The following is a 144,179-nucleotide window of genomic DNA, read 5'->3' as shown; positions in this document are numbered from 1 at the left end:
TCACTTGGAGAAAAAAAATCTCCACGTTTATTTCCTGTATTAGCATTTTTACTACTTGTTTCAAATATTAGAAGACACAGAAGGAATCATAACCAAGAACAACACTGATAAAAAAAAAAAAGATAATGACTGAGGTGCCACACAATTAGTTAACAAATGCTCCGGGCCACTTAATGAGTCAAAGGGATACGGCCTCATGAAGAAACAATCAAATGATATCTGCATCCCCTTTCCTTTTTCTTAATAAAAAGAAATTTAAAAAAAAAAATCCCATTTGTGAGGCACTCCCAAACTCATGTTTTTTCCTTTTTGTCTGCTGCCCTTACTCAGAGTGCCTGCCAATTAATATTTACCAAATGTCTCTCCCTTCTTTGTTTAAATCAGTTCAAAAACTGCACCTGTTTCACAAGACCTCTGTGTGCTTCTGACAGCTGGTATTTGAGAAAAAACAAGTCAAAGTACTTAAAAATCCTAACTAACCGCGTTAAACTGGAATCAAGAAAGACAGTACTAAGATTAGCTCCGCTAGCACAAGACACCAGCAAAGCACACGGGGTACCCCAGGGACACAGGAGATAGCTGTGTGGTGCACAGCCTGGGAAGGATACCACGCGCCCGACCGGAGCACAGAGGTGCGGCGGATCAACGAGAAGCTTCCCGACCCCGTGTGGCCCTAAGGCCAAGCCCGTGCACACCCCGGAGCGGCCAGAGCCGTCGCCCCCCACTGCGTTTGGGAAGGATGCACAGGGTGGGTGCTAACCGCTGCCCGAGACACCGGGCCAAGGTCACTGCGGCGGGGCGGAGGTAGGCGAGGGGCACCGGCCTGACCTGCAGCCCAGCCAGGGGCGAGCACCAGCAGCACGGAGGCAGCCGCCGGCTCCACAGCAGCACCACTAACAGCTGGGTTGCCTGCGGCTTCATGTCTCCTCTTTGAGTTTTCCTGGTTTCTTAACAAAGATTTCCCCATTGGGCATGTGTAACATCTCTCTACGTTCAGTTAAAGGTGAGCAGTTATGCAGTATTTATGTAGCTGTACTCCAAGAAACTTAGTGTCTTTGAAGCTCTGTCCCACATCATCAAATGTGGTTGAAATGCAGCAAGGCATTCAACAGATGGTGAGAGTGCCCTGGAGACACCTGCTCTGGGCAAAGAAGGTGGACTTACCTGCCTCATCCCCTAGAAAACCAGGCAAATTAAAAAACCTGCAAGAGCACCACGAAAGATCAAGCTTCGGAAAGCTACAGTATTCAAAGCCAGGGTTCGGTTTAAACAGCAAAACTTACCAGGCCAGTTGAGAAAAGAGCTTCAAAACCCACAACAGCCACCGTGGACAACAGCCAGAGGATGCAGCCAAAGCCAAGGCACAGACAGCTAGAGCCACTTGCCAAAGTGCAGATTCACTCCAAACTTCACTTAAAATAAAGTTATTAGTGCTTCTATACAGTACAGGGAAGGAACCAGCTGTGCCCAGAAAGGCTGGACCCGTTTTTAATTCATGTTTAAATACACAACTTAAAATATTTTATACATCACTCTTGTTTCATTTTATATAGCAGTTCTTCCGAATTATCTAGATAAGAGACAATCGCACAAGGACAGGTAAGTCTTGTTAGAAAGCATCCCAAATAAGGGGGAAGATAGCATCCAGCTTGTCTCTAAAATACACAGAAAACATCGCAAGTCTGTGCTGTGCACACTGATGTCCTCTGCTTTGGATTCTTTAAATAGAACTTGGGGAGGAGGGCGAAGCTTTTCCAGTTGTTTGGAGTAGGTTCCTTCAATACCGCCATTCCCGTATTCCCAATTATTTTTGTTTTTCCCTGGCCTCACATGGTCTGCAGAACCAGAAGGAGGGATCCTGCACTCTGCAGGCATTAAGAAACTGGCGTAACTGGAGCAGATTAACAGCCATAGGGCTGCCCTCTACAGCAGTCAGCAGAGCCCCAAGCCCACAGGTGCGTGGTGGATGCGGCCAGCTGCTGGCCCCAACCCCGGGACTGTGACGTGACCCGGAGCATCAGAGGTTCGTGCTCATTTACGCATTACTTCAAAGATCCCTCCCTCCATGCCAGAGCACCCTGTGGCGTTAAGAGTAGGAGTCTGAGGAGTGGCTGGGGGGAGACCCTGCCGTTGAGTCACGAGGTTCAGACAGGACCCCCTTGCTTTCTAAACTCCTTCTCCAAGAGGAGTCTAGGTGCGGCTAAGTCCAGTCTTAGTCTCAGACTTGGTCAACGGTTTATTTTTTAAGGATTGGAGATGTAACCACCCATCAGAGTATTTGTTATCAGTAACTAATTTGGCAGCTGCCCAGGCCAGTCACATTCAATGAGAATGATCACAGCTAGATTAAAGTACAGTACGATTTCCTACAGCAACAGATACACAGGTTCTTGGGATTACCGGTGATAGAATTGCTGGTTAAATAGGGTGCGGGTCAATTCCATACTATAGCTCATACAAACTAACTTCTAACACACTGCTATCAAGCTATGGACACAATTCAAAGAATTTATAACATTAAAGACATTTTAATGTGTTATTTTCAAGTGCCCTATTTAAATTGTAGCATTTCTCTAAAGCAGTACCTCCTACCCTTGAGTCATATTTGTTAATTCTGCAGTAGAACACACCCCTTTCTCAATGATACAGTGTTTTAATAGTTATGCCCACACATGTTTAAATCCCTATTCAGTAGTAATCAAAAACCTAATTTCATCATAATCTGAAGTGGGGGGTAATCGCAGATGCAGACAGTTGATGTATTCTATAGGCTTTACCTATAAGTTTAAACAATGTTTAATCAGCCTACGTTTAAAATTTTCACTGACCTAAATTACTTTTGAATGTGAAAGCCAAGTCAGCCAAACAGAGAAACAAGAGCAACCACCTACCACGGGCAACAGCATCCAACTACACCTAATAACTGTCAAAAGCCTACAGCATTTCGTCATCCACCACTCATGACAAGGAGTCACTTTGGGTGAAGAACATCCCTCTTTCTGCTTGTATCGCATACGCTCTCTTTTTCCTGCTTTCCCTTCACTCTTTCAATCTGCCCATCTTTCTCACCCTTCACATTCCCTCTGATCTCCGCTTCTCTTCCCTCTGTCCAAACCCTGCAGCGCGGGTGCACGCAGGGCGGCTCAGCCCTTGCACCAGCCGCTCACCCAGGCACCTGCCTGTTCACCCCTGCCACACCAGGGTAAGCCCAGACCGCTCGTGTCACCACCGACAAGACCCATTCTCGCCCTACATTTGAAGTATGCACAAATACTTTTCAGCTCAAAACTCAGCCTTTCTTTCCACCCTCAGAAATTCACTCTTTCTAAGCTTTTAAATGAGTTTCTCAAATGAATTAGTCAGCTGAGAGTGATTTTTTTTTTTCTGCTTTGTTTTTCAGTATATGGATTTTTGGAGAGAGAATTACCTTCAAATACCTGCAGTTTTTAGTCCCCAGCAATTAGCTCAGTGGTGACTAGTTCAGTCATTTTGCAGTCTCTTCTCTGATTATATAAAGCACAGGCAGATACGCTACTGACACCCACATGCACAAATGTAAAGGAATGCCAGCAATTTGAAATGAAATCAGTTTTCTTTTTTACTAGTTAGATGTTATTACCAATGTTAATGCAGCTCCTAAGTGCCTGCTCCCCATTTTTAAAATCTTACAGGCTCTCCTTTTTATTTTCAAAATGCTTCTTATTCCCCTGTTGCTGTGAAAACCTGACTGTATATATAAACTCTCTTATTAAATGCTTTAAAAGCTAAACAAGGTAGCAAAAAAGAAAGTATTTCCTCCCACCTTCCATCTCTACTTGTCTTTGAAATTATGTGAATATATTGGGGTGTACATTTGGATATTTTCAGGAAAGAATATTTAGACAGCAGTACGACTTGAATTTTTTTGTAACCTTTGAAACTCTCATAAATACCTGTAAACACAGCCCCACCTGAGTCCTGAAAACACGCTTCTGTAGAACCTGCCTGAATAGCACCTTCGGGAAAGTACAGATGAAGTTCTGGATTTCCAGCTGCAGCAGGGCAAAAGACCTTGTAATCATAACCCAAAGAATCCTTACTAGGATTTTTTTCTTTTAATACTTCTTTAAGAGGTTGACACAGTAGTAGTTATATCCATAAATAAGATATTTTTATTACAATCTAACAAAATCAAGACTGTAGCAGTGATTAATTTTTTTTAATAACCTCAGTGCTTCAAGACTTCCGATCCTAATGGGGCAATCATGCATCACTGTTGTGTTCCAACAGAACTATTAGTCTCTGGGCTGTGTTAGTGTAATTGCAGTCTAATGGTTTACACTATCATAATAGCACTAAATATTTTACTAAACGGAGTACAGTATCTAAAAAGCTATTTAAATTGTTCCAGGCTTTAAGATCGTACATTCAAAGATGAAAAAATCTGTTCCTTTTTCTCTGAATTGAGAGCAACAAAGCTGTCAAAATTAGTTTCTTGTTTGTCGTCCTAATAAATCAGGTAGAATGTAATATTAGAAGCGGAGATTAAAAATTACAGCATAAAAGGACCTAGTAAAATATGAAAAACATTTTGTGATGTTTTGATGCTCCAGTTTAGCAGGCTGGCATGAATCAAACTGTCAGATTATCAAAGGATATAAAATTACTCTAATCAGAATCTAATTTATTTTTTTAATAATTTCAGAATTTCTGATTATTTACTTTAATAAAATTTTAAATCAGAAAACCCCACACCATGCAAATGCAGCATATCCTAAATATTATCTAAGCAGCGCTACATTTACGATAAACATCATCAGCGAAGCTGCCGAGATACCAGCAAGCCACAGCAGAGCATCCTTCCCAGGAAGGCGCTGCCCAGCTCCGCCACCCAGCGCGATGACCGTGAATATTGGGGTTATGTGCCAGTAACCCGGTGAGGACCGAAGTGCGCAGGCCCTTTACATGCTCAGAACGTTCTTACTCACAAAAATAACTCTATGAACTAAGTCAGGCGACTTCCATAAAGAAGGGCTATTATTCCAAATAAGGGTTTGCTAAATCTTGCCGTTAACATAGAAGAGAAGCCCTAACAGCACCCCGTAACGCGTGCTGCCTTGCTCCCTCGCACAAAGGCAAAACCTCCTGTCACTCCAGAAGGGGCCCTGAAGTTAACACTAGAGGTGCAACAAAGCTCCGAGGTCTGTCTGCAGAAGTCCCAAAATTCATTTTAAAAAAATCCACTAAGTCTAAAGACAATTTATACTTCATTCTCTTCACTATTTCAGTACAACGATCCTATTTTTCTAATTTCTGGCTGAAGCATTAAGTTACAGTTCTTTTCAAACACAATATTATTGTAAAATAAACCTTTTTTTTTCTTTTCCCTAAAACTCAGCACATCTTGTTCAGTCTTTTGAATTTGGACTAGAACACCTTTCTATTTTTCCCCAAAAATTTTCTTTACTACTAGTATTATCTACAACATTGAACTGCTTAAAAAAGTTAAGAATACAGGGGGAAAAATTATGTTTGTACCACCCAGAGAGCATTTTTGCATAGCTCGTAACTCCTTAATTTAGGGACCATCAAGATCTAGGGTCACTTCTTACCTGAAGAATAAATTTATTCTTTTAAAACAGAATAAAACAAAGTTTCTCTTTTAACTCTCACAAGAACAATTTAAAAATTCAAATGTAAAATACATAAAATAATGCATTAACCAATTTGGTACTAAATAATCTTTGAGCATGCACAAGGGTGCCAATAACAAGAACTGTTTATTGCTCACGCAGCAAGTAAAGGTGGCACTTTCTGGTTCGAACACTGATGAGGTCCAGAGCCAAGCCCGGCTCAGGCACACAAGCATCTTTCCATCAGCAAACACTCCCACAGCGTTCAGTAGCTCTATTACTTTTAAAAAACAAAAAGGGGGAAAAAAAAAAAAAGGAAAAAAAAAAGGAAGAATAGTTTGCTAAAGGAAAATGTTTCTTAAACCAAACTTCTCCCATAAAATATCAATTTTGCCGAAGAACATTGAAAATGTACTTTGGAATTTTGTTCTCATTTGGATTAGGAAATATTTTTAAAAAAAAAAAACACAGACGCAAAACAACAGGGTAGAAAATCTGTTTTCTAGAGATCTCTGAAAGAACTTATTGATGCAGTATACAGACCTAAGCTATTACTCTTAGATAATTACCTTACATAATATTCTAATTTCATGGAGAAGTTTAATTTTAATTTACAGTTTAATTGTCCTACTTAAGGTAAGCCTGTCACCTGTGTCACTTTGTGGCTCATAACTGTAATCCTCATTTAATTATTTACTGCAAGGGAGCATTTTAATTATGGATATTACTATGCGTCTAAAGTCACTTATACTTGAGGGTAGTGAAAAATTTATACAGTAGGGTGCTCGCCTAAATTTCCACTAGCCGAAACTCTCTGTCCGTGTGTCTCGGCTGCAGAGGTTACTTTTAAGACTGCAGAGCAATGTTAATTTACCCCGGCTGGAGGGGGACCGCCTCCGGGGCACCTGAAAATGAGCAGGACCTGGCTTGGATTAACATTAGCAATAACTGCAAGGCTCCCAGCTGAAATATAAACGAGAAGATAATAACTTCTCACCTCTACTTTTGACCCTGCAAATAGTCTTTGGACACAGGAGCAGCCATACAACATTGGCTGCGGGGCGAGGCCGACACCGTGCCCCGTCTCTGTGGTAGTCCGTAGCGGAGGTCCAGGCGCCAGGAGAGAAGCACGGAGCACGAGCCTTCCTCTGGTTTATTTCTCCAAATTCGAGTGGCCAGTGATTTATGGCTTTCCCGAGATGAGGGCTGCATGTCAACTGTCATTTTTAATAGCCATCAGTCGACCAATCTTCCATGAATTCATCTAATATCTTTGCAATCTGTTTATATTTTTAGCTTCCCGAGTATCATAAGGCAGTGAGCTCCACCATTTAATCTCTTGCATAAAAGACCCCATAAAAATATATTGCTTTGTGTTTGCTTTAAATCTGCCAAATTTGTGGGTTTGTCTGCTACCACTAGGTCATCTTTCCAGTAATTTTAACTTCCAAAGCAGACATTTCATCATCACACGAGCGGCACTACGCAACTTTCCTGCACCACACCAAGCCGTACTTTTTCATTGCCTGGAGTCCTGATCATCAACTTTAAAAAATAGCTGAAAATATTCTAATTTTTAACGTTCTGGGCACAATAGGAACCATTTCTATGCATCCCCAGCCAGACGGGAGGGTAAGGGATGCCCTGTGCCCAGGCTAGCTCACGAGCAAGTAGGGCCCAGGGCAGATGTGGCCAAGGCACTGCCTGGCCTCTTGTTCAAAATACAGAAAAATATGTACTAGAAAGAGTGAAAAGCAGGAGCCCAGGTCCTGCAGAAATCTTTTTTTCACCATTAAAACACTTCCAGTATGTGCTATCCCTGAGTTACTATTCGCTACTCCTGACTCACAGTCCTTGCTTAATGCCCAGAGAGCTGAGCAGCCCCGTGGGCAGCGGGGGCGTGTTCAAATTGGGATTCTTCCCCAAGCCCTCTCGGAGAAGCTGCTTCTGCGAAGTCCCTCTGCCACAGGAGGAGACACCTGAGCGCTGCCTCCACCACACAAGATGAGTGCTGGTGGGATTTCTGAGGGACACAGCTCTCCAGCACGTTCGGCAGCATGGGAAGGGGGACATCGGGAACACAGGAACCACAGGCCACCAGCTTCTGAGGTAAGCGCCTCTCACGCTCGTCACTTCGTTACTAATGACTTCCAGATCTTCATAAGATGCTTATCTTTTTTAATAAACAGAAACAGTTACTGAAATGGTTTTTGGCTTTTTTTCTTTTTAATATTGGGATAAAATCCAAAGAGCTGCAGACTTATTCTTTAGTACCTATCTTTCTGTGGTGATGGATGTTTATTTCAGGAGCTGTGTCATCACACCCAGTTTTTATCATCTAGATTGTTCTATTTTATTAAACAACCTAGCAAAATCTTCCTTCTTCTCTCGCCACTTCTTAGAGAAGTGGCCATGGTAGCCTTCAACCTACGGTTTCTCTGCTGCCTCTCAGAGCATCCTGAGCAGAGCCATGGCCCCTAACAACCGAGGGCGATTAGTACTTTCCAGCACTGAGGATATCATGTTTTCCGTCTGAAATTGCTTACCTCATCAGTCACTAAGGGCCCGGTTTGGAAGTCATTAAAAGTAATGAGATCACTGGCACCTCTCCCAGCAATAGTGGCATTGGATTCTGTGTTACTCTTCTACTTTAAGACATTTGTATATAGCCACAAATCATTTAACTTTTATCTTTGTACTAGCTTTAATGAAAGTAATGGCTGCTGAAACTGGGGGCTTTTTATTCTAGTTTTTGTTTAAATAAGCTTCTGCCTACTCCATCATAAAACGACACAAACACTTACACAGCATATTGCATCACAAAGGCCCCAAAGTGTTTACCAGGATCACCATATCCATCACTAACATGAAAGCACTTCTCAGTCAATAAACACTTGAGCTGACAATAAATTCACAAGAGAGTTTTCAGAAGGAAAAACTGAAGAGCAACAAATCTAATTTGTCCAAAACAAATTTAGAACCAGTATGGTGGGTAGAGCCTCACAGGGTACTGCATTTTCATCTCCATCTGTATCTACTTGATTTCCTCCTTGCACCATGCAAAAAGACTAACTCCATATTAACTCACTGAGTAACAACATTGCTCTTGCAGGGTCCGTATTTTACGAGCTTTGACAGGATAATGAGCCCTTAGTAATATGCTGCAGGCCATCACAAAATGCAGCTTTAAGGAGTTTCATTAATCCCCTCAAAAGAGAAAACGCTGATTGTTAGGAAATGTATATTAAACCTTTAAAACCCTCACCCTTAATTTTCAAGGTCTAGCTTAGGACTAATGCGAGATTTCTCACTGCTATACTTTTCCTAATAAGAACACTTACATGCTTTGAAATAAGTAACAGTAATATAGATCTGGGGGAAAAACCCGTCTTTAGATATGTGTGTTCAATTACTCCCAGCATACATTTGAACTGTACATTAAAAACATTGAGTCTGTTTACGGGGAGTCTCAAAAGTCATAGATCCAGCACTTCTGCACAGCACGAGTGATATTTCGGGCTCCCAGAAATTAATCACAGTATATAATGTGACACAAATTTTGACATCATCGGCTCACAGATGAGATGTCTCTAAGATGCAAAGGACTTGCGCTCCAGGAACCCCGGAAGCCCATCCACACTGTGAAAAGTCCAGAAACCCTGGACTACTACTGAAAGCTGTATCCTCTTGTCAAAATCAGTAGGGCTTAGTATTGCTAAACTGACCGATATCCCTAGGTGAGAGCATCACACTAAAAGGCAGATACAACTCAAATAGTAAATAAATAATAACTACATAATAAAACTACAAATACCAGACTTAATAAAAAAGTTCCCTAAATGCTTTGTAAGGTGAATTTTAAAGGTGTTTTGACATTACTATCAGCATACGTGAAAATCTGAAGCAGAATATTACCATTGCATCAAAATCAACATCTTCTGAAAATTAATCCAAAAGCCTATTTAGTTAGGGGAATGAGCCATTCAGTTATTAAAAATATATTTTTAAGGCTGTTAAATGTTTAATACCTTTACAAAGTATTTTCTTTGCATTTCTCTTTAAGTGGTGGATAAGGTCTGCTTTAGGAACATATTGCTTAATGTTCCCATTAGCTGGTGTAGCACCTTTTATCTCAAAATATTTTCAGTCACATTACAAGTGATTTACAAAGCCACAAAAAAGAAATCACCCAGCCATCCCTAGCAGTAAACAGCATAACGTGGATTTGAGTTCCGTCATCTATTAGATCAAGGAATAAAGTGACAGCAAACTAGCTTCATGATTAACGTTTAAAATATCTACCAAATAAACACCCACAGAACTACAGGTGCAAGCTACACAACTGAAGTAATAGGTGCAAATATTCAGACCTCATGAGCAGTCTCACCATTTTAGGACGTGAGAATGTCCTCACATGGTTTAAATAGGACGTAAAAAACAACGTAAAAATTTATTTGAGAGTAATATAGAACAGCAAGGACAAATAAAGTTGTGGCAATTTCAGTTTATTAAACTAGACATATGTTTTCAGAATATTTGGGGAAATTTTATATTCTAGTTTCTCTTGCAGTAAATGATGAAATGAGGATAATAGTTGTGAGATACCTAAAGCCTGCGTGTGACTCATTATCCAATTAATTGATATGAGTAAATTGGCTAAATCAAGCTAAATGACAGCTAGTTGCTCTACAGAAGGCAGAAGTATATCAGAGTCAGAGGTTTTCAGATAATTAAATCAGTACAGAGGTCTTTCCTTTTGAACCTTAGAAACACATTAAAAGACATTTATATTTGCACTTCAGAAAAAAAAGATCACAAAAAAAATGACAAGTAATTCATATTCAGAAACTCGTTGAGATTACAGGTGTTGCAGCAGCAGTGGAGAGTTTCATTGCAAAAGCAAGCCAGTACTTTTTCATACAGACCCTTTTCCACGAAGGGGATGAAGTAAGATCTCTCATACCTATTATCTCACATGTCCCTCTCCTACCATCCCCAAGGAAAGAGAAGACGGCTCAGTGTCCCTCTTCTCCCATCCTCTCTTACCACCGCACCTGCTGCTCCAATTTGAAGGCACCCTGCCCTCCAAGGTGCTTCTTTTTACTCCGAGACAGGAACGGCACGCAGGAGAGCTCAAGAAAGCTTGTTAGTCTCCTACGAAATTGCATGGGATAACTACTTTTAAGGTGTTGTAAGAATCCTGCCCTGGCTTTGTGGAAATGTAGGATAGCACAGGGGATGGCACAGGACTGTTAAAATTAACAGTTAGACAAGCCAGGGAGAACTGAATCCAGGTTCATTACGCTGGGTTTGGGGTGAGAAATTTAGTGCCAGGTAATGCAGGAAAAAAATATAAGCAAACTCTTTTCTGTTGAGGTAAAAGCATCAATGCTGACTTCACTGCATGATTAAAATCTGCTCTTAGGAACAATAATCACATAAAAAGCTCTAACAACACACCTAAACCTGAGCCCTGCTGCAATGGGGAAAACAATCTCAGGCTGCACAGAAGCTTCCAATACACAGGGGAAAAAAAGCACAGCTTTTCTTACTGTTTACATACTTCTCACCTTTTTTTCTTTTTAGTGATGGTTTGTTTTCCATCCTTCTCCTTTCTGCCACCTCAGACAGCGGCAGCCCAGGTGGACAATAAAAACAGATGGGACATTGCTATTCATCTCGCTCTTCTCTCTTTTCTTCTTGTTTGTTTGGGTTTTTTTTGTTTATTTATTATTATTTTTTGTTGTTGTTGTTTTACAGGCTTTCATCAAGCTGATCCTGAACTGTGGCAGCCAAGAAGGTACTGCTAATACTCAACGTTGCCACAAGGGCAAGGTGCACAGAGAAGGCCCATGTGTTCCCAGAATGCATGGATGCAAAGGCTATCCTGGGAACAGAGAAAAAGAAAATGGCCTCAAAAATATATGAGGTATAATTATGACCAAATTAATATTCAGGCCTACACTAACAAAAAGGCAAAAATTAGTATTTGAACTCAAAACAGTTCCTTCCTCTCTCCTGTCAAATTGTTCCAAACACTTCATGTATATAAATTAAATTTCTAACGGCCAAACACCTCTAAAATACAGATACTCCAGCACAGCAAAGATGATGTTATTCCTGCCATCTCCCAAAGCCACCCATTCACCCAGGTCAAGCTACCTTCCCAAAATATTGCACACCAGTGGAAAAGGCAAGCCTCTGATTTTCACATCCAAATGTTAGCTAAGAAAGTGCTCAACCCTGAAGACATTTTCAGACAATTAGTTCAGAGGCTTTGCACAATTTAATCAGAAGAAGTTTTAAACTCTGATGGTGCAATTAAACACAGTATACTCTTGCAGTTGCAATTTATCAGACTGCTACCGTGTCAAGTAATCTGGCCGACAGAACTGTCTGGTACCTAGGAGTGGAGAAATGAGAAGGATAATGTTCTGTAGGAAAGCAGGTCTATCTAACATTTTACAATGCTAAAAATACCCCTGGGACTTGTTCTGATATCTTGTAATTATGCACACATATCCTGATTTATGGTGCATGTCTCCCAGCTCAAAGAAGTATGCACTCTGCTTCATATCTTGCCCTATTTATGTGTAAAATACTTGAGTCCGTAATGTCATAAAAGAGAGGACAGGCTCATTGCACATGTTACTATCGATTTCATATGAGCATGGGGCATAATCTAATGATCCTTTTCAGCTAAGGATAAATATGCACAATTTAGCCTTAAACAGAGTCAGTGTCAGATCATTTCAACTGCTACCTTTGAGAAATGGGTCTGTGGCGCTAAAGATCTCTGCTGTCCGGCTTCCTTCTTAAGGCTGCGGACAGCATGGCAGAGGAAGCAAAGACAAGCAAGCTGGAAAAGGGACAAGAAATATTAGCACCTGTGTATCAAGAAACATAACTTCTTCAGGCCAAACCTGCAAATTCACGTCCCGCTCCCCCCCACCACCATCTACACACTACCCTGCTCTCGCTGGGCAGCTACAGTAAGTAAAGAAAAGAGAATCCACCTTGTCCAAGTGAGCACTAGCAAAAGGCGAGGTGGTTGTTAGCAAAATAGGTATGTATTTTAATCCTGAAGATTACTGAAAACATCTTAACTAATAGGTGTATACGGCTGCTTTTCAGTGATACACCATTTCAAAAGAAGAAAGGATGACCTGGCTTAGACCAAGACCCCTCCATTCCCCAAATCCGCTCTGCAACCCTCACACAACTGCGGGCATGTGCCTGAAATCCTCCCTTGGTCTGGGGATGGAAAGCAAGTGTGACAAAACAGCCATCTGTCTGTGGGTTGTTTGGGGTTTGGGTTTTATTTTAATTTTCCACTGGTTTCCGAATAAAACAACACGCGTCGATTTAACGTTGTAAGGTGTATTTCTCCACCTCTTGCACGCTAACCGTTAAGAGGCAATGTGGTACGTGCAACTGGGCAGCATTAGCTGCTGCCTGTACAGAGAAGAGCTGGAATTTTCATGTGCTAACACGGGGTGCAAAGACTATACTGGGGAGAGGGGTCTTCAAATAATTTCAGCTGCCAAATACTGGAGTCATTAAGCATTTGATTACTTTTTTAACATACATCTGCAGTTTGTGTCACAGTTGTATACATATTTACTCACACACTTAGTCGGAAAGAAGAAGTTATCTCAGTGTTTTTAAAACACTTTTGAACGGGAACCTGTCAAGGTACGGTCCCCTAAGGTTTATCCATGAAATAAGTCCATGTTTTGACTGGCTACCACACTACTCTTTCAAAAGCAGTTTAGCTTGTAAGCTGAACCCAAGCCTTATTTCATTCTGCAATACAGCTTCAAGTTTCCGTTCTCCAGCTCTAACATCTCCGTACTCGTTTCCTTATTATTCAGATACAATTAAAACTGTACTAATAGAAAACTCGCAATATTGCCAATCACTGCAACATAATTGCCGATTCACAGAAAGGCCACAAAAAACTAAAACCTGAAAGGTACGTGATAACATTATTTCCATTTACTTATTTTCATATTTACCTGGAGCCATTACGCATCATTTATGCATGTCTTTGCTCCTTCTAGTCATGTTTCCACTGCATTTCCCTGCATTATGATAGAGCTATTTTTTTCTATTCAGACACAAGGAAGTTTTTCTTCTTCATCTGGAATTGGTATATGACGTTAGATGTGGCTTAAACCAATACTTTCCCCCACATACACAGAGGCCACAAAATTTCTAGAAAAGCAGCAACTCAGGGAAGAATTTACAGAGTTCTCACGCTTTTTCAGCACAGTTCACATAGATGGATATGCAGCCAGTATTATGAATAACCTAACCAAATTAAAACAAGTGACACTTGTATCTAATAAACTCTTTTGGGAACAACCTAATTTGCATACTTCTCACTTTTCATATTTTAAACATTTTTGAGGAAATCAGATTGTAGGTTTGCTTGTCGTGATCTCTTTTTATGAATAATCCCAGCATCCACGTTTGTTAGATCTTTTGTTTGTTTGTTTTTAAGGGTACCTGCATTCCTGCCAAAGTAAGTTCTTTTTTCTTGGCACCCCACTAACATTTTTAATGTTCCCGATTTGAGGGGGCTTATCCATTTAAGCAGGTAAGGGCTCTGTTACACCATCATGCACCAGCTGTAGCCTAGAAATAATTTTATTCACCCAAAGTCCGTTAGGTGCTGGGACAGCGAGGAGCAGAACCTAGACTTCTTAAGACACAATCCAACATTTTAATGACAGTCAATACTTTCCTCCCTCTGTAAGTGAGCTCTTTACTATTAATCTTGATGAATGGGAAGCTGAACACTGGACAGGGTGAAGGACTAGAATGAGCCTCTGCTGCCAGCGTGATGTCAAACTGAATGCAAAGAAGCAGGAGTGGACATTTTTTGTTTTAATTATCTCAGTATGACTAGGCCACGGAAATAAAGTTCTCATCAACACACTGTTGATATGAATTTATAAGCCAGGCACAGAATAAATTAAAAAAATAAATTAATTTGCAGAAGACGGAAAGAGAGAGGACGTTCATAAAAGCAGAGAAGAGGGTTTGATTCTTTCATTTTGGTGCAATTGTCCTACAAGGTTCTCATCAGAGGAGGAGAAATGAACAACAAAACCACCTTCAGCTACGTGCTTACATGGGAGCAAGGAGATATCACAGAAATGATTGTTCATGTAGATGATTTAGGAACTGCCCTTTGTGCATTTGAAAACCTACCAACAGAAAAAGAAAGGTAAAAGTAATCTTAAGCAACCTGAGGTTATAGCACACATATTAACAACTTAAGAATAAGCGACGAAAGATTCTACAGCAAATCAAAGGCACAAAATAAGCTATCGACATGTTAAGAAATACTATCTCTACAGTGATATTTTATAGGCAAAGTCAAAATAACAAGAGCCCTGATTCAGAAAATAGAGAATATAATGGCATTACTGTTTTCTAGCCATCTGGATCCACGGGGATATTACAACACAAAGAAATAGGGCCTAACACAGAAACCGTATGGACAAAAGAGAGAAGGATGGACATAAGAGAGTCATTTAGCCTCAACAGCCCAAAACTGTCAGGAGTCTACCGGTTTTAGCTTGCAAGATATAGCACGTATTTAGCATCTGAAAAGTCTGGATTTTGTAATAAGCACCAGACTCAAACTTAATGTGCAGAGGATATAGTCTCTTTGTAACACATTCAATAACATGGTACTTAATCGAATAAGAAGAGCCATTTAGGCTTCACATATTGAGCAATGGCTCATCTACAAAATGTCAGCGTATAGAAAAAGCAAAAGAACACGTTACAAAAGGATAGCCAGTCCTTCAGATAAGACTTAAAAGCAATATATAATATATCCCGGATTAATAACATGTTAATAGCAGTGGCAAACTCATACCATTCCCATTTCAATAGCCTGAGCCAAATAGGGAATGCATCTGACTTCATCTTTTCAGTAATTCTACTTTTTAACAGTTACACTGAGTCAGGTCAAGCAGAACCCAAGATACTTTATTTCAAGCCTATTTCAATGGTTAGAGCAGCAATTTGAATAGAGCGCGAGAGTGGTACTATTCTGTGTATTTTAAACTATTTTAATAGTTTAAATAAATGAAAGTTATTGAAACTGGTTTCCAGAAACGAACTTGAATCATGCACAAATGTGCTGTTTCAATAAAGAATAAGATCAGCAGCGTGGAAATGAATTACATTCAAAAGCAAAAATATGCCAAATCAGACAAAGATTTAAAACTCCAATACAACACGGGTGATTCTCCAGTAGCATGTGTTTCCACTCAGAGTACACCTATTGCACACAGAAAGTAGGAAATGAAAAGAAATGCTAATCCATGCAACAATGCAGCTTCACGGAAGCAGTGAAGTGCCACAAGGGCTTCAGTCAGGTCCCTAAAAGCAGGCATTGGGCCAAAACAAGATATAGCAGGACACAAAAGGACTAGGTGAGCGACTCGGGCAGCGAAGGGCTCCCACCTCCCTCTCCACCCTGCTGTCGGTGCTCCATGAAGCAGCTGCCTGCAGCACCATTGGAGCACGAGGGAAAAATATCTTTGAGAGATTCAGGCACTAGAGGTTACATGGTGGTACTTCAAAGCATGATGTTTCTAAGATCGTTCTCTCATTATGTTTCTTTTTATAGACACAGACCTGTGAAGGAAAGACCTTGCTGACTGCAGCAGTTTCTCTGCTGAGATATGCTATTGCCATAGAGCTGGCCAAATCATACTATATTAAAAAAGAAAGCTTAGCAGTTATCTTCACTTAAATACAAAAGCATACACATACTCTGCTCTCAGTGAAAGAGCAAATAAACAGAAAATAAAACTGTACATAACAGCAACTTTTTTAGCTGCAACACCAGGAACGTTCACGCAGTTATTGTCTAGTGCTCCCAGGCCAACGTACTAGTTCATCATTACACAGGAGTAAAGGAAAGAGCTGAGTAAAGCAAGTACCCTTCGGCCATGCTCACACAACGCTTGCTCAGAGACGGCCTGGGGACCGGCAGCACCCCTGGGCAGTGCCCCCTGCCCAGCACCACACAGCAGGGCCACGCTGGCAGGAGCCTGCTTCAGAAATCACTGCAGAGCACATGCGCGTAGTAAACCCCGTTGTGGATCTGTGGCCCGATTTAGGTATTGGGTACCCTTATTTTATATTCAGGCCAGAACTATAGTCCTCAAAACCCACATCAGCTAACCCTGGAGATGCTAAGATTTTCATGACGAAAGCTAGGTAGATCCCAAAATTTCCACATCCAGCAGGCATGCCCAGAAACACCTCCACCCCAGCAGGTCTGAAACACTCACATCTTTGAGGCCTGAGCTTCATCAGGAACTGCAAAGGGTTTCTCCCCCCAACATCTTGCCTGAGGAGGTCAGTCCCACAGGCAGGCAGTATTTTTTTACCTAGACAAGTTCCACACAAAAACGCAGCAGTAAAGGTTTTCCTCAAACTCAGTTGTTATCACCACCGCGACAGAGGTCGTGTGTCTTGCACTGTTCCAAACAACTCTCCTCAGCCACGATGTACAGAAATCTGTTGCCTATTTCAGGAAAGTGGAGTAAACCTACAAGGTGGGGCGTGAACCCAACGACCAGACGTTGCAATTTTTTGCTCACATTCTGGCTGTAAAGTCCCCTTACCAACCTACGCCTAACTTGACTGGCAGCTCGTTCTGTGTCTGGAGTGAAGGAAAGGGGAACAATTATACTATCTCAAATCATCATTATTGTTTCAACGATTGCATTAGCATTCTCCAAGCATAAACGGTCCACAAAACATTCGAGGCAGACATCTAATGATGGATTTTCCCAACAGAGAAAGCAATTCCTCTAAGCAATAAAACAGTCTGTGAGAAATCCTGCAGTCATAAATCTAGTATTTCTCATTACAAAATTTACATCAGCCACGAAGTGATTACTTCTAAAATTACAAACCCTTGTGGGCAGCAATATTAGTGGGTTACCAACTGCCATTCCTATGAGTCATGAGAAAAGCAGTCCAAGTCATAATAGTCTTGTAAAAAACAAAATATCAAAAGAATTAATTGCCTTATTATAGACAGAAAGTTTAGGGCATCCACATAACAGGAACCAAGGCATCAAAGTACAAAGACCAGCAGCAAGTCCCCATGGAAACACTTAAAGGTTACACAGGGAAGTCCAAACAACACAGCTTTATCACAACTTTTCAACACTTCCTCCACAAAAACAGTGCCCAGACCCCTCAGGCCCCGCTCAGTGTTACCCACGTGGAGGGAAGGAGCATGCAGGAAGGAAAGAGAGAGGAGAGAGGGAAGAGAGGACGCATCCACAGCCTCCCACTCCTGCAGAGAGTGGGCAGTAACTTCAGTCCCCAAAGGCAGCAGCTAACCCGCTTGCCCCCACCCTGCGCCAGGTGCTGGGGGGTGCAGGATGTCTGGTACCTGGGGAGGAAGGTCCCATCCTGAGGCAGTGAAGAGGGGTGAGGGGGTACTTGGGACCATGCACACATGAGTGTTGCCCAGCTGGGTTGATGCTGGAACAGGCTTACCCCCGGGCTTGTCAGGGAGCAGGCATACCCCAGTTTGAGGATCACTATCCCACAAAGCCAGTTTGGCTCACCTGTTTCTTCTCTTCCCCAGACACCACAACCTAGCAGCAACCTGACACATGAGGATTGGGGAGCTCTAAGGACCACTAGGATTAAACCAAACACATTTTAGTAGGAAAAGCATGTCCTCCAACACCTTGCTCAGGGAGAAATGAGTGTTACCGATTCCTTCGGGAAAGTTAAAAAATTGCAACGAGCACCTTAAACACAGGATAGATCACACAGTTAATATAATCAGAAATAAAATAAAATCTGTTTAATTCATCTGGATTCACCTTTCACATATATTAAGAAACTTTTCTGGTTTAACTGCAGAGAAAGCAGAGGAGAGGAACCCTTTGCAAGCGGATATACTCAACTGTAAAATTCATTTCTGCATGACTAATTAAACTTACTATGTTATCCTGGTTTTGGCTGCTCATGGAAATGGAGGTCCACTCGAGGGGAAAAACCAAACTGGAGGCAAAGAAAGAAGTTGTAAGGCTTTTTTTATGATCACAAGGAATATTCTTCATGCATACATTGACCTCACTGTGGCTTGCTCCTTCCAACCTGTGCTCTCATCCATCCTCTTAAGTGCAGCCTGCAGATCCCACAGCTGAACCGTGAGTCAGATCTGTTTATCTTACAGAACGTGTACCTAAGCTCTCATCAGCCTTCCATCAGACCAATGTGCTAATTCAACTTGCCCTGAAGCTGCTCGGTTGCAAGATCACAGTCAGTACTGGTAGGAATCGGCAACAGGAGACCTAGGAAACGGGGCTGCCCCACTCACCTGCAACCCACAGGGAGGCTGAATTCAGGGCAATGCGTGTGCATATTCACGTGCTGCACGTAGCTGCTCCGCATACACAGAAGGCAGGACCCTGCATCTTCTGACACTGTCTCTGCTTCCTAACAGGAAAATGATCCACCAAACCCATGAACACACCACCACCAGTACGGGTAACAGTTCAACACTAGCTCTGCCTCCTTGACTAACTTAAAATTGAAGTAATATAGAAGGCATCTCCCAAAAGGATGATGACTGCTCTAAGGGCTTTAATAGGAAGGAAAAAAAAAAAGTGGTTTCATTTTTTCTGCAGCAAACAGATGGGAATATTCATGCAGAAAGAAACAGGAACCAACTGAATCTGGGCACTTCATTAGACAGAGACACTGTGACAGCATTTTCCCTGCCCTCACCAAGGCAACTGCTCTGGGGACAGGCACAGAGGCAGAAAACCAACCTTGACTAAGTACCACGACAGATGACACTTTGCTGTGGAGCACCAGCACCACACATTGCTGTTAAGCTCGGCAAGAGGCAACCCAGGAAGGAGCAAAGAAGCCATGTCGCTTTCTAAGCCGCAGCAGCAGAGTGGTGACACTGATTCATGGGCACAGAGGAGAGGAGAGGAGAGGCAAGGCAGAATGCTTTATTGAAGGCAAGTCAGGTCCCAGACACAGCACAAGCCACTTTCAACCAAGCTGAGTTATTAGGAAGTTGCTCCTCAGCATCCTGAATAACCAGGTTTTCGAGCTGGCTGCTGTGCCTGGAACTTCTTGGAGCTTGATTGAAACCAGCCTGAGCACAGACAGGGTTAGCGCCGGCTCACTGCAGTCGTATAAGAAATTATTTGTATTTCATTTTTACTGCAAATTTGATCATTGGCTGTTGTATCACTTGCTTTGCACAGCATGGCGCAAAATTTATTACAAGCAAGGTAACAATAGCAAAAAACCTGTAAACACATACTTGCAAAAGAAATTAAGTTTTATCACATACAAAAACATACTAAAAGAATATATTCCCACAATGTATTACCTCATCTTCACCATACCCTGTGTGCTTCATTTTAGCTATTCAGGGAGTAGCCTGGTCACATACTCCGCGGTTATGAGAAAACTATTTCTCAACTATTTCTATCCCTTAGCACTGAATGAAAAAAATATTCACCATGTTCATGCTTTCTGCTTGTCATGGTTCAACCCAGCGGGCAGCCAAACGCTGCACAGCCATTCACTCCCTCCCCCACAGTGGTGGGATGGGGGAAAGAATCAGAGAAAAGGTAAAACTCACAGGTTGAGATAAAGACAACTTAATAGGGCAGAAAAGGAAGGGAAAATAATAGTAATTAAAAAAAAATATACAAAACCCGTGATGCACAATGCAATTGCTCACTACCCGCTGACCAATGCCCAGCCAGTTCCTGAGTAGCGGCCACACCCCTTAGGCCAACTCCCCCCAGTTTTTTGTTCAGCATGACACCATATGGTGTGGAATATCCCTTGGCTCAGCTGGGGTCAGCTGTCCCGGCTGTGTTCCCTCACAGCTTCTTGTGCACCCCCAGCTACTCACTGGCTGGGCAGTATAAGCAGCTAAAAACTCCTTTTCCTGGCTTAATGTAAGCACTGCTCAGCAACAGCTAAAACATCAGCGTGGTACCAGCGTTATGGTCATCCTATATCCAAAACACAGCATCATACCAGCTACTAAGAAGAAAATTAACTCTATCCCAGCTGAAAGCACAACATTGACCTAATAATATATTTGAAATTTATAGGGTTGTAAAATGATATCCCAGCATGGCATTAGCTCTTTCGATCTTTAATCTACTGGTTCCATTTAAGTAGATGGTAATCGTTTACCAGCTCAAAATACTGGCCTGGTAAAAAAACACTTCACTGCCCCCATAATACGCCTTAGAGCTAGATGGTAAATATTTCTTTCTAGCTGGTAAATTTTCTATTTTAATAGACGTTCACACTTTGTATTGCTCTTCTGTTTCTGGCTGTACATTCACCACACCCATGGTCTCACTTGTTCACAATTTATTGCAAAAAAAGCATTTTGAGAAAGCTCAGAATGCCTTTACTTAGAAATGGATAAAAATTAATACACATATTATGCATAAGTCAGCTTCAGGTCTCATGTTTGAAAACCATCAGCAGGTAGATTTGCTCTAATCTGAGGCTGACTGAGATCTGCTGATGAGCACAGAGTGAGGAGCAGGTCCTCCCATCCCTCCTGCTGGTAGGGACGCTCCGCTCCTCCTGTGGCCAGCAACTTGCAGGACAGTTAATCTGGATACTGTTGAACTCTGTATAAAGTTTTTCCTGTCATCTCCTTACTACTATTAGGTGATTATGAAAAATATTTCATTACAACCCAAAACCAGAAGTTTTCTACTTTTGTATAGAACAAATGTATCTTTGGCAGTAGCCAAGCTACTTTCCCCACATTCATAATCCAACAGGACATGACTCAGGATCAAGACCAGTCATCTCCACAAGAGATTGCGTTTTGCCTCTTTTAAAAAACTGGTTCAAGTTGAAAAATTAGATGCGATATGAAAGTTAAAACATTTCATCTTGAAACTGTCAAAATGAAAACTTTCAATTTCCTGGATTGCGTATTGAAATCTCAAAATAATTTCAATATTTTTCAAAGCCCACCTTAGCAGGAAAAGATCAGAGGAGAAGCAAAACTGTTTGCTACAGACCACAGTTCTTGTACATTCCCACTCCCATTAAAAAAAGACATTTCTTTTTTTTCCCCGTGATATGTACTATTTAGCAAAGAACACCTTCTCCCTTTATTGGGAACGTACTTATAAACATGTAGCCAAAATATCACTCTTCACTCTAAATCTTTCAAATTCCTTTTGAAATATTTTCACTACAGTTTCTAATAAAGAATAGGCATTGATACTAAACTATTAAAATTAATTAGGGTGATTAATTAGGGATAGGGAAATTCAAATGAACATATTTTTCCGGAGAACAAAGATCTAGTTTCACACAATGAATTCTTAAAATAATAGAGGCTGAACTCATGCCAACAGCATCTGGCCCAGTGCACGACTACATCTTCAGATTGTAGTCATGAGATCAAGTTGTGAAATTAATCTCTTATACCTGATTAAACCGTGTCCTTCAGCTGAGACACACCTTGCCATATTGCCAGAGCACGAATCCTGTACCTACAGTGCCTTTCAGTGTGGAAAGTTACCTTCCAACTGTCTTCCTGCAGGGTCCTGTCCTCATGCTGCAGGGCATAGTTCACACCTGACACCCCAGTGCACTTTAAACACGTTTTCCCCAAACAGCTTGATTTATAAGCCAGCTTTTTAGGAGGCACATGGCAGAGGTGACTAAACAGATGCTGCTGCTTTTGTTTCAGGGATGAAGCACAATAACTACCAGGTTGGTCTCCAGTGGGGTTATACAGGGATGCGTGCTCAAGCTTGAGAAACACAAAGTTTTCATAAACAGTCTGGAAAGAGAGTGAATAAGGATGCGAATGTGTTTGCTGGAAACGCTTCTCTCCTTACAACCCCAAATAACTTAAACAATGAAACACTGCAAAAGAAACTTACGATACAAAGTGACTGGGTGCTAGATCCAAAACCAGATTAAAGTCAAAATATGAAAAATGTGAAGTGGTACTCTTGGGGCAGGAGGGGGGAAAGAACTTTCCATATATAATGATGGGGTCTGAGCAGACCATCACCCGTCAGGATAGAGACTTAGGGGTTATACTGAATCACACTCAAAATTTCAGGACTCTTGCCAAATTAGTCGAAAAGCGATGTTAGAAATTGTTAGGAAAGGACCTGAGAACAGAAAAGAGAATACCATAGTGCATCTGTATAAAACTATAATATTGATGTTACTGCAATACTTTTGTGCAGTTCCAGGTTGCTGTGGACTTCGGCTAGAAGGGCTAAGAGGAAAGGCAAACATATGAAGCAAATTCTGACTGCACGATAGATCACGATGCCTCTGCCTGGGCAAAGACAGAGGTTGTGACAGATGCGTATGCAGTGACAGAGACAGCGAGTGGGAAATCACTTCTCCCCGGCTCTTCCAACACAGGAACCCAGATCAAAAAGTGAAACTGGAAATATCAAGAGAGATGTCACTTCATTCATTGAATAATTAAACTGAAGGAACCAAGTGCTACAGTAATTAGGTGATAAAGCTGTGCGTAGGCTGGGAAGTGTCTGGAGAAAATTGATCAAAAGGTGTTACATGTAACGATGTCCTTCTGGATGAGGAAGTCCTGAGCTACAAATCTTTGAGGAGGGTCTTGTAAAGTGTGCCAGGGAAGTACTGCTATACTCTTCAACCATCCTCTGCTGTTTATTAGGTATCATCCATTCCCAGGCAGAGAGCTGATACAAGGCCAGATAGACTTTTTTTGATTATGACAGTATTTGGGGCTTTTTGATACATACACTTTTATACCATTAGATAAACAGGTTTCAAAAACATTCAGTCTACATCACTTTTCCTCTGCACACAAGAATAAAAACAAGCTTTCATTAGAAAACCCACTGCTGCCAGGCTAATGCTATGATGTTGGCAAGTTCAAGCTACTTTGGAAAGGGAAGGCAAAAGACATCAGCAAACAGAAAAGACTGCGAGTCGGGAATGGTGCTGGTGGAGTCCTGATATTGCTCAGCATTCAGAAGCTGCAGATAAGGAAGCCTCGGATCATCACAGCACGGTGCTTCACCGCAGCTGTTGGGGTGGCTGCACAGAAGTAGGTTGGTTGGAAGTTGTTCTTCACAGGCGCCTTTTGAGCAAAGTTTTGCAGGGCTAATTTTGATAGTAACATCCACCAGCAGAAAGCTAGAAGTCGTCTTCTGATGGGAAGAGATGGCATATGAAAAGGGCTGTTTGAGAACTGACTGTGTACGAAAGATGTGTGGCACCATTTGAAAGGGGTTTGTTTTTACATCAGATATTTTTCCTCATCCTTGAGTGGCTTGCACACTAAAACCGAGTTAAAAATGTAATCCGACAATGAAAGCTTGAAATGTAACTTCCTATTTTGGATCATGAGGGTATTTATATCCACTTCAATTTCTTTAAAGAATTTTAGACAATATTGGCTAGAGAGGGTGACAAAATAGATACATTAGTTGAAAACGATTTTTATTCTTCCCAGATAAGACTACTTTTACAAAATTGTCCCAGTAAGAAATTTCAAAAACTGACATGAAGTTGTTGGTTGGATTTCAATGCTAGTGAAATATATGTTGTTGTGTCATGTCATAAACAGAGAACTGAAGCATCCTTTTTAAATTCTCAGCACTGCTGACACTTCCAACAAGTACTTCGGTATTGGTTTTGGTCTTATCTGTTTCTAACAGACAGCCTCGTGCCTTGGAAATCTGACCTGAAAGAAGAATTCAGCCCCAAGTATTCGCTGTCAATTGTGCAGAAAATAGGAGATGACAGCAAAGTCACTTCTGCATGCCGAATTAGATCTCTTTCCGACATCTTCTAATGTCATTATTAGCACTCAAATACACTGTGTCAAAATGTGTCTGTATAGGGAGATGGACCAGGCAACATCAAATTTATCTCTTCGTCAATATGACGAGCTGGTTTGGATTCAGACTTTTGAATGCGGAGAGGCTTTTAAGAAAAAGTATCTGCTTCATCCTGAAGGTATTTTATTAATTTGGAGATTATAATGGGTGGAATTGGGAAAAAAACATATCATGCAGTTTTGTTGAATTGCTGGAATCAATAGTGCAATAGGAGTTGCTAAAATCATCAGTATGAGCCTTAGTGCCTGTAGTCCAAATAGTCAATGGTGCAGTGTGGAGAGTTTCAACAAGAACATCACCAGCAGGAAGACTACTCTGCTTCAGAGCTAGCCTTAACAGCAAACACACAGTTGTTTTAGAATTAGTAAGTGTGGATTTAAGTGTATTGGGTGGTTTTAGAACAAAATTCCAAAAATGGCAGAAGGGAATTGCATCTGCAAAGATTAAATTCAGGTGATCTGTCCAACAGCTTGCTTTCCTTCTGACAAAATGTATCCAAATAAAAGTGAACAACCAGACACAAAAGACACTTAACTACTGACAGAGAGCAACTCCTGGAAAGTCAGCAAAGTCTATCCCTGTAGCGCTGAGAACAAAAAGAGTGTATCGTCTAAATACAGTGTCAGTACCTAATAAATAGCAAAAAACAGTAGTCATTTCAGCTCTACACCTTGCATCAGTAGGTCAAAGTTCAGAAGGTTAATAGAAGAAATGAAATAAACTAATGAAAAAGGTTTGGATTCTCATACACATGGGACTATTAACTAACCTAAAAAGAAAAGGCTACTTAATTCCATTAATAAATGGATATCAATAAACTTCTCCTATCCTAAGTAGCAATATCCTTCCTGTTATTTCATCTTTTTATGGCCTCTCTATATCCATTTCATTCAGCTAACAGCCAGGCAATTATTATTTGGTAGTGACAATAGAGTTTTGTCCTATCTTATTAAAACTGGATGACTACCAAAAAAAACATCTATGAATGTTTAAATATTTTGGGTTTAGTTCTTCCTGAGCGTGTGAAGTGGCTATAAGCCATTTACACTCATCATCCACAATGGAGGTGGTTGTGGGTGTTCCGGGCTCACTAGCACTTGCCATGTCCTGAAAACGCTTAGAAGAAACAAGGCAGTAATAATAAGTGTAGTACAAACCCTCCCTCTCGTTAATATGATTTAATCCTGTGCAACAACAGCAAGTTTGCAAAAAATCTTAACATTCTAATGTCTTAATTTCTAATAGCACAGGAAGTTACCCATGATCAATGCATATTTTAATGCAAAAACTAGGTATCTCACTGTCTTACCAAAAGGGAATTTCACTTTTTCCTCTGTTCATCACAAGTGTTTTTAAAGTGGACTCCAGTATACAACTTGAACACAGATTTTAATAAGCTTATTAGCATAAAACATATAGAGAGTTTCTAGTACCATATAATTGGTCAATAATCAGACCACATAATTAAACTTAACAGAGAAGCATGCCATCCTTTCAGTTGCATATAGACACAGTATATATAAGGCACACCAACTTTTGCCAGCTCCAGCTGAGTGAACTTTTATCTCCTCGGCTCATTGCCAATTCAAGACCGACCAAAAGACTAAAGGGCCAACAAGAAAGAGACCAGCAGGAGAAAGACGTACACAGATGTCAGCTCATAACCTTCCCCCCTTTCTGTTCCTTTTCTCAATGGCCTGCATATAAACAACAGTGGGCTTGAATGTTGCTTCCAATGTTCAAAGTTTTGTCTATTCATCTGTTTCTATGAAAAAAGCAAAAAAAACCACCCTGTTGGTTTACAGGAAGGTACAGGGAGAGAGGAGCACAGTCCCTCTCCCCAGCCTCCCCTCTAACGTTGGGCTGGGAAAGTTGGTGTTACTTTTAATCTCATCACAGAAGAACAAATCCAACCAAGGCTACCTGAATCCCAGCTGCCTAGAAAAGGTAAGTCTTAATCTCAAGCATAATCTGCGGGAGGTAGCAGGGGCAGAAGGCTTAAGGACAAACACCGGCTACTACTACTGCCACTCAGCTCAGCCTTTCCAGGCGGTAGACTCTTCAGGATAATCAGTTAACCCTGAATTAAAAGAACAAGCTAGACTCGTCTTGCTCCATATCTTCATCTGTCAGTTGACCCATCTTACATGATGCAAGTCTGACATGCCTCCAAATGCATCAAACAAGATCCAAGATTTTGAAAATAAACTATAAGAAGATGGGGGTATAAGGAAGGTCACTGCTGTAGTGAAAGATGAACGCAGCAAACAGGTCTAGTTTTTAAAGCAGCTCCTTTCAAAAACTAAGCAGGGGCCAGGCACACTATTCACAACTACAATGGCATGGGAGCGTTGTTCAAAAGGAAGCAATAAATGTGTTCTTGAAGGGCAGCCTCACATTTGGGAAGAAGAAATGGCAGAAATTACTGAGCAGATGTGTAAGTCAATGTTTCTTGTAACCTCTTGCTCCCCTCTCCTGGTAGGGAAAACTCCAGCACCCTCTTGCCTAGATCAGCAGCCACCTCCCTGCAACCACAGCAGGGCAGAGCTGGCATTTGGATTGCTTTACCGTGGTCTCCTGTCAGTGGGTGGAAGAGATTTTTATACCAGATGGGCAAGTACAGGGAAATTGTTGGTGGGGAAATACCTGGGAATTCAGTTCTAACGGGGATGGAGTAACAGAAGCACGTGTCCAGGGTAAGTCATAATTTGGTAGAGCCCCTACCCCAAAGAACTCGATCTGCAAATAAATACAGGAGAAAGCTTTTTCAAGTACTTCTCAAATGCACTAATAAAGAGGCAGCCAAATTAATCTATATTCCTAACTTTTTTCATATATATTCCCCAAAGACAGACAGGAATTAGAAAAACCTAAAAGCCTAACCACATGATTTTAAGCGTATTATTCATTTCCTGAAAGGAACATATAGTTGTCAGAGCCATACAGTTAACCCAAGAAATCAACTGCATATGTTTTTTGTTTCTCAGAATGATTTTAAGTGATAAATTAGATTAAACAGTCACCTTCCTCCATCCCTGCCAAGTAAATAGCAATAACAGTAGGAACCAGGGAAAAATTGTGAAAGCAAAGAATCCGGTAACTAAAATTGATTAAAGGATTTATTAATTCAGATTAACAGAGGGTTATGTGAGAAATCTCAACCAATGGTAACAGTGTTCAGAAAAAAAAAAAAGTAGTGTTTAACATCAGAACACAACCTCCAGCATCCTCCTGCACAGGAAGGAACCAACAGCTCAAGACGGTGACATGGCATAAAGTAAGGTGAGAAAAAGTCACATGATGAATCACTAAAGCTTCCACAGATGATGTAACAGATCCACCATTTACCAAACATGTCTTCACACAAACATCTTGACATTTAGGTCTTGCCTACAAATACCTCCTTCAGCTTTAGGCACAATTATCCTACAAGCAACTTTACTATCCTGTGCACAAGACAAACAAACAACCTTGGCGGTGGCCTGTGGACCAAAAGTCATGAAATTGATCAATTTCAGTCACTAAGGTTGGTGCTTTTGCCTGTGATGTAGCTAACCAAGCATGAGAAGCAGCCACCCCACACCCTCCCCTTATCTCTGCCCAAATCCACTTTGTGATTGAATCACCTTTAAAAAAAGGGGGAAAAAAAAGAAAGAAAAGTACGGGAAAGGGATGAGAGAAGTGTGGAAAAGGATGGAAATTACCCAATATCTAAAAGAAAGACAACGTGTGGCAAGTAAATAATGAAGTCAAAATAACCCATATGGGTACTAAGTACATATAACACAGTACTTCATCTTCAGCTCACACAGATCTCTAATTTAATAAACTCAGCAATTAAAACCCAATTGTAATGGTACACAAGATGAGTGCATGCTTCCCTCAGCTGAGCAGGATCAGAAAGTTTCTAGCTCAAGGAATAATTAAATTTCCCTAAAATGATCTCATAAAACTTTCCTGCACAGAGGAACCAGGCCCACTCCTGCTATACTATGTGAGGAAACAAGTTTGTGGAGAAACAGAGACCGATAAAATTTTCTTTTAGCATTCTTGACTCTTTAAGAGGGGCATGAAAATAGTCACCAAATTTAATTAGACAAACCAGTTTTTTCTTTCCTTTTTTGTGTGTTTAGATAAACATCAAAACAATCAAAAACACTTCTCAGATGAAAAAGTTTAAGACAACCATGAGCACAGAGTAATTTCTGAACCTGTAGATATTCAGTATTTTCTTTCAGAGCCTCTTATTTGGATGACTGTAAAGCTATTGGAAACCCAGGAAAATGGCCATACTAACCCTCAATACTTTCTATTTAGTCTTTTTTACAAAGTGTCTTGCACACTCAGCCTCAGAGGTACCAGACAGGTCTAATGGCAATGCAACCACCCCTACGCATCAGCCCAGCACTGCCTGCCCTCAGCTGTCCTTGATTACACATGCTTTTGGCCTCTTAGCAACCACAGTCAAAGCACAATTTTAGTTAAGTTTCATATAAGTTACCTGGAATGCCAGAGATAATATAAAGGTTTTAGAAGCATTCAGAATCTATCTAGCATAATTTTCCTCATCTCGGGCCTTTTTACACAAACTCTTAGGAGAAAGACAGTTAACATACTTTTAAGGAAAGTTAACTTCATTTGAAGTTTGGGGTTGTTGATTGGGGGGCAGCTGGGGGGGTGTTGTGTTTGTTGTTTGGGGTGGGTTGGTTTTTTTTTTTACTCAAACTTGAATTTCACTTTAGTAGAGCCAATATTTTGACTCGTACCTCATGGTAGGAAAACATCATGCAAGACAAAAAGAGTTGTGCAGACACAGTCAAAAGAAACCAGGTCCATGGGTATCCTCACATTTCAAAATCAGGTGAATCAGCCAGACCCAGGCCCTGAAAAAAAATAATCTACTTGTATTTATTTTGCCAGAGAAAAAGCCTATTCTAATAGCCAGGGAAGATTATAGACTTACTAGTGGTGATTTAGCTAGAAGCTTTACAGATACTCACATTAATAAAAGAAACAGCATTCTCTGTATTGAACTTATAACTAGTAAGTGTAAATCTTGCTTTAACTATTTGCTCAATCATATGGTGGTGGGACCCACATATAACATTATAAACAAACCACATCACTGCCTAAGGGAGAATAGGGCAGAAAATTACTTCAACAAAAGAAGTGAATAAAAAGCACTCTTTCTAGCTGGAAACTTATATATTTGTGGTCAATATTTAATGGTATTTGTGTAGCAATATTTCTGCAATTAAGTTTATGCACCCTGTGCACTGTAGTCCCAATGAAACAACACAAATAGCTACTTTCATTTGCAACTGTTTGATTTCTGAAAAGAACATAAAATTAACTACAATAAAGTTTGTTGGTTTGTTGTGTTTTTTTTAAGACACCCTGGTGCTTGAGAAATCATTCTAGGAGGAAACCAGCAGGAAGTGTACTTCTCTCTTAAGTCTGCAGGTACAGTAGTACAAATTAGTATTTTGTTTCTCCATTTCTAAGTTGATTAACACAGGCACAGAGGATGAAAAGACAAACTAGAGACCTACTCTGATATTCCCATTCCCACTTTATGTTTCAACAGACACGATCCCTTCAATTGAGGGACCAGATACTCTGTCCCCATCCTGAACTTCAAAAGCATCGAAAAGAAATGGTGATAACGGCATTGTGGTGTTTGCAATTAAAATACTCTGTGGACCTCGTCAGTACAGACAGGTTCTGCAGCAACATCCAGAGAGCACTTCAGAGGAAAGGAAATTCAGAGAAGAAACTTACGTTCCTGCAAGAGAGCAAGTTAACAGGAAATGGAGGAATTTGAGCAAAAGAATAGTCCTCAACTGGGCTGAGTGAAAGCAAACTGAATGAAGTTAGCCAAGGCTTGAGTAGCTGTGTGAAGGAACTGTACTTCACATAAAGGTCACAAAGGACAGATATTTGCAAGTCATAAGACCAATTCTGTTCTGGATTCAGGTGATGCTCAGAAGGCAGCAAAGTCCAAGTAAGAGGAAGCTATGACAAATCTCTTCCTTGCATAAAGATTTCAATAGCATTGTGTTTAAGAAACAAACCTCTGGGTAATATTGCTACCAACACTAGGAAATAGCTATTCCTTACTTCCCTTTCAGCACCACTGACAACCAGTCAAACAGATCAGCAAGCATGAAAACATGCTACACTGCAACAGAAAGACCTTCCCCAGCAACAGTTCTGACAAAAAGCTGAGATTCAAACATATGATCAAAGTTACCAAGTGACCGTGCATCCGCTGAGCTCTGGTGACTGAGAGCGCATTCTCAGCCTGCAGCAAAAGCTGGATAATTCGGTTTTACTCACCCTGCAGCCTGAGCAGGCTAACTTACTCTGCAGAAGGCTCAAGTTACCCTGAATTCTGCACCTCGCACAGCGTTGGAACATACACTCAGCTCAGCTGACATCTTAGTTTGATAACCAATGGGGTAGCTTGATAAATACACATCTAAAACCCTCTAATGGCTCAGAGCAGAGGTGCAGCTAGCCCCACACTCAGTTTCTGAGTGAAGGTGTTAGTCGGGGGGAGCACAGGAGCCCCAAGTGCTGCCCCAGCAGCCACAATTGCCGGATTAGTGATGGCAGCAGACACATTCCTGCCTTGTTCTTTAGTATCTATTTATGGACACGTCGACCAAGAATCTACAAACTCTCTTCAGAACTGCCTGCCTCCATAACCTTCTGCAACAGCAAGTTCCAGAATGTCACTGCTTTACAAAGCAATACTTACTTTCTTCTGCTTTTAAGAGTTACTGTTGCCTACTTGCATCAAGACCTCTCTCGTTTCAGTACTGCAGGATTTGGTGTAAACAGTTCTACATTCAGCTTTTCTACTGCCCACTTATCCCGTGCTAACGTAATTTTTTTAATGACTTTTAAAGTGGGAGCCTCTCACTGGCTTTTTGACAACGCAGTAAGCTATCCACACATCCACAATACCCTCACAGCAGGGCTCTGTCATTTGATTTCTCTTCTCTGCAGTGGCACTGGCTTTTCTGTAACAGATCATAGAATGGGTTGGGTTGGAAGGGGCCTCTAAAGGTCACCTAGCCCAACCGCCCTGCAGTGAGCAGGGACATCTTCAACCAGATCAGGTTGCTCAGAGCCCCGTCCAACCTGACCTTGAATGTGTCCAGGGATGGGGCATCGACCACCTCTCTGGGCAACCTGGGCCGGGGTTTCATCACCCTCATCATAAAAAAATATTCTTCTTCATACCTAGTCTGAACTCACCCTCTTAGTTTAAAACCATTACCCCTTTCCCTATTGCTACAGGCCCTACTAAAAAATCTGTTGCCATCACCTCCCTCACCCTGCTGGCCATGCTTCTTTTGATGCAGCCCAGGATACAGCTGGTCTTCTGGGCTGCAAGTACACATGGCCAGTTCACATCCAGCTTTTCATCCACTAATGCCCCCAAGCCCTCCTCCACAGGGCTGCTCTCAATCCCTTCATCCCCCAACCCCTATTGATACTGGGGGTTGTCCCAACCCAGGTGCAGGACCTTGCAATTATGTTTAGCCATGCATTGAGTAGTGTTATTCTTTAAAAGGGATGTTACCATCTCACCAAAGATGGAGGTCAGACACTGGTATGTAGCTCCCAGGGTCCCCTCCAGAGCCTCCTTTATGGCCAAGACTCGCACTGACTACCCACCAGTTCCCCGACTTAGAGCCCCTGGCAATGCACCGGTGGGGCAGCAGCAGCACAGCTCCCAGATAGTCACTTCAAACTGATTTAGCTCCTCTGACCTACCTGTTACAAAAAAAAAAAAAGCCCAAACAAACAAAACCCACCCAAACCAACAAAAAACACAACACCATGTGAAAGATCTCCCCAGCATCTTAAGCAGTAAGGGCCAACACAAAGAATTCACTGAGCATCTCTGCCCCAGACTTTTCTGTGTGTCCCCAATAACACAACTGTTGTCAAGTGGTCCCACTGACTTCCTGGGCTTGATATACTTAGAGGCTTCTTACCAACAGCTTGGGATCCTTTGTAAGGTACTTTCCTAATTCTTTATGATTTTTAATTTCCTGTTTGTGTTTGACCTGACATGTTTTAAGGACTTTCCTATTCTCTTTCGAGCAGCCTTTCCCTTTCCCAGCAGCTAGCCATTTTGCTACAGTACCCTCCCCTGGTGTTCCTATCACATGGGGTAGACTCCTAGAGGTTATTTTGTTTTCTCTTTTCATTGTGGGACATATTTGGGGGCTTCTAATAACTTTATTAGAATAACTGTATTTTTTTAATAACATGCAGGCTGCTTATGGGCTTTTTAGACTAATTCTTTAAGGGTTTGTTGCCCAATTGCTTCATTGTTCTGCAGACTTATACTTGAAATCAAATGACTGCATGCATTTATTCTGCTCTCTTCAGCTACGGAGTTCAACCTAATCTTACGATGGACACTAATTATCAAGCAGCTCCAGACCACCACTCCAGATGACATCCAGAATAGCACCTGGAAGCACCAGGCCTCCTGGGAAGCAGCTACTTTGCATGCCTGGACACATCCTCTCTGTCTCCCATCCTGATAAGGCACTAATCCAGCCTCTATGGGGCCCCATTTGAAACCTTCCACTGCTGCCTGTCCTGAATTTGCAGCTCCTCTACTCTCATTTCACATTTCCTGAGCACTCATACAGGTCTGAGCAGGGGGCTGGTAACACAATCTTAGCACTACATTTTTATTAGAGCACAGGATTTCTGCCCACAGGGGTTCCACAGGCCTGCTCTTCTCCCATAATACTTTTATGCTATTGCACTTTAGAAAAGGCTTCATGTACAGTGCCACTCCCCTGACTGTATGTCCCTCTCATCTTTCCTATAAAGCTGATGGAGCCTGGCAGCATTGATTACCCTCCTTCTACCAGGCCTGTTTTTTCAAGGTTATCATTTCACACCAAAGAGTCCAATTCCCTCACCTTATATTTTAGGCGTTAAAGCCAGTGGGGCTGCACTCATAAGTTTTTCCTGTCCTCTACCTCTTCATACTGCTCGTTAACTGGCATTGCCTATGTTCTGAGAGCACTCCCTTTCTTCTTTCACTGTGTTCTTCTTTGCCCCCTTACAGCCTTGTTCGGCGTACCTCTGAAAATCAGCCATGGTCCTGCCACAGCCCCTGGTTTTCCTACCCCTGAAGATGCCCCTGCTACAGGAGCATCTCACTGCAAGAAGACACTGTGGCGTCAGTCACATCTGAGACATCAGGTCACTCTTTTCTAACAGCTGTTTCCTTCTCCAAAACTTGCATCCTCCTCAGCAGCGCGGGGGCTGCTGCCACAGTGGAGGTGGGACTCCTTTACCACATCTGTGGAGGCTTCATCTGCAGCCTTGCTAGAGTCACACTGCCTTGTTCACAGATAATTGGAAGACACACACCCAGAGCAGCTCTATGGGGCTACATTCACTTACTGGTGAAAACGGGATTGAAGTGAAGCAGCCCAGAAGAACAAAGAAAAAACACTGAATGGGCAGGATCAGACTACATGAAACCAGTCCTGATCACCCTATTTCAATTTAACTAATATTCATCACCTCATCAGCCTGCCTGCATTCTGTACTACTTCTGCAGCAACATCCATCTGTCAAATTATGCACTCCTTGCTGAGACCAGAATATTATGGCTGCAAGAAAGCTTTCAGCCCATCATGGTTGCTACTGCAAACTAATAAATAATACTTAGGCAAAAAAAAAAAGTGGGGAATTTTTTTTCTTAATTGCATTTGACTGGGTTGATGGCCTTCACCTCTTAGTGCTATGTTGTTATTGCTACAGTAGGAAGACATTTACCTTCTAATTGTGTTTGAGACATCTGTGAACGACTCATTATCACTTTCTCTTCTTAGAAAAGATTGGCTTCTGGCTCAACTCAAGAACCAAAACCTACCTATACACCTGGGCACCAGAACCATGCTGTTCTGACTTCTGATCCATCTGCAGAACAAGCTAGCTACCTGCTTGATCCTGGATAGCTCAACAGGGAGAAACTCTTCGTGCTTCTCTATAGCCACGCATACCTCACCCAGAGACAGGGGGTAATTTTTTTGTTAGCTGCTCACTAGGTCCGTTTGTTTCTATCAAAGCGCTTTGGAAAGCAAGTAACTCACGAGAGCTGTCACGGGTGCGAGCCAGGTGTTGCAATGTATCAGAAGAAAAACTAGAAACAGAGATTTTAGCAAATGAACAGGTACTTTGACAGTAGCAATTTTGTTTCAGTGGGAGAGATTTACTTATCAGTTTGGTTTATCAGTTCATTTCACTACTTATTGAACTTGGATTGCAAGAAAGGCACCTGAACAACTTTAAAATATTTTTTTAAATTGTTTTGTATGACATAATTGATAACCATCATTTTTCTAGAAAGACAAATTGCCTTTTGATTGGCTGTCTGCAACAATAATTACAACCTGAATAATCAAATCCTTTCAAAATAGCTTTCTCTTGTCAAAAAATTAAAATATAGAATGAAAACAGACATTATGTGCAGCTTGTAATGTTTTTCTCTTTCCCCCATATAATTAAAGGGCTCCCTTTTAACAGGGATCGCTGTTTTGCTATCACTGTTACTAAAACGATCTGGAATTATTTTAAAGCCTCTCTCCATATGTATGCAAGTATTTCCACACTATACCTCTACCATTTTCTAGAAGTATTACTCTTGCTATGGTCAGCAATTAATTTTTTCTTCTCACAATGGAACAAAAAATATTTCACACTGGCATTATCTCCCCCCCCCCCCCCCCCCAACTGAGAGCAACTAATGCCACAAATATTTTTCCATAAAAAGAAGAATTTATAGGAAACATTTCCTTTGGATTGAGAAGTAGTCTCCTGCTCTGCTTGCACTAATAGTCTTAAGTTAAACATTTTAAACAACTTCTTTATTTCTAGCTTCTAAAGCAAAATAGGTCACGACATGAGAACCTCCTCTCTGCAGTACTAGGCTCGAGGATAGACTCGAAAGTTCAGCTTACTGAGTTAATAGGGAAATCCCAATTCTCAGTCTTGCTGCCATCAGAAATATGGAAAAAAATTAAGTGAGAATAAAAATACCATTAATTGTCCATACCCATAACTATTAGATGATCAGTACAAGCCAACAGTACACCTGACTCAAGTTAAATTCTGCACCTTGCAATGATGTGTTTGAAGTGATAATGGGAAGAGGGAAAAGATTATTATTATGAGCGCAAAGTGCTAATCTGCTGTCTAGGTCTTACTGAACCTCTCCCCTAACATTTAACCTAAAATGCTTTCAGCTCTTAAATTCACCTTCCAAAACCAGCAGGAGGTTAAAACAGGACCCAATGGGAGGTTACATTTATTTAATATTCAGTCCTTTCTCAGATGAAATATTGCAGTTTATCCTCAAAGGTATTTGTCAAACTATTAGAGTAATGGTTTATAGCTATTACGTGAAATTGTAGTTCTATTTGTAACTACCATTGACAAAGGATAAGCAAAGTGCATTCATTTTCTTTGAAAAATACCCAAATCCTTTGCCGTAAAGCACTGAGGGAACGTGCGCCGTTAACTAGTTCAGAGCTGCAAGCCAAGGCAATGCTAGTAAATATTGTTGAGCGAACAGGAACTTGCACCTGTAATATCTGCTCCGGCACTATCATTTGTACCTTCCAGCTCCGTAGTTCATTTCAGGTGCATCCTAAGAGCCCTCTGGCACAGCTCCAGTTCCTGTACCTTCACATATTAACAGCACCTGTAAAGTGATATTCATAACTAGATCTAGAAATCGGTTATTTTTATAACAGCCAGTACATTTAGCACTTATTATTGTACTTACATTTTTTCTAGTATCCATTAGAAAAAATAAACTCATCAGAAAGCAGCAGTAATAACATAATGAAATACACAAAACAACCAAAGTGAATCTGTCACAGAAATCTCTTATGTGCAATTTACTTGAAGTGCAATGTGCACAGCTTCCTTTGACCCTGTGGATCTCAATTTCAAATTTGCTCTTATGCACTGAGATTTATTTCTAGGAGTTAGTTTTTACTTTTCTTCTCTCTGTATTTTGCTAAAAGCCTATGAAGGATTTTGAGAAGGAAATATAAAACAATATTATTTCTCTGAGAAAAGACCAAAATCAAATTAAACACTACTTGCAGAGACAAAACTCCAACTCCACAGCCCAGAATAAGATAAACTTGAGTTAAGACTACTATGTAAAGCAGCTGTACAAGTATGTGTGATTTCCATACTTGGCAGCTCTAGCTGAACACTGATCATTACTACAGAAATAAAAATACTTTTTCAAACTTTATCTTCAAACAGGAATCTGAAGTGTGATTGAGGCAACTGCTCTCAAGAGATTAATACCTTAGTGTGCTTGGGCAGTTCTGACTTGCACTAAAAATTTTTCATTTACACATCATTCTTACTCATAGTAGACAAAAGGGCAATGAGTAGTAGCTGTTGCTACCACTTTGAAAGCTCTCCTTAATTAAAGGAGAATCTGATGTGAAATGCTGACTTTTACTGAGAACACCCAGTTCATGAGAACTATTTTTTTTTATCCTGTTAAAAAAAGTCCACAAATCTAGTATCATACTACTTCTTAGAAAAAGTTTCATTTCTTGCTTTGCTTTCAATTTTTGTAATTTTGCAGTCAAGAAGTAACTACTTACAAGAATAACATAGGCTTCAAGAAGCACTGTTGCAGAATCAAAATAAAGTGACAAAGCAAGCATGTTTACTCTAACTCTGGCTTTTGTTTAGAAAGGGAAGAAAAAAAAAAAGATTTAAAACTTGAAGCCAGCAGCACCCCTTCACTGTCACAAAGAACAGAACCAGGGCACAGTTTTGGCCCCTGCCAGCTGCCAGGCTTCTGCCACCCTTCTAGGACAGTGCCTTCAAAACACCCACAGCTACAGTCCACATGCAAAGGACAGATGGAAAATTCTCAGGTTCCTGAGCGTAACATACCTTCCTTTCACAGACTCACAGAAGGTGGGGGTTGGCAGGGCCCTCTGGAGCTCACCCTGTCCCACCCCTGCTGGAGCAGGCACCCCCAGAGCAGGGGCACAGGGCCGCGTCCAGGCGGGGGGTGAATGTCTCCAGGGAAGGGACCCCACAGCCTCTCTGGGCAGCCTGTGCCCCTGCTCTGGCACCCGCACAGGGAAGGGGTTTGTCCTCATGTTCAGGTGGAACTTCCTGTGTTCCAGCTTGTGCCCGTGGCCCCTTGGCCTGGCGTTGGGCACCGCTGGAAAGAGCCCGGCCCCGTCCTCCTGACACCCGCCCTTCAGATATTTATAAGCATTGATGAGATCCCCCCCTCAGCCTTCTCTTCTCCAGGCTGAACAAACCCAGGTCTCTCAGCCTTTCCTCACAAGGGAGATGCTCCAGCCCCTGACCACCTTCGTAGCTCTCCGCTGGACTCTCTCCAGCAGTTCCTTGTCAGTCTGGAACTGGGGGGCCCAGACCTGGCCGCAGCACCCCAGATGTGGCCTCAGTGGGGCAGAGCAGAGGGGGAGGAGAGCCTCCCTCGCCCTGCAGGCCACGCTCCTTTCCATGCACCCCAGGACACGGTTGGCCTTCTTGGCCCCAAGGGCACGGTGCTGGCTCAGGGTCACCTCGCTGCCCCCAGGCCGGTCACCCCCAGCCTGTGCTGGTGCATGTGGTTGTTCCTCCCCAGGGGCAGGATGTCACACTTGCTTTTGTTGAATTCCATGAGGTTCCCCTGGGCCCAGCTCTCCAGCCTGTGCAGGTCTCACTGGATGGCAGCACAGCCTTCTGGTGTATCAGCCACTCCCAGTTTTGTATCATCAGCAAACTTGCTGAGGGTACGCTTTGCTCCCGGCCACTGCCGGGTGCAACTATACTGCTGACAATTATGTTGTTTTCTTTCTCAGATTAGTCCCTCTTAAAAAGCCTTTTCTGTTATTGCAGCCTGTTTTATATTCACTATGAACATCTGCATGTCCAGCTGCTACTTCCATTATTTCCTCAGTTCCAGGAATCTTAACGCCAAGTTTTTTTCTTTTTTAATAAAACGCTATGCTTAAGGTATGAAACACCTATAATTACATTTTATGGATAGTCAGTTAATAACAACAGTTAATCACACCCTTCTCAGAAGGAAGATACTATCGAAGACCATGGCTGAGTTACAGAATGCAGACACACACAGCCAGGCAGATAAACTCTCAACCACTGCTTCCCACGTAACCTTTTAACTATTCCCCCCCACCATCTCCCAAAACTATGAAGTCAACAGCACTAAAATGCTACAGGCATAAATACAGCATTTGTGCCAAACCCAGACGCGTTCATTTTTACTAGCTACTTTCCACACAGGTTTATGATGCTATATAAATAACAGCAATAACCAATGACTCACATCCGCTCCTGTCCTAGCACCGGGCAGCTGGAGGAGCTGCCAGCAGAGGAGAGCCACCACAGGAAAGCCTGAGAGACCTCAAAACAAGGACATCATTGCTGGGTGCCTGGCACTAGCCTGAACCATGCTGCTCTCCCTCCAGAAGCACGTCAGGTCCTAGGTGCCCCCTCTGTTGCTCTGCACGACTTTTTTCAGCAAAAATCAGTTGGGAAACACTAATATTTAAGAACACATCCTGAAACATTTCCAAGTATGCCAAGAGCCATCCTGACGACATGGCAGCTTGCTCATCAGGGGAATGGCTGCCCAGTTGGGTACAGGGCCCTGGAACCATGGCCAAAACCAGAGCTCCTCGGAGGCGCAGGATGCACTGGCAACATAAGGGTTATAAATATTGAGCATTCAATTGCAAGTTTGCTTCTTGCCCTTTGATAATCAGAAACCAAATTGCTTTTCTGTTGCATAAAGTATCTTTCAAATTCAATTGCTTATCTCCTCATTCATTCAAGAAACAGACCTCAGATTTACAGGAATGAGAACCCACAATACAAATATACTATATTAAACATACAAGAGTCATCTGAAAAATAACCAAAACACAGTCCATTGATTTTAACCTTCAATATCAAGGTATCCTCCAGCGGTCTCAACTAGATCCCAGGCTAGAAGAATTTCCAATTATTTGAATTCCTATATATGGGATAAGCATTTAGTTATCAACACCACCATGAAACATTTTCGGTTGTTATTAGGGCACTATTACTACATGGAATTGAACATGTTGCTATTGTGAACCACGCTGCTGCTGAAGCGAGAGCGCCCGCTTCCCCGCACCAATCCCCCACTATGGCGGCAGGCAGCCATAGCAGGGCAGGTTTGCTGCCAGCGGGTCCGGGACAGAGCAGGGCAGAGACCCAGGCTAATCCTCATGCCTGCTCTGATGAATGAGACACCCGCCTGCACGCTTATAACCAGCTGCTTGAATAGCGTTTATCACATTAATTACATTTTATGAGGATTTAGTTAAAATCCTGAGGAATTCTGTCTAACTGATGAAAGGTTACCTTAATGTGAAAAGCATAAACATACTTGATGTTCCTCAGCTTCCTGCAGTACCAGCAGGAGACCTGTTTCTTACTTCTGAACTCTGCAATTGACAAAAATCATGCGTGAAAAGGGAAGTGAGGGGGTGGCGGTGATCCTCAGCTGAACACAGGCCCTGAGGTGGCCTCCATGGGGTCTCACAGAGCCAGAACCCAGAGAAGGTTCGTTATAATCACCCTTTTAGAGTCTTCTACCTACTGTCATTATGAGCCGTAAAGGCCTGTGATACAAAGCACAGTGTCAGTCTTTCTCCAGCCAAGCTAATCCAGGCCACCTCCTGGGGCTGGGCCTGCGGGGAACCGGAGCAGGAGAGGGCCCCCAGGGCCTGCTCCGCTCCCACCATAAATCCCCTCTTACTGGAAAAGGAAGGAGAGGTGGAGTCTTCCTCCACAAGTGCTAAGGTTTTAGAAATACTTCTGCCCATAAACCCTGAGCTCCATCACAAATAACCAGGAACAAAGGTCAGGGTGTGTGTAGCAGGCCCACCGTGCAGGGCTGTCCCAGGTTTTGGAGGGGGGACTGGCCCTCATCAGGCTCTCCCTCGCCCTGCGGGCATGGAGTTGCCACAGAGAGTGGCGAGCAAGCGATGGCTTCACCGTGGCGTACGGGAGCGTTGTAGGAGGACCAGCTCCCCGCCCGAGGGGGTCCGGCCATGTGCCTCAGGCGGGAGGCCTGGGTTACTGACCCATGCAGCCCTCTGGAGAGGGGCAGCCATAACGGTGTCGTGCAATCTTACCGAGCTACCCAAACCGTACCGCGCTCTGTTACAGCGAGACCCTGAGGAATGCAAGGTACAGCATCTCCCAGCCCGGCTGGTGCTCGACAGCTCTTCCCCACACCCTGCCCCGAGTTGCCTCAGCAGTGACCCTGCTGTTATCAACATTAACACATTGCTTAGGTGCCAGCTGATCCATCCCAGGATGTCATGCAGCAGGCAAATACTTCATTCACAAGAGAGGGCTGTACAGCACTAAGAAAATGAAAGACTGAATCAAAATAATTCTTCTCCTTCTGAGGAGCTGGGTAGGAGCATTGCTTGTTATGCATCTAACTTCAACCTTACCAGCAGTGAGGACTATTTATATGATCTACTCTCCTTTGATCAGTCAAGGACAGTCAGCCTACATTTCACAAAGCCCAAAATAAAATTTAACACGTCATTATAGTTAGGGGCATTATCAGACTTCCACAGCTCATCTGCATGACATAGCACTGCAGAGTCATACCGCAAAGAGTACAACTACAGATGTATCCTTATCTTAATCCTTCCTTGTTTCTCCAGCATTTTCAAACACCAACCCAGAGTTTCATGGACATACTGTAAGAGGGAAATAACTGTTCATTAAAAAGGCACTTTTCATTGTGTTTAAAAAAAAAAGTTAAAAGTAAAGAGCAATTCTTAACAAGAGCTGTTAATGAAACCTCTGCTAAGGGAGTCTGTTCCTTCTGAAAGGGCAGCCATCACATCTGAAAGCAAAATAAAAGCCTCTAATTTGTATACAAGTTCTCAGTCTACTGACTAAAGTTTAAAGGTAACATGTAGGTCCTCAAAATGAGCTGCTGACATGTTTCATCACCTTACTTCAACTTCCCAATCTCACCATCAAAGGTATTATTATTCCTTGGCTCACATGGCAAATCCTTAAGACTTTCGCCAAGCTTTTTGACGTTTTGGGTTTTTTTCCATATCATCTCAAATATTACTTCCCTAATTGTAACTTCAGTGACCAAGTGAGGGTAAAAAGCACGAGGGAAGGTGTCTGAAAAGGACTATCGTACCTTTGCAAGTTCAGACCACAGGCAAAGTTCCTTTTGCATAGAGGACTCACTCTTGCTTGCAAGGATTTTATCAGGGTTATCTCTGAAATGAACAATTTCTATCAAAAGACAGCAATCTTGTTTGAAAATAGGTATACTTTCAGGTTTACTCCAGTTTCCACAGATCATCTAATCAAGGTTTGGAACAGAACTGCTGAAAAGCAGACAGTAAACAGATTCAAAAATGGAGCTGCAGAGCCTTGTCAGCCTGCAGTCCCAGACAACTACAGCGCACGAAGCAGCTCTCCAAACCTCAGAGAAGTTTTGATACGTTGCTCCGTATGTCACCTTAACACATACTTCCAAGATGCATGCATTAAGCCTAGCTGGAGAGACTGATACTGCACTTTGTACCACAGACCTTTACAGCTCATAATGACAGTAGGCAGAAGAGTCTAAAAGTGTGATTATAATGAGCCTTCTTAAGGTAAAGGTAATGGTACAACTTCTAATAGTTTCACAACAGCATCTTTGTACCTCCATTTTTTTTACTACAGTGTCTTGCTTTTGTAAATTTAGCTAATTTTGAGGACTCAAAGTAGCTTCTAATAGGTGTCATTACGGAGAAAAAGCTGCAAATTTCTGTGGGTTCACTTTTTCTTTTTAGAATGGAAGATAAGCCTTTAAATTTGCTAACAACTCTCATTTCCCACGCTTAACCTAAGAGTCGAAAACTTTATTATATATTTATTTTTGAAGTTGTAAAAGGAGTTTGATTACTTTGTATGCCAGCTTACACCCAAAGAGTTTAGAAAACAATGATCCTGATGTACTGGTAAATACAGCAGTTTGAAGAATATCCTTCTAACAATAGTAGAAAGCATGTTTTATTGCATTCCCATGGCACTGCCAAGCAGTGGCAGCAATAATCCTTCATCATATTGTATAATGAAAAAAAGTACTACAATTTAAAAAAAAAAGACATTTTACTGTAGTTTTCCTTTAGAGTGCTGTAAAATGCGACCGCATTCACATGACAGCATGTGTGTGTGTATGTGTCTCTTAATAAAGCTTCTCTGAAGGGCAATACAGCATGTACCATGGAAACAGGGGTTGCCATGGAAAGAATGCTTTTTAGCAGATAGCAAAAGAAACGAGAGCTTGATTCCCCCCTCTCGTCTTAAAACAAAACATTTTAAAAAAAAAACATCAGTGTAACGGTAGACATCAGAGTTTTCCTGAAAAACATCGGTATGAATGAACAATCAGGCCTGACACGTGCACAGTGGACAATTTTTGGCATTAGGGCTGTAGTGATCTGTACAGCCCTGTATTTTCAGAGCGGCTCTCCAACTATCCCTCACACCACACGGCTCCACAGCCAGCCCACCTCGGGTGTGCTCGTGACATGTGTCCTTCGAAACACGGCAGGGGCCAGAGCCACAACGAGCTACAGGAGAGCGGGTTCGCAAAGTCATTGTTCCCCACTTGCCCAATCCCTGTGCAGAAAGTGCCAGAATCTTCTACCTGCCAGATCTTTTCTTTGCTTAAGTATGAAACATTTTCTGTTAAAATGCACGTGGTGATACAAATGAATGAAAAGCATGAATCAAATTAAGTTAAAGCATATTGGTTTCCAGACATGCTTAAAATGAAGTCCAAATTGATGTGTTTCATCTACCTTATTCATTAAAATGGCATTCTTGATGTCCTCATGTTACCGTAATCTCCAAAGCACTGGACAAACAAGTACATTTGTTTCTCTTTATCACTCTTTCCTTACTAAAGAACAGGGTTTTATTAAAGAGATCAATCACCTGTGTACAGTTTAATAGCCTGAGCTGCGCATGTAAGACAGAACTTGCTTCAATAGCCCACAACTCCCAAAGTATAGAGAGGCATGTAAAACCATTTGTTGCTTTAATAAAACTAAATTTTTCTCAGAGCTAGTAAGTACCCTATTAGAATTAGTAATTTGAGACAGAAAAGCAGTGCTTAAAAGAAACCAATTCTAATAAAAGGAGCAGAATCAATCCTGTTTGCTTACCTCCATGAGAGCCCTATGCTTCTAACCAGAGACACAAAAACACTTTACATGCTTAATGCACTGCCTTTCTCTTATTGAATCACACTTACTGTGGAAGCAGTCTTTTGAGGCTTCTAGCTGTGTTGAAGTAATTGCAGGATTGCTGCTTCTAATGAATGGTCTCCTTACAATGGAGGCCAAAGTGTTAAAAACTTAATGTTGGAGGCAAAGCATACGAAGGAAAGCTTTTTGGAAATGTTGATGAACAGTCTGAAACACAGTTTTACTGAAAGATGATATTTCTTATTACTCTTCTGCCATAGTACAATGAAGTTGTATCAGCATAGGAAATAATTTTATATACTAACACTGTTGGATGTTACCACAAACTGCAACAGCCACTCCTTTTATGATGAAAGGCTGAAAAACAAAGTCATTAATTAAGATCACACCTTTGAAGACTTTTCACTTTTTCACAAAAGAGTTGGTAAACAGCTCAGCCCCAAAATTACCCTTCTACCTACGTTACAGTGAAGAACAGATAGTTTCTCATTAGAAAACTTGTAGTTCATTGACTATGAAGCTCTTGAAAGTCCTTATTAATTTTTTTAACTATTTAGCTTTATAAAAAATTCTGTTTAAGTTTGGGGGGAAAAAAACTCCCTTTAACTGCCTACTTTCATTAAGTAGTGGTTTTAGCAAATGGACATGGTATGCAAAGCAACTGCTAGCAGCTGTAACGTGAACAGTAGAAGTTATTGAAATGATGTTTAAGAAGAAAATAAGCCCACTATAAGTAGCAGCAACTAAAAAAAAAACACTAAGGTGGTCAGGAAATGCTTCACAGATTTTCAAAGTAAAGCCGAAAAAGGAGAGAACCAATCCTTCATCTCCTATCAGCTGTTCCTGTTGCCAGTGATTATGGCAATATTTCACAGAGAACATATGGCAATGTTTATAGCCATCAGGCAGTATTTCACAGAAGCTGCGACACCATGTGTCCACCAACTAGCCTTTCTGATTGCAATTAATTAGAGAAGAAGCAGGAGGCACTTTTTAAATAACATTAAGTCTCAGAGATTCCTGAAGTTCCATGGCCCATGTACAAGACTAAGTGACAGGAAGGTCTATTAAAATAGTAACAAGCCTAGGACAGCGAGTCTGTCCTTGAGGAACAGGACCTAACAAAAAAAAAATACACCCTTTAAGGAGCAGAATAAAGAGCAGAATTATAAGCAGCCATTCAGGGCAGTACCTTGGAAGCCTGCAACAATAAGGAAATATTTGAAGACCTTTAACGGGCCATTTTATGAAACAGATTCTGCAGAAAAGCTGCCACAGTGAAAGCTATAGCAGTTTTTTTGTAGTTGACAGACCCAAGAGGATGTGTATCAAAATTACACGGGGATCTATTAAGGAGCCGAGACTTATGAAATACACTGTGGCAGCCATTTCATGATTCCTATTTTAATAAAAGCAGGCAAGAGAGGAAAATTAAGGATAATAAACTACCTGATAGGTTTTCATACAGAAGTGGAAAGCTGAACTTTCCCAGTCAACCCCTGCGGCTGATTCTGGCACTTTCAGGCAGCACCACTCAGGAGCAAAGCAGGGGCGGGCAGCACAGGCCCGCGCCACAGCACCCTTCAGCAGCGCTGCAGAGAGCACTGCAGACTATCGTGCAATGATTCCCATAAAGAAAAAAAAAAATCACCGTCACAGAGACATTTTCCCAACCCAGTATGATCTGACCCACTGGGAATGAGCCAGGAGAATCACAGCAGCTCAAAATTGTACCAAAACTGATGCAAATAGGCGAGGCATCAGTCAAAACTGATGCTGGAGAGTTCAGTATCATGTTGCTGAATTTGGGATTGGCTCCTAGCATCCCTCTCCCCATTACTGGGCATCTTTGCCCCACACAACCTGCTTCCCTGCTGCTTCTTGTCTCGGGTTGGCATATTCCCTGGAGATTTGAAATAAGAGAGCAAGATCAGGGGAAAACTTGTCCAGCTGTAGACTTAGCAGGGCTCCTTTCTGCCAATTCTCTGAGCTCTAATCATATGACTGATCTCACCCTGCAGCTCTTCCCACAGCTGGGGTACAAATGTGTTTCTCTCTTTTCTCTACAGATACTTATTCTTACAAAACTTCTATAAACTCAACCCCTTTGAAATCTCTCTCCACCAGTCAAGTTTTGCTAAGTCGGCCAGCAACCTCAGAAGCTATTAAGACACGTTAACGGTGCCGTCATACAAGCCTTATTTCCTTAAGAAGGTAAGTTTTTAAACTCCTCTACCATTATATTATTATTTTAGCATTTCTTTCATTTCCCCAAACCTCCAACCTCTAATTTTTATTACAGAGTTCTCATCTGGAGACTTTTTGATACACAGAAAATGCAAATGGTGTTGGTAATAATAGAAGCATTGATTTATATTAGTCTTAAGAGCAAAATTCCACATTACACCCATGGTAGATCTCGCAAAGGTAATCTAATGGCCACAATACGCCTGCCTAATTGTGATACAAGAACCTAGGATCTGTTCTCACAGATGTGACATGACAGAAAATACAAGCCATGTTTAAAAGTATGTCAGATTGTTGTGATGGGTAAAAATCTTCCCGTCAGCACCGGGCAGACTATTTTAAAACTCCAGATGCAGCCCTGACACCAATCAGCAGCTAAAAATGAGCCACCATTCCACCCACTAATACGTTTGCGCGATGACAATAGGGTAACTTTATAAATAAATAAACACTGAAATAAAGTGACAGCTGGCAACTTCACCATCCTTGTCTACACTTTCCCAGGAGCAGAGCTAATATTTTGAGCTGTGCTCACAGAACGCTTTCAAGGTTTGTACTCCATAAAAAAAGTTCCCAAACTGCGAGGCTGACAGCTGCCACCAACTTAACAGCTATACTAAAGTTCCCGGCTCAACTTACAGTGGCTTCTCTAGAATTTAAGAGGATCTTCGACGCTGAAAGAAAATTGCAATATATTCCTTAATAAAGCACCTTTCAATGAAAAGATGAACAATGGAGTTCAGAGAGAAACTCCTGTCCAATATGCTGCCCACCAGCTGTGGTGCCATTGCTACAGCACCGTCCTATTACTCGTTATTTTTAGGATGGTAGCACAATGGCTCTGATAATCAAGAGCTGTAGCAGGGATCACCCTCCCCAATTAAATCCCTACTTTCTCCCCTTTCAAAAGGCTCCCGCAGGTGCGCTGCTTCCCACTTGGGCTGGGAGCTGGACAGAGAGGCACCCAATCCATGCCCCAGAGGTGCTCACCCCTACAGGCTCTCCCTTCCTCGTGAAAAATCCAAGGGCAACACAAAGAGTAGCTGACACCCGGAGGCTGATCCGATCCAGCAAGCCCAGGTGCCCCAGCTGGAGCAGCCTGAAGCCAGGGGAGGCACGGGCCATGACAGAGCCTGGGGAGCCCGAGGGCAGCAGGACGGAGGCCTGGATGTGGGCAGGGGCACCACTCTGCCTCAGCCTGAGCCTTTACCTGCATTGGTAAAGCCTTGGATATGACCCACTGCCTAGAGCTATAGTCTTAGAAAAAAAGCCTAGAAATATTAAGGATTTCAGCAGGAAGGAGACATCACACACAGAGATGCTCTACCTCTCACGCTGGCTGCTCTGGAAAGATAAGCAGATGAAAAGTAGAAGAGTAATTTGTACCCCCACTAAAGTAGTAAAACTGTAACAAAACTAACTATAATAAAAACACCAGAATTTAACAGTACAGCTTTCTTTTGGTCAAAAAAAAATTAATTCTTGACTCAAGTAAATGCAGAGTTACCGTTGTAACGGTCATGTCAGCAGAAACAGTCACAACAATAAAATATATTTATAGGATATCTGTGAAAAAGTCACAGTTTAAGCAGAACTCACCTGAATCCCAGCACACTGCACTAGCCAGCTCCTCGTGCCAGAGACCCATCCTTAACACCAGACACACGTGACTTTCTCTGCTCAGGAATTTCGTTTTAAATCTACACTTCTCTCAGAAAAATAAAGAAATACTGAGGAGTACAACCTGGCATCGCCCCTGGTGGGGGATTATTGATTCCAGTCCATCACCTGATATGCTGTCAGCCCACTGAGTGTTCAGGTAACTAGATGGGAATGAAATGGAAAAACCAACATGGTTCTGGTAATCACGACTTACACCTCCCTATGGCACTGAAACCACCCCGAGGAGCTAACAGCAGCTGATGATCCATGCCAGTACATGTGGCCCGTCCATACCACATTGGAGAGCCTGGGCTCTATCACTAGTTTACATTGCATAAATCAAAAATAATTAAGAGATGTAAAGGGTCATTTTAATGGCTAATTGACTTTTATCATAAATATTAGAGCTCTGTAAAACACGGACACTCTACAAAGCATTCACTGCTCACTCCAGAATTTTTTCGTGCCAAGTACAAGTACCACAGCACCACAGCCTAATTTAATTTTCTTTTAGGCTGACACAGGAACTAAAGTTAAGCTGGGTTGAAATAAAAACTTCTCCTGGTTTCACAGCAAAGCCATGAAAAAACTGAACTTGATATGGCCTTCCTACACACACCCTGAAAGACTCAAGTTGAGAATGAACAAGGCTGAATTTCCAGTTCTTGTTTAACAAGGCACGTTATGCTTAAGTAGTTAATGTAATTCTTGTTCAGCTCTTCTACTAGTTGCAACTGGAGGAACACACAAGTCACTCTGAATCCACAGAGGACTGTACCTTCAGTGTAGTTCACTTAAAGACATAACTAAGCGTAACATGCTATTTTCTGGATTACCTTCAACAAGAATAAATAGGTAATACGAAACATATCTTGAAAAATACATCCTTTTATGCTTATGGAATTTGGCATGTTCTAATTTCCTTGCGCAGGCTGTTTAGAAGGGAGTGTTGCTATCAGATGTCACAGGCTGCTCTGTCACCTTTGCATGTATCGCACAGAGGAGCGACTGAGGACGTTAGAAATCTTAGCCAGAACCATCATAAACGTGACACTCTTGAGATCCTTTTTGCCCAGGATACTGATATTACAAAAAAAAAGTTTAAGCTACACTGAAAGCAGGGTTTTTTTTTCTATAAAAACAGTTACAGAAATCACACTGGAAATACTATTTTGGGGAAACTTTTAAATATTCTTTCTCAATTCTTACTTCATTCTTCAGATGCTTTTTAGTCATGCATTACTCTTAGCAGCCATGTAGTATGCTATTACTGAAGGCAATAGTATCTTCTAGGTCAAACTGCCTCATGGATGAGTTACACCAGGAGAGTTTATGGTTTACATGGCATCGTTATTGTTAACTAAAACCAAAGAACTAATCTAGAGAAGACATATAAAGTATAGTAGTCTTAAGCATTTGACTATGAGGGAAATAGTAACACAGAATATTGCTGTTGCAAGAAGATTCTAATTGAATAACATGCAAATAAAAAGCAAAATAAGAACCAAAATTAAATTTGCCATCTTTTATTAGTAAAGAATTTTCATTTTATCTTTTTCCTAAGGAAATGGTCATTTAGGTAGCATTTCTAGGGAAATTTTTTTCTTCTTTTTAATAGCTGCTTCATTTAAAACTATTTTAATGGACTCTTCTTGTTCCAACCCTAAACATGCTTTGGACAAGACTGACACAGAATCAAGATCATCAATTACTGCAGAAATCCAGCATTAAGAAAAAACTGAAGGAAAACCCCACCTTCAAACAGATAAAAAAAATCCCTAAGATATATGCATTTTAAAGTGTTCAGCTTCATCAGGTTTAAAAGCTTATCTAATAATACAAACCGTATTATTAAGCAGCTAAACTATCTGTTTAGGGTCAACTATATCTTCATTACCTATTTTAAAGTTATCTTTTCCCCCAACCAACAACAAAAAATTACATTAGATTATAGGTCACGACGTCAAAAAAAAAAAAAAAGACTACGTTATCCTGAGTTCTCAACAGAAACCTTTCTTCAAAGGAAGATTTAAGACCATTATACACCTTTTACAAACCAGCGTTTACTTAAAACTTAGCAAAGTGATAAATGGGACACTTACAACCTTTGCTAAACTATCCTAAAAGTAAGTTTGTCAAGCATTTTGAGGGCAGATCTTTCACAATTATATCCAGGCTGTGATGGGCAGACCAGAACATTGACATTTCTGATTTTGGCAGCATGGAGACCTGCAGGGTCACGCTTGCACTGCACCCAAGCAAAGGGTACAAGTAACACTTTAGGGCAATTCTGAAAGGGCCACATGGTTGTGGCAGACTCCTGAGCTGTAAAACAAACACTGAAGTGTTGGAGGAGAAGGGGAAGATCTGTTTTGATTTGGGTTTTCTTCCACAGAACATGATTTGAGGAGGTGGGGGGGAAGATGATGATCCCTACACTTTGCACTGCTAATGCCCAGGGCCTTCCATGGTCTTCAACCCCAAAATCCCACAACCCCAAAGCTACACAATGAGGACCAGAAGCTGCATCCCTGATAGTGGGTGCTCATCCTATTTGGGATGGGTTAAGCAAGTACAGACCACTGGATGAGATCTGTGGCTTGTTCTTAGAGAGAAAGAGATGGGAGGAGCATCTTTTAAAGAACCATTAGAAGCATCCAACCTTGGGCAAAGCCGTTTTGCTTGACACTGGTATTCAGATCATAGTCTCTTTTTTTGCTACTGTAAAAAAAAAAAAACCCACAAGCTTGTATCACGGCTGTAATACTAACAGAAAGGAAGACTAAGTTCATCATTGGGATGTTCAGGCTTTACCAAAGGGCACACTGCAAGGCAAATTAGCCTCAGCTGATCTACTATTAGAACAGCACAGCATAACTTTCACATGCTTGTGCTTCTTGTGTTTGGTTTTGGGTTTTTGTTTGGGTTTTTTTAAATCTATTTCCCATAAGATCAGAATTCACAAGGCATCATTTGTATTGGGAAGAACACTAACAATTAGCTTATGTATACTTTGTTCACATGTTCAACTCAATTACTGATGTTATAATGATATTTGCAAGCTAATTTGTATTCACATATTACACTTTGAAGGCAATGATGATTCTCCAGGAATGCAGAATTCTCCCTATCATTTTGTTCAAAGGAAATGCAACAATAAACAAGTAACTCTCGGCTTTTGATTACACTCCAATATAGCTGTGAGTCTCAAAGGCAGGGAGGGGAACCCAACCGCACACCCACAGGGGATCCATGCTTGTAGTGTACAGCAGTGCAAAAATTGAACCACTAAACCTTTAGGGCTGTCAAAGACCTTGAAAGCTCACCTAGATTACATTTTTTTCATTACCATAGAATTTATCTGTTCTGGACATCAGACCTGCTTCATCAACATGGACTTGCCTTGCAATTGCTGCTGTGTGTTTGACCCCGATCACTGTCCTGGGCTGGCCCAATGCACTGTGTGAGGGCACTGCGGGATGGGTTCCATTCCAGAGATCCCTGCCATGCTCGTCCTCAACTCCCAGCCCTTATGGATCAGCCAAGCCCGAGCTGCCTTCCCAGCATGCCCCTCCCAGCTTTTTGGCTTCCATGCATTAGCGTTCTCAAGGACCAAAGGTTCAGCATTCAACCCATGCTTGCTGTCAGTGTCTGGTCCTGACAGAATTTTTTGAATTAAGAGTTTTACACCAATCCCAAATGACCATTGCATACAGGCTGCTTAAATTCACCCGTATTTCTTTTAATCTTGAAACAGTCCTCAGCCAATAGCCAACATCCCAGGTCAGAAGATCATCACGTGGCTGAAAGGAGCTCCCACAGGCCTGTTCCTCAACCCTAAAAGACACAACCAGCCATTCACCTTGATGTGGCCAGTCGCTGACGCGGGCAATATTGTGCCACACAGCTTGCGCAGATGCAGGGTGAGTGCTGCAGCAGGACAACGACGTACATCATTCAGAAAGGCTCCCTGCTGGAGTTCAGCAGCCATAAATAACAAGAAACAGAGCAGCTGCTGCGTGGCTTGGCACATTCTCTGGGCAGACAGGAAGCATAACCACCCGTGCTGTGTACAGCACAAAATTATTAATTTTTAGGCCTGCTCAAGTATTGAGATTTTTTTTTTTAAAGTCATTGTCATGGTTCTCAAATTGAAAGTTTAAGGTCATAAACTAATATCGTAGCTGTTTCTTGCAAACCTAGACCAGTTTAGATCCCTGAAGGCTAATGAAGTGGATGTCTCCCTTAAAGTTGCAAAAACGACAAACCGAAAGCAGCACGGCACATAGAGGCAAAGGCAGAAAGGCATATGTTTTCCCTTTTCCACTACATCATAGATTTATTTGTGTCCATAATCTCTCCAAAGACTGCAAGAGCGTTGTTGCTTCCTTCAGCACAACATACGTTTTCAAACTCCACTGATCTGAGCACACTCTGATTTTCAGAGTATGCTTTGAGATGATCCTTCCTACCTTCTCATCTCTCCTTCTCATTGATTTATTGCATTAAACAGCCTGTAACTATTATCTCTTTTTACTAAAGTTGAAGCACAGTAACGATTAAGCATTTCATCATTTTCCTTGTCAAGCATTATTTGTTCTCTTTCCCATTAGGTAGCAGAATTGGACTTTTTAACCATTTTCTTATTTCCTATGTACTTATAAACCTTTATCTTGTTCCCTTTTACACCTCTTACCAGCAGCACCTTTCTTTGTCGTTCTTTAGCTGGTGCCCAGCTATCCTTGCTCTTATCTTTTCTGATAGTTTTCAGGCTTTCCAATATCATATTTCCAATATTTTAAAAATTTCTGCTCCTTCACACCTTTTCTTCCTAGAGCAACCTATGTAGGAAACATTAAGAAATGAGAGCCAGCTGCATCACTAGTAACCTAGCCTTTAGAAACAAAGAATCTGTTCCAGTTTTGAGAAACAGGCTTTCTCACTAACCTTGAATCAGAACAAAGCCACCTCTAAAAATTGACATTTGAAAATCAATCAGCCACAGCGCTCTCTAAGTGTCCCCTCCTGAACATGGCAGGGACCTGCCACTGCCCCAGCCTGTGGGCGGAGGAGACCAGGAGCGCCTGCCTAGGCTGGCTCCCCACGCTGCCCACCCCAGGCAGCCTGCACGCCCGAGGGCAGGGAGGGTAGCAGCGCAAGGTTTGGATCCACAGCGAGCCAGGAGCTCTGAGCGTGTCGTTATGACGGTACACCACAAGAGCGACTCGTCACACAGGAGCAAGGCGCAACAGGACGCACAGCACCCTGAGTCTGAAAGAGGGACTGCCCTTGTGCTTTTAAAGCAAGCGCAAAGCCAGCTCCCACTGCCACTCTGGGCAATAAACTACAGCCACACGGCTCTGCAGAAAAAGAAAATGCAGATTTTTGAGCAAGGCTGATCAGAAGTCTACAAACCATAGCCCCGCCAGCCTGCCCACTCTGTCCCTGCCTCCTGGCTTGCTCTTCAACCCAGAAGCTTCCAGTCTCTCCCCAGTTTGCAGCAAGTTCTGCCTAGTCCCCACTGAATCCCTGGGAAAAGTCTCCTTCATGTTGTCCACCAAGATCTCAGATGATCCCCCTGTCTCTCTTTAGGTTTGCCCTCGCTACCCTCCCGCCCCACACTTGTCCCCATCCCACCCCATCGCTCCAGGAGCTACTTGCAGCCCACCCCACTAGCCGGCCTCAGGAAAGGGGATCTCCTCCAGCAATATCCAAGAATTTCCCCATTTTCAGGGCTCCATCCAAGACCAAAACAGACTGCATTTGGATGTGGATCAGAGCCTAAAAAAAGTCCCAAACCCCAAAGCCATGTGGGATGGCCAAGTTAGATAGGAACAACACAGAAGTCCCCAACCACCAGCCAGCAGGAACTCTCCTCTAGCCAGAGCCTAATTTGAATCTTCTCTGACCTCTTCAACTACTTTCTGCCTTGGCAGTTAGTCGGTATGTGGAACTGAGCAGGTCAACGCTGCCCATCTGAGAAATCCAACAGGTTCTCAAAGCAAATAAATAAGAGCAAATTTTTAAAGGGTAACCACTTCTACAGCGAATAATAAATACAACGGTGAAGGAGCAAATCAATCCAAACACACCTCAATTTGAGGACAGAACACGATATGAACGTATGTAGCCCAGCAGTTATTTCTTTCTTGGGCCTCGAGTTGAAAGCAGGCTCTTCTTTTTGGTTTCACAATGTAATGTCAGATTGTCCTCTCTTTTCACCCTTTTTTTTCCCTCTCTTTGCATGTATTTGATAGTTTTGTTTTTAATAAAAGTGGAGGTGTTCTTGGCATTTCTGCTGCAACAGCAGGGCTTGAACTTAAGGTCAAATGAAAGGAACAGTGTGTTCAGTTACCATGGCAACCATACCAGGCTAATATCAGGTACTAAGATACCAAGAATGAAGTGATAAAAATCACTACATTAGTTTAATAAACAAGTTCCGTTGTCATCGTTTTACTATATATACGGTTCTTTGAAAAAATATCGAATTTCAGAATTTGCTCTGCTTGGCCTATTATTCATTATCTAACGAAAATGAAAAATTATTTCCTTTCTCAAAAGCTTCAGGAGTACAGGTATATTGAGAACTCATTAAGGCTGCTATACATTTTAACGCCATATTCTACGTACACCAAATTTTGCAGACCCTAAAGCAAACCCTAATTTGACATTTAATTTCAATTCTCATTTTACGTTTTCATACTCTGCCTCAACCTTTTAATAAATGTATCATTAAATTTTAAACATAAATCTTAACATGTCAAACACCTTAAAAATACTTCACACCAAGAGGACGAATGCAAATGAAAGCCCTCCTCAGCACGCATATAGAAACTGGTGGGGAGAGCTACTACCTGGGCACATCTCCCACATCCCTTACCTGACACCCCAGTCCAAAGCCAGCTCCCGAGCCAGCAAGATTAAATACCCACAGAGCTTGTTGGAGCTGGCTCCAGCTACCCTTGCAGTTGGTGAAGGGGACAGAACCTGCCAGGCCTGGATGCAAAGTAATTAATGCCATATGGTTTGAGGCAAGCACCTTGAGAAGCCCCTGGAAGCCCAGGTAGATGCCAGCCAGCGTCTAACACCGGGGTGAGAATATCCCACCCAGCTCTGCCTTCCCACTGACTATCTGGGCAGCCGGGAGTAAGACGGCCAGAGAAGGTGCCAGAGACACAGATCACAGCCCCACGGGTGACTCTATCAGAATTGCTAATAAGAGACAGATTTTAAATGTCAGTTTTGGCTAGCGACGACAATAGTGGCTGGAGAAATAATTAACAGTGATTTCCATACTACAGATAATTCTGCAAATGAAAATGAATGGGGCCAAATGGTTCTGAGAATTCAAGATAACTCCAGAAAGTCAGGAAACCCAACAGAGTCTGAGCAATTTATTTGTGAAATAATTTGAAATTACTTTGCATAGTAATAGGATTCTGGAGCTATGTTGTTAACCATGCAGAACAGCCACATTGATTGAGAGCTGCAATAGAGGAAAATAAAACTTTCTTCTACAACAGAGGATTGCGAGACATCTTTGTGCCTTCTTTAACCAGATAAAAACCAAGAGTCACCCCAACTCACCCACCACAAATCACAACATCACTCAAAAGACAGAGGTAGTTGACCAAGAGACACTGCTTGTTTAAGAAAACTACAGCAAAGCAGCAAAACCAGTCAAAATTTCTGTAGCACGTGCTCGATTTCCTTGCGTGCCCCTCGGACATGTTTATATCAAGTCACATCATCAATGGAAAAAAGTTAATCTTTTCAGTATAGGAGATATTTAGAAAACATGTTAATAATTTGGTCTCGTTTACCTTTTAATAAGTATATTTACAGCTAATATTTACCTTCCAAGCAAATTCAGAGCAGAAATGAATTGCTGAGTTAGAGCAACATGCTCAAAAGCTGCTATCAAAGCGCTGCTGAAACACTTCCAACTCATGCATTCATCTGCTTCTCAGAACGTGCCGGTTTGTATCAATTTTATGCAGTTGTGTCAGCCTGACACCGGTGAAGTAAACAACAGGAGTAGCCTATGGTCTTCCAACCACATACCTATACACCGCCTTGAGTACTGTAAGGATTATAGCTGTAACTGCCAGTTTCTGCTAAAAAAAAAAAATTTAAAATCTCAGGGCAGAAGGACAAGCTGACCTAATCGGTGGGTTGTTTGAATAGGTTTTGCAGTGGGGGCACAGCTAATCCTTGCCTGACAGTCCAGCCTCGAGATTTTTTATTTTTTTTTTTTAATCTGTGATTAATGGACTTGACATCCATGTTCCCACAGCTTCTGCTAAGCATGGAGTTCAGACCTTATTGTTAAATACCACTGAGATCACAGAAAACTAAACTCTTATGACAGTGGAACGACTGTGCCAGAGGGCAGACTTTTCTGAGACAAGTATTGGATTACACCAGAAATATAACACCAAATAATAGGGCACTAGGAGAAGGTTCACGATCTTGGGCCCCTGAATACCTCACGTCCTTAAAACTAGGCTGACCTTTCTGAATGGAAAATAGATTGTGCGAGCCGGGAGATCTAACAAGATAACACGTTATCCAAAATTATACCGGGAGATCGCACGCACATCCGATGTGTTTATCCTATTTAAGTCAGAGGCATGTGCGATCAAGCTGACCTTTCATTTTGTATTTACTCACTAATCAAAATCTTAAAGTACTTTGACTGAAGCTCTGGAGCACTGACGGAGATCTCTCTCCTCCAGAACTTGCGGGTTTGGACGTGAGCCGAGACACAAGATTTGGAAATAAATTTTAAATCCTTAAAGTCTGAAGATGATTGGATCCAATTAACATCAAGAGAACCACATGTTCACAGACAGACGAGAAGAAAGCCTCCAGACAGATAACCTTTTTTCCTGACTACTCTGAGGTACAAAATTTAGTTTTTCTGCTTTCTGTACTGCCTCCACACAGAATGTTGTGGCTACTCTATATGATTGTTTTATAGCCTCTCAGCTTCTATAAAAAGTGTGGATGAGTATTTCTCAATTTCTGTTTTTCCTGTACATTTTGCACAGAAGCCAGTGTAAAAAGAAAATACAAGTAAAACACGTCCCTCTGAAATAGAAGAGCAATGTCAGTTCATAAGAGACGTTGTTTAAACAGTTAGCTCTGTCTGAACTATCCTTGTTTTAGACCGGGAAGTATTTTAAACCTTAATTACTGCAGTCTGCAAGACTGTGACAGATCTCTCTTTTTCTTATGGGCAACTTGCCAAAACGAGGCACGAGTTCTTCTTTTAAGACGACCGTGCTTAATTAGTGCTTTAGCTAACTTTATGGTGCTTGTACGATTCAACAGACTACTTCTGGCTCTGGCAAGTACATCTGTCTGCTGCAGTTTGGGGGCTTCCAGGGTCAAAATTATTTTGCATGCATTTTCACAATTTGTCATTATGTCTATGTATCCCTGTAGGTTTTGATTTCTAAATGTAACGTACAGAGAATAAACTAAAATTTCCAAACTTGAGGGGGGAGAAAAAAAAAAACTTACTCTAAATATTCCTTACTATACCAATATTCACTGCTTGATTGCTGCTTCAGTATGTTATTATAGAATACAGATACGTATTTACAGTAACAGCTCCATATGGGAAGAGAAATAATAGAGATGGAAGAGCTGAACTCAGTAAGAATAAAAACATAAACACATTATCCATTCTGACACCAAGCCTAAGCCAGTATTTCATCTAGAGCTGCTATCCAGTACTGGCCTGCTGCACGCTGCTGCTGCGAGAAAACCTAAGGCCTGTATTTCATTGCTGCAGCTCTTTTTCCATGAGCACAGACATTGCCCTGCTTTCTGAGCGCAGAAGGCATCAGACAGAGCCCATTTCTTTCCTTTACTTGTCATTCCAACCCTCCTCCAAGCCAACCTTCTACCACCAGCCCTCTCTTGCTCTGTTGCTAGACACTCAATGAGAGCTACTCTGCCTATTCTAGTCTTGTGACCTTTCCCCGTCATCGAGCACAAACGTGGGTATCTGAAGTAACCCTCCAATTTCCCCCATTTGCATTCAGCCCCATGAGACGCGACACTGCACCGCTCAACAGCTGGGCAGCCTTTCGGGTGCCTGGTGCTTCCCCCGGGGATTCCTCGAAGCAGCAGACTTGCCTTTTGCACTTAAGCATTATGCAAGGTTTTTGTTATCTTCACTGTCACACCCACCGCCTTGAGTGAGGTTTAACTCCAACGTTAACTGTATAATACATGTTTCAGCTCTGCCATCAGCTCAGGTTCTAAAATGACATCATCCCTATGAGAAATCCCAAACAGAATTTTCAGATGTCGAACAGTAAAGGTATAATAATATATATACACACACACATGTATACATATTTGCATAGTCTCTTCTTTGACAGACGATTTTCACATCTCCTATATCCAAATTCAGTTTCTTCCCACGCAAACATCAATTCCTACCTTCTCTGCCTTTGCTCAAGTCCTCTCTAGCAATTCTGTAACATTGCTAGCTCTCGAGGAAAGCCCATCGTTCCAGCGAAATTGCTATATGTGACCTAGTTCATTCTGTTACGGCGGTCAACTCGCTGTAGTGAGGCTGTAGCCTCAGCTCTTGGGGACAGCCACCTGCAGACCTGCCCTATTCGTCCCCACAAGCACATTCCTTACCACAAACCTTGAGCCTCACCCCTACAGCCAGCCGTGCTTCTCACCCATCCCTTCCCCAGCAAACATGTTCCCCTGAGCTACTGCTGCTCTGTGTTGCTTCAGAGCAGAAGTCCCAGCTCTCACCTGGGCACAAGCCTGGATTTCTGCTCTTCCTCTCATCATTTACACCCGCTCAGAAACCTGCTGCAAACCAAACCTGACTGCCACTTGTTCAAGTCACTGAAGACTCAGGGACTGTCCCTCAGCTGAATTTATAGCACGGCTTTCATTCCCAGTGAAATCTGAACCAACAAGCTCATCCTTTACTGTCACTCTCTAGGCTCCTTAAAATCCCAGACACCTGATGTGGCAACGGGCACGTGCTCCTTGCTGGCTTTGTTCAGGCAATGGGAGAGACCAGCAGCAGTATGTGGCACCCACTGAAGCCTCTGCTTGGATACAAGCAATTGTAGCAATTCAAAGGGAAAAGGACAACATACAGGTCATTCTGGCCATAACCTGGCCTCAAGATGTATCATCCGACAAGACGGGAAGCACAGCCTAGTACCTGGAGCAGAATACCTTGTACCAGAAGCGTACTAGCTAGTCAAGCTTCCAAGAACAGGAGAGTATCAACATTTATCACAACATACTGATAAACAGGGCCCTTGTGCCTTATGCAAAAGGAAAGAGAGGATGCTGGCAGGGCTGGGTTTTCAGAGTATTTCCTCCTTCCAATTCTCATCTAGATCCGATTTCCCCAGCGCTGCCCTGTTCCAGGCTGTGCAGCCCGTTAGCTGTAGCTGTGCTAACATCGGTAGAGAACAAGACAACACAGAGTTACCAACAAAGTGTTCATGACCTCATCCAGGTGCCAGGAGAGGGCAGAGAGCAGCCCTTCAAGGGGGAGCCGCCATAGATGCTGCTAAGAAGTGATGTAAACCGTTTACTTCTAAACTCTTTATTATTTACTTCTGCCCTTCCTCCTCTACTCCCTAATCTAACTGCTCCTTTGCTTGCTCGATCCCAGGGGTCAGTTTTCAGGAGGAAGCAGCTGCCCATCAGCGCACCCTCCATGCTCCCACAGAAAGCAAGCTTTGCAGCACTTACCAGTTTATCCCCGTGAGCTCCTGGGCACAAGGGAACCCTGTGCTCTGTGAAGTTCACCTAAGAAGCCAAGCAGTGTCAGAGTGCTGTGTCCATGACCAACCCCCAGCTACATTTTGTACATTGGGTCAGCGTCGTCTCTTTTTCTCTTCTATTTCTGCTACTGCCTTGGCCTTTAATATTCTGGTGAAATGAGTGAGGCATCTTACACCTTTCTGTAAAAATAAAATTAAATTTATTTAAAAATCAAATAAAGTTACATACTGCTTTCATCTGCCTTCCCCTAAGCAGAGAGGGTACATTGCTCATGACGCCAGGCCAAGCAGCAGCACCCTGCCATGAGGGATGGAGTTCTGGCTAATAGCACACACAACATTCAACATGGAATATCTCCACTCTAAGTTTGCTGTCTTGGGCAAATATTTTTGCATTTTTTAAAACTATTTTTGGCGAAGATAAATATTCCAATAAGATACCTGACTACATCTTTTACAGCAGGACAGGTCTGTAACCTCTATAGCCCACATCTTGTCCAGGAGACTAGTCCAGCTACTAAAAATGCACAGTCAAGATGCAACAACGATGTTGTACGGAAAACACAGAAGACAGGGATCACCTAGGAAAAAAAAAAAAAAAAAACAGTCTTGCTTTAGCACCTCCTATCACCCCTTGGACCACATCTGGGCTGCAAAACACCCCCAGCGCCGTGCCATGGCACTGCCTCTGTGCACCGGAGCCCTGTGGGCAGTGGGGAGGCCACCCCACGCTGGCCCGCCCACCACCCCATGCCATCCCTCAGCTGCATCTCCTGCACCACTCCAGCCTCTCTGACTGTGCCTGACAGGGGAGATGACTGATTAAAGTGACAGACAGGGTTTCAATCGAGAGAGAAGCTTGTTTTAGCACAGGCCTGTCTACTTCAGTAAATCTCTGGTTTTATCAGCTCTGTGCAACTGGCTCATTTAGACCCGATCGGTGGCAGTCCATCTCCTCGCAGCCCCTTGTCAGTGACAGCCCTCAGGTGCCTAAGCACGCCAGGCTTGATACGAGTCAAACCCTGCTGCGAACAGAGATTAACCTGCAAAATCGTGCAGGGCTCTTTTTAAGTGTATTCTAGCCAGGCACAAGGAAAATAAAACTCCATCAAACTTGCTAAACTTTCCTTAGCTCCTCCGTGTCCCGCATCTCATTTGCATTCACTTTAGCGGCTGAATAAAAATAGCCAACAACCCGGGCAGCCTGGCTACTGTGCAGGAAGCATAGGAGCAAGAAGATTGCTAAACAGCCTTTGTATAACTGAGTAGTTTGTCAGAAAACATTGGAATGGCTTTCAAAAACCTGCATAGCCATGTAGAAGATAAAATATTAATAGATTTAATATTAAAATATTTGATTAAATTAATATTAATTCACCATTAAATTTTAAAGACTTTCATATTTCATAAGAAAATCACAGTGAAACTACCAATAGGGATTTAACGCCTCGAAACCAATTATACGAGATCATTAAGCAATACCTTTGAAAAGCAATCCAAAAACTTTTCAGTGATCAAGATGAATTAAGTAAATTCTGTTTACAAGCAGCATTGTTTGTGCAAGTTCTCACCAGAAAGGAGACTTGCGCTCACTCAAACATTGTGTATTTTACTAGAACATTAATAGTCTTCAGTTCTTTAATATACACATATAGTCCAATTATTTTTTTTCTTTCCCTTTACGTGTATTTTGTGGTATCAAAACTGTTCATTAAGTTTGGGTTAGTTTCCTTCTGCCCAAAAATAAAAAAAAAAAACATGAAGTACACCAACAAAGGAGAGTAAACCCTCTGAATTCTTTCTGTGATCATTGGATTAAACTCTCTGAAAAGCCGACTTACTAACAGCTGAAGACAAAAGCTTTGATTGCTCTCAATTATAGTCTGACAAAGCAATGGAGAGAATGGCAGAGTATTTTTCAATTGGGTCTACTCAATTTTTGCTACTACTTCCAAGCTAGAAAGTTAACTTCTTGAGGATCGAATTTTCCTTTCCATAAGTACATCTGTATTTCTTCTATCAGTATTAGTTAAGAGTTCATTTTGATAACATCACAGAATCCCAGCCTGGCAGGGTTTGGCAGGGCCCTCTGGAGCTCACCCCGTCCCACCCCCTGCTGGAGCAGGCACCCCCAGAGCAGGGGCACAGGGCCGCGTCCAGGCAGGGGGTGAATGTCTCCAGGGAAGGGACCCCACAGCCCCTCTGGGCAGCCTGTGCCCCTGCTCTGGCACCCGCACAGGGAAGGGGTTTGTCCTCGTGTTCAGGTGGAGCTTCCCGTGTTCCAGCTTGTGCCCGTCGCCCCTTGGCCTGGCGTTGGGCACCACTGAAAAGAGCCCGGCCCCATCCTCCTGACACCCGCCCTTCAGGTATTTATAGGCACTGATGAGATCCCCCCTCAGCCTTCTCTTCTCCAGGCTGAACCAACCCAGGTCTCTCAGCCTTTCCTCACAAGGGAGATGCTCCAGCCCCTGACCACCTTCGTAGCTCTCCGCTGGACTCTCTCCAGCAGTTCTCTGTCAGTCTGGAACTGGGGGCCCAGACCTGGCCGCAGCACCCCAGGTGTGGCCTCAGTGGGGCAGAGCAGGGGGGGAGGAGAACCTCCCTCGCCCTGCAGGCCACGCTCCTTTCCATGCACCCCAGGACACGGTTGGCCTTCTTGGCCACAAGCCCACGGTGCTGGCTCAGGGTCAAGATTAATTTAAAGCATAAGCGATAGCTTTTGTGCAGTTATTCCATCTCCTTTATATGTTCCTATAAGAACTTCTCTCGTCTGTCGTTTCTCAGGTATTCATAGTCCCCAACAACATTATAGTCAGTTCACTTCAGGCATGAGCTACCAGTCTAAAAAGTTACAATGCAGAATATCTTTCTCTGTAGTACAGCATTCCCAGACTTAAATTAATTTTTCAATAGCATTAAAATCTTGTTTGTGTAACCAACAACACTGGACTAAAATGATGCATGGGGTTTCATAATTAGATAAAGCCATTGTTTGGAGTCAGACAGTGCCCGTTTACAGTTCAATAAACAACTTGTCACAGTTGCTTGGTCAGAGCAGACCCGGACGTCGATGGAAACTGTTAGCACTGAGGTAGCAAAATAAATTGGTCTCTTGAGTAAATAAATTGAGCAGCAACGTGAATATGCCTCATCAGTAAAGACTGTAATTTATAAGGGCTTTGCAAATAGTGGTTTATATACGCTGACATTGAAGGAAATGCTTTACCTTCTCTTATGTTTAAAAAGACGACTTTAACAACGGTCTTTCATCTATAAGTTTTAAACGCATCAGCGTAGACAATACAAACTAATGCCAGCACTTACAGCAAAATAGTATTTTGAACATTTTCCTCAATAAAGAAGTACAAATAATAATACCGGATAATGGTACGTTTGCATTTCCCATGTTGGTTTTGCCATTTGGAAGTACCCAAGAGAATCAGGCAGAGGCCCAGTGAATGCTAACATGATTCTAGCCAAGATGCAGCATAATTTCTCAGCTCCGCCGGCACCATCAGTATGCATCTGCCAGTGAAACCTAGTGTGTGCGCAGCATGAAAATAGAACGCGAATTTTAAATTTTGAGTTTGGTACTACTCTATCATTAGACTCTTCAAATGTTTAAATTTATTCAGATTTTTGCTTGTGAATCATCTCAAGAAAGCTGTTAGTCTCGTGCAAAACCATATATGTTTCTATAGTCAGTGCTGCTTACTTTTTACTGGGGTGGAACTAGCTAAAATGGCTAAGACTACAAAGGATGCTGAACAGTTTGCAGACTTAAAGCTGTTCAAAGGAAATTTCATGCTTGATGAACATCTACTGTCTTTTAAGAAAAACTGAAGTGGCAAAAAAAATCTGAATTTGAAGAAACTTGTATCCATGTATATGCATATACACATACACACCCCCGTCAACTGCAGCTGCTCAAAATCATGAAAATCCAAGTACAAAGGTTGCTATTAATACTGCACTCATTTGCAAAAATCATCATTATTTCTGGCCTCTGTCTAGACCGACGAAAAATTGATGGATTGCGTTTTCTAGAACACTTCCCAAACCAAAGGACATCAACAATGTTGTTATTTCCATGGAAATAGTTTGCTTAGCCCTAAATTAAATTTCCATTTTAGCACATTAATCCATGTAAGTCTATGAAAAGAGGGGGTGGATGGGGTGGAGAACAATAACATTAGTGAAATTATACATAATTCTGGAAAGAATTAGAGAAACACAGTCTGTCTTGCTATTTCCTTTATTGTTCATAATATGTCTCCCTTTGACATTTCTAAAAAGGAAGGAAAAAAATATCTATTAGATTTCAAGTCCAAAGCAATTAATCATGTGAAAACCATTGAACTGTTTTAAAAGTTACCTCTTCAAAATGCATAACATGTTTGTTCCTAAAATATCATTATTTTATCTCAATGCTATTTATAAATGACTTATTGAACCAAAATGCCTTTTACTTTCAACTCTCAGTGTATATTCTAATGCCTCTGTACTCAGCAGGCATTACTAACCCGCCACCATATTTTCCTGTTCTTTCCAACAGAAATTTAAGCCAGTCTCTTTTGTACGAACCGCAACACTTCTATTCACCAGCCCGGAGAAACACCAAGTTGGCTTGCTCCTGTTTCTTCAGAGTTAAGTCTAACATGCTCTATTTTTTTCCCAAAATATCAAATTATTGGACTTTTACTCTAATTCAGCCCCTTCTGTGGTCAAATATCAAGTTCATTTTACTTGAGAACAGCTAGTTCTATTTTTCTTTCCAAAGCAAATCTCAGAAACCAACTCGGGTCCAACTAATTACAAGCAGGTTTATTAGAACAGAGTAGATACGGGTGATTTCGACAGAAATCTCTGCAGGAAGGGAAGAACTGCACATTACAGCGGAATACAAGCGACAAGATCATTACAAGCTCCCTGTGCCTCCCTTAGCACCTCAGTACTGTTCTCCCTCAATTTCTGTGTCCTTTTTAAATTCAAAGACAAATGTCATAGTTTCAGTTCCTCTCTCTCTTTCTGTCCCTGCTACGTTCAAAAATTAATTCTTTACTGTGTCTGAAGGTTCGCTTTAATGACCCTGATACATACTGCCCACGACAACTTTGATCGGCTCATCCGTGTTCCTTCACAGCCTTTGATCTGGCACGATCATTGACTGTACCTGCTCAGAGCCATATTTCTATTCAATTGATGCTCCTTTTTTCCACGTAAATGCCTAATAAATTATCTTTACAAAAATTTCTTGGATCATTTCTCTAGCTGCCATCCCACTTTGTTGTATCGGAACACAAGCAGAAATTCCCTACACTGAAGTTACGTGTACACGCACAGAAATACACAACTCGCCAGCATCGTGCTGTCTGTAGCCAATACAAAGGAAATCCCTTCCAGGAGGGAGCCAAGCTACGGTTCAGGTACCGGAGGAAGAGGAAACAGTACAAAGACAATAGTTTGGGGAATCTGTGAGCATGCAGCACCTCCTCTGAAAATGTAGTCTTCTATATGTACATGTATAATCAAGGCTTTGACGCCCCGTCGTAGGTATAGTTTTACTATGATTGTTTCAGTGACTTAATAAAAAAAGAACAATAACATTGTTGTGACAACAATAAAATTGTAATTTAACTCCACAAAACTCAGACACCCTCAGCCTAAAAATCAGCAAACACCATAGTCAGAGATACAAAGAACAATTCAAGGTAAAAGAGCTCAAGTAAAGGTCAATCACTGTGTTGCTGCTCTTCCAAGTTGGACAATACCGCCATGCAGCTGTTTAATTTCTTTTCCAATTTTTAATCGCTTTACGGTGGAGGATCTGCCATGAAGTGACCTCATTGCCAGTTTTAAGTTCTTACCTCTGGGAGATAAGTAATGACATACCACTAAAAAAATAAACCACCAACCTTCTTCCAAATGAACACCACCCCTGTTGTCTTCCTTCAGTCACGCCACCCTCTCTGGCTTCGGAAATACAGGAACCAGACTTCCGTCTTTAGCATCCCTTGAAAGACCTACCCTTCTCGCAGTAGAAAACCCTTTTGAACTGAAATAACCTTATTAGAATTACCGTACAACTTCAGTAACATGCAAATTGTAACAAAAGGCGGTATTGCAGTGCATGAGGATGAAAGTCCTAAATCATGTGGCACTGACCGTGTTAATCCTGGGATCTCCTCCCACACCGGAAAGCGTGCCTTTGCAAACTTCATGTTCCCTTAACACGGCAAATAAAGGAACACTCTTTCTTCTTGATTCAGGCTGTTTTTCCTTCAGGTAGATGAACACTGAAGTGGAGAGAAATTGTCAATGTCATACACTGCCTGAATGAAGTCACTATGCCTTTTATCACAGAGCTGAACCAAGGAATACATCAATAAATAAAGATGTATTATTCTAGACTGTCATTTTGGTTATTAGGCTAATGTATTCCAGAAGCAAGGGAGGAAGAATAGAGTGCTCTTCCAGTAAGTATGTGGTTCTGCAGGTATTAACAGAAATACTGTAGCAGAGCTCCAATTTGCAGGAGCCTGCAGCAAGGTTGCATTCACAATAAGGTCAGTAAGAAAACGGCAAACACATTAGCAAGTGAGCTACTCCCATAAGCGTATAACACTTTTTCCATCAACATTTTGTGGGAATTTAAACCACAATGATTTTATTATTTTATAAATCTAGGTTAGCATGTGTATAATGACATGTCAGTTCATGCACGGTGTCAATATAAAAATGCCAGGTTTGAATTCAACCAGGCATATTATTAAAATGAAAAGTTCTGACTGACATTTCCAAGGAACATTAGCTCTTCCACAAGTAACTCAGACCTCAGAGTAACCCATAAACAGAACGTCCATTTCAGTGTCCAGCAGTCCTCCTACACCGGGTAGGACGCAGTAAGTCATCTTCTCATAGACCAAGGATTTAGTCTAATACCATTCTGTCCTTTTCAGCATAGGGGTACACAACGCCACAGAGGTCTTGACCATCACCCCAGGAAAGGTCCACCAACACTTTTGGCTGTGAGGCACATAACAGCCAGTCTCAGCTGTAGAATAACAGCTTTACCAACCTGGCTTAAGTAGCACAAAAGCTTTAGCAATGTGTGGAAGAATAGCCTGTACATGATCTGATCATTTTACTACTATTTTTCATCCAGTTTGGAAGCTAGTAGTTGAAGTTTGGTCTTATTCGGTTCAACCAGACTAGTGTTACTGACTTCAACAGGCTGAGTATTTCTCACTGCAGAGACCTTTCTTGAAGCTGCCTTCAACAGAAGTGTTTTTAGCTGTAGAAAAGATGCATTGTAACACCCGCTAGTCAGTACGTAATTTAATAAATCATACTTCACTCAATTTTCTGCAATTAAAAAGGATAGATACTCTTTGAATAGCTGGATTGTTTAATGCAGTGAGGCAGCATCCCCCTTTCACACTGCACAAGCACTGCCTGGCTAAACAAATTGAAAACAGACCATTACCTGCTGCAACCATGACAACTGCAAAGCTGAGAACAAGAGGTCAACGCAAGTAGAAGTGGTTAGAGGGCTGTCGAGGCATGGCTGGGCTCTGAGTTCGTAAGGACTAACTCTGAGCCAGCTCAAGGCTTTTCAGCAGGGAAGGGAAAAATCTAGTTTTGCTGGGGCTGCAGAATAGGTTGTGAGTGGTAGGAAGGAGCAACAGGATTATAAGAGCTCAGGTGTGAGCGCAGCTGAAAGGAATTTAGGAAATCTTGGAGGCTATGAGCAGGGAAGCAATGACAAGTAACAGGTTTTCAGGGGAAAGGGTTGGGTGGGAGCTCAAGACCATGATTAAGGCCCTTGTTCCATGTCTCCTCTTAAGCAAGAAATTCAATTAAAATATTTCTTAAATTTATTTTTATGAAATATTTCTGGCTCGCTCTTGTCTAAGGCCATCACCAGATGCCTCCAGTTCCTTTTCTGGACATTTATAAACATACAGAGGCAAGATACTCTTGCATGATCAAGACGACGCTCGTCTTCCATACACTTACCTTTCCCAACAGTAACAAGGCTCAAAATCCAGCCGTCGCTTGCATACTTCTTGCAGAGCTGAAAATATATTTACATAACAAAGTATTGACATGGGTACTTGAACCAATCCATCAAGAACTGTCAAAACAAGGCAGTGGTTAGTAATAGTACTGTCTACTTCAAGCAACTAATATTATGAGCAGCGGAGTGCTCCATCAATTTCTGCTTTTGGGTAGAGTTTAGGGCAATGCTAAGTAGCAGAAGGTGCAAAATGCATGTCTGAAGTTTACAGGAAACGTGACTTTTTACTAGCTGTGACAAGGAGGCAAATGAATACCATCATTTAACAGTCAGAGTTGGAAAGTAGCATTTCTGGTGGCGTATCTCTGGTTCTGTATCCAGAACGAGTGGCAACAGAACTGGGAGGTGGTGTGCACCGAAGCACAGATGTCCTTAATCAAAGGGGACAGTAACCAGCTGCCCGCCCCTCAAAGTGCTTCCCACCACAGTACTTCCACTTTTTACAGAGCGAGCCAAGGTATTTTTCAGCCAGCTCCCATTTCACGCAGTCACATCAGTCACGCCTGCATTTATTGAACATATTCCGCTGAAAGCACAGCTGCCCATTTTGGGGGTCAGGGCTTTTCCCGCTCGTAACTGGATGGCTGCCGCTATGCATATGACCTCAGAAATCTGATTTTTATTCGGGAGTTCCTACAGAGGCTGCCTCCCCACCTCACCTTCAACTTATCCCACCACTCACCTGTGCTGTGCTGCACGCGCTGATCCAGGTCTGCGGGAGCAAGGACGGGGCTTCCCTAGAGCTACGCCATGGATCACCTTTAGCAGTGACTGTCTAGTCAAAAAAAGGTTACAGCACTACAATAAAGAGTTCTGGTTTACATTAGAAAGATGGTTTTCCATGCTTTTGTCACACTCGTGTCTCAGGTTTCCTTATTTAATCTGGCCTCCATTCATTACACTTCCAGGAATTTCCAATGCTTTATGTGGAGCGCGGCTCCACCCTGCCACAGGACGGAGCAGCACAAACTCCTTTAGCTCCTTTACAGTCCAACTTGAGACACTGCAAGGGTAGAGGGATTTTTTTTTTTTTTCTTTTTTTTTTTTTTTTACAAGCTTATAGTTAGATATGGAAAACAAATAAGAGATTAAACAGATGTTTTGTTCTGGCGGGTGTAGATTTTTTGGGGGTTGTTTTTGACGAAGAGGACTACCTTCACCAGCAAACAAATAAATTTATCCATTTAAGATCTAGGATGTGGATGTAAAAAACTTCAAGTCACTCTTACTGCAGTTCGAAATTACTGATCAGCAGTGTTGATTACCGCTGCAGTTTTTCAAAAAGCTTTAAGATTAAGAGACATTCACTGCTCCTCTTCTGTCAGGTGCCTCAAAAGGAAACCATGAGAAGAGACACACAATGAAAAACAGCAGGTAATACCGTATGAGACTCCTTATTAAAAACATAAAATGCCTTTCACTTCTGCTTTTATTAAGTCTACTTTTCAAGCCAAATGAAAGTTAGGTGAGATGATTATAATACAAGTCACGTCTAACTATTTCATTATCTGCGTCCTGCGGCACGATAGCCCACAGAATACCTTTTGAAAGCTCCGGAGTGACGGCAGCAGGTTGAATATAATGAACAGTGTTACAAATGGGGACACGAGACGACAGGTCTGGTGAAGAAGGAGTCTCCTGGAAACTGTACGGCTGTAATTACTGAGTGCTGGTGCTGTCTCAGTTGGCTTCGAACAAAGGTAACCGCCTTCAGCAAGTTATATTTCCTCAGCCAGCTAAAAATGAAACCAGTCAGAGACACAAATATTTATGATACACAATACATAACCAAAGTCATTGTCTGCTTTTATTACCTTATTTTTGTTGTAGCTTTGAAGTCTCCCAGATCAACGGCACAGGAGAATTAAACAGTAAAGCACTGAATTATTTTTAAATTAGACTTCCAAAACTAGAAGTGTCAAAGACATATTTACAGGAAGATAAAATGTTCTTATTTTGGGCACGTTGCTTGCATGTCACAATTGTTTCTCAATAATTCATTCAGTTTGTTGATTAAGAATCCGTCAGGCAGAAGCCAGTGAGACACGAGACCTCTGCCTCCTTGCATGGGAGCTCCCCTCAAACACTGAGCGGGGATAGTTCTGGTGATACAGGGAGCACCGGGTGCAGACCACATGGTGCTCTGGGAGACAAGACTGAGAAGGAAGCTCAGCTTAGTCCATGTTTTCTCACCTGTGACCTGCTAAATCTCAGAAATGGGCTCACTCAGACTTGTATTAACCATACAGGAAAATAAATCACAGGGAGCAGCAAACATGTCATAATTAGCTAAAAAGACAGCAAGGTGAGAAAGAATATTCTCTCTGTTGAGGATATTCCTCCATTAGTATCTGCATGCTCCTTCTTCCTTTTCTTTTACCTCTTTTTCCTGGAGAAATCATGAATTCTGAAGATGCATTTCCAAGTGTTAGTGATAACCATTAGGTTGTATAAAAGAGAAGACTGGACCTATTATGTCATTATTCCTCATTTTGATACCATTCTCTTTCATGGTCAATTATTTAAGGAAAAAAAAAAGACAAAGCAAAAATAGAATAGGTTCACAGAGGTGCAACAAAAGGTACTACAAGTTTGGAAAAACCTCTTTATAATGAGCAATTAAAAAGGAGGGAAAAGTTAACTAGTGAAGAGATGAATAAAAGACGACACAATATGACATAAAATATAATGAATGGAATGAGGGAGGTCAGCCAGGTGCACCTGTGCAGCTGTCTTTTCTATCTTTTCAAAGATTTTGTATCACACAGTGCTCCCAACCGTACAAGGCGGCAACAAATTTTAAAGTGGACAGAGCGACACATAAAATGAGCCTGCAGAAGTTACCGCAATAGCATTTGGGTTGTATCTAGCAAATCCAGATTTCCCATTTACTTGCAGATATTACCAGCTGTGGTTTACCTTTCACTGTGGAGGAGCAGAGTCATCCACAGCACAGTTCTTGATCAACTCTCAGGCAGTTATGGCTCTGTCACTGTCATGGTACAAACTCATCAGGAGACTGCGCATGGGAATTGCCCTGCAGAAGTGGAGCAGCAAAGAGCGAAACAGGATTGTTTTACATGCACGCTTTGTGAAAGAGAAGCCATTTTACCACTGCCATCGTAACAGGAAAGCTGGAAGAAATGGACCAAACTAAGGACACACAGAAGCTAAAAAAGAGAGCAGGCTCACAATCTCAATCACATTTCCACAAGCCTGCAAGGCCCCCGTTCTCATTTAAGCTTTGTGAATCAGAAATTCATTTGATAAAGGGGTTTTCTATCCTTTGCTGCTCTGTTCTCCCTGAAAAGGTGTAACCAAAGCCATAAGGCAAGCACGCCTTTGCCAGATCAAGCAGCAAACCTGGGGAGAGCCTAAGACTATTTTGAGAGTCAAAGTGATAGGATAGGACTTGGCAATTCTAAGAGTGGCTGCTGTGGAGTCCTTCTAGGGACACCCCAAACGAGGGGAGTAGCTACCAGTTCTCAAGTACACGTGAGATAAGGAAACAGAAGCCAATCTGAACAGCTAAGCATTTCAGATGGAAAGCTGGAGCCGAACTGGCCAGGTGCTGATGAGGTCACGCGTCAGAAGCCAAACACGTAAGCGAGGGTCAGGTTCATAGAAGCAAGCGCGTCACCTAACCATAGAACAAACCATAACTCTAACCATAGTCTACACAAGACAAGACTCTGTGGAGCACACTGTGCGTGCAACGCTGCTGGATTGCGAGCAGCCCTGCACGCAAAGCCGCCTCCTGTGCAACCGATGTATCCTTTCCCAAGAAGCGCCCACGCTTTTACCCTGCCCACTACCCAACCAAAGCGCTGCAGGACAAAAAGATAAAACCTTGAAATAAGGCAAAGAAAACAGCGACTGTTAGTAAAACTTAACACAAATACATAAAAGCAGAGAAAAGCAAGTCTAACTGTCTGTATGTATTCTCTGCTTCTTCCCCAGAGGCTCACATCTTACCATTACTCTAACTACTGTGCCCTAAAGGCCTCTGCACCGCAACCACAGTTCTGCTTTTTTTTTTTTTTTTTAAACAGATGCCTGTCTTCCATCACACCTATTACCACATTACATCCTCCCACTGCTACTTCAAACACTTTCTATTCATAATATAGAGAATGGGCCATTTCACAAGGAGGGCACAAGTAAGGCAGCCACGCTCAGTCTGGGACACACAAATTAACTGCACTGTAAGCTATGGTCGTACCATTAGTACTACTAGTGCTACATTTTCCAATGAAGTGTTAGGTACTGCCAGTGGCCCAAGATGCTGAAAATCGAGCCTGATCAAGACCTGGAATTCCAGTTTCCTTTCCCTCCTGTACAAGCTGCCAGCACCCTGCAGGTCACGAAAGGGCATACACCTGAAATATCAACCCATCAATTTTTTCAGGTTTTTCAGCTCCCAAATGCTCCATCTTAGGTAGCTGGCATTGTGCATTAGGAACCAATGCTTCAATATTTGACATGGAAAGAAGCACACGCCGCAAGTCGCACAGCGTGACCTGTGGAGCTGCTACCCAGCCCAGGCACCCTTTTGGCAAGGCCACCTTCCTGCGAGCTGCGTTGCTTGCCAACATGATTTACCCCAAATCTTAGTGTACTGGGAAAGCAGGACAGGCAAGGACCGCCTAGGTATGCTGGATTTGGCTGGGATAGAGTTAATTTCCTCCATAGTAACCAGTACAGGGCTGTGTCCTGGATCTGTGCTGGGAACAGCGCTGATAACCCAGGGGTGGTTTCGCTCCTGCTGAGCGGGGCTTGCACAGAGCCAAGGCCTTTCCTGCCCCTCACCCCGCCCCACCCGCGAGGGGCTGGGGGGCACAAGGGGCTGGGGGGACACGGCCGGGACAGTGACCCCCACTGCCCCCAGGGCTGTCCCACACCACACGGCCTCATGCCCAGCACACGGAGCCGGGGGAGGAGGAGGAAGGGGGGACGCTGGCAGGGATGGCGTTTGCCTTCCCCAGGCACCGTTCGGCGTGATGGAGCCCTGCTGCCCTGGGGATGGCTGAGCCCCGCCTGCCCGTGGGGAGGAGGGGATGGGTTCCTTGGCTTGCTCTGCTTGTGTGCACGGCGTTTGCGTTCCCTGTTACCCTGTCTTTGTCTCAGCCCGCGAGGTTTCTCACTTTTCCCCTTCCAATTCCCTCCCCCAACCCACTGGGGGGGGAGGGAGCGAGCGGCTGCGTGGGGCTGAGCTGCCAGCTGGGGTTAAGTCACAACACTGGGTCATCAGGTCTACTCTCCTGGCATCAGGCAGCCTTTTTCTAAGACCTATCAACGTCTCAAACTACATCTTAAAACTAGCAGAGGAGGGGTTAAGAAGGTAGATGAAGGCAAGGTAAGATACTGTTATTAGACTAGAATTATTGCACCTATGATTGAGAAATGTTTTCAACCTATGCTATTAACGGGACATCTGGATTAGCTTGGGAAAAAAATTTGCCTTTCTGCAGAGGGTGTTCAGCTCAACTACAGATAAGCTGTAAGGTGTAGTACAGCTTCATTCTGAAGAGAGAAACACCAGCTGATTTCAATCACTGACTCCTAGATAAAATATTCAAATAAGTGAAGTGACAGAGAGGATTGAAAATCTTTTGCATTTTGATAACGGTGTGTCATGCATGGTTACTGAGGGCATTATTAACACACTCACATACACCAAGTGATGAGGATTTGAGTGTTTGCTATATATGATATGCGAGTTTGCAAATTTTTTCATAAAAGAAAGTCATTAAAGGCATTTGCTACAGATTTTTGCTGACTATATCATCTTATATGACTGCCTTATGCAGAGGGTGAAGGGTTTTTGCCAAATTGGTTGTATCATCAAATACAACAGAACCATCTACCAGTGAAATGATGTCTGCTACCATGTGATTTTCATTACACCAACCATTTTATGTCCGACTTGGAGAAAAATTTTGACTGAAAGCAAGCATTCATCTTCCTGGTTTGGGGCTTCTGGGTTTGTCCTACATGTAAGAAGGCACTGAGAGAACTATACAGATAAGGAAATCTCAGCCTGCAACATGTTTTTTAGTAAAGTTGAAAGCCTTCACAGTTGTCTTCATCACAAAAAAAGACCAGAGTTCACAGGCACTGCCTAGACCTGTTAAACAATTCCTGCACTGTACCACTAGTGGTAAATATCCACTGGCTGACATTTAAGAGCCCTGGATGACCAAGAGATATTGTTCTTAAAATAACATCTCTGAATTCACTCAGATAAAAGTTTATATCTCTATACTTCTGAACAAAAACTTAGGATGCAATTGGGAATACACAGCACAGTAGATTTGTCCTACAAAAACTTATACCAGGAAAGCAATTGCGATCATATTTTGAGCAGAGATTTTGAAAGAGAAAAAAAAAAAGAGAAAAATATAGACAATAAATGCTAATGCAGTCCATTCAGACAGCATTACTTTGTTATCTGCAGACTGCCTGTAACGCTTGCAGTAACAACTGGGTAGGCAAGGCAACAAGCAGTATCCTTTCCAACTTGGTTCTTAGTTAAAGAGTGTCCCTTCCTATAGGCTACATCACTTATATTGTTCATACTTCTGTTGATATCAAGTGTGTTATGCTGCCAAGTGTGCTAAAGAATTCAGCATCTGTTACGTATCTTTTCCCTATTTAGGGTAAACAGTATGTATTTATCAAGAACCCGGTCTCTGTTGATTAACCACACTGTTTCTCCCTCCCTTCCCCATTTGCAATTCTCATCCATAAAATCTCTGCCTGGACTAAATCTCTGCCTGCACACACACCATATGGCACAATGATATAAATGAGATGAGACTAAGTTAATTGGTCATATTAGACCCTATGAAACAGATTTTAAGTTCAGTTCAGAGCATTTTTGCACCTATGCAGAACACAGAGGTGCTGCCCAAGCCGGGGAGCAACAGGCTCTTGCACATCTAAAGTTAATTGTGCACAGAAAAGAGGAATTCTTCCTTCATGAGTTCCCCCACCCAACACACCAGTTCCCTTCATAAAGCAGTCTTTACTGATGTGTTTGCTTTACAAAAATATGCTTGTATCACTGGAACGGGCACACCTAAGAACAGACATAGCCATATCTAGAGCTCAAAAGATACATGAAGGCCTTTCCCAAGCAAAGCAGTGTAAATCTTGAGAGTCCAGCAATAGCACTGCAGTAACTTTACTTGCAGAGATATTAGAACCAGGCTGCGAGAGACTGCAAACAAGTGCCTTTCTCTGCTTTTCCTGAGTAACTTGGGATGGAGAGATACACACAAGCCCCCCGAGCATCACTCATGTAGTTCTACTGACTGTTAAGTCTACCGCCCCGCCCAAATCCAGTTGGGCATTGCCTGTAATGAAATCCCAGGAAAAAGAAGCCTGTCAGTTTAACACAGCTTCCACGTCACAGCAGCGTTAATAGAAGATTTCATATCTCGTCAAAGTAAAGAGGAAATATGAAGTATTTTTCTAGACAAAGAAAAAACACCATAACAAGAACCTTAATGATACAGCAACAAATAAGAGAATTACAACGCTGCTCTTGAGCATAGACATAAATCAGATGCTGGTGTGCTCCCTGCTGCTTATGTGTGGTGTTGCTCATCACTATCATAATTCATACTTGGAAAAAAAAATCCCTTCAAAAAAAAATTAGGCTATAACTGATTTCAGTGCAAACTCAGAAAGTTGAAAGATGTTAACCACAAACAAAATATTTTCCACAGAGGTCACTGAGCAACTGGGAATTCTCAGAGAACACAACCAAATCCACTATATGGGAAAACATCAATTTCATTTGTTGACTTCTGAAAACTCATGCAGTAGGCACATGAGCTTTCAATTTCTGTTTATAGAATACGAAGTACATTAGTTGTACAGGAAGACATTCACAATTTTTTAATGAAACTTCACATGACCTGTCACTATTTCTTTTCATAGGGCTTCAATTCTCAAAACATAAAGACTTCCAAATGGCACAGTCTTCACTTTTCCAAATATTTCTAGAGCCTTTTGTACTAAACCTCGCAAAGGAGTTCATCCTCGATATTTTTGCCTTTCCTCTTGCCTCACCACTAGAAGAGGAACCACAAGAGATATGGGTTGCAACTCCAAAGCAGAAGTCGGCCGCACGCCAGCGGGTCACCTGCCCTAGGTGAGCCACGAGCTGCTCCTGGCTCCGCGGGCTGGCTCTAGCCCCTGGAAGGGCCAGGGGACTCCTGGCACCCAGCCCAAGAGCCACGGGTCTCCCTGGGGACAGACTGGGGCATCTGTCCCCTTTAAAAGGCAAACAAGCTTTTCGCTATGGGTTTTCCTGCATGAGGCGGGTCATTGCAGAGCGGGGAGCATCCATACGTGCTCCAGAGAAACGTGGTCTGCCGTCGGCTCGGGCTTTTATTCTTGGCAAGAAGAGCTAAGACTCCCAGCCATAGAACCAGAACAAGGAATGTAAGACTGCTGGCGGTCCTGCTGTAAGCGGAAGGGAGGGAAAAAAAGTCAAATCAAAAGAAATAAACATAGTTCGGCATGTCAAGTCATTACCAAGAGAAAGACTTTGGTGTGAAGCGCTGCCTGAACAGGCAAGCTTGGGACGGCAAGGCAGGGGAGCTTCTCCTTACCAGGCGCAGGCAGAGAGGCCGTACAGGCTGAGTAAACACAAAGCATCGCATCAAAGACACACCTGACTCCACCAGCCATTTTTTCCACCTAATGGGAATAACCTGGAGGACCCCAAATACAGCCTAACAGCTTGGATCAAAGGGGACAAAGAAACATTTGCTGTACTCCAGCTGAAATCGAGTTTGCACTACAACAAAGATAAAAGAATATTTGTTTTTCCTCATTATATGAGGCTTTTCCAACAAAATAATTAACCGTAGCGTAACAGAAAGCTTCACTGGATAAGAATTTTTAAAGCATGTGTTGAAATCCAACTATTGCACTGAAAATTAATTTGAGAGGCCATGTAGGGGACGGGTGGAGGGGGACGATGTGAGGCTTTTTTTAGAACTTTATTTTTTAATATTTTCTACCCTCTTAAAAGCATAACCACCACAGCAAATAAAAGTTTAATAACTAAAAAAAACATTTTAAATGAAAAACCATGATTAACTTATTAAGACCCATTAAGTGTATAATTACAAGGATTCTATTACATTAAGATACCAATTTCTTTAAAGCCAGAAATAATACCTGCTGAAACTTTAATTATTTAAATGAGAAGAGAAAGAGGCATGTTATCTTCTCTGACAAAGATTAAAATCAATTTAATTGCTTCTCTGCTGCATTGACATGATTCTTGCTGTGAGTCAAGCAACCAAAAAGGGAAATTAATACTGCAGCTGTTAATCAAGTGATATTTGTGTGCTCCATCTTATTATAGCAGGAGAAATAATAACCGCTACTTTGGAGAGTTTGTCCACACTATATTTCACTGAATTTTTTTGCTTCAAAGAGCACCTTTACTTAATTTGAGTTGCAGGCATCTCCAGGTGACGTGCAGCCTCAGAAAATTGTATGTTACATTGTTTGATCCCCTCGTAAAAATTGTTCTGCCAAGAGTAAGGTTTGTTTCAAATTAAATTCACCCTTGGGTATCTGAGTTGCTAGTATGAAATTACGAAGTCACACCAAAAAGGGATAAAAATACAGCTGGAGGAGGGGGTTGCCTATGAATCATAATATATTTTCAAGGAAGAAAGAGGTCACAAAAATCAACAATTTCACTAAAATTAGAACATGCATTTGAAAACATCTAACAGCTGAGCACGCAGCACAACCCATGGCTTCTATCTGCTGATTTTAAAATGTTTATCCTTGCAGTGGCTTTGTTAAACCTCTGCACCAAGTGAATATTCAGCAACATCTACAGTCGACAAATTAATGTATCTGATTGTAAGAAAAATGGTATTGTGAAATATTTATGAGTTCTGAAATACAAACCCGTGTGGTGCCTCATCATCTCTTATCAGCCCTTGTTAACTTTACAGATGATGAGAAGCACCAGAATAACTGAGGTTGTCAAAACTAATAGATCTCAGAGGCTCGGCACTGGCACAGTTCAGTTCCATCTACAGTCCATTTTTGAGAAGTTTTAACTCCTTCACTCCTCCTCATTGAGCAGAAATCAATTCCACTACCTGGGCTGTTATTTACTGTTCACAGCACCGGCTGGCCCAAGCGCTGCCCTAGATATTTCAGGATGTGCAGGCAGCACTTTTGGGGAAGAACTTGTGTGAACAAAGTGACAAATACCAAGTAGCTTGATTTAAACAAGACCGAAAGTACTGCCCGGATCTTATTGGAAGCTCTAGGATCCGGAAAGCGCAAAATAAAGGTAAAATTCTTGGAGAAGGGGCTTTCTTGGGACAATACGTTTGTATTTGCTAACAGTGCTACAAGTGATTCTAGCCCTATTTGTGCACTTAATGAACTAGCAAGCATTAAATGACTAGGTGCAGGGTTAAATGAGTGGTTTTCAACTGCAAAACTGGTTTGAGGTGGGTTTATTTCAAAGAACCAGTGAACGCAAGGAATCAAATCTTTTCCTTCTAAATTATTTAAGCAGTTTCATTTTTATCTAGTGCTTTAAACTGGGCGCCTGGTCACTGCACAGTCCCGTCTGCAGCCGACTGTGCTGCTACCCAGACCACCAGCACATCTCCAGTTTGGCCAAAAGTGGCTGTGACAGATGCCAAAGGCTGGTTTTTAAGAAAGGAAAGCTGCAGTGGGTTTTGATATCAGCCTGCAGTAACCAGCCTGGGTTTGAGCTGTGACAGGCTCCTAGAGCTCAGATGTTTTTAAATTGGAAGCCAGGGGGCCCTATTTAGAAGGGATTTTGGGTCTATTTTAAGAGCTTGTATAAAAGCACTCAAAGGCAGCCCTAGTCCTGAGCCTACCTTTGGGTTCACTGGGGATAAAGACAAGCCACTGCCTGTAAGACAGCCCAGTTAACCAGCCATCATTACTGCCTCACTTCTATTTTATCTTCCTTTCCAGCGAGCGCTGGGGCTCCCCCCATCACTCCAGGATAACCTTGGGGAAAACACCCTGGCAAGACCCACAGCCAGCAAATTTCACCAAGTAAATATGACATGTTTGCTTCACCCATGCATGTCCTGCCACCTCCAGGATGGGGGCCAGACTCCAGTCTGCCAGTCTCCAGGCACTATGGAGAGAGGCTGGAGACATTTTTGGGCACAACAGCAGGGAGGAAGCAAGACATCAGACAAGCCACTAAGACTGCATGTGAGCCCAGCAGCAATTCATGGCACGTTTACTTACCTTCTTGTAAACACATAGATCTTAGGACACAGAAAACTGAACTTGCAAGTCTCCTGGAGGCCTTGCAAGTCACACAGCTCCCCAGGGAGCTGTAGGGAGCAGAGGACTGGCAGACCAAGGTGCACAGGGCATCCACGTGCTGGGCAACACACCGATGGCTGCAGGAGATGCCGCAACCCAGACAACAAGGCTGGCGTGCTCTGGAGCAGCAAAGCGGGGCCTCAGAGAAGAGGGCAAGAAATTCAAGCCACTATTCAGCAGGGGAACAAAGCCAAGGAATCCAACAGCAGCCTCTGACCGGCATCAAAGAAGATTTTCCTGGCCCGTTTTGTAACCCAATGAGCTGGGCACTGCCTGCATTACACCAGCCTCAGAGGGGGAGGTTAGTGCCACCGAGAAGGCCAGAACACAAGCAAGAGTCACCGTAACCATGCAGAGGAAAATAAATCTGTCATGGAGATGAGATGGGAGTAACCACGAGCAGTTCCTGCACATGTGCACGCACACACCCACGAGCTCAGAAAGAAGCCTCGGCTGAACACGACATTACCAGGGGCTCGAAAGAAGCCCCAGCATCAGAGTAACACTTTTCACTCAACTGACACGGCAAACAAATATATCCAATAACAATCACATGCTCTGGGGCGAGCAGCAGAAAGAAACGCAAAGAGGGTTAGAGAAGGAGATTGATAGAATGAGTCCAATTTTATTTTCCACAAAGTGTGACACAGCAAGCTTCGCTTGCTTTGATACCTGTCAGAGGGTCTTTGTCACCAAGAGACAGTCTGTCCATTTTCTAGGTGAAAGTGGGATTGACTTCAGCAGTTGCTTCTCATAAGTGTCCTAAATGTAATCCTACATATCTCTAGGAATAAACAGAAGCGTTCTACCTTGTTCAACAAGGATAATGTTCCCTCTCTTCTCTCCCTCACACCTCGGCCATCCTACCTCTAGCAGTAGGGTGCCACAGGAGTAGCAGAGTTCTTGGAACATGCTGCAAAAGCCACGTGTGTTTGGCAGCAACATTTTTTCTTATCTACATGGTTACACCTCAGTCAGGCTACCATTGCCATTTATATTGATCAGTATGCGAGGGTTTTGTGCCCCAGCACCTTGCTAGACTGAGCAGCTGACCAGGAATACAAGGGAAAAATAAAATAAAAACCCTGAGAAAAACAGTCAACAGCCACAAAATAATTTTAGATAATTCAGTAATGTCTTTTGTCCTGTGCTCGCCTTTGGAAGAGCTGCATTGCCAGAAGCTGTGTACCACCCCTCCCGGGGCATGGGGCTCAGCCCTGCAGCAGCAGAGGAGGGAGGCAAAAGTGGAGGATCCTTACTTGAGCAGGGAAAGCTGGTGGGAGAGGGAGAACGGGATAAAAACCTCCTGGCTCTAGCATACCTATCTGAATCTCTCACTGGAGACCAGCATCCAAGCATCTTGCATGCATCTTCAGCAGCTTGCACAGAACGGCCTTGCGGCCAGACCCAGTTCGCAGCACTGCCTTCCCAAGAAGCTGTCTGCCTGGAGAGCAACGCTTTTGGAGCGCCCGAGCTTCCCTTCACCGGCTGTAACACCAGCTCACAGCCAAAAGACGCAACCAAAGCAGGACTGAGTGAGGCTGTGGCCCAGCCCACATTAACCATAAGTCACAGATCCCTTGGAAATGCTAAGCATGGTGCCTCACACTGCTTAGGTCCAGTGCAGGCCCAAATGTATTTAAAGGGTTTGGAGAAAGAGCTGAGAAAAATACTTCTGGAGTTTCAAGGGACGGCAGTACTCCTCTTTTGTGGGAACCTGCCAAGAAAAAACAGGGTTTGGTATTGATTTCGAATAAAAGAAAGTACAAAGTTGATTCAGGCCATTCTTCTGGACATAAAAGTGTTTTCAACATGTATTTTGATACATCATTGTGGAAAAGAAAGATGGCTGTTGGAAGAGTTTCCAAGTCCTTCACTTTCACAAAGGGCAGATGAACATAGCTTGCTGTTAATAACCATAAGCCTTAAACCCTTCCGCTCCTCTCAACAACAGCACTGATTCCAAGTGGATTTTCGTACTTCTTTGTGGGGATGGAGAGAAGTGTTCTCTAACCGCTCGGTGGGGTGCCAAGCCAAACCTTCGTAACACTTGAAGTACTCCATAGCCAAGATCCCGCTCCTGCTAGAAGTTGTGGTGTTTGCAGCAGGGACAAGGAGGTGTTTTAAAGGGAAGTAAAACATGATTCAATTTTTCTTGTGAGCATAATTTACTGAAGGAAAATGGGTCAGAACCCAAGGTCAACAATATCTATTTTTCTTGAGCAAGGCAGATTTTGGTGAAAGTGTCTTCATGTTCTCCCCTACCACGTATTATTTCTAACATGGAAAGCATTTTTGGAGAGCACGTCAGCCTGCCTATGTGGAGAGGGCCTGAGCCATGATGGCAAGTGTGCGGGAGAACTCCTGCTTGCTGTTCTGGTGTGCCCGGAACGGAGCTGTGTTTCTCTAACTGCACAAAACACCACAGATCCATGCGAGACAGTCACTTTTTATGGAAACTACCCAGCCAGAACAAAAGAAAGAGATAAGGCATATTTTATAACCAATTTTATAACCACTATTGTGGCCTCAACAGTCTTTTTCTCAGCCAACAGCATTTCATAAAATTATAAATAGTGTGTTCAAAACAGGTTTCTGGTCCCGTACAGCCTGCCAGGAAGCAAGAGGACATTAGAAGCTTATCAGGTTTCTAGCATCTGAGGTATTCTTCAGTCATGCATCCTCCCTTCTTTCCTCATGACTTCTTTCAACATTGATAATTTGCAGCTAGGCTAGCAGAAACAGGAAGGAGGGAGGGAGCAAAAAGTGTCTCCACGTATTTCAACATCAGTAGTTTTTATATTCTGACAGTATGGGAACAAAACTAACAGCTTAGCACACCTCACTCTTGATGAGCAGTCATCATCAGGGACACTGGGAAAAACACAGAGGGAAAGATGGGAAGATTAGTGGCACAACTTAGAGATTTGGGAGCTGGGAAGCCCCACACTTCAGATGCCTAACAGGATTCTGCACTCGTGGTTCTACAAGGACGCTTGCAATGATTAATTCATGCTTTACTGCTGTATCACTGACATCTGCTGCAAGTTAACCTCTCTGCCTCAATTTTAACTTCTGCAAATTACAGATTATAGTTACCTACAAATGACGGGCCAGGGATTAGTTAATATTTTAAAGGCACCTAAGGCTTGAAAGTGCACAGAATTGTCAGGAGTAATTGGGGGGGTATGGGACCAAACCAATGTTTTGTATGATGGCCAAAGATGTGTAATTCAATACTGTATGAAGAGAATGCACCCTGGTTTGTATGTGAGACATGCCGGAAAAAATAAAAGAAATAGAAGCCTTTAAATATAGATAGCAATTGTGAAAAAAGTACACAGCAAGCTTAGAGCCCTACAAATGCTGTGGATTTATGAAAAGAACAACTATAATATTATTCTAACTCCTGACAACCCTTAGATACAGCTCCACATACAGGTTCCACCTGGGAGGTTAAGTGTGGATTTACAGCACCTTTACTACTCTACAGTATCTACCCACATGCACACTTTTATTGTCCAGTAAATGCAAGGCAGCTTATATCACATTCATTGTCCAGCTCATGGAAATTCAGCTATATCTGAATCTCAGAACACTATCATTAAAAACACATGCATCTGAGGTGATAACAACAGCAGGTCCTGTATGACACCAGCAAACAAAACCCAAAATGAAATTCGATTCAATACAACATAATGTAAGGCAACGCAAGATGATGTTAAAATGGCCTTACTGCAGGTCTGTGTGTTGAATAGGCATTTAAATCTTATTATGCCTGATTATATTGCACTATTTGGGCACATTTCTACATAGCTGTAAAGAAACATTATGCCTAGTACTGCTAATTCCCCACACGTAGCAGATGGTTTCACCGTAGTGAAAATGTGTGTTTGAAAGTCAGACCCTATGTAGGGAAGGGAATGATGGAAACTGCGGCATCCGTTTCAAAGATAGAGCTCAGAAGTTTAAAAAAAAAAAAGGGGGGGGGGGAAGGGGGAAGGAAAAAGGTCAAATGCAATACAAGCAGAGAACGTAGCACTGATTGACTGGAATTTTTGCAACAAGTAGGGGAGCCAGAAGAGAGATGCTGATGATTTGTTTACCTTTGTCATGTAGGAGAGCAGCTGCACAGAGCACGGCTACGATGTGGGGTTCTAAACAACAAGTTATTCTGTGTGCCTGGGGTATTAGAAAAGTGGAACTGCCAGCTCCAGTCCTAAAGGGAAGATCAGCAAGCACGGAAAGCAGCAACACCGCCTCCATAATCCAGTGAAGGAAACAAATACCTGCCTGAACACCTCGGGCAGCTCAGACACATCGAGTTCTGGTTCCACTGGCCCCCACTGCAGAAACACTTTTGTCTTGGAGGAGACAGGGCAAGCTTCTTTCTTAGAAATTTCTCCATAAGGAACGAATTTGACAGCTTTTTGTGTTAGAAAATGAAGAGGGTACATATATGCACTCAGGGCAAATTAGACCATCTCGGCCACTAGAGCCCTGCAAGCATGAGCTTGTTTTACTTGATGCAGACTTGCCTTTCGGCTCACGAGCATCCTTGTGAGCCTGTCCCACCCTCCCCTGAATGCAACCCTTCCTTGGGGCCTGCCAGCAATCAGCAGAGGCAGCTGCCTGTTACAGATCATGAGCTGGGGAGCAAAGAAAGATGCTTTGGCACCCCTTCATGCTATAACCCCGTAGGTAGAGAAACGGGCTTGGCAAACTTCTCACGAGCTCCTGTGAATTTATGTTCTTTGAGACCAGCGTGAGTGAGGACAACCAGGCCTGGCATTTTATGTTTGATATCCAAAGTTCAAAAGGAATTAAAGAGCGTGAGGTTTTGGGGGGGAGGAGGGGCTTTTCCCCCCAGGTATCTTCAAAGAGACTGGCAGAAGACAGCATTGTTATTCCACCCCTGACTCCCAGCCCGGAGGAAGCCCTTTCATACAGAATTATATGGAGGGAGCAGCTCCAGCTCCGTACAGAGGCTGGGTTTGGTTTCCAAAGCATAGCTGAGCCGAAGGAGGAAGCAGGACCTCCCTGTGCTCTCAGGGACAGGTTGCAAGTGCTCAGCACTGCCCGTGCAGTACTCGGTGCCAGCTATCCCACAAAACCAGCAACAGCTCAAACGGGCTTCTTACTACTTGCAGAAGCTTAATAAATTTTGCTGTGATTAGACCTACATGGGATCTGCTCGAGACTTAAGATTTCTGCATTCCCCTTTAGGATGCAACTGAGCCAAAGAGACAAGATTCACCAGGATCGACTCCCTGCTCTGCCAACTGGTGCACATCCCATACCAGCACCTTCAGTTTCCCACAGCCCAGGGCAGCACTCTCGTTCATCCTCAGGCCAGAAGCCACACTAAAGACAAGTCAAAGCTTTTCGGGGCGGGGGGGGAAGTTTCTCATAGGAAATGCCCCATTGCCCAAAAAGTTTTTGTTTCAACAAATTGCCACTCTCTGACATTTGTTTTGTCAAAAAATTTCTGACCAGTTCTGTGGATGTAACATTATGTCTGCTGTACAAAAACAAACATTTACAGGAAGCTAGTTAATATAAATTTGGAAAAGGGTTAATTACAGCTAAACACATAAAACATACGTCTATTACTAATGTATTTTTAAAATACAGTTAAATACAGCAGTTTTCCACCCCTACAGCTAGGTAACAGCTCGTGCAAAATGGGATGCGAGAGGGCAACATCTTGAGACAGCACATGAGTATTTCCTCTGGTCACTTTACTGGTGTCCATGGATGTCATATGTACTGAAGACAAAACATCACTGCTTTTCATGGAGCTTTGATAAGTAAAATGCAAATAGCAACTCTGCCTCCTTTATAAAAAGGCAGGAAGGCCTGAATCAAAGGTATTTTCTTTTAGAATTGCTGTGGCTTAACAGTAAGAAAGCTTGAAAAGTCTTTGGTAGCAACTTATGGCAGGATTTGATTATATGTACAGCATCTATCACCTTGAAAGAGCTGCCTAGTGTCTACCAAGTTAACTGCTAGTAGTTCACCAGAAGTTACGGAGACTGCCTGCCAGAGTTAAGGGAAGAAAATAAGTACATAATACAAATGGAGCGGTTAGTATCAGCTTTAAAGTGAAGGACGTGACACGCCGTTCACAGAACCAGGCCAAACAACCTTTTCCTGTAAGTGTCATTCATTGCTGGGCAGCAGCCAAAGGCCTCGTGCAGATGGGGAAAGGACGATGAATTGTCTGTGTCCTAACCTGGAGTCTGTTCCCAGAAGCAGACCGTCCCACGGCACCGTTAGCTGTGCCACAGCCAGGGAACAGGTCTGCCCAGTGCCAGCCCCTACAAGCCCGTGCACGCACGTGCCCGGCTACTTCACTACAGCCTCCCCCGGCCCGGCTGAATGCAGCCCAGGCAGACACGTGTTTGCACCAGCGACCAAGTGTATTGGATCCACTCACGAGAGCACGGCTGCCAGCAGGAACCAAGCCCAGGACTTTCAGTTACAGCAGCACAAGTGACTACCACCAAAACCAAAACAAAACCCCATGAAGAACAGAAAACCCACCAAAAAAAAAAATACACACCCACAAAAAAAAAGCCACAACCCACAGATATGCCTGATCTAGTTTCCAGCAAAACAGAAATGACTACATCAAAAAGCTCGGGTGAATAACAGCAGAATAAAGACCCTAAAGCCACAGACGTTCTGGTCACATTTGCACTAAGCCGAGCATCTCATTGGTATCCTCCAAGGTAGAGTTTGCCCTTTCCCCATCAAATGCTTAGTTAAAATTTAGAAGCAATCAATAAGCCTTCCAGAGCAGATACCATTTTCTGCACGTGTCAAGAGTTTCCTAAATCATTTGTGTACTACACTAGGGTTTTCTCCTCCCCCTGCCCCGAGGCTAAGCCCTTATTACACTAAAAGGAATTAAGAAAAGCTGAAAGTGTTCAGAACATGGGGTGGGCTGTTTCTATCATACTAATGACGTTCACGCATTTAGGCTTTACAAAGCTGGTTACATACATCTAGAACAGGACAAGAAAGTCAACTGCAGTAAAGTGAATCTGACATTTCCTAACTAGCGGCTACTGAATTTCTTTGATAATACTACGGACAAAAGTTGAAAATAGCAGTAGAATATTTGTTCCCGTACAAAAAAAAATTAAAACTTAATATTGCAAGAAGAAAACCCCATTGAAGCTTTATCACATTTTGCCCTTGCTGAATAGTCTTGGCTTCAGCAGCTGCTACATGAAATGTAACTGTCACTACAGTGAATAAATAAGTAAGTAGTGCTATAATGCAGCTGCCCCCAATAACAGCATTAGTATAAAGCCTTTAGAGGTAACCACAGACCAAACCAGAAATGCATTCTGACTTCATAAAGATGTGCTTTCATGTCATTGAACATCTCACTCCGTAGGCTATAAAGTGTACATACTGGAGCTTATCATTGATTTTTTCCTCCTCCTTCAGAGAGGGTGGAAAAGAGCAGGTACCTTGCCCATTGCTGATTTTGGCTTCCTACATACAAGACACTTCTAACAAAAACCATGAAATATTCAGTTCTTCTCCACCTCTGGCACACTTCCCCAGTACTAAAGAGCTCCCCACATCCCTCCCCACAGCCAGCACTATCCCAAACCCTTCTTCCCCTTTCATGCGTTGTACCACAACCCCCCGCTCACCCACCGCAAGCAACACACGGGTGCTGGAACGATGCCTGTGGGAAAAGGGACACTGTAATATCAACTCCCTCATCTGTGCCACTCTGCGGATTTCATCAGAATACTGATTTCAGGGGGAAAAAGAGACATCCTGTTCATTTTACTAGGAAACTTCAAAAGCAACAGACCTACACAGATGGACAAGCTGTAACAAACAGATCTTTGGTGGTATGAAAAAACACCGGTTGCTGACAAGCCATTTTATTACAGTTTTAATTTGAATAGCTTATTTTTTCTAGTTGTCCTTTAGAAACTCAGTTAAATATAATCTTACTTAAATACAGATCACAACTCTTCAAGACAAACTTCCTTACTAAACAAACTCTTCACAGAAGCGAGAGAAGATTCTTTTATAAGGTCACCCTTTATGGCCTTGCCCAGATAGAGATGAAAACATTAACAAATATCTGCTCTGCAGTTCTAGAGAAAAAATAATATTTAAAAGAGAAAAGAAAAAAATCACACAGGCAAGACCCAGGTGGGAAGTCTTGCTATCTACCCATTCAGCACTTCTGAAAACAAATCAATTTAGTCATCTGCAAGCTTGGCCATAAGCTCCCTGCAGGAATTATAGCTCATGCATACACAAGCCCCAAAGAGTTTTGTTCAAAGTTTAATCATATGGCAGAAAAATATCACCAGGTTTATTGTATATGCTAGCTCAAGTTATGAGATAACATCACATTTTTGAAAAGGTGAAAGAACCGGGTAGCACTGGCAAGGTGACAGAAATAATTTCAAATGTTCCATTCAGCAGTTATTCAAAATATTCACACAAAGAGCAAAAAAAAAAAACCTAAGGCGGTTATGAAGGACGGCGTGTGAGCGTGCAGAAGCTGAAGTGTTAAAGATACTAGAGTCCTACTCCTATCAAATACGAAATTCAAATGAGCCCATCAGGATTTCCTCCCTTCCCCACTGCAAGGAGGTTGACAAAGCAGTCAAGAATAAAGTACCACCTGTGTTTTCAGAAACGAACTGTTTCCTTTTATTGGGGTTTCGTTTTTGTTTTGACATTACTGGTTTCTGCCCCTCCCTCTCCTCTTCTGTCCCATTATGATTTCAGTTTTATGCAGGAGCATGGCAAGCACATCTTTTAAAGTACTTGATTTGCTTGTAACTTCATACTACTTCTGCTTCAGTGTTTCCTCTGTCTTACTTCGTAGTCTACAAAGATGATGAGAAACCTAGAGAGACACGGTCAGCCACCTCAAAAGCTTTAGAATGTATGGAAACAGTTCGTTTGTCTCAAAAAGCATCTTTTTCCTCTGCAACTGTATTTCAATTTCACCTGTCCCTGGGGAGTCTTGGTTTTTTTAAAGAATAATTGTTAATTATTAAGCATAGAATAAGCTGCTGAGCACATCTATGTGTGACCATTTGATCTGGGCTCAAGCTAGGTAAGTCAGCAAATGGTTTATACGCCACAGCTATTAGCTAACAAGTGGTCAAAACTAGCCGAGGCGTGAGGATCCAGCTCCCTCGGAGGACGGTCCATCATAACACAGTGGCACCCAGGTAGCTCTTCAAAAGGATAAACACAAAACAAGCCTGTTTCCCAAAAAGCTACCCACAGGTGAGGTCAGGAAACAAAAACGGAAGGACATAAAGGCAGGGTATCACTGCTGAATGGCATTTTCCTCCTCAGTTGACAGGTAATCAAAAGGGAAACTTTGCTGCATGTCACTACAGGACGTGGCAGTGCTACAGGAGGCGGTAACGCCAGCAGGGCTTTCCCACCACATACACTTATTCCCTACCCAGGAGTGATTGGGTAGCGCCGTATCTCCGAAACATTTGCTTAAATGATTATTTGGGCTGTGTGATTACATCCAAATAAAGCTGGATTATTCATGTATTCTTTAGAGTTTTAAGGAGAAAAATTGATAATCCTAAATGCTCATTGCCATTCAGAAAATACACAGATCAAATTCTGGGCTAGTGTGGGGGAGACATTTCATTAAAAGACACCAGCGTGCACCAGAAAAGCAGCCGAAGACACTGGAAATGAATACAATAATTAACCAGAGACCGATCTGCACCCATGGCCACACACAGGGCTGAGCGGTGACCAGAGCCTCCCGCTAGAAGTTGCGAGACAGAAAGTGGCGTTGATTTTCCTGCTATCTCTTTGTTTGCTATGCAAGTTAGAGCAATTTCCTCCGCCACTTTTAACGTGCATTTTAGTCATTTTACACATCCACAAGTCACCAAAATTTGTGCAGATTCACGTATTTACATCAACTTCTGACCAATTTTTAAGTGACATTACATAATAAAAATAATTCTGAAATCCTGTGCTACAAGTACATTATTCACCCCCTACAGGTAAACCACAACCATAAGGACATGCCACCTTGCTTTAATGTCTTGCACGTATGCGTTACGACCCTGCTGCAAATTGCAGTCACCTTTTACACACGGGTTAGGACTGACAGGTATCTGTGAAGCAGAGACATGCTGTGGCAATGACCACTGTGGAAGACCCACCAGCAAAACAGACCTTATTTCCACTCAGGAAAGCCTGACCTAGATGAGGAATGCTGCGTTTCCACCACATTTTCCTTCCCCCTCAGCCATTTTTCCCTCCCCAGTCTCTGCTCCACGGGTTGAAAAGCAACACCGCCTCAACTAGCGTTTAATTTGAATTTTAAACCCATTAATGTTTTCAATTTGTCCTCTCCAAAACGGGTCTTAAACCAGTAAGAGGAAAGCAAAAGCAAATCACGACCCCACGACGCTGCGTGGTAAGCGACCCCGCGGTACGCAGAAGGTACTCAGCCAGCTCTGCTGTTAGAAGGCTGAAGGAGGAAGATTAAAAGCTCCAAATATCAGGGAAAAGCCAATCTCTTACGCCCATTTTTAAGCAAGCAGCCTGATTTTCCAGAACAGCTGAGCTTGCGGCTCTTACGGTTGTGAAGAGGCCGCATAATACACCCAGGCCACATGCCTAGGCGCCCGGTTTCATGCTACTATTTTTGAAAGTTGTATTATAGATCTGCTTATTTTGACTCTTTATTTGGCTTTTACCACTGTCCTCATTACCAGGTTTCAAGAACTTCCAGATGTACGTATTAACAGCGCTGGCAGCTTTCCTAGAGAAAAACAAATCTCATCTTTGGGCTGTGCTTGGCAACATCTAACTTTTACGAGCGTACATCTACGCTGCCTGTCACAAAGACTGAAAGCCACCTTGGGCCTAAACTCTCCATTCCCCCAGAGAGAATTACAGATATGAAAAAAGAAAATCAAAAGGCTTTGCAGTTCCTCTGTGGCACACAGAGCCTGTAAAACTAAACCCATTTTATTTCATCATATTCAAATCCCCACAGTTCCAGTGAAATTTAATTATACCTTCACTTTGCATAATTAAACAGTCATTGCATGGCTTTCTAAAGCATATAAAATGACTGATGAGTGTAGTGGTAAAACTTTCAGAAGTACCAAGTGTTTTAGGAGGCTACAGGTATGTCTAGACGGCAGCTAACTTGCATAAAAGCAGCACTATTTTGTTTGCCCAGAGGGACTGAGTAGCTCTCCACACGCACACCGTGTTTTTGCAGTTCATGTATTTCTGGTATTTTAGCTACCCACCAGTTTACATCTAGCTCGAGTAATTGCATCATGCAGAACAGATACATCCAAAATCCTGCTGATTATCAGATGGGACTATCTCATACACAAAGGAGCTTTCAAAAAGCTTGCAGTTTTGTGGAGCGGTAGCTACAGCACCATCAGCTGAACCCTTAGCACCAGCTCATTTCAGCACTTTAACTGAGTACAAAATACCAATTTTTTCCTCCCTCTGTACTAAAAATACTCATGTTACATGAAGCTATCTCATTTTGTGTACACCCTGAAGGACTTCTTAGATCAAATTCACCATGTTTTGGTAGGTTCCTTCCCCTGGCATAGAAAACCAGGTTCATTGTTGTGGTACCCACATCAGCTGTCCTCAGTTCATGCCTCTTTGAGAAGAGGTGCTAACGAGCTGTGGTACCTCTGACAGCAGAGCATAAAAGCTTTTTCTAACTTTTTTTCCTTTTGGAAAACAGGTATTTTGTAAGCAGCTAGAATAGAATTCAAACATATCATTTGAAGTAGTATCTCTCATTTTGTTTTCTCTCTCTTTCCCTTGTCTTTTCAAAGAGGTTGCCTTTGCTGATAGAACTGTTTCTGAAGCTAAAAGATTCATCTTACTGAATCCTGTCTTTATACAGCAGCATAGGCGATAGAGGTTTTTCAGTCAACACATTAAGCACAGAATGTAATTAACAATAACCTGCTTTGAGCATGTATTTTGTGTTTCACACGCCAGGTGAAGAGTAATGGTTTTTTTAACTTAGAAATTCTACAGAAACCCTTCGCTATGCCCACAGAGGACCACCACTTTATATATGAAGTTACTCAGATAAAGTGACCAAGGATAACACAGGCTGATTTGATTACAGCAAATATTTTGCTTTCCTTTTTAATTCAGTCTTGTTTTAAGTCAGTAGGTCATAACTTAATATAGCATTTCTATGCACAATGCATAACCTACGAGTGTACCTTGTAAGAAACCCTGAAAAAAAAACAAACCATTAGTAGCTAGGACTCCTGTCTGAAGGATACATCATGCTATACTTCAAATAGTCAAGCAGCTGTTTTAACTTTACAGGCTTATATTCAAGCACAATCCTAATGCAGAACAGTATAGACCAAAAGGAAGAAAACACAGCTAGAGTAATATATACTTACCAAGATGTGAAAGTATAAATAATACAAGTGCACAGTATATATGTGAAACTGCTTACACAATCAGGCGAAAGCCAAATAAGAGCAGCATTCCCTGTTTTAGGCTCCAGTCGTAAGATGGACTGTCTTCTCATATTTTTTAGAAAGGTTAGAATAGTCCTTTTTCTTGACAGACTATTACCACACTCCCTAGATGAAACATTTTTTACTCAACTTCTATTACTCGGTTTCTAAAAACACACCTTAGCCTGGCTCGATCGCTGGCAACTCTGCAGAGCTCACAGACCTGATTATAGCCCTTCAGTGATTTACCGTTTCCAGAGATCCACATGTAGCCGATAAATGCGCATAGGGAAAGGCCACCTAAAGTTTATAGTGTACACAGGGATGGAACAACAATACAGGAGAAATCTTGATTGAGGAAAAACAACCTTGAAAGTCCACTAGATCCCATAAACTAAAAATGAAATAGGTAAAGCTAATGAAAGACTCATGGAGAAGCAAGGGAAGGGAAAGAGTTTTGGACAGAGACGTTATAAAAAATTGAAAGTCAGACCATCAGGTTTGGACCCAGCACAGTAACAGAGTGCTGCTGTTCTGACCCTGGGCCTGGCCAGATTTCAGTAAGGAGATGCCAGAAGGCAACACAGCCAAAAGCAGAAACTACCGGAAAACCATTGTCCAACAGGCAACTGACAGATACAAAGCTGAATTAAGAAAAAACAACCAACCTACTTTGTCATAGAAGATCCAGCCCAAGGAGCTGCAGCCCCAGCAACGCCCCATAACCTTTACAGACCGGCTCAGCCGAGGGATCCTTAAATTGCTCTTCTGACACCTGGAGCCAACGGGCTCCAAAGGACCTTCAGCTGGGGCTGGTGCCCCCGAGCACACAGCTGCAGCGGTTGAACAGGATTGCCGCCTCCACCTGCTTGCGGCCACCCCTCTGCGGGAGGCTGCCCGCTCTGCAAGAGAGTCAGAGGAAAGTTCATGTGCCAACACCTTCGCTGCCTCCCCTCAAACTCAGCGTTTTAATGCAAAGCTGCCTCCGACACCGATTTGAGCTACACCAGACCTTACTGGACTGGCTGAGGCACAAGTGTGATTTTTTTTCTGTGCAGGGAGCAAACCACCAGAGGTGCAAATGCCTTAAACCACTGCTGGAAAACTTGCCGCCATCAAGGCATCAGAAGTGTTACGTGCTTGGAAATAGAGCAAGTGGCCTGAGCAGGATGGCCACAAACCAGGCTTCTTCTCACCCTCCTGCTTTACTTTACGTCTTCCACGAGGACAATATTCCACCAGGCACGGGGAGGTGACTGCCAGCCATCCCCAGTGAGTGAATGATGTCCTGCTTGTATTCGCTAACTTGTCTGTACTATAGGCAACATTGTGAACTACAAAAGCAATTGCCATACAGCTTCCTTTCACTCAAGCATCATGCCAGTTTGGGCAGGTGGAAAAAGAAAATGGTGGGGGAAACTCAGTTACCTGCTCTAGGACTTTAAGGCTAACTCTTGGAAACAAAGCTGTAGCATCACCGCAAGTGTCATCGCTATAAAACCAGCAACGAACACAAAGGATTTAAAAAACAATCCTCACTTACAAATGCACATTGATTTTCAATAAAGCCATTTGCACATTTTTTTGCTTGGACTCCAGGCTGACTGTCACCACTGATTTACAGACAAGGTGTCTCTATATAATACTATTACTATTCTTATTTTGTAAGCGTTAAGTATTTTTTTTAAGCGTTTCTACTTCCAACAGTGTGGAAAATAATATGAAAGCAAAAAAAAAGAAAAGAATGCCATTTGATTGTCTTTTCTTTCCTGGTAGAATTGCCTGGAAAGCCGAAAGAACATATAACCTTACCGGATAAAGAGGCATTTGTTTCGAAACAGTAACACAGATCATATTGGCTTTTCACCAGCAATGCTGCTAACAGACCGAACACAGGAAATTAAGAATGGACAGCTCTGGGAAAGCTTTTCATGATTCACATTCTAGGTGAGTGGCAATTTTTTTCTTCCTCTCTCAGCACCTTTCCACTACAAAACATCCACGTACTAGAAGGCTGTCGTGCAAGAGCAAGAGGTCATGTGAAGAAATTAAAGTAATACAACTGGCTGATATAGGTCAACCCGGTGACAGCAGACCTTCCGATTCAGGACTGCCTTAATTCGGCTAACAAGTAGGAGAGACCCTGAAAGAGCAATCAGAGTAAAAACGTACAAATAGAAACGGGGTGAGGAAGTAGAGAGCACCTGTTTGGGGATGCTGGACACTTCACACACACACCCCCCTTGGAAATACAAAAGGAGGAAACCTTCGAACAAACCCTATTTTTCATCCACATATAGTACCTATGGGATCTGATTTCACTTCCCAAATAGATGTAACTACAGCTGCTTCACTTGCGAGATGTCTCCTAAAGCCGTTGATGAATAGCCCTACATTTATCACCCAGGGACACCGATCAGAAGGGAGTCTGCCTCGCGCTCAGATTTCAGAAAAAGTGCCTGAAACCACGAAACGCCACAGACAACCCCGGTCCCACCTGGGAGTAATGATGCCGTTGTTAAGACTCCTAAATAGTTTTCAGACCCTGTCAAAACAAAAAACGAGCATGCGATTGGAATGGTTAACCATGACGGAGAGGTTTTATACACTGGAGGCACGTCCTCTTTCAAGCCCATCTTCTTCAGCCGCGCAGGTCCCCGGCTCTTTGCCGGGAACCCCGCAGCGAGGGCTGCGAGCCTGCCTGGCCTGCTTCTGGGCCAGGAAGCTGGTACGGTCGTCCATTCTACATTTCACCCATTAGTAGCAATATTCAATATTAAATATTTGGCAGCAATATTTAGCAGGGATAAATGAGATGACCCAGATAATCATAGACTTCTCAGGCCAACGTGAAACCATGGGAAAATAACGAAGTGGCTGATACAGGATGCAGCTAAAAAAAGTGATTAAAGGTGGTGCGATGTCCAACAACATGGTTTCATGGAAGAAAATAGACCTTTTCAAGCAGTGGTTACCTTTCTTAAGAAAAATACAAATTTCAGTGAGAAGGGTGACATAGTTGGCCTTCCGTAGGGTATTTGACTTGGTAGTCCTGATAAAGGAGGTCAAACGATACCAGATCAACACAGTAAACAGTGTATTAAAAACAGGTGGTCAGGTTTCACCTTAGCAATTTCAACTAAGTAACTGTAGTTGAAAAATCATCACAGGGCAAGTATACTTATAGGGTGGACACCAAGGATTTGCCTCTTGGACCTACGTTACTGGCATTTCTCCTTGGGACGTGAAAGAAAATAGAGACTCCCCACTGAAGAAGGCTGTAGAGCAGAAGATTAGGGAGGCAGTCAGTGACAAAAACACATCCCTCATACAGAGCACTCAAGAAGTCAAAAACCACAGGTTAAAGTCAAAGAGTGAAAGTCAAAGTTAAAACATCAATTTAAAAAAAAAAATTTAAAACCCATTTCTCTAGGCATGGGTTCCTGCGCTCGCCCCTCTTTGTGTTGGAGCTAGTGATCACGAGGCATGGGGCTGACTAGTTGTCTTCGCAGAGTTAGTTTTCTGTTTGTAAATTTTGGAGGCTTTAAATAAAAACACAGAAAGAAGTGTTTCCAGACATTACTTGAGGTCCCAAGCCTCCAGCTAGCTAGCTTAAGGGGAAGGGAAACAAGAGAAATCCCCCAGGAGATGCAGAGAGGATGAAAAGGAACGTTAATTGTTCCAGAAACTGCCTCACTGATGACCCTGGATTTCTCATTGTTCCCGATGCCATGGAAAAGACGTGGATGCTGTGGATGTTCCCATGTGTTGTCTCATCATCTTCGACAAGTGAGCTCTGAGTAAGAAATGACAGGTTGCAGCCTGGACCCAGAAAGTATCCTTTCTCAGGACAGCACCTCAGCATGTGTTTAAAGTATACTTCTGCACTGAAAGTGTAGCTAAGTATATATTACCTGCCGCTGATTTTTGTGCTTAAGAATGATGGCTTCAAGTATGTGCTTAAATCAGTCAGAATCCTTCACTTCTTGGCTGAGCAATTAGTGTCAAGTCAGGGAAGGGGAGCATATTTTTTGTTGTGTGAACGTATGCCCAGAGAGAGCAGGACTGAGCCCAAAAATCATCAGATACGGTCCTGAACGTTGCCTGAGGGTAACTTTCAAGTCGTGTCAGCTTGGCCCAGATTCGTAGGAGTAACTTTGGGCAGGAGTAACCTGCCAGCCCTGAGAGCCATCCATTAGGTCCTCCCTGACACAGAAGGAAGCAGGTTAATTTTGGTTCAGACAGCCCGGCAAAATCCTACTCCCTACTCCTACAAAGTGAGCCATTCTTCAAGGCTTGTTTTGAGAGGTTTGGGTTTTTTTAATGGTCAAATAACTATTTGTTTTTTGCGTTGTTATCAATCACCGTGGCGAACGGCCAGTGATAACAGAAAAAAATTGGATGTGTTCAGAAAGGAAGTATACCTGGGGAGCGGGCTATAAACATCCTTCAAAAAAACCATCCTCTGCGGAAAGCCGGTTTTTATTCTTTCCAAACACATATCCCAGGCACACTGGCATTTGTGAATAAACACTTTAACTGCTTTAATTAAGGCAATACAGCTAAGCCATCACATCCAGCTAAGCTAATGTCACTTCTGCTGAAGAATAATGGTAAAAGTATTATTGCCCGAAACTTGGGGGAAGGAGAGTTTTACAAACTATTTTCTAGTCTGTCCATCATGACTCTTGTGAGAGCCCAAGTTTGTGGTCTCTTCTGTACTGAAACTCACTGAGCTAGAAAATGTAAGATTAGAAATATCCAGCCATCAATCCCTGCTAGAGCATCACTTTAGAAGACACCCAATAAAAATGTTATTGGTTTTAAAAGCTGTAGCCTGATATCGCCATTCTCTCTCTCTCCCCCCCTCCTTTTCAAGGCATACAGTAAGTTTCAACGGTTTCAGAAGGAGCTGCTTCTACCACAGCAGTTGAAACACTGGCAGAAATACCTAATTATGGAGAAGGAAATGACAGCGCTCTAGGTTTTAGTGTTTGCAGGCAGAGAGCAATGCCTCGTGTTTGAAGAAAAGCAACAATGGAAGAATAATACTCTGCATCTTGTATACAGCAATTTTAATCAAAGGATATGAAAATATTTATGAACATAAAGGACAAAACCCATAAAAGCATGAGCAGAATTGTCCAGCATAGGCAAAAACACCACTGCAAAAACATCCCTGACAGGCATGGGCGGCGTGTCCTGGAGCCTTCCAACAAAATAACTGTTTTCTTCAGTGAGAAACCAGTCTGGAGACCCTCTCACCTGCAGTGGGCCCCCGTACTGCAAAGCTGAGGGGCCAAGACCAAGCTTAGAGTTTGGGAGTTAAGTAAAAGCATAACAAATTTTGAAGTGCAATGAAAATATTTTCCACAAGGATTTAGACATGCCTTCACGGTGTTTTCTGCCCAGCGTCAGCCTAGTGGCCTCTAGACTAATTCCAAGACCTGGTCCTATTGGACCAAGACATGAAGGTCCTGACCAGAAGGTTAATTCTGAATTCAAGTACCTTGCAAAGAAGGACAAGGAGGAAAGAAGACATATGCCTTCTTTAATTCCTTTCAGAGATGCATTCAACAAAGCCCTGGATTTCATAGCTCACTTTTTGTTTACACACATGTACCCTCTTAATTCTAATTTTTATGCTTCAGTTAATTATACTTACATTAATTATACTTCTTTAGTAGCTGACTTTGTCACAGAGACATACAAAGTGCTCCTCCATTTAATACTGGGAAATTTTTCTAAGTAACTCCCATTAAAGCTATTTTGTACCCTTAGCCCTTAAAAGTACCAAAAACTTTGAAGGAATAAATCCCCCGGGTAACCTCTGGAGGTAATACCTCTGCCCTCAAAACAATAACAACCAGCAATACTATGTCTCTTTTAAGCTGATCTTAAGATGGAGAAAAAGTGAAACATGGAGAAAATCAAATTATAAGTCTCAGCAGCTTCTAAGGGACGTACAGTTGAGGGGGGGGTGTCTCCTGATCTGAGACACCATGACGGACAAGGCCGGAGCCCCCTTGGCCAGGTCCCTGCTGGCTCAAGGCACTCTGTGTGCACACAAAATCTTATTTTATGCCCTGTGGCTGCGGAGCGGGGATCTGGCTGTGCCTGCCATGGGCAGAGGGGAGGAGAGGGCACGGCCTTGGAAACTGGCCTCGTCGCACCACAGAGTGATGACAGGGCTTGGGCACAGTCACCAGGGCTTCCCTGCCCACAGCTGCCACTCTCAGCCACCCCTTGGCACAGGCGAAGGAGGCGTGAGGCCACGGCTGTTTTTGCCACAGAAGAAAAACAGCTGCCCAAGGCAATGGCTTTTTTTGGCTATACTGAGAATGAATGACTGGACAGCCATCCCTGCATGTGCATGTGCTTGTGCATCCCTGCATGTGCATCCCTGCATGGGCATGTGCTTGTGCATCCCTGCATGTGCATCCCTGCATGTGCATCCCTGCATGGGCATGTGCTTGTGCATCCCTGCATGTGCATCCCTGCATGTGCGTGTGCTTGTGCATCCCTGCATGGACATGTGCTTGTGCATCCCTGCATGGACATGTGCTTGTGCATCCCTGCATGTGCATCCCTGCATGTGCGTGTGCTTGTGCATCCCTGCATGTGCATCCCTGCATGTGCATGTGCTTGTGCATCCCTGTATGTGCATCCCTGCATGTGCATCCCTGCATGTGCATCCCTGCATGGGCATGTGCTTGTGCATCCCTGCATGGGCATCCCTGCATGTGCATCCCTGCATGTGCATCCCTGCAAGAGGAGCTGGGTCCCGTAGAGTCACCCACCGGCTGCGCAGGCCCTGCATGGCTGCAATCCTACCCACGCCCCTGGCGAACGTAGTCCCTTGGGTCTACCTCAGCATGCAGCGCCCACCCCAACGCTTTTCCCCTCCGTACCGCCACACCATGTCACAGGATTGAAATATTCATGCAGCTAGCCCAGACGGAGCTCCACCAGCTCCATCACGGTTAGTTGTGCTCAGGTGCCCTACTCTCGGGCTGGCTTAGACAAGTTTACACGAACTACAGTTGCACTTTCGAACTTCAGTGCAGGCATAAGAAATGAGCTGAGGTGACCTGCCCAGCCAATGCACGCTGGTGCTGCTGGCGACGGTGCTGGGACATCTGTCCTCTGCAGCACACACATCCCCAGAAAGATGCCTTCGTTCCTCCGCTTTCTGACCTGAATCTCTCCTGTCGCACCTCCTGGGGCACAGCAGAGAAACCTGGCCAGATGTTTCAATTTCCTCGTATTCACAGCTTTGATTGCATTAGACTAGACAGGGTTTCTCCACTGGCACTACCCAGGGGTAATGTGAAATGAGTTATGAACATTATCCACTCTGCGGTGTACGTATCTGATGCTGAGAAAGCCTTAATAGGGTCAAGTGGAATTTCATGCTTGAAGAATCTCATATGCTTGGACATGACCCAACTTCGGAAAATGAGTTGGTTGTGCCTCTGTACAAAGGCTTTGGAGATATAGTTCCTGGTAGAAAGCGGCCGGCGGCTGAGGAAGCCCGGCCTTATCTGTCCTGAAGGGGAGTCCTGCGTGGGGAGGTGGTTTTCTGTCATCTAGATTAAAACCGTTTGGTCCATTAAATGGCTCTTATTCTTTTCGAAAGAGTGACTCCAGCAGCCTAGTATAAGCGTTTGGTTTTGTTTATTGAAACAGATAACCTGATCTACAAAGGAAAAAAAAAAAGTACGAAGTTTAGCTTTTGAGCAAGCGGTAACCGTGACTCAGCTCTTCGCATGGTCTCGACGTTTCAGACACTTAACAGAGAGCAGAGGATGCAGCATCTCTTCCTAAATCAAAAGCTGAGGGTTGTGATAAAATCCTCTAAATTGTTCAGTGAGTAACGGCGTCAGTGAGACCTCGCTCCTGCACCCATCCCTTCCCAAGGTGAGTGCCTGCGGGCGGCTCCGCTGTCTGATCTGGTTTAACACGGCGCTGCCCTCACCCGTGTCTCAAGAGGATTTTCAGATGCCCTATTTAAACACGTAAGGACTTGATGCCTTTGAAATCTCCACCCTCAGTCAAACCAGAGTGACACTGACTGAACCCAACAGGTCCAGAAGTGACAGGGACGGGGGAGAGGGACAACAGTCAGACAGAAAGAGCAATCGCATAATGTCTCATTTTGTTGAGGAATCAGGCTAAAAATCATTAGCTAATTAAGATGATCATTTTTGCAGTCAAAACACAATATGTTTGTATTGACTGCTATATGCATAATCAATAATAATATTTAGCATTGCTGTGGTGCTTTTCACATGCAGCATGCACTGATTTAATCACTGACCAAGCAGTACTGAGGATGAAAATCTGACGCCTGCACAGTTCTTACATAACAACAAGGGAGACTTGTCTGACAAAGCCTGGATCGGGAAGAGTTAATGCGTAGCACACACTGATCACAAAAGAATGGGTAATTGTCTTAAGATAAAATATATTTATTTTCTTTTAGGCGCAATAGTTCACCCAATATGCACTCCATTACACCTGCATGCCAAAGATTTGATCCAAGCCCATTCAATCAGCTACACTTATTAACTTTGCTTTGTGTAAATTTGTGGATTTAAGAACAGAGGAACTTTGGGAGCGGAGTGTCCAGCAATCCGTTTACTGCCGGCAGAGGCCGGTTACCACATGCTTCAAAGGAAAGTACAAGAAACCCTTCGTAGACTTATAGGGAATAGCCTGTTCTGAGAAAAAGCCCTAATTAGTCAGAAGATGGCTTGTACCCTGAAGCACAGGAGACATTCGAAAGTAATTAAATATAAAGAAAATTAGCATGTAGTTCATGAACCACACAAGCAAGACGAAACAGTGCCTGGTAGCACTGAAGCGAACTATTCTGGTCGCACAGAAATTAATACTTTTGTTATTAATGTGACCTTTTCCTCAGCCTCAATTTAAGTCTGCAAGAAAAGGAGAAGTAAGGATGAGAATTCACGAGCAACTGCAAGAGACACAGAGACTCGCCAGCGACAAACAAGGTGTGAGGAGAAGGAAGAAATGGCACCCGCTGCTCAGCCCCAACCAGGCACCCGGCGGGGCTGGACGCAGGGCACCGTCGCTGTGCCTGCTCCTGCCCAAATCCCACGGGAACCACAGCAAACAGAGGGCCAGATGGTTTCCACTTTGAAGAAAAAGGTGGAAAGGACTCCAAACAGCAGCTGAAGTTGCTCAGGAGGGAAAAAAGAAAACCAACAACAACAACAAAAGCCAAATGAACGTATTATGAAGGAAGGCACCATCTAGGAAACATGCCAGACAGGCTGGATGGGTGCAGAGAAGGGCAAGGAGAGAAGCAGAGAAAAATAGTTGAAATGTGAATTTCCTGCTGTACTCTAGCAATGTCCTACTCATAAGTCAGGGTGAAGAGACTTAGAAAAAGCCAAAGGCATGCAGGAGCCTGACAAGCAAATTAAAAGGAAGCACTGAAAGGATGAGAGACAGGTAAAACGATCTTGACAGCATAATACGAGAGGTAAAGTGAGTGTGATACAGATCATGAGAATAACAATGGCATCTCAAGTGCAAATACATACTTCTCCCCACCAAACCACGCGTACGAGGAATTAGAGAGGAGCATCAGTGCATACAAAAATGATATGCAGAGTAAATTCAAAAATGTATTAAAGACACAGCGTTTGCCAACAGCCTCCACCAGCAGCACACATCAAGCTGCTGGTTTTTCCCAAGCCATACTACATTTTGCAAGGATGGAAGGTCTGCCCGGGGGCTTTTGGTACCCTTTTTTCCTTCCCCCTCTAGGCTGCAGGTATCTTTCCTCCTGGGCTATAACGTCTCATCACAAATGTCCCTGGGCAAAAGTTCCTTCTCTCGTCTCCCTATCAGGCCTCTACCAGAGGACCCTGCACTTCATGCTATGAAACTCCTCTCACTTTTAAACTTCAGTGTGCACGGTGACCTATTTCTCCCCATAAAATAGTCTGATCCTTGTCTCTGTCGAGAGTGCCTCCTCATTTTTATCACTGTATCTGCCCAAGAACATTGATTTTTTTTCAGTCCTGCTATTATTTTTCAAACTGTAAATCAGTCCTCCTTTGGGAGTCCACATGAAATACATCCCCCTACTCTCACCTCTCCTATTTTTCTTTGCAATTAAACTTTTATGTTTTAATTCATTGGCATTGCGTACAGCCCTGATATGTGATTTCAGACCCTTCTTCTACGTGAGCATTTCTCTGGCATTTTGGCTCCACGAGGCATGGCTCCAACATCCCAGAAACACCCCGTGACCCCTGGGCACAATGGTTTCTGTTGGGTGACCATCCTTCCCGCTTCAGTGGAAACTCTTGAACCTTCAGGGGAGGAACGGAGGTGAGTTTCAACATCTCAGTATTTTTCACAGGAACACAATTCCTATGTCATATCAATTTTTATAATTTATAAACAGAGCAACAAAACGCGCGGAGCACTGGGGAGGCAGAGCGGGGTGATTACCTCGCCAGACCTGGCAGACGGCTCTGTTCCCGCTCCTGGTATCTGATACAACAAAAGCACACTCGGCTAATCCCTGCTGGCAGCTACCGTTTCAGCTTCTGGTTCTAGTGGCAACACAAGGCAGCTAACACCACTTTAAATGCCTGGGAGATTCATGTGAAAAGAAATATGAGCACCTAACTGGAAAAAAGCACTATGGAGCCATAAATCCCAAGTTAAATCAGGAAAGACCTTCTCACACAGTACTGCAGGCAAAGAAAAAAGTGAATATATGTATAAATGGTGACAAGTTGCATGTTTACAGCCGCTCATCTTCGAGCAGGATACCTTTTGTCTTTAATAAATATACACAGCTTTTTATATATGTCAATGCAGACCTACAAAGCGATCAATAATACTGCTCAAACGGTAGATAGCAAGCCTGAATGAGTAATTTTATCAGGAGTTTATCAACCTATAAACATGAAAGCCACAATCTTGTCTCAAAGAGCTATTCATAGCCCGTATAAATTAGGAATGACATGGCTAGTCAAGGCATTATGAGCGTACAAAAAAGCAGAACATATCTTAGGTATTAAAAGACCACCACAATTATTTGCCTGTTATTCAGACTATCTGTTATAGGTGCTATCTGTCTGCACTGCCTGCAGGAAGCCAAGCTCTGGCAGCCTTGGGTTACAGCTCAACTCTGTTCCTTGCTGTAGGTTTGGACTCAGACCTCACAGTCGGTTCCTACATGGGCTGGCACCAAAGTCCGAACTAGGTGGTTCAAAGAGAGCCTAGCTCAGAGCCTTAACAAGAGCTGACCTCAGCTGGTGCTCAGCCCACCCCTCTCCCACTATAGCCGGTCCTTGGTATCTTCAATCACAACCTGGAGTCCCCAGAATTATAAGATTTGCAAAAAAGCTCATTTATTTAGAGCCGCAAGACCGGTGAGAATAGGGTTATTTTATGTGCAGACCCTATGCTCGCTCTCTCGTGCCCCTTCCTGCAGCTCCACCTCGGAGCGAGCCTGTTTCTCGCCTTCCCGCTCTCGGGGCAGAGCATCGGCTCTCCGGCCCGTGGCTGCGGCTGGGCGGCTCCGGCAGGCTCGGGGCCGGCGGAAAGCCAGCACGACGCCTTACGGCTTCCTTCACCCACCGCTCGCCGGGCACAGTGCAACTCTGCTCCTACTTTCTTTCTAACCCAGAAAAACAGTTTATATCAGTTTACATTTCCAAGGCTATCATGGCAAGGAAAAGTGCCAGAAAGTTACTTTTTTAAAAACGAAAGCCTACTTTACATGTTTAGCTTCTCCAAACAAATGCAGCCTACACCATGTTTTGAGAGGCTCAAAGTCTAGCTCTGCGCAAGTGAGAGAAAAACTCAGGGCCTAAATCTTCTTGAAATACATGTTGAGTGTCTGTGATTACCAGTGGAAACGTGCCATAACACGTGTCAATCTAATTTTGGAAGCAAAATGTCCAACCGGATGGCGTATTGCTAATTTTTCCTCCTTCCCTGCAATTCTCTGCAAACCCTGTCATTCCCTCCGTCTCTCCATGTCTGCAGCCATCAGCAGCGCTGACTCCTGTACGTTTAGCATTCGGGTGAGCTTGACAAGAGCCAGCACTTCTGATCGATGCCAGTGCTGCCGAAGGAGATCTTGATGAGATTTACACACTACAGGAGTTTGCGCCTTTCTTTTCTTCCCCCCTCCCCAGCCACGTCTCTGCAAAATGTCCCAAGCCATTGTTCCTGTTTCTGTCACTATACCATTAACCTAATTAGCCACAGGAAACAAAGAAATCGAGACAGTGTTTAATATGCCGAATTTCCAGAATGACTTGCTGCAGCTTTTGTCTGTACACAAGAGGATGCCGTGAGAAGAGAAAAACTGAAAATTTATCTAAATTAATCTTTGCGAATCAGAAATAAGACACAAAGATAAACACTCATTAAAAAAAAAAAAAAAGCCTTATTAATTTCCTCATTAGCCTTGATTTTTTTGAGAAGAAAAAGTATTTACAGTCTGTTAAACATTCAGGATTTAAAATTTCAGCATTATGCAAACCTGGAGTTACACAGCAGAGATATTCAAATATTAACACCTTACAATTTATTTAATTTTTTTTAAGGAAGTGGCCATCACTCTTTTAGCATGTATTTGTCTGGTTTATCAAGTTTAACAATTGTGGTGCGTCTCTGGACTGTGGGGCTAATATAATTAAATCCTATTAACACATCAGGAATAAAATCCTTTAATAGGCACATGAGGCTTTGAGAGGCAGCTCATTCCTGAGCAGATTTAATATCCTTAAATTAAGCAAGTGTGAATGGGAGGATGAATCTTATTAAAAACTTAAATCTGATTATATTTGAAAATTATTGGTTTCTTAATGTAATAAATTATCCACTACAGACTAGAACAAATAATATATCCTAGCTTCACATAACTCCACTCTATAACAAGTGACAAACGAAATTAAGAATGACTGTGGGGCAAAAAGGAAGGTCTTTTTATAAAAGTCATTTTGCATAATGAAATACTTAAATCATTTTAACAAACACTGGGGGAGGGGATGGAAGATAGATGTGCAGATGAGGGCATTAGAACAGGAGTCATTTTTCCTCTTCAAAAAGGGAACGCAAAGACAGTCGGATTGGGGGGGGTTTTTTCCCCTCTAAAAATGCCATTCTGACGAATTTGTTGTAAATTTTGAAAAGAAAAGCTGAAGCTTATGTTGGTGGGAGCTGATTCCTTTTCCAGAAGGCTAATGCAAATGTAAACCATCTGCCACACATTCTGCTGATAAAGCTGTACTTCCGAACAATGGACCAACAGCACTGGAATACTAAAACATTAGCTCAACATTAGGAAAAAGTTTTGAAAGATATTATAACTTCCAGAAAATAGAGGTATTTTTACTGTTCTTTCATGCAAAGTGAGATTATAGCGCACAAATATATGTGTATATATACACACACACATACATTTTCTTATGTAATATATACAGAGCATAAAGCAGGAATACTGAGGAAGAGGTAAGGGTGCTGTTAAGGGGCTCCTCTGCTAAGGTATAAATCACGTTAAATCACTTCAGTAAACAGAAATACCTCAAAGCTTATAAACAGCATTGCTACGTTAAACGAGAACTGGAGATTACCATTAATCGTTGACTGCTGAATAGTGCAGGTCTCATAACACTGGGTCGTTGCAAAGCGTTAACAAGTAACAGCCAAGCGAGCAGTAGTTTGACAGTCAGTGGTCTGAGGCCTTTCATTAGGACAGTGGACACCATCCAAATCCTAATGAATCAAATGGAAAGCCCCAGTGGATTTTTTTACTCTGATCCTATGTGACACATGTATGAATGGAAGAACTGGGGACCAGAGAGCTTTATTTTTAAATCAGGTTAATCAAAATAGCTTCTGTTAATGCATGCAAACAAAAACAGTTAACCTGAAGAAAACACCATGAAAATGTTTTCGTGGAAATACTATAAATCTACACAGCTGATTAAATAACACTACCCAGAACGGTCTCTTACATGACTTTGGTGACGGCAGGCACCAATATAAGAATCTGTAGTGAAAAAATTGAAGATAATTCCATCGTGTAATGCGGCAGCTTACGGTGATGACCATTTCACCGCTGTTTAATACTCTTGAGTGCATTCCAAGCCTAGCACAGGTGACCCTGTGTGTATCCACCACCACAACAGATCTGAATATAATGTAACGTGATCTTAAAATGCTAATGATTTAACCAGAAGACTTCCGTATTCGCTAATTCCCCCCACTGTGTTAATTATTCAGGCATCAAGCTGGGGGCAGGAGGACGAAACTGTATAATCACAAGTTAAAATTTCTCTAAAATGCAACGCCAGTAATGCAAGAAATATTTTTCTTTTTTACATACCTGCCTGCTAGAGCCAGGGTTTCAAACCATAAGCAGGCAGCGGTAAAAGGAAGTCGCAATAACCCAAATCTCAGAGATATTTACATGATTCAGCAAGTCCACCCCCATCTGCACTTCCATAATATGAATGCCTCCTTAGGTTAAAAGTGTCAATTAATTGTGGAAAAACAGATAGAATTGTGACTTTTTTATCAGTGGTTGTCTTGCTCTTACTAAAAGTCGAGGGGGGAAAAAAAATTGCAATTAGTCTTTCTGCGATTACTGCCTCAAGTTGTATGTCTGTTTGAGATTACCAGCAATTTTCCCCCATTCTCTTTTATTTATTTAAGTAAAATAGCAGATACATGTGTGTTCAGTAAACAAAATAGGTTATTCTAGTATAAATAAAGTAACTCTCCACCACCACCACCTTTGGTTGCCAGTACTCATTTCTCTTTAAATCCGAGGTGAAAAAAACCCGAGTTCTGGTTGTTTCTTAGATGGATGACAGATTTTGTTCTAATTAATCTAGAGCACTGTGTATAGAAACGACTGCAAAAGCAAACATGTCTATTAACAAAAAGCAGTGATTACTGCTTGGCATTTAGCCAGTAACTCTACATAAGCAATGAATTGATGCCTGCAACTGTCTCAGTGCCATATGGGTTCTGCTGTAGCAATGAATTGGATCCAACGCAAGGTTAAGATGTGTCAAATTTAACTGGGGTTTAATTGATACTGGTAAAGAGGCTCTAAATAAAGAAACAGTGTGTGTGCTATTAGAAACAGGATGCATGTCAGCCTACATCCCCCAGCTTGTTGGCAACAAAAGTATGCTGAGATAGCCAAAGGAGTTTCCAAACTCCTTTATTTTGGGTTTTTTTTTGGGGGGGTAAAAAGAAAAGAAATAGACAGAGACATCAAGAACTTTAGGTTAACAGGTTTACTAGCACTTAATTGGAATTGAAAGAACGCTAATCAGGTGTACAGCATTACAGTCCTCATACGGTTCAGTTTTACATCCTAACAAATCTTCTTGCAGTGATGCCATTCATTTTGCCTGACCGAAAATCCAAGCTAACACTTCCATTCACTGATGAACAAAATATCCCTAAATTACATGAGTGGCAAGATTGCACAGCTTAATATTTGAGAGCCAGAAATGGTAAAGTTACCTCCAAGAAAGATTATCTTTTCTTGAGCAGCAACAAAATCACGTATGACCCCTAACCAGCCTCAGAGGTTGCGTATGATTGTTATTTTTGTTCCACTGACAGCTTTGGCGCAATGAGCCTTTTATACAAAGTGACACATACTTAGAGGGTAAAGACCTGAATCGCTCAGTGGGAGTGGATTAGTGCCTGGCCTGGGAACCACAGAACCACAGAGAGTTATCCCCATCCCTTTTCTGTTTGGAATGAGCCCGCGACAATGCGGTGCTGCAAGTGTCAGTGCCGGCCTCTCAGCCCAGGACCACGAGCCTGGCCGGCTCCCAGCCCGTAAAGGATCCCGCTCCCCCCATGCCACCAAATCTCAACCCGAGTGACAGCAAGGTCCAAAAGAAACCCAGCACCAGTCACTGCCAAGCCCCTTCCACCCACCTCCAAAAACACCGCGGTGCCTAGGCTGCACCCAGAGCCTCCTCTCCTGTGCAGGCTCAAACCACGTCAGGCCTGAGCTTCTACGGTGCCACTGCCCTCAGCAGCAAATGCTGATGTTCAAACTAACAGCCCGCCTCTGCAGACCTCAGCTGAGGAAATGCGGATAAAGTGGTGTAGGAAGAGGAATGGAAACTGCTGTCGGTTTGCAGCTCTCCCCTGAACAGCCTTTCCTCCTTCCTCTTCCCCAGCAAGGAAGAACATGGCAACAGGAACAACACCCCTGAGTTTTCTACAGTTTTCAACGTTAACTACATTCTCTGAAAATAAAGATGACTGGCCCTTACCCTTCAGTTCTCACAGGATCAGGCCCAAAAATACCGCACATAAATACCTGATGGGAGGCAGGAAGGACGACAGAGCCACACTCTTCATAGTGGTGCCCAGTGGAAGGATGAAAAGCAACAGGCACAAGCTGAAACGCAAGGAATTTCACTTAAACGTAAGAAAAAATACATATTTTTACAGTGGGAGTGATCAAACATAGGAACAGGCTGACCAGAGAGGTTGTGGACTCTCCGTCCCTGGAGATAGTCAAAACCCAGCTGACCACAGCCTGGAGCAACCAGCTGCAGCTGACCCAGCTCCAAGCCGGGGGTTGCCCTGGATGGTCTCCACATGCCCCTTCCCATCTCAACCACTCAGTAGTTTGGTGATTCTGTAAATTAGCATCATTTTGACACTGAGCCTGAGCACACCTTTCACGATACAAAAAAATATTGATAAAGAAAGCCGATAAGTAAAAATATGGAACTGGGGTATTTTTTAAGACTCCCTGTCTTCCACTTGTTACACTTCCAAAGATATACTGCTTCCTTCTAACTGTTCCTCATCTCAAGTGGCAGCAGCCCATAAATATCTCTAGCTACCTTTCCTTAAAACTGCTTTGATTTACTTCATTCAAAAATAAAAAAAGAAGGAAACCACCCATGCTGAGACCATGCTGAACCTATGCTGGCTCAACGGCACCCATCTTCCATATTTTAAATATTTTGTTTTGGAATTAGGTCTCCTCTTTACCTCATGTTTGAGCAATGCCTGGTGTAGTAAGGTCCAAGCTGAAAGCCAGGATTTCTAGGCTTATGTCCACTAGCAATAATAATTACTTTTTCAAAGAACAACCTTGATATGTGAAATTCTTCAATAATATTTTTGCTTCTGCCTCCCAGAGCAGTATATTTCAAGCTGGTGTTAATTACTAGTTTGGGGTTTATATATCAAATGGTATCGAGCTTTTATTTGATAGCCATTAGTCTTTTTACCTCAATACTGAATTCTTGCAATATTCTACAGCTATTCTGACAACTTTTTATCATAATGTTTTATTGTACGACTAACTTACTTTTGATAATCGTTCTGATGCAATTTTGGTGCCTTTTGCCCACAGTGGAGAATGTTTTCTAGTAATTGTAATGATTTCTTTTCACTTTGCTTTGCTGGCAACGTTCTAATCTCGTAGGTAGCTTTCTGCATTGTTTTTAACCCTGCAGGGAGTAATGACTGTGTGACATATTCAGCAAAGGAACCATTTACAGTAAAAGGACGTTGTTCCATTACTTATATTAAGAAACAAAGACAAAAAACAAGACAGGGAAGTAGAGTAAAACCAACTGTATCTATACAGCTAATGTTGGATATTTGTCAGAAGGACGTAACAGAGTTGTTGTTCTCGGTATGCAGACAGTGGAATCAATACTATTCTACAAATAAACCTATGACAAAGAAGAAAAAGTTGTTTGTTGCTTATTAATGTTCCATAATATTACGCGCTCTATATACTTCAAGCAAAACGCAAACCCTGGTCTCATGCAGCAAGGGACGCAACAACAAAAGAATTATTTACTTCTGTGTCTTTAATGCCCCACTGACTGTCTTGCCTGAAAGCTTGATTTTCTTCCTCTCCGTCCTTTCAAACAACGCGTGTGTCTGAGAGACAAGATTGCCACGTTGCTGCCAATTCTCTAATACACAGTCTTGTACACTGGAAATCAGTATGGAACACTGCACTCACATCTCCCCTAACTTTTTACAGCCTTTAAATTGCCAGTCTTCTGACTACATTTCTTCAAACAATATTGCCATCTGACTGATATCAATCAAACGTATTGCCCTTTGATGTCAGAACTCACAGAGTCATCCCACTTGACTGAATTTTGATTACCTCTGTATTCAGAAAAGTAATGTGTTGTTCTTCAAAGAATAAAAAAGCGTAGCCACTGTGCATATTTAATAAAAGGACTATTGGCTCCTGTATTAGGAAAATAATGCCAAAAAACATCAATTTTGAGATTCCAACTTTGTATGCATGTTGTGCTTCCTGAGTGGAGGTGAGTTTTTTTATAGTGTAGTATGGAATGGAGAATAAATATTTAGAGATTTAAACTCTAATATCAGGTTTCCATCTGTTGGGGCTCCCAGATTTCCCAGACCCCACAAGACCTACAGTACCGCTACAGAAGGGGACTTGCACCCTGTTATGATGTTCAGTGCTATCCCATCAGTATCACAGCAGGGGAGATGCCACCACCCATCTTTGTTTTTTTTTCTTTTAACCAGTTGTACATTAAAACATGCTTCAAAGACAGACGCCTTTGCTCAACAGGAAAAAAAAATACAGAGATCAGATTCCTTATTGTTTAAGTCAGATGCAAAAATCCTGCACTAGCAGAGACACAAAGGAAGGCAGTCCAACTAACAGCCTCAAAAACACTGATCGTGATAACCGCTGCATTCAGTCAGTCCGTGTGGAAATTCAGAGAGCCTGGGTAGCTTATAATGAAATGTCACATGAGAAATGGTCTATGAAACTGCTGAAAACTAGAGTCATAACTCGGAGGTTCTCTGATGCTAGGGATTTGAGGGGGGTTTGCATTTATATTTTTCCCGTGCTTTACTTCAACCCCTGCAGTATTCTCTTTCTCTGTGTCCTTCTCTTTGCTTCATTCAAATGAATGCACACCCCTCCCTCAACAAAATAACAGACAACAGCAAAAATTACATCCACTGCTACCACACCCACCTCCATCCCTCTACCCTGCCACAATGAAGGCAAGACTAGCAGACTTATGTCTGTAAGTCAGAAGAAGAAATTTCAGCAAAACTACCTTTGCAAGCAGATATTTTAAAAGCTGTCCGAACAAATAGAGCCACTGGCCACCTTTCAGTCTGAGGCTGAGCTTAAGTACATGTTGTTCTACTCCTGAACAGGAAAGAAGGACCAGTTCCAGGACATGAGACCAAAGACAGTCTAAGCATATCAAAGATAACTGTTTGCAGAACAGGTAGAGACTAGCAAAAATCACTTTCTCCTTAAATATTTAAAGTGCTGAGGAGATAGTGAAGATGTGCAACCTTAAGAAGGAGGCAACCCAAGCCCCCATCAGGTGGAGATGGCTCCCAAACCTGTGGATAACAGAAATAAAAAGATCAGTTTCAAAAGACCCCTTCTGAGAGCTAGGAGCTCAGGCAGTTAAAATTCTCATCTTTCTAGAGGAAAACCTCTTTTGATAGTCAACTACTAGTTACAGAAAAGAAAAAAAGAAGGAGGAGAACAACCAACCACCTTCCGTATCTTCCTAAGCTTCCTTTTAAGTTGTTTAGGTACTGAGTGGGTTTTAACCATTCTTGGCTCGGTCATTGGTGTACCTATGTTACGGTACCTACCCCAGCACGTTTCTTAGCCTCACTAAGCTAGCACAGTTTCTGTGGTCTGTATTTCAAGACAGTGCTGACTGTCTGCTTATGTCCCTCATGAAAATTCAAGTCTTTCGCAATGCTTAGCTTTTGCTGCGCTCTCACTCCATCACTGTTGCCAATATATAAAGTTCCTTGGCACATCAGGGCAGACAAACTGTTTCTCTGGATGGCTCATTTTTCCAGAAATGACATGTGTCACAAAGCACCTCAGACTCCTTAAACCCTGCATTCATTCCCAGCCAGTCAATATATTCTCATGCCCTTGTATACAACCTTCAGTCCTTGAAAGGAAGAAGAATTAACTTTTATAAAATCAATCCCCAGTATTCCTAGTGTAACTGACTCTACTGTCACACCTAAAGCCTCTGTTTCCTCAAACAGCCTCCTCATCTTTGAGGGAGGAAGGAAAAAAAAAAGGATAACACCTACTTTCTTAATTCTCACCCTCAGAATAAGCATAAGTATTTATGGAGGTAGGAAAACTCTGTGCCTTCAGAATTATGTCCTCCTTTCGCTGGAGACAGACGCTCTGAACACTCCCAGCATCATTTTCCATTTCTGGGCCAGGCAAACTGCCCCAGCCACTCTTCACTGAGTCCGATCAAGCAACGAGACTTGCTTGAGGCTATACATAATTCTTAAAATTGTACTTTGAAGAATGATTTTAACTCAAAGGGTAGTGGGTCGGGGGGGGGGGGGGTTCAGTCTAAATGGCTTATGGTGACACATATTTCTATTGGTCAGCTAAATGAAAAGATTGAGTCTGCTAGAGATTGCAGTACATGGGTAGTGCTGATCAGAAAAAAACCCAAGATTTACAGCTGTACTGGTGGTTTATATCTTTTAGTCTTCTTTTTTAGTCTACCCTTTCTAAGGCCATTTAAAACTTCTTCTGAGTTCTACTTCTTACACAACTTTTATACATTAAGAGAGAAATATCAATATGAGTTTTCTTTGCTTCTTCAAAGTGCTGTCCTTGCAGGCACACAGGCTCCCATCCCACAAGGAAACATTTAATGCATTCAGTATCCGTCACAAACGCTCCACTTACTATCCCAGTGTTGTTGCCCAGATGAGCATGTTTAAGCAGAAACACCAGGGGCCGAGGTAAAGACCTCGGGAGCGGAGGCGAGAGGGCTGGCCCCGGGCTCCTCACCCGGGGCCGATGCGGCGGAGCCACCCCAGCCACCCGCCAGCCATCACATCCCGCACCAGGGCACGGCCCAGGTGCGCAGCAAGGAGGGGTGCTCGCCCAAACCAGGAAACCACAACGCTCACTGCATTAGGAAATGGATTTCCATTTGGAAGCAAAAAAGGCTGTAGTGGTACAAGATCATTGTATTTCCTATTTCCCCAGCTCCTCACCGGCCCAGCCTCTCTCCTTTCTTCTTCCTTTTTTAATTTAGGATTGCATTTGCCTTTGACCATAAATAAAGAATATAGAGAGAGCTCAAGCATCAAAATCCTTCAATCTACAACCACATGCATGAAGTGCTTAACAGCTAGCACAAAAGAGCTCCTGAATGACAGTCGAAAAAGCACAGATGTGACTGAAATGGCTTCTACAAAATTAAGACTCAAATCTTTGGCACTTCCTAAAAGCATTGGTTGAGATAAAATTCCACTAGTGGTGCACTAGTATGGGGGGAAACCCTCGCCCGAGTCACTGACAAAATAGCCCACTGGTGGATGACTGGTACATTTTTTATATCATTCAGAAAAAAAAAATGAAAAATAAAATTTGAGGACCTGAGCATACTATATATAATAATATCAAATGGTTATTATATTCTAGTAACCTGTTAGCTGTTAGAAGATGGCACCTGCTTTTCAGAAGAAAACCATGCTTCAATGGAGCTTATATCTCTCAAGCGTGATTAATTTGTTAAGGCATGCTCAGTCACTATTTTTTTCAGATGTATTTCTTCTTTTCCCTTCTGGCAGCCTTACCATAAATCTGTTGTTGCAAAGCTGATGGATACCACTCCATCCTCTGTAGGAGTCATGGTCTCCTTGTGGATAAGAAGGCACTTCCACCATAAGGTCCAAATCATGATTTGACTTTTCAACACTCTTAAAACACCAGAGTGTTCCACCTCCTTCTTCAGCCCAATCCCAACCTCTTAAATAATTGAGTCCAAGTTTCCACGTTATGTGCAAATAGAGCCGTTGCTATTTAAAAGAAGGCAGGGAAATTAAAGACAGTATATTATTTTACAACAGGGTCGCTGCTCAGATATTAATGACAATTAGGAAACACAGAAATATGCAGGCTGTGGACTGGTTTAATGAGGAGAAAATCCATAGCCTCCCCCAGAAGATACTCTAGCCAGTGCAGGAAAGGCATAAAATCCAAGAAATAAAAATCTACCGAAAGGCTGCCCATGCCTACAGAGAGTGACTAGTGGGGGGGACTGGTTGCAACAGCCAGTTCTTTACTAAAGTCTACTGAGTACAGAGAAATACGGAGATAATATGGAAGTTTCTTCTGGTGTTCTTCAGGGAATTAATGAAAATCCTAGGGAATAATTAAATAATGTTTTTGTTGGCTGGAATGTCCATTTCAGCAATTCAGAGGACAACAGATTAATTTGAGAAGCTACTTGCAGGAGTTTCAAAAGTCAAGCACAAAAGAGGTTAGCACCAGAGGATACAATAAAAAAATTAGTTTAGCCTATGATCCAGAGTACTCTATTGTTCTTTAAAAGCTTGCACAATGCTGGAAAACTCTATGCTGTGCTGCCAGGAAACAGTCTCAATAATATTTTTTTGGAATGGTCGTTCTTGCTTTTGGTGCTCATTTAAAACTGGCTCTTGTTTCTTTTGTACCATGGCTCATCACATTTTGCTGTTCTGGACCAATTCTTTCCTTCTTGATTTGACATTTCTTGGATGCTCAGTCTTGAAATAACCTATCTTTTAATTGTCACATGAAACACAGGACAGCAGTATGACTTTTTGGTATTGGCCTTGAGTATTATTTTTCTAAGGCCTGCCAGAGGGATTGACTTTCCACTGTCTTGCCTTGAGTCAATGGGTTGCCACCAAAGTCTGTGCTGAGCCTTTTCTCTTTACATAGCCTTCCATCCCTGTATTTTGTCCCTGAAGGTTGCTGACTTCCCAAAAGTCAACAGAGCATCACCTCTTACTGATGGTGCTACAGTCCAACACATTCAGGTACATACAGCATAATTACACTCCCATGCAAACAATAGGCGTTTTATCCCAGTGAGGGGTTTCACAAACCATGTAGTTACCAATACTTCATTTCAGTTCTTACCTGCTGTGACAATTACTCCCAGGAAAACCAAGCACAAAGGCTCAATTTTACCCTTCACCAGTTCAGAACCAATTGTTTTATGAACTCCATTAGGAAATATTTGTTTATGGCCACGTTCCTCTGGACCAGAATATTTGTATTTCTCTACTATTGATTAGGATATCTCTTCCACCCTGACACACTATGCCCACCTCTGGACAGACAACGGTACAGGCCAGGCGCTATTATTTAATCACAGCTACGCAATGCAATAATTTGGGGTCCATTATTCCCATTCTGCAAGGTCACGTAAGAAAAACAGCTTTTAAAACAGTGACATACTCAGGCAGTCTAAGTCCTGAAAAGATACACATTGGCTGTTTTAATCAGGAAATTTAGAAAAGTTTTAGTTGTCTTTGTGACCAGCTCTGCACTGCCTGGGCGCGTTTCAGGGAAGCATCTCTGTTCACGAAAGCAATCACGGACAAGCTCAAAACAAGCACTTTCTTAGATATTATCCCGAACATAAGAAATATTCAGGCAGTTTTCATAAATCAGCAGCCTTATGAAGGATTGGACAATCTATATTTGTGCCTTTCCAGTTTTGAATGCAGAATACAAGCCCAGTAGTCATTACGCACCATTGCCAGCTGTGGACTAATGAGGGCAAATACTGATAGAAGGACTTTACCTGCTTCTGGTTCTGGCTGCGCAATGTACTCACATCTCATACGTACAAAGGAGGCGAATCTCCCGTTTCATTCATTATTACACCCCTGATTTTAAGACTCTCTGTATTTTTTTGTTAGGACTATGCATTTTCAAACGAAGCTTACTTCAAGCTGCCCCTTTGACAGCATATGGACCACCACAGCGGTTCTCGGAAACCTTCGTTCCCTGCAGCACGTTCAGCCTACTCCAGTACTCCTGCACAGGTAGGTGAGAGCTTGCAAGGCAGGATGATACATGGCACTGAATATTGCTATGAAGAGAGGAGGATTCTCACTCATGCATGCACATGCAATAATGTGCCGCAATCGCCAACAGTCCTTTCTATTTAAAATTTTACTCCTTTCTCATGTCACCTCCAAGGACCAGTAGAATAATAGAGATATCTGCAAAGGGGAGCGAGAGATCTTTACAGATCCTCCTGCCCTACTGTAATTTACTGCCTTTACATCCCATCCTGATGGCTGGTTGCTTCCTTCATCACCACCGTGCTTTTTCCATTATGACAGAAAACGATGAGGCAAGAGGAAAAGACCTGCAATCACGAAGCAACCCAGTGATAGCCCAGCTAATAACATGAAATAAAACGCATTGTGCTTCCCTGCTCCTGCGAGAGAAAATGATGAAGCACAAACCCAGCTCTCATCATTCAGCAGCCTGGCTTAAGGGAAAAAAAAAAAAAAGAAAGAAGAAAAGAGGCACCACATGACAGCTGAAGAAAAAGATTTGGGACTGTGTCACAGAAATTGTTCTATTTTCTGTATTACATAACCGACTATTTTTACGTCTGTCTTTGTACCCACACCTGTGAAGTTGTCAGACCTGATAAAAGCAAAGGGCTACTACGGTATTTGACAATAAATCACGTTCTTAGCAAGCAGTAACAGCCATCGTGTTTCAGAAAGCCCACGCGTGTTCTGTTTCGTATGTGGATTATTCCTTCCAATAACTCATGATCAAACTTCTCCCCGTTGCACTTCCCATACTCCCAGAAATACAACGATGACTGCAACGTGGAAGATAGTCGCTTTCTTCTGTTCACCTCTTTGCTATGACTGCTCAAAATAGCAACAACTTTATTGTGTTTAGTCTTTTTTCCAAAAGCTAAAATGTTAGAAATATAATCCAATAAAATGAAGAATGTCTTTGCAGTCCATTTCATGATCTTTCAGTAAAAATTTTGTTTTGTCAAGGTTTTTACCATTTTTTCCAAAACCAAAAAGAAGTCTGTATTGCTTTCCACAAAACAAAAATAAATAAAGGTTTGAAAAGCTCTGACTTTCAACAATTTATTGCCCCTTGTCATCTTTTCCGACAATGGCTGGATTTTATAACCCCAAATTCTATTTATTCCTTAAGCAGTCTGACTTCTTGGGGAATTATTGAGAGCAGCCAAAACCAGCCTAAAAAGCATGAGAGGCGACCAGAGCCTTCGAGGAGCTTGGCATGCAGATGTGCGGAGCCTCTTGCAACAGGAGCTGACACGCAGGAGCATGTGCTGGGTCCCGCTCGACGCGCACAGCGCTTTCAAATGGGAACGGCCGAGCTGCCCCCCAGCCCAGCCTGCGCCACGGGGTTTTCTCAGCTTTTAAAGAAAGCGAGGAGTTTTCAGTCTCTGCCACTCCGCCTCCAAGCGCTCGAGCTGAACACAAAGTGAGCACCCTCGGGATTACGGAGGGAGGAGGTCTAAACCTCTTCTGCCAAAGACATTACCAGACCTCCCTGGTTTCGCTCCTATGATTTTATAATTAAATAAACACCATTTTTTAAGAATATCGCAAAGCATTGAGTAGAAGCTGAGTAGATATATTATCAAACAAGGAGGTTTTTCCTCAAATTATTTCCTTCCATCTTAAATACCTAATATTATTTGCATTACTTTTTTTTCCCCCCGCTCTTTGTGTTATCTCTGCCTTACTGTGCATACAGACACTACACATTCTTTGCTATTTTATAGAGGAGCTCTTTGAAAATAAGCAAAAGAGTAAGTCAATTTATGAGATACAGGAGTGTGTTAGCCCCTGAAATTGCACCTTTCCATATTACTGCAGGTCCACATTTCTTTGCAGCATTTTCATTTTTATCAGTGTTTCATCAGAGTACAATGATGAACGGATGTTGCATACCCCCAGGCTCACAAGCAGTTGAGAAAAGATCTGCCATTATAGGAATATACAAATGCTAGATTTTAATAAATGCACTGTGTCGTGCAGCTGTATAGAGCAGACATATATAACGTATCAGTGTTAGAGGCGCATGCATATTATATAACTTCATTCTAATAATGCATTTATACCTTGATTTAGTCAAACTCTATGTGATGAGCTCAATTATAAACAGAGACAAATTCAGAAGCGCATCATAATCTTCAGCTCAGAGGCCAGCACCTATGGTGGTGGCCTTCTGCACAGGGACGAATTTTCCGTTTAAAAACCACTGTGCACCGTAATTTGGAAGGAAATAACCTCCTTTGTCATGTTTGCATCTATCCAGCAAAAGGAAGTTAGTGATTAGTGCCTGAGATATTTCCCACAATGAAAGAATCTGCTTCCTCCATATACTTTGATTTACTCTCTCTTATTATTCTGTTGTAGTTTGATAAAGGACATTGTACCTGTCTATCAGGCCTGGTCTTAATCTTCGTAACTAACCCAGCTCCTGAAATACTCAGGCTTCACGCAAACCATTAGTATCTGTACACAACCACATTACCGAACGCCGCAGAAATAAAGCGGCTCCTTGCAGCCCGGCTTTTAAAAAGCTTCAACATTTTCTCTTATAGTGAGAAATATAATCAAGACAAGGCACCAGAATTCATCCTGCAAAGCGATATTCACCGTATAACTTCATGGCAGCAACTTTATTGCCTGCCGGTTGCCCATATATTGGATCGCAAGTTGCTTGCTCTCAGAATGAGTACAGCTTGATCTTTTTCCTCACAAGGTTTCCCAGTACACCCAGGAACAGGGAGCGCCCCTGTTCAGTGCCACGCAGCTGCACGGTTTGCCAGGGAGCGGTGTGAGGGGCAGTGGTGGAGGCGCAGGGGCTCGCCCCGCCGCCGCCGAGCCGGGCGCCTTCTCACGCAGGGCACTCCCAGCACAAACACCCACGTAGCAGAGATCCAGCACGCCCTGACTACGAGTTCATTCCTTCCTAAAAACACCGAGCACGCAAAGCTCCCCCCTTCCCCGTCCCAGCACGGCGTGGCCCTGTGCTGGGCATCCACCCAGGGACTCACCACAGCCGTGGTCCTAAACCTCCACAGTCCCCTCAGTTTTCTTCCCATCTTCCCTTCCCCTCTTGGCTATTTCTCTCTGCAGCTGCCTCAGCACGCCACAGAGACGCCTCGCATCTCTCACCCTGCACTCCACACCCAACCGCTGGGCGAAAGCCACACCAGCGGCCACGGGCAGGGAGGCTCCTGCCCGCCAGAGAGCAGCCAGGGCTTACCAGCCGTTTGTAACATGAATGCTACCACCTCCTTGGCTACGGCATGTGCCTAAATAGCAATTAAATAAACAACAACAAAAAAACCCCAACCCGATTTTAGCTCTAATTTGAGTATTTTTGCAAACACTTTTTGAGCGTATACTACAACAACTTGCCAGGAGCACACGATGCTCCGGGAGTCCCTGCATCACCCCTCGGTCTGACTAGCAGCATTTACTCCCTGCAGCTAATTGCTTAAAATGGGATAAATGCTGGAAAAATCTCTCGACTCGCAGCACTTAGGAATCACAGTACAAGGCAATGTTTGTTTTGGAAATAAGATGACAACTTATACAGTGATTCATAAATATTTGCATTTTATAACTGTTTCTACAAACGTATTGGCAAGTCAACTCACACAGGGATGGGATTCTTCCCCTACAAAGGGAACGAGCTGCAGAATTTTAACAGAATTTTAAGTTTCTGCCTTAGTGCCTGTGAGCCCTGGTCGCTTTTCCTCCCTCGGAGCTCTTCCCTCATGATGCGCAAGGGAAAAATTACTGCTTTTTCCTTCGCATGTCTTCTTACTTGGAGCTGTGTGGGAAAGGCGGCCATTCCCAAAAGCAACAAGACTGACAGGAATAAAGTGAGAGGCCGTTTCAAAATAGAGGTGGTGTTTCATTCAGATTCCTGCAGTTCCTTCCCTGAATTGCACAAGAGAGTGTATATACTTAAGGCGATGCTGCCACAAAGAGGCAACGTGCTCCGGCTCTTGCCGCGCACAGGAAGCCACCCGTCAGGTTCCAACAGGACAACCAGTTCGTACAAATGCTATCTACGCTGATATTAAAGAAATCCCCAGTGATACCGGGGAAACCAGAAGCAGCTTAATTAGCCCATGACACCAGGACAATTCACACCCTCGTGGTTGCTTTTCCTGAGCTCCAGGTGTCTGGAGTGCCAATAGCAGATGTTCTCTTCATCCTGCCTGACCTAAGGACATACAGAGGCTGGAGATCCCTCCCTGGGCTGCTGAATGGCAAATCAAGAGTACATGGAGACAAACTACCGAGTCACTTCTCTCTCTTTCCTCTGGAAAGAAAGGAAGGGAACCTCAAAAGGTAAAAAAAAAAAAAGAAAAAAAGAAAAAAAAATCCAAGTCACAAACCAAGTACCACACAGCAGCCCAAAAGTGAGGTGGTCAGCCCACCCGCGCACTAAGCAGTGACAGCATTACGCGGAGACAAAAGAAACCACCTAAGGCTCCAGCTCGTGGCCAAAACACCAAGAGACAGCCTTCCACTGTGCTTTGCGGGCATCCTACCCAGCAAAAAGGCTGCTCTCCCAGGCCTCCAGCGCAAGGGCTGCCTCTTCTAGGAGAGAGATAAAATGGCACGCACAGGATTACACTTGGGAATAATCACTCTCAAACCCTCCTCTCCCCCACTCCTTTCCACATACTCCTCTACCCAGACAGACACGTATACTTAAGGTATTTGCTTAAGGTTTTGCTCGCTTTCCGCACGGAGTCGGCCTCTCCAAGAGGAATTTGGGCAAGAAAACGGCAGGCAGAAGTTGGTGCTGCAAACACGTCACCCAGCGGGTCCTCCCGCTCTACCAAAGGGAGAGCGCTGTCCTCAGGACAAGCTCGCTTGTTGAGTAAACCAGGCTGAGGAGAGAGAAGGCAAGCAGAGCTAAAAGTGAAGGAAAACAAACATATTTGTGAACATCACAAAGAAACTACCCACATTTACCTGCCACAAAACAAGTCCTCCATTACTGAAACGATGATCAAGGGCATACAACGAAGCCCAAACGTGCTTAACCTGGGCAACTAGAAGTGTGTTTCAAACCAAGCTGGATGAAGGGCACACGCTTAAACTGATCGCAGTAGAGGTTTCCTTCTCCATTTTGGACACCGGCTCCTTTCTCTCCTTAGCCCGTGCACCTGGCAAGCTCCCTGAGATGTCTCCCAAATTCCAGCAAGTATACCAATTTCTGATCATTTGAATGAGGCTGTTGCTAAGCAACACCTTTTCTCTCTCTTTCTCCCTTTTTTTCTTTTTCTTTTTTTTTTTTTGGTTCAACTACACTTAAGAAATCCAGGATGTGCTGGATGTGAGCAGAGAGGGATGTTGCTTGAAGTTTTACCAATGTTATCATAGATTCTCTAGCAAAAAAAAAAGTTAAGATTTGAAGTTTTCAATATTTTAACCAAAATAACACCTCAAAAGCAGCTCACTCTCTGTGCAATTGCATTTCCCATATTCTTCTCAGTCTTCAAATGAAAAACAAGTTTGTTAATAATATGACATTACTAATTCTTACCTACAGCCCGTCCCATACTTTTGGGGACTCCAGTGCTAATCAGCTTTCTTACATCCTTTCTTTCCCACTCGTACTTCTGCTCATGCGTGCGACGTCTGAAGGACCCTTTTCCCTTACTGAGTTACTGTAAACACGTGAAATAAAAAATCCACATAAGAGGTGACCCGAAGCACACAACACTAATGGGGGATTTTCTTTTCATTTCAACAGATTTTGGATTGGACTCTAAGAAAAGAGTCGGACCATTTATAAACTTCCTTGCAGACACCGCACACAAAATTATGAAGCCGTTTCTGTAAAGCGGCTCATTAATTTAAAAGGGTGGCTGATCCCTGAAGGGAAGACCCACTTCAACTGGGAGGTTCTGATGTCACACCGGGATTTCATTAGTGCACCAGCTAGAAAAGATGCTAAAATAAAATGTAAATAACTAACTAATTATGCATGCACTACAAAATGGAGCGCCTCCAAAGTAATTAGAAATGTCCATAGATGGCAGTCGGAACTGTACGCTGAGCACAGAGGGTTTGTGCTCTCCAGCTATGACAACCCGGTGATCACGGAGAGTTTCCAGGCTGCGATGGGGCAGGAAGAGATGGCATTTCCTAAGTGTGCCGCCTGCGACTAAATTTAAATTAATAAAATTACAAGGGATGGAACCATTGCCAAACCAAGACATCCTGGGTTCGCCCTTGTCTATCAGACACCCGTGTTAAGGAAGGCTGAAATCTTACGTTAGCAGAGAGGTAAAACTGGATTGTTTTTAACAGAGCTGAACCTCAGTAAAGACAAATACAGTTCTGTGTATTGCCAGTGAAAATGGTGAGCGCTACGAGACAGGATGAACATAGTGACAAGTCAGGAACTAAGATGTTTCCCCTTCCCTTCACCAATTAAAATTTTCTTTTATTTTCATGTCATTATTCTACCTGTAAAACCAAAGGATTCAATGTAAATGCTTCATTATTTTTTTAGAACTCCTTGTTAGACCTTTTTAATCCTTGGCACAAAGACATGTCATTTTGAAATTATTTTCCTTCTAATGAAAGTACCATCTTTGCTAGGAGATGTAGGAAACTTTCTTTGTAGAGAATACAATTATGCAGAATGGCACAAATTTTGCTGTCATTTGTAATCCTAAAACTCCCGTGGAGCTATTGAAGCTACATGGGCATTTCAGAGAAGAATCTATTTTAACTCATACTCTCTCCACTTTTTTTTTTTACAGCAAGAGCTGTCACTTCCCACTCAATTCTTCTGCTAAGACATCACTTCTGCTGCAGTCTGAGCCCCATTCTGTCACAGCAAGGCCATGCTCGGCACCTGGGCCGGAGGTTTTGTACCTTAAGTCAGGTCATACCTGTAGGAGCATTATTGGCACAGACACCGGGCAAGGCTCCTCAGTCTAGTTGCTTCCCTTCTCAAGCCTCTGCTCCATTTTGATTTAGAAATTGGTACGCTGGGGAAGAGCCTCTCATGTCTCTCGCTCTTGGCTGGGTGTCGCGGGTGCTACTGCTACGCACACCTCTTCTTTTTGTTTTTTCTGTTGCCATATCATAGTAAAACAAGAAACACCCTTCAGTTTTAAGGTTCTTTATGGTTCACACTATTGGCACCCAAGTCACGGTGTCTCCTCCCATGGATCGACTTTCTGTGCTTCATGCAAATGTCTATCTTGTTGTCGCCTTTGTCGCATCTATTGGTAACGTCTTCTACTCCTCCCAGCGTATATCTGAAAACACTCCTATCTAGTAAAGCCAGATGCCTCCTCCTTTCTTCTTCCCAGAGTTATTTGAAGCCTTAGATGTTACAAGAGGCATTCCAGCTCAACCGGCAACAATTTCATATACGTTTGTATAATTCGTTATATGCCATAGGTCTCTTCCCTTTAAAATGTACTCGATTAGAAACCCCTGATCACCGTCTCCCCGAGGCCGGTCTGTATTTTACCTCTCTTGCATCTTCAGGTGGAAGCAGAGCTCAGCAACATCCCAAACCAAAGTCCTGCTCAAAATGGCATTGAGTCCCCTCACCAAGTACCCCCCTGCAAAATGAAAGCCACCGTCACCACACTTGTCATAGTAACCTACATTTTGGAGCGGGTCACGCTAGGTAAAGTTTAAGCTGCTTTTACAGCATGTTTTTAATGTATTTCTCAAGTCAGGTTTCAGACGTATGCTCCCGGAGAAGGCACCGCGGTTCCCCCGCACTCCCTTCGCGCTCCCCTCAGGCCAGCAAAGTCTGCTTCATGAATAACAAACGTTAACAGACAAATAAATCTGAGGCAAATAAATACACTTTCCCCAATACGGACAGCGCTGAGAGTCTGCAAGAACGGTGCCTTCTGGTAAGAAGATCCCAAGATGACCGTGGGCCTTGTTTACCTTGGGTGCTCGGGATCGCTAACGCGGGGTTGGGTTTTGCATGTTTTAAGGGAGAGACCGTGCTCGTCGGGACGAGCAGCGTAGGAGCGAGGCAGGGCTGGAGGATGCCAGCCTGCCCGGGCTGCTGCAGAAGGCGCGGACCCTGCGGCGCGGGGGGCCGAGGCGGGCTCGCCTCGCACGAAGCCCCAGCCTCGCCAGTAACGTATGTTACATACGTAGCATGTGGGCGTTGCCATGGGAACCGCCTTTATTTTCCCAGGCAGGGCACACAGACGTGTGCAGCCCACCAACCTGCTCATTGTAAATTACTGCTTTCTCAGGGGTTCAACAACTTACAAAGGCTCCTTTCCAGAAGTTGCTTGAATTAAATAAACTCTTTTTTTGGGGGGTATTGTAATTACACCTGTGCCAAGGGAGGCAGGTGTCTGCCCAGAGAGAAACGGCGAGCGAAGGGGCAGGAGGTGGGGTGTGCTGGGGGCAAAGGCCACCCGAGGCGCCGTCCTTCGGAGCTCCTGCACGGCCACGGACATAAAGGGAAGCAGCTGAAGGAGGGATGCCCTGTGTAGAAAAATATGTCATGGAAAAACAATTACAGCTTAAAGACGTTGTGAATGTCATGAATTGATCGATCAGTTATAGCAGGTTTCACCGGAGCCAATGCTGTAAGTCCGTAAAACACATAGGGTGGTTTTTTTTAATAGCATGTCATTTTTAAAACCACCTGCAAGTTTAGAAACGTACCTAGGTTGCAGGTGAGAATTGAGGACAGGGCATGAACAAGGTGGGGTCATTTTGCTATGATTACTAGATAAAAATAAATGCTCTTTTCAAAGCTTTAGAAGTGACAAATACACAGTTTAGCGACGAGGGTGTACGCCGTGTACCCTTTCAGAGTTACAAAAAAGTCAGAAATCCTTTGTGTGTAGAATTTAGTTACCAAAATGAAATAATAAAATAAATCAATGCATTCACAGTCAACTACTTCTCTGCCTTAGTAAACTCTCCAGAAATAAACATACAATTATGAAACTAGAAATCTTCTGCTCTGCTAAAGTCGAGGCGTGAACGCTGGATTCTAAAAAGACGACAGATCCAGAGGGCAAAACACTCTCAAATTTCTCTGGGAAGCATTTGCTGCGTGAGCAGAGCATTTACAACTCTCTCTGTGCCGTCTTCGGCATCTTCTCTTTTTTTTTTTTCTTTTTTTTTTTCTTTTTTCCTTTTTTAGAATATAAAGATGGGGGGAGAGCTGCTTCTGGTTTACAGTCTACAAGACAGGATTTGCAACATGCCATATTTTGTGTGGTCTAGCAAGCTACACTGGTTCAGGGAGCATACTATTTGCAACTGTTTTCCTGGATAATAACACCACGTGCAAGTGTTTTATACCCAAGTCATATAGAAGGTTTATAATCCAAATGTATAAATACTCAAATAACCTCGTGCTAAAGCAGGTAAGAAATGCCAGAGGGAAAACAAATAGCATGAAATCATGTTTGGGGAAGGGAAAAAAAAAACCTAACCCAAGGAGAGTGAGGGAAGGTGCTGCTGCTATTTTTCTAATGCAGTGCGGTGGTTTGTGAGGAGCTTTACATTCCTGGAAGATAATGTTACATTATAACCATACTTTATCCATTCAAATCATTAAGAAGATGATTTAAGCTATCTCCTACCGAGAACTTGATCTCAGGGTAGTCATACACAGGAAAGAAGGTGCTTCACTGCTTGCTATATTCTGGAAGTATTACTTAAATTACATTCAAGTCATCAGATAATTAGGAACTTTCTTTTCTTTTATATTTATATGGAATATTTATTGAATTGCACAGTGTGCTTTTACAATAAAGTGCTTTTTACGTCGGTTTCTTTGTTCATCCAAAATAAAACTGACAGTTATGCTTTTATAAGATATTCTGAGAACATTTTCTCTTCTTTGAAACTGATTGATGCACTACTTTAAATGTTCCTGCAAATATCGTTTCAATTCAAGTTTCTGCATAATGTAATAAGAAGATAAAAGAATTCTATACTTCAACAAGAGACATTACAAAGCAACTAGAGACATTATCAAGGGCATTAACAAGCTCCTAATAGCAATAAAACCTTTTAACTGTCTGATGTAGAACATGCTCCCACCAAACCACCACATATTATGGTAATTGGCTCCAATTTCTGAATCTTTCATTGTAAAGTTACAAAGAGTTAGGTAGAACTGAAAAGTGAACCTGGAATCCACAGTTTAGTTGCTTATCCTTTTTTTTTTATTATTGTTATTATGGTGTTTTCTTTACAATACACAGAATCAGCATGAGTCCCAGCTGCAGCAGCAGCATTTTCTATTCTGCTCTAAGGTTGCTGATTCTCATCTTATTCTTGTTTCTCAATGTTTAAATGTATATGGTTTCAGTCCTTCTAACAGCTTATCATTTAAAGAGTGTAACAATGTGTGGATTGATCATATTTCAGCCACTTCATATGTTCATTCACTGGAACACTAGAAGTTTAGAAAATTAAATGTAACTTCATGGCTTTAGTTTACCTTAGGAAATGACGTGGGGTATGTTGCTTACTTTTCCCTTCAGGTTCCCCTCTGAAAAACATAAAACGGAGGCTTCCAGGGCTTTCCAGGGTCCCATGAAAATAAGTACAAAATTCAGTAAACTATAAAAATGAAACCAGAACCTGCAGCAGAAAAGTGGAGAAGTGACATGAGGCTCTCTGGTGATTAACCTGCAGTGTAAAGCCATATGTCCTGCTGACACGTCTATCATACCATGCCATTCTTCACAGGCTGGCAACCTGTTTACTTGAGAAGGGCAATGCTATCGGTATCTAGAACAGTGCTCCGAAAAAGAAGCTGTCATTTCATGTCTCTGGAAAAATCCCAGCTTAACGGACAAGACACCAAGAAACAAAGTACAGTGAAAGAAACTCCAAGGGGAAAAAAAACAACCAAACAAACCCCACAATGTTTCCAGCCCAAAGCCTGGTGTTCGGACACCACAAAACCTGTCAGGCTCAATCTGCGTTAAAATGATCGGCTTTTGGGGCACATGTGAAAGATTTACAGAAGAAACGCACACTGGAATCACCGAACAGGAGAACTGGACTGTTCCTTTCTCAGGAGAGGGAGGAACTACCTCATTTCTGAAGTTCTTGCTGATGGCACGGAAGCGGATCGCTTGGACTTCACCGAGATCATAAAAGCACAGCATGCAATTTCCTCCTACTCTGGAAAAGTAGTTCCACTATTGCCTGTAATGTTTAATGGCACAATCCTTTCATTACGGTGTAAATTAAAGTAATCCTTTATTATTGCCATTATCAAAGGCTGCTTTAATTAGACTCACTTAAAGGTTTGTTAAGGATTTTGACAACAGAGCACACAGTTATTACACAGTTACAAATATGCTTTCAGCAGGGTTACTGACAAACCTCCTGAAGCCCACTCAGAACTAAAGGACAACCAGGACAAACTAACTCCTTTTCCCCAAAACTCTGCGAGTGTGCTCTTCCCACTGCAGCCCTTGTAAAAGTTTGGGGGATAAAGAAAAAAGACTTGAGGAGCAACAGAAACAGAAGAAACTTGCAATGACACCAATTATGTAGGTGAAACATTTTATCAAAATATCGTAACTACCGTGACTTCACTTTCACAGAACATGAAATGGAGTTTTTGCTCGACACCAGATTTTCTTTATAAATACCACTGAAGCCCGTATAGCCTTGCCTTTTGCTTATTCCAGTCTACTCTGCCTCTGCTGTTAACTCATTAACTATTACAAGTGGGATATTAAGCCTTGTGAAAACAAAAATGGCGTCACTCGATGCCGTGTCATCTCACACATTTCTGCAGTGAATCAAAGCCTGCTGCTAACGTTGGTCTGTGTCACGGACCGACCTTCTGAATGGTGGCATTGCTGAAGGATTTTTTAGGGCATTTTAGAAGAATTTCGTTGTTAAAGCAGTACATTTTCAAGTCATTATTTTACAGAAAAATAAGCAGAAAGAAGCCAACGATCCTAGAGTATGGGAAGGGGAATAATCAGGCACCACAAGACTGTCTTTAGTATATAGCAGAGATAAAAATCTCACTGATACTGCCTTAGGAAAGGGAGACACGTTAGTTATCCCCTGTAAACACGGGAGCCCGCCCGCCCGCCGCAGTCCACGAGCAGCCCCTGGTGGAGCCTGGGGAAGATGATGCTTAAACCCTCCTTAATATTGGATATTGGCCTCTCTGAGGGATTTTTACTATTTATTTTTTTTTTTTTAGATAAAGCCACCCTTTTTCAGCCCCACTCAGTCTGCTGGTCGGTGTAACCCTCCTGGAAGGCCAGTCCCGACTGGGTTTTCTTTGTACTCTTATCTGATTTTTCTCTTTCTGGCATTCGGGGGGGCGGAATAAATGGGTAACATTGAAAAATGTCGCTTTGTCTCATTAAAATGTTGTTATCTTTAAAAAGAAGATTTAACAGACAAGCTGCTGTCCATGAAGTGGGACTCCTATTAAAAACTTCCTCAAATCGTGCCCCTTGCCGTGTTTAAAAGGGCATCTACGATATTTGGGGCACAATATGGCATTTCTTAGGCAACGAACCTCTTGCTTAACGAAGGCACCGGGAGGAGCCCCAAAGTGCCAAGCTTCAAGGGGGTGGCGGATAAAACACCCGTGCAAGTGGCTAGCTGCCCCCACCCGGGGGATGAGCACCCCCGGGGCCGTCCCGCTCCCGCGCCGCGCTGGGACGTGCCCAGCCAGCAGGAAAGCTGCAGCTGCTCCACAGCCTGGGCCCAAATTTAGTCCTAACAAAGACTGTTGAGCTCTGCAAGCCTCAACTGTTCTTCCAGTACACAGAAAAATGAAAGTGGTAAGATCAGACAGTTTCTGGTTACAAAAATCAGTTTGATTATGATTTAGGGAGATCAGTGAAATCAAATAAACCACTGAAAGGGGGATAAAAAGCTCCTTTGTAAGTTTCTACTAAATGTCACTTTATTTGAACAAGAAATGGAGGAATGAATGTGAGGAAAGCAAACAGTGTGAATAAACTCAGCCTTAACTAATGATTAATAATTGCTACTTACCTGGTATCAAAAGGCACCAGGAGAGCCCTGGGGGACAGAGCCCTCGCAGGCACTGGGCTGCCGTACAGAGACTCGAGGGGGTTCATGCTAAACCCCAGTCAGGGGGTCATCAGTCTCCTGCACCTGATGTCTCTCCACTTTCTCTCCTACATCCTTGTAATCCCCAAAACACAGAGGTCCGGACACACAGAGCACAAAGCACAGGAGCTGCTGCTCAGCACCGCTGGCTGCACAAGCGCGGCGGGCAGCTCAGGAGCTCAGGCCACCTCTCAGCAACCCCTTGGACCTACGTACCTCGCAGTAACCTCCTCACGAGGACACACCAAACCACCACATACCGTCTTCCCTCCTAATCCTGTCTCCTTTTTACAGACAGAGCTGGATGCTGTTTCGAAGTGCTTAGGCACATCACTGGGTTAGGACAGCATGAGCAGCTCGTGTGCTGCTGCTGAGCCGCAGGAACTGACTGCGGGAGCTGCCGTACCGGCTGAAAATGTGAGGCAAAGCACATCTGCCTAAATCACGAACCCTAGCACAATGCGTGACTCATTCTTGCACCGAGGAAAGGAGTTGCTTTTGCTCATTCATGGTGCTCAGCTGGCACCAGCAGCTGAATTTTACAACCATCTTCCCAGCTTTGTTTGCTTCCTCCTATAAAAAAAGTGTGGCCCTCCATTTTGAAGAGTATTCTTGAAAGTCTACTATTTCAGTGTAGCTGCATACTATTTAAGATGCACCCTGGCTTCGACTAATCATTTTTCAAAAATAAGTGGGCAAAATCAATCTTTTTTTAAAAAATAAAAAAAATAAAACCCCAAAATAGAGAAAGAAAAAGAGACTCACCTTTGAAATCCTGATCTCAAGTTACAAGTCTCTCCAGGGTCATTCCAGCACTAGAACTGAGCAGGACTGGGCTCTCCAGAGCAAAAGCAGCTAAAGTAACCCCCAGTGTTATTTTCAGGAATCAGCCAAACAGAACAAATACAAATGGTTAAATATAATCTAAAAAGACGGCACCAGGCAAAGAGCTTCCTGGTCTAGCGAGTCCACAGAAAACCTGAAACCTAAATGTTTAAGGGCCTCAGCATTGGGTGTCCATCATTGAATTTCTGAGCAACTTATTTTGATTAACTCTTCTTCCCTCTCTCCCCCATTTCAAAGGCCCCTGAGATAATTCAGGTTGGAAGGGACCATGGGAGCCCATGCTGTCCCACCTCTGCTCTGGACAGGGTCAGCCATGAGACCAGACCAGGTTACTTGGGACTTTGCCCAGTTTGGTCTTGAAAACCTCCAGGGATGGAGACTGCACAGCCTCCCTGGGCTCCCACTGCACTGCTGGACCACCCTCATGGGGAAAGTCACTCCTTGTATCTCACCCTCCCACCACGCACCAGCATGAAGGGCCTGGCTCTGTTTCCTCCATAACCCCCTCACAGGCACTGGCAGGTTGCCCCTGAATCCATCCCCTCCCCAGGCTGAGCAAGCCCCCTTCCCTCAGCCTATCCTTACATGGCTCCAGCCCCTGACCATCTTGGTGGCCCTCCGCTGAACCCACTCCACTTTAAGGATGTCTTTCCTGTATCAGGGGTCCTAGATGTGTATCTAGATGTGGTCTATCAAGTCCTGAGAAGAGGAGGATAATCGCTTTCCTCAATTTCCTGCCTTTATTCTCTTAACAATGCCCAGGGTGCTGTCAGCTTCGTTATTGCTGGGGCTTGCTGCTGGCTCATGTTCAGGCACTTTTCTGCAGAGCTGCCCCCAGCCAGTCCATCCTAGGCAGGACTTTGCATTTGTCCCTACTGAATTCCATGAGGTCCCTGGCAGCCCCCTCCTCCATCCTGGCTAGGTCCCCCTGAAAAGCAGCCCAGCCCTTGAGTGTGTTGGCTGGTGTCCCTCCTCCAGTTTGGTGACACCTGTAAAGTTGATGCGAGTGCGCCCCACCACCTACCTCCCCCAGGTCACTGACAGGGGTTGTCAAACCGGCCAGGTCCCAGGATAGACCCCTGGTACTCCACTTGGGACATGCAGGGATGACCCATCAACCACAACCCTCTAAGACCCACCACACAGCTGGGATCATATCCACCTAGCCATCCATCCATCCATCCATCCATCCATCCATCCAGGCCTTAATGTCCTAATCTGGACATTAAAAGCCTCATTTTTAAAAGCTTTTTCTCCTGTCCTGATGTAACACAAAGGAATGTCAGTGTACAAACCTACTCAACAGGCAGAATACGCAACCAGTCACTGATCTTATAGAAAAGACCATTTCTCCCAGGAAAGCATGGAGAAGTAATAAAACCACAGGAATGTCCTACATTTGACTTCAGAGACGAGCCTGTTTACACACTTTGCAGCATTGCCTTATACCGCAAGTGCCTAAGCAATTTAAGGAGTTATTACATAGTGTAACAGATGTTTAAATACTTTACAGATCTAACCACCAAGTAAAAGCCCCACCATGCTGCTGGCACCTGCTTCACTGCAGACAGGGAAAGGGGTGACCTCCCCATTTTTTTTTCACAGCATTAACTTCTTTCCTCATCACTGCCTCTCCCCTGAGCCCCCACTGCCTTTGCCTTTCTGTCTCCCTGTGTCAAGGCCCCCACCTCCCCGCTGTCCCTAGGGTCCCTATTTCAGTTTCCCCTCTCCTTCCACTCCTGAAGGACACAAGCAGCCAAAGCCAGAGAGGCCAAACCAGACGACTTCGGTGGTCAGACAGACCCAGATGAGCCTCTCCTGACTCTTGCCTGTCTCCTGCTGGGTCTCTGCTGCAGGTTGCCTCCAACACTTCATGAGGAACATTTTCCATTACATTTTTCATTTCCAACTCTCAACCTTTCTATCATATGATTTCAGGTTAAAACAGCAGGAATTTTGTACAGCTTATCTAGTTCAATATGATCTTTCTGCCAGCTGTTGGAAAAAGATTAGTAGACGTTAAAGCCAAAAGCCAAAATCCAGCTGTGATTCATCTCCAACCTCACCCTAGAAACCTAACATCGTCCCAAATACCGAAGTTTTTCTAACTGAAACCAAGGGCTTGTACACCTGAACCATCATTCGTAACCTTAACGCTCACCACAACACACTTTCAACTATCATAACCAGATTTTCCTCAGCTGTGCATGCTTTTTAGTGATTAACATAGTACAACAGCTAAAATAGACAATACCGTGTCGCTTCAGCTACTGAACCTGTATTTAACAGCTGCTCACCGTCCTGTGGGACTGCCAGCACTGCTTTTGCTATAGGCAGGTAAAAGAAGAGTGTGAGAAGAGTCATGTTGGCTCCAACCATCAACGCACCCAGGCAAAAGCTCCAACCACAGCCAACAGGGAAAAGGAGGAGAATACATACACCTACAGGGATACCCCCTCTGGCCATCTCTGGCCTTAAAGATAACGCCTTTGTATTTAATAAGAAAACAAACAAAGAAGAAAAATACCTCCCCGGTGTTTGCCACTGCATTACTGAAGGAAAAGAGAAAGCTTCTGGCAAAAGGAGTCCTTTTCCAGACTGGTGGTTTTCAGTGCTCCTGCCAGCACAGCTCTTCCAGGGGATCCGGAGCAAGCTCTTCCCCTAAACCTAGCACATAACAACTCCATAATGACACACGATTTGTACGTATTATACTGCATTAGCAAAGAAATAAATGCTATTTCTGCCATTTTAAAACTATTCCCACCTTTAGTAGACTTTCTATATCATTTCACAGGATACATACTCCTTTGTTAGCTGTCACACCTGCACCCTGTACCAGTTTCTTTCATATTTTCCATCTACCTTGTGTCAGAGCAGTGGTTCCTGAACTGTGGTCCGCCAAGTCACAGCAACTGATCCACAGGAAAAGGTGCACAGCCCTGCATTGCCTCTGTAATGTTCAGTAAGGTTTAATGAGGAGGACGCTTTATTCCTCCCATCAGCCCAACCCTTGCAACTTCACAGTTGCCTGTGGAAAGGCAAAAAAAGCTTGGGAGTCACTGTCTGCTTTCTGTTCTAAAGAATAACGGCTTTATAATGGAATTTTCCAATGAGAAAATTAATCTGGTCATACAACCAGTTAGAATAACTAAGAACTTGACAAAAGTACGTCTCTGCAGTAAAGCACCCAGATTCCAGAATTTTTGCAAATCCCAGCCACTAACTGGTTTGATCTTCTAATTTACACTCACACCACATTGCAGTGACCTGCCTACATCTGACATTAAGCATCATTTAATGCTTGTTAATCTACAATGAGGGGAAGCGTAAGCCCTGCGTTCCTTATCTAATGCTTTCCCTCTCCTCTGCTGAGAGAGTTAGAGGATTTGCCTTGTTCCGTCTATCATCTTCTTTGGTAAACACTAATCACTGGAGTAAATCTGATAAGTAGGCTGACTTCCAACCTCTTTGTTCATATTTATGTCATATACAAATATGTTGCTGGCAGTATTTTCTCGTGGTAAACTTCTTGGGTTTGTGTTTTTTTAACCCATTAAACAGAAATGCATTATAGATCAGAACATAAGGGAATTTCAAAGTATTATAAATATAGGATTAGGAAACTTGCCAGCAATATCTGTTGCTGACAGCTGACTTTAATAAAGTTCATCAGCATTAATTGCCTCATTGTTGAATGACTTTTGCGTGTAATTATCACCAGTCTAAATACAGATTGCCTCAGGTACAGTATCTAATGTGATCATATGTTCTGAATCCTATTAAAATACCGAAGATGTAGCAGAGACTATTCTCTCCCGAGCAGTAAGGAAGTGAAAGTAGCAACAGAAATAGGGGGAAATTATTTTGCTCAGCCTAAACCGTGTTAATTTCTCTGTCTCACCCCAACGTTCCCAGCAACACTTTGGTGCTACAGATGCTGAAGCACGACTTAGAGATGCCAATTCTGTACCAGTGTCATTTATGTCAAGGACAAGGGAAAATTCCTGTGCCCCACTAGAAAGAAAATGCCTGAGGCATGATTACTAAAATGGGCTTTAAACGTCATGCTATATTTTAATAGACAGAAAGATGGATACATCAATGTCTAAAATAATAATTCTCAGATTATATTTATCAGAACAAGGCAAGGCTGGAATTGCAATTTGAAGAAGTCTGAGCTCCAGTATTGTGAGCTAATACCCAAGGAGAGAGGACAGGCACCCGCTTCTTTGAACTTCCATGCTGTTTTAAGGTGTTTTCAAGATCTAAAGGCTCAGCATCAAAGACAAAATTTCATACTTTTTTACACCAACCTAAAATCTTCACACCGTATTACTATCCCATTCCCAAACCCTACTTTCTCAATAAAAAATAAATAAATCAATTACTGTTCCCTCTCCTCAATGTAGTAGCTCTTCTGAGACTTAACAGAATACGCTATACTCTTCTGAATCGCTACATGCAACAGACACTTGAAGGGTTTTAAAAGAAAATAAATAAAATAAAAGTTTGCAACTTTGTTCATAGAGTTGTTTAAAGTCTTCAAAAGGATCATCTTAAAAGCTTCAATATCGTCTTAGGAATGAGCTGCTCTTCATAGCAAATTTTGTCAATGTCAAATACCCACTATTCTCATGTATATGCCTCCTTACGCGCATGCCTACCTATTACCTGCCAGGGTTCCAGAGTGACTTGTCAGAGAAATTCATATTCAAGATTGTGTTTCAGCCACAGATTTAACAGCAGAGGACTTCAAAACTACGTTACGCAGCATTTCAAAATACAGCGTGAAAAGCTATATTGAATAAGGACTTTCAGCAGTGGAAAAAGGATGTGACTGCGGAACACAGGCAGACAGCTTCAGAAATTTTACAGTATTTTCAAACACTACTAAGCTGTTCTTGATTTGATGTTGTGTGTTGTCAAGGGCTTTTGCAGCTCTCTTGTAAGAAAAGTAGCTGCAGACATAAAGGCTTGAATAAAGACAAGACTTGTCACATATTACGTTCCCTTGCCCCTCCTCATGTTGCTTTTTCTCTCAAGTTTATTAGCATTAATAACTGGAAGCACTGATGTAGCCTTTTAGGGTATTAGACCAAACCTGTAAATTAATGCATTGGTTCATCACAATTCATTAATCAAGCCTGTGCTGGATTTAACAGACAGGAGATTATTAAAGACACCAAATTACACAGACGAAAAAACCCAGCTCCCAGAGGGTCAGATGTAATGTGAATGGTTTTTCATAAAACCATAAACCTGCTATTAAATTAAAAACAGGCAAAAATTATGTCCGCTGCTTATCTAAAGTAATTTTTTTTAAAAGGGATGTTACGCTAATTTACTTCTTAACTGGTCCTGGCTACACAGCAAAGGACTAAAGGTTAACTGCAATGGCTCCTCTGATGCTTGGTTAAGCAACTTACACTAACATATCCTGACTGAGGTGAAGAAATTAATGAAATTACTACTGTAATTCATTACTAATGGAAAATTGTCAATGCTTTCAGCCAGCAGTTCACACAAATTTTCTGCAGACACGAAGACCTAGTACAGTGACTCATGCTCTTAGACTTGCTACTCTTATTTCAAGTCCTAGCACCATTCATCACGGCCGAACTTTATGCCATGCTATCCAGGAAAGTTTAGCAACCTTTGATCTCAATAGCTGAGGTCTTTCTACTTCTGTGACACGGGTTTATGAAGGCAGAAAAAATAACATGTAATTTTGAGCATCAATCTAAGGAATGCTAAAATAAAGAGAGAAGAGAGGTGGAGTGACTGCAACCCGCACCCAAAGTAGAACAAACACAGGGAAGATTGTCATTTGCCAACTAATGATGCCAAAAGCAAACAGTGTAAATGAGTGTAAAATTCATATACCAATTACCAATTTAAAGGACAACATTTATAACAAATAGTGAACACTAACAGTTAGTGAAGAGCCTGAGTAAGGCTGGTCTGTTGTGCTACATAGTCCTGGCTTCCCTTTACATTCTTCCCTAAACCATAAAACTGAATCTCAAACTAAGATAGAATAGCAAAGCTGCCCGTCCCAAAAGAGAGATTAATCTGTGACTACTGTTAACAGTTGTCATCTATGGATAGCAAGAATATGTTATATTTGGTGACTCTGACATAAATAAATTATTTAACACTACTACTTGACCGCATATAGCACGAAACTCCTAATAGGAACATTCTTTTATGTTAATTTATAGGGCAATGTTGTTTTATGGTTGTGGGCTTATGCTGGGAGGAAGCTAATAAAGATAATCTTTATGATCTTCCCATTGATTTGGTTTTTGTTTGTGAGCAAGAAAGATACTGTTTCCGATGGCCATACATACCCAAGAGATGAGAATTGAGCAGCATGGTTCACAATGGAGCAGCAAGGTTAAATTATGCAAACAAAAATTAAAGTTTGAATATTAGTACGGTTTTCCCCCATGGGGAAGAGCAGAATTAAAAGAGGTAGGGAAATCCCTACCCCTATAGAAACTCAACAAAGCACACCCAGAGCTGCTTTGACTCTGTTCTGTGCATCCCACCAGGTGAAACAGAAAGAAGGTCTGGCACAATGAGTGTAACACAAGAATGGAGAGAGCTTTCAGTGAAAGATGACAGCAGATTTGCTGTCACGTCCTTCCCTCTCTGTGGGGAGTGGGCTCTGCGGATGACATTCATGGAATCATAGAATCATAGAATTATTAAGGTTGGAAAAGACCTCTAAGATCATCAAGTCCAACTGTCAATCCAATGCTACCATGCCTCCTAAACCATGCCCTCAAGTCCCACATCTACACGTCTTTTAAATACCTCCAGGGATGGAGACTTCACGACCTCTCTGGGCAGACTGTTCCATTGCCTGACTGCTCTTGCTGTGAAGAAATTCTTCCTCATATCCAAGCTAAACCTCCCCTGACAAAACTTGAGGCTGTTTCCTCTCGTCCTATCACTAGTGACTCAGGAGAAGAGACCAAACCCCTCCCCACTACAACCTCCTTTCAGGCAGCTGCAGAGAGCGAGAAGGGCTCCCCTCAGCCTCCCCTTCTCCAGGCTAAACCCCCGCCAGCCCCCTCAGCCGCCCCCCAGCACACTTGTGCTCCAGACCCTGCCCCAGCCCCGCTGCCCTTCTCTGGACACGCTCCAGCCCCTCCAGGGCCTTCTTGTCCCGAGGGGCCCAAACCTGAGCCCAGCATTCGAGGTGGGGCCTCCCCAGGGCCGAGCACAGGGGCCCCATCCCTGCCCGGCTCCTGCTGGCCACACCAGGGCTGACACAAGCCCGGGGGCTGGTGGCCTCCTTGGCCACCTGGGCACTGCTGGCTCATGCCCAGCCGGCTGTCAGCCAGCCCCCCCAGGGCCTTCTCCGCCGGGCACTTCCCAGCCCCTCTGCCCCAGGCCTGCAGCGTTGCCTGGGGTTGGTGTGACCCGAGGGCAGGACCCGGCACTTGGCCTTGTTAAACCTCATAGAGCTGGCCTCGGCCCATGGATCCAGCCTGTCCAGGTCCCTCTGTAGGGCCTTCCTGCCCTCGAGCAGATCAACACTCCCGCCCAACTTGGTGTTCAGCAAGCATGGCCAGAAAGTCCTGACACATCACCTATTTTAAGTCACATATGATCTCCTCAGGAGAAGCCAGTGCAAGTAAAAGCCAAAAGGACATGGACCAGGGAAGAGCCCCTCTGCAGATGTTGCCTATTCCTTATACTCAGTCCACAAGCATCCCATTGGCTGCTTTCAGGGAACGAGTGCTGAGGCAGACAGGATCCCTGTGCACCTTGAATGGTATTTTCCAGGCTAAGCTTTTGCCGAGTTAAAGAATTAGCATTTCTCATAACTCAGTGAAGGGTATTACAAGAACTCTTACTCAAAATCCAGCTAACCTGGCGTCACAGTGCACACCGAGAGCCAAGCAGCATGCGAGAAGGCGTCCGTCTGCTTCGCTTTGCAGTTGTCACTCCCACAGATTAGTACAGTGGCAGAGCTCAAAAATTAGGTGATGCAACCTAGAAATCAAAGGAATGATAAGGTCTTCACGGACAAAGGATGCTTGGAATGTATTCAATGCAAAAGCCTCCGGTTATGTTATTCAAAACATAAAAATAACTTACACTTCTAAGTTAATTCTCATTGAAATCAGCTGAGTACTGCCTTTGTGTACAGCCCTTTACTGATAGACCATAGGGTACTGTTACCCAGTACAGTCCTTTTGCCAGCAGTCCAGGAGAAATCTCTTACTTCAAACACTGGACTCGTAACATCTTACGATGCAAATTAGTAACTCTTCTACCAAGTTTTTAAAGCATTATTTGTAAACCCCATTCTAATGTTCAGTGGGATGCTGAACACAGACCCATTCTTTATGCCAAGTGTCCCAAAGTAGTTGGGGGCTTAGGGAGAAACTCAGCACAGATATGTAACACTGCTGCGATAGCTGGACTCAACAAGGTGAAAACAAAGACTAGTTTAACAGAAACAGCAAAGTACACCTTCCCAGCACTATAAAAATGACAAAATTTTAATGTTGAATGTGTTCCTTAATTATAGAAAACTCTGCAAAGAATAATATGGTTTATTATGCAAATGCTCCTAATTTATGACAGATTGCTACTTCAAATACAAGTATTAAATCTCTATTAGATTCATTGAGCTAATGCACTAATATGCATCACTAAGGTCTTAAATTTCTAAGCATCAATAGTGTTTGTTAGATGCAAATAAGGATTACCTTAATTAAAACACTATCCTCAGCATCTCAGAAGATTTAATCCAAATCTTTATATAGGGCACATTCATTATCTATCTCCAGTTAATAAAAATATGACCTACTTTGGTTACATTTTAGAATTTAACGTTGATTACCATTTTGTTAATAGAAATAAGGTACTAAAGACTTTAAAGGCAAGCCAAAAGCAATTTTGCCAGCCTAATTAAAATACTATTTAATGGCCTCAGAAGGAGCTTTATATTTATTCATAACTGTAGAGGTAGACTTTTTAGAAATGTTTTTAAAATATCAAATTAGACAACAGGCTCCTAAAACTATACCTAAGGATAACAAGTGAGATTTATAACCAACGAGCTTAAAGAAGAGCCTGAAGAGATTCAGAGAACTCCTAAACCCGACAGGGACACTTTCGAACACGCGAGCTGTTCCGATAAACTCAACAAGACTCCTCACTTCTGTAGGAGGAAGCCCATACCATGTGTCTTTGCAGAAGCAAGGCTTAAATTGATCATAACACTCCAAATGTAGCGTCAAGTTACTGCTAAGTAGTAGTTTCCAAGGAGACACGATGCTTATCAAAATACCCTGACGCGCCGCAGCCTGCAAGATCTAAGACAGTATCTGAATAGGTTGGCGCACTTCTTAGCAAAATGCAGCTTAATCTGGATTAAATCAGGGACACAGCAGGCTCAGCAAAAAGGCAAAGTTTTGGGAGAGCAGGGGTAGCATATGACCCCGCCATAAAGCTGCTCTTGTACCTACTACTGCCATATTAAGCAGGATAAAGAGGGTCTGGAGGGGCCCCAGCCAGCTGAAGTCTGTGGTCTGAGATGCCATGGGGTCATCGCTTTCCCAGAGCCACGCACTCATCTTCATAGATTTCTCAAGCCCATGGACAAAGATGTCTTTTCACAGCATCGCTTAGCAAAATGTAGCCTCCCTGTACATATCCTCTTCTCCATACAGAAAGGTTGGACAAAACCATGCATCTTACAGAGGCAGTGTGTCAGGATTTGTCCTTCAAACCCCCACACAGGGGCAACTTATAATATTCTAAAAGGAAATACTTATTTTTGAAGGTAGGAATGGCAGGTGATGGCTGAATCCAAAGCCTTATCCATTCATCACCCAACAAAAACTCAAGCATATAGTTTCTCTTACTAAAATTAATTCAGATTGGACACCTCTAGTTATTGCTGGCTTTAGTTTATTGAAAGGTTTTGAGGGCCTGAAGAGTCTCACTGCTTTCAAGAGACACAATGTTTATGGCTTGCTACTACAAGTGATTATCAATTCCTACATTGTAAACCTGAAAGTATTATGGGTGAACAATGCCACAAATCTCTCACTAGGGTTCTCACCACAAGTGGAAATCCCCAGTTTAATTGAAGTCAGTACGTACTGTTTTCTCTTGAGCTCCATTACGTAGAAGCCATCTGCTCCAACAAGGGATCCAAGCGGCCAGGGGCTACCCAGGGGTTCACAAAGGTTGGGAGACCAAGTGGCAGGCTCAAAGCAACGTTGTTCGGAGAGGAGGCCATGGGAAGACATAAGGACGCGTGCAGAGCTGAGCAGCACCAGGGGAAGCCCCCTGTGCAGAAGATGTCTCTGGTTGGAATCACAAGGCTCTTCCTCTATTACTAAGAAACCCTCCCCAGCTCTGTCTGGCATTGTCTGTTCTGTTATCTCACGCTGGTTCTAGCATCAGTTTTGAGTTTGATGTTTTTTCCTTCTCCCTCGTTCAGTATTTCTGCCCTATTTCTTCTCTACTTTGTAATTCTTTGCTGGCCCTATATCACTAAAACGTAATACAAAAGCTCCTTCCCAACTCCCAGATACACTTTCAGAAAAAACAAGGGTAACGACACATTCTCCCCTCCACCTCTTTTGCCACCCTCAGTCCAACAGCAGCAGCCATTGCAAACAGCCCCGCCGGCCGCCGCGTGCCCAGGGACAGCAGCGTCCTGCCCGTCCCCACTCGGGACCCCAGCCCCGCAGCCTCCCAGCGCATCCCTCCACTGCCACACGCGCCTGTGGGGCTGTCCGCCGCGCCCCTCCAAAAGCTGATCGCCGAACACAAGGAGTTAATTTTATGAGAGAAGGGATTTTTTTAAGCCTAAAAAAACTGATGACATTAGAAATCTCATTGTAAATTTTACATAAAGAGGTCTTGTCTCTTTATCATGTACATAAATGTCACCCACTGAAAGACTGTTGTCACAAATGCCTCCCATGAGTGCCGGATCTGTCTGTAACACGGCAGAGAAGATGCTTGTTCTTCTAGTAATCTGCACTTTTCAGCAATTATTAATTCCTTAAACATTTAAAATAGACCTTTTCAACTGTGCTTTCACCTCTTGAGGTCACTGCAGCAATCTCAGCCCATGTGGCTCATAGTCCCCCTTTTAGCATTCATTTTCAAAGACATATAAAACACCCGGCCATACCAAGAGTCAAAAGCAGACTCCTGAGGCTAAGATCTGTTTTTCCCCAAAACTCTTCCATATGTTAATATAACTCCCTTTTACCAGGTTTCATGCATGAGACAAGGGACTCTAAAATACTCCTTATCTCAGGGAAAGCACAATAGTCAGGATTTTTTCCCTTTCAACTCTCAGCTACCCCTCTCCATGAGAGCATAGGCTGGAAAGATGATAAGGAGGGTATTCTAGCAGATCTATCCCTTTCTCTTCCTCTATTATTAAGAAAGTGAAAAAATAAAAAACCCATTACCTCCAAAATGGAGGCAGGCTTTTTGTGAGATAAGCCACTCCTCCACATCGTGTATTCCACTGAAGGGATTCATATTGGGCTCAGTATCTTCTAATGGTTTCATCAGTTAATATTAAATTGGTTTCAGATAGGAAAAGAAGAATTTTCCTTGCACTGCACTAAATAATTTGCCCTTATATAGACTGCATAAACTGTATTTCTGAAGAGGAACAAACAATTATTGTTCCATTTATATAAGTGACAGTGGATGGATTCTCACAGACTGACAGTCTGCACCCCATACTGTCGGTATTTTGTTGTGTAGTTGACTTTCACTATTTGGTGAAATGGAAAGACTTTCACGGTAAAAACACAAAAGGGTGGTGTTTTGTAGCACCGAGCTTTGGAACGAAAGTCTTCCCATCCTCACGAAAGCAAGACAGTCCCCAGTGTCAGGGACAGAATTGCCCACATATAAAAACAACCCATGTAACAACTTGGACAGTAAATGGGATAACGTGGCATATAAGGTACGCGGGGGGACAGTCAGGTGTCCCCAGAGGCACTATCAGTATCAGTTCTCATGCAGCCTAAAACCAGCTCTGATGCCCGCCTAACCCCTTGTGCCTGTCACAGCCTCTGTCCCCTTTGCCTGGACAGAAAGCGCATCGCTTTCCCATTTCTTCCAGCCCTCGCTGCCAGAGCTGCTTTCCCAGTTCTGGGGCCAGCCGGACTGAAACCATGCCTGTCTGGTGCTCCTTCAGACAGCAGCTGTGCTTACACAAACTGTAAGAAAAAGTGAGGAAGACCCCTGCTTTCAGCATAAACCCATTCCTTGAAGAAGCAAACCTTCGCTCTCCTCTTCAGGTCAGTACTGGCAAATGCAGCAACTGAAGTGACACCCAACCTATCTTAACCGCAAGCATCCTTCATAGGAAGCAGTGGTCAGCTACTGTTTTCCAGGGAAATGACACTTAACCCCTGAAAACCTTAGGATGCTGCCGTCATAAGCCAATCACTGCACAAGCCCTTTTAATTGCTCTCCTGTCCAGGTCCAGTACAAAAGGGGTTGTGAAATAAAATGGACCAAAGGAAGAGCAGGCTGCTACCAGCCACACATTGCTGGTTTTTAACACACTCTGCAAGAATTTTCCAGAACTGGCAAAGCTTTGTATCTCTGCAGAGCCTCAGTTTTCTGCTCGTCACTGGAAAACCCACCATTTTTACGTTTTATCCAAAGGGAAACTACTACCTTTTGGAACAACTCGCACCATATTTGAGTGATGACCTGAGGTTTACCACAGGTTATTTGTTCACATACTAGTTCTTGTTCAAAGGTTTTAGCAAGTTCCAGCATCCCCTTTGGCTTTAAGAGGAAAAAACCCAAACCAAAACCAAACCAAAACCAAACCAAACCCACCCCTTACCTGTGCAGAGTGTCTTCTCTCAAACATGTCCATGCACAACCTAAAAGCTGTCACTTCAGTTTGCCACAAGCTATGTTTTGCCATGAAAGTAATCTTTCCACAAGCCTCTGCTTCCCTTTCTGCTGACTACTGGCCACTACAAAAATAAATCTGTTACACAAGAAAAGAAATATCCTGTTCAGGATAAAGAACCGGAATAATTTAGAAAGACTTTGGTATTTCCATGTGTGTGTGGTTTAGGTTCTGCCTGTGGGGTTTTTTTTAACTTACGAATGAGACCTACAGATCTGTTAGAAGTTATGTTACCCCCTTCATGGTATGCTTCCAGAAGTAGTAGAAGGTTGAACTAGATGACCCCTGAGGTCCTTTCCAACCTGGGATTCTGTGATTCTCTGAAGTACATCCCCTTTCTTTCTGCTACTAGAAAATGGCATAAATAGAATCTCTTGCTGCTGGCTTAGAAAAAAAAAAATTCCTTATTTCTATCCAGAAAAATCTTAGCCCCCACTTGCTGCTACTCCCAAGAGTCCCTGCAAAATACTGAGTAACAGGAATTACATGCACTCACATCTTTCTCTGTGGTAGCTTATTCCACAGCAGCTGAAATTTTTTAACATTTGTTGCTCCGCTTTTAATCATTTGCTGTTAATAAGAAATTTTCAGTGAGCTGTAACCCATTTCTACTTCAGATCCATAGGAAACCTAACAGCTACAATTTCTCTTAGGACTTTCACTCACACATTCTACCTAAAGGCAGGAAAACTTTTCATTTTGCTGCCAAACAATTATCCACAACTCATTTGTTTCAACTTAGCAACAAATTTATAGAAAAAATCCATAAACTACATGAGTAAGAATCAATTACTTCCCTTTTTTACAGAGCTATTACTCATAACTATACAAAAAATCCCAGTAATTAGCTCTCCATTGTCCCAGTTACCAAGATCATCCAGCCATCCAGCCTTCAGAACCAGCACTCCCCAGTACTGAACAGTTTCACCTTCTACAATGACCCTCTTCCTTTCGAACTGATGACACAGTTTCAATTAGTTACCTTTTCCAATAGATCTGATCAGTTAAATAAATATTTCTGAGCCAGTACCAGTGCTCCTGTGGGCATTACAAACACTGTTACATACCACAGAGCCCAGCTGCCATGGCTCTTTAAAAGCTGAGGCCTTAAAAATCGTCAGAGCGCTGCCTGAGCTTCCAAGCTTCGCCTTTGCCTTTAGCTGTCCCCAATTTCCCCCCACAGATTGCTCTTTAGGGCTGGCAACAGGCACTACTGCACAGATACCTGTTCTCTGCTGAGCACTAACATCAGCTTCGGCCAGGAGCTTGGAGAGATGGCAAACTTGGACCGGTCTGGGGACATGTCTTTATTCCTGCTCTGCTTTATGATTGTCCTTGTTATGATAATTTTTTTCACAGCACTGATATGTAAATGCACAGCTTCTCCTGAGGCTTTATCACTGCTCCTTTCTTTGTTTTAAAAAGCATTCCCTTGATTCTTCAAAATCACTCTGAAGGAAACCTGTAGCATCTTTTAATAATTAGCATTGTAGGAAGTAAATAACAAAATTCATAGCAAGCAGCTTCTGCAGCTGCCTTTAAATAAAAAAAAAAAAATCCATCAATCGGGTGCATGGTTGGCAGGAAAAACACACGCTTTGTGCCAAGCTCCAGGTGCTCTCCAGGTACCGCACAGCCCAGAAACTCCGACTGACACCCTCACACCCAGCTGAGTTTCTAGCATTTGGCTCCCTGTCAATGCAAAGATAACCCTGAAGTCCTCCTTTGCCATACCAGTACCTCAGAAACACGATTTTCTGGAACTCTTGAAGCCATTCCAGTGGAGTATTTGCTTTCCCTCCCATTTTTGCTCTTAT

General features: G+C 42.9%; 1 long non-coding RNA gene across 1 annotated transcript; it reads right to left on the bottom strand.

Moving 5' to 3' along the window:
- Positions 1 to 36,105: 36,105 nt before the first annotated feature.
- Positions 36,106 to 137,424, bottom strand: LOC142059385 (uncharacterized). Its single transcript, XR_012661309.1, has 10 exons — positions 137,307 to 137,424; positions 107,920 to 108,000; positions 70,594 to 70,711; positions 69,216 to 69,410; positions 68,357 to 68,677; positions 67,614 to 67,671; positions 65,760 to 65,890; positions 60,036 to 60,175; positions 59,563 to 59,774; positions 36,106 to 36,302 (listed from the first exon to the last, which is right to left on the bottom strand). It is a non-coding gene; the product is annotated as an uncharacterized LOC142059385 (long non-coding RNA).
- Positions 137,425 to 144,179: the final 6,755 nt, after the last annotated feature.

Source organism: Phalacrocorax aristotelis, chromosome 6 (assembly GCF_949628215.1).
Source record: "Phalacrocorax aristotelis chromosome 6, bGulAri2.1, whole genome shotgun sequence".
Taxonomy (NCBI): domain Eukaryota; kingdom Metazoa; phylum Chordata; class Aves; order Suliformes; family Phalacrocoracidae; genus Phalacrocorax; species Phalacrocorax aristotelis.
This window is presented reverse-complemented; position numbering and strand designations above follow the sequence as displayed.